This window comes from Leptidea sinapis, chromosome 22 (genome assembly GCF_905404315.1).
Source record: "Leptidea sinapis chromosome 22, ilLepSina1.1, whole genome shotgun sequence".
NCBI classification, from domain to species: domain Eukaryota; kingdom Metazoa; phylum Arthropoda; class Insecta; order Lepidoptera; family Pieridae; genus Leptidea; species Leptidea sinapis.
In genome coordinates this window covers 1,863,744-2,003,023 of record NC_066286.1, presented here as the reverse complement: position 1 = coordinate 2,003,023, position 139,280 = coordinate 1,863,744, and the positions used below count along the sequence as shown (strand labels likewise).

Sequence of the window (139,280 nt, the reverse complement as noted above, 5' to 3'; positions counted from 1 at the left end):
ATCGTAATCTAACTTACTATTTAAACTATTTGAACTTTAACTCAAACTCGTGTGACTTTATACATCACACTTTACAAATCTAAATAAAAATCAAATTAGCATAATTTACACCTTATGTGAATCGTGAAGTTTCATTCTAATCAAAATTAAATTGATTTTCAAAATCTAATAGAAAGTTGTGAAGACAACTTCCTACTTGTGAACGTTACCACATACTTATACGTACCTATATACTATAAAAAATCTATAATCTTATTTATCTTAAGACCTACAGACTATCAGGTAAAAGAAAAACATTTTTTATTTCACATTTAATTTGTTTTGTGATTTGTTGTTCGAACAAACTGTAATTAATTACACTGGTGAAACTTGCAATAAAATTAAAAAATTTACAATTATTATTTGGTTAAATAACATTCATTTATTCCGCTGTTTCCTCCACTTTGCAGTAAATACAATGTACTTATGACGGCAGGAGTTTAGGTGTCCGGAACGGTGGTAGATAGTTTAGCACCATTTAGTGCTAAAGAGATACTCCCTTATTCATAATGGCCCGCTAACTTTAAACAGCCGCTAAGAAGTGTTTTTTTCTCATTCTGACTTAGGTCAATAGAAGAAGACAAAGTGAGAATTAGCAATGCTTTAAGTTAGCAGACTATTATGAATAAGGGGGATAGTGTTTTCTGCAGTATTTTTGGTATTTGTTGTATTAGAGATAATATTAATATATTATGCTCTGTCAAAATTTCAGCTGTCCAACCGATCAGTCTAAAACAAGTTAGATGCATCTAACACACAATACATTATATTTATATAGTATATGTTTTATTACTTTTTATGAAATATTTGATATAAAAAAACGCCTTTAACTTGCAAACTAGTTTGCTATGTATATTACAGATATTGTAATATACTCTATTTGATCGAAAAGAGTGGCCGTTGAGTTTCTTGTATGTTCTTCTCACGAACTCTACATTTTCCGAACAAAATATACTAGATTCAGTAATTCAAATGACTTACTTATTTTTAATGACAATTCAAAAGCAATAAGTTTAAACCTAGTTGTTTATAGTAGCTTTGACTTTGACAAGCATCTATTAATGCGATTCAGAAGATACAAAAGAAAATGTAGCAATTCTTGCGACGTTACTCAAGTTACTCAATGGGTCACCTGGGGACTGCTGGAAATCAGCGCTGTGTTGGTATTATTCCAATGCAGCATGACACTGAGTCAGTTCCTTTTGATAACAATAACTGCTACACAGTACTTTTAAATTAAGTTAATCACTATAATATTATGCATACATTTGTTTTTTTTTATCATTTGTATATTTTTATGCTATAAGTTTTTAATTACTTTTTTACCTCTAAGTCTTTTTTAGTTGTATTATTCTGTGTGGTTTGTGTTTGTTATTAATAAAGTTTTCATTCATTCATTCATTCATTATGCATTGTTATTCTTTCACACTTGCAAAAGTCAAAGATACTAAAATACATCAATCAATTATAAATTTAAATAAAGTCAACGGTTTTCCTGTTCATTCCACTAAGAGTACCTCAGCACTCTTTAATTCCTTCGACTCAAAAGATCCCAACTTCTACGCACCTAAAATGAATTTTATTTTTTATCACGCACAGTCCGGCCCTGTACTCGCACAGGCATCGCGTGACCTTGTACCTTGACGTGTCTTTGTTTTTGCATTTCCTGAGCTTTCGTGTTTACCGTTTCTACTAATTGAAACCTGATACCTCGTTTGTAGATGAAACTCAAAAGTTGTTTAATTAAGTGAGCTTTATTAAAAATACACTTTCTAGGTGTTATTAATTAATGCACTTGCTACGTTGTAAATTGAATTTGTTTTCTTAGCTTCTCAATTTTTCTTATTTCATTAATTTTCTTTTGTTTCTTAGCCAACCAAGTTTAATAAGCCATCAACTGATGAAAAATGTTTAAATCACTTGGGTGTTATGACAAAAAAATAATTAAAAACATAGCTTAGACACGTATATTGTTAAACAGTGACCGAACTATAACAACGTCAGTGACATAACAATAACGACGTCTAAAAATTGTAACAAAAAAACAACCGACTTCAAAAACACTATTCCAAAACAATAGATAAAGTATGCACTAAAAAGTATAAAAATAATTGCGTTTTTTTATACAATCTAATTAATTAATCTAATTCTAGTTACGATTATTGTTATTTTTGGAATCGGTGTCCTTCCGTGCTTTCGCCTCTCGCCTCCTCACGACTCAAGCACATCTCATCTATAACTATGTATGTAGTTACAAACCTATCTTGGATGACACCCACTCCAAAAATTACAATAATAAGAGAATAAGATTAATTAATTAGATTGTATAAAATACGCAATTATTTTTATACTTTTTAGTGCATATTATATCTATCGTTTTGGAATAGTGTTTTTGAAGTCGGTTGTATTTTTGTAAATTTTATTTTTATTGTTTGATTTTTAGTGATTTTGAAGTACACTAACTACCATTTTGTCTAAATATGTGTAGATATAATATATTATTGAATGCAGCAATGAACGTAAGCTCTTTGCAATTTGATTACAGACAGTTAGAAATTCTGCCACAGATCGTACCCTTACTTTAAGTCGTTAAGGAGTCCCATTGATCATCATATTTGACTACGATAATTACTTGGCCATAAATATGTTATGGTAGATGACTTAAATATCCGAATAGCATAAAAAAGATTCGGCCGAGTATCGTTAATTTGCTCCTAAGAATTGAAGAGTTCTGTTACTTTGTCATAGATTTCGTAATCAGAACCTAACCAAACTCTCACCAAACTATCTTTGAAGTATATCCTTTCCAATAACAAAAGAATCATCGAAATCGGTTGGCGCGATATTGAGTTATTCGTAAATTTATCATCCACTTTGCTATACGTATGTATACCAAATTTAAGACATTTATGGTTTTCTCATGGATGCCACTGTCAGATCTGGACCAAATTACAAAGGGACCACACGGGAAGCACCAGCTTTTAAATAAAAAAAGAATTATCAATTTCGGTTCACCCACTCGAAAGTTTTGAGGTAACAAGCATAAAAAAATGACGTGGTGTCGTGGGACACCAGGTAGGAACGAAGTTCCTTCAGCTAATGCAGAATCGACACAAATTGCAAAAAAAAATCGTGCTCAATTAGGTATTATACACTACTCGCTTGTGTATGCGACTGTCGCCCCTGCGCACGTCTCATTTAACGGTTTTATTCCACGCACTTTTCCACGGATTTTTTCTTACGGTTTTACTATCACATTTTTTTCAGTTCGGTCGCGCAGCAAAATCCTGCAGTAAGGAACTTCGTTCCAATACCGACGAATTGAGAACCTCCTCCTTTTTTGAAGTCGGTTAAAAGTGGAATTTATATTTTTCTATTACAAAACATTGTTAAGTTCATGTTTATCATAACATAAACTAAGGTGTACAGGAACAATTGATGGAACGGAACGCAATTTTTGTCAGCTGTCATCTATCTGTGATCATGTAATCTAAATCTTCCACATGAATACGATCTATCCATTAGAAACACCTTAGACAAGCTTCGACTCTTGTTTAAATATAAGCAATGTCTAAAGATTGTTTAATTTTTAGCTCTCGTGTTTTAATTTATTTATTTAGTTACAAGGAAAATATAAAATACTTACAACATACAATTTAGATTAGTTGAGGTACTCATTAATTACCCTTAAACAGTTTTCATTAATAGAAAAGTCATTCAGCATAAATGAACTATACATAAACTATATTTATTTTCAAAATCGGTTTTATTTTTCTAACAAGATAGTATTACTTGACATTTCATTACATCCATAAATTATATAAATTGATGAATAAAATATATCCTATTTATTATAATTATTTTAATTATATATTACTAGCTGATCCGACAGACGTTGTTCTGCAGATAATAAAAAAATACTGTTTTATAGGAATATGTCAATAATATTTAAAAAAAACAAGAATTATTTCGAAAAAAATTCTCCCTGTTGTTATAACGAAATTGTTTCAGAGCGGAACTGTCAAACCGTGCGTCACTAAATTCTCTCATAGAAAATATGTCCATACAAAACAAATATTGAAAATAAAAATAATTATGGGACCAAAATCGAAATAAAAACTATCCTATCTCTCAAGTTGGACCAAACTGCACTCCATGAAGTAATCCCCAATAAAATCCGTTAATTAGTTTAAGAGGTCATCGCGGACAAACAACGTGTCACGTAATTTATATATATTAAGATTAGATGATGCCCGCGACTTCGTCCGCGTAGATAAGGTGTTTTTAAAAAAATAATAAGCAAGTTTGGAATTGGAGATTATCTCGTGTCCTATTCCAGTTCCGGTTCCCGTTTTCGCGCCCATTCCCAACATTTTATATGAATCTTATTTCGTGGAAGATTGCTATGGCAAACTAAACCTGCTATTGATATAGCTATCATCGACGTGATCAAAATCGGTTCAGTAGCTCCGGCGTAAAAGCGTAACAAACACTCACTTTTTCATTTATGACATCAAAAAAATTCTAAAGGAATCAATTTTGAGAAAATAAATGCCTTCTATGCCTTTTTATAATATTACTAGCTGACCCATCAAACGTTGTATTGCCATATAAAGTAAAATTTTTGGCTATCGAATACAATAATTATTGTATTCAATAGCCATCTTGCAACCCGATTGCAGATCTGTGGATGGAACTGAATAAGTAATATAAAAACTGCGATACAAAAATAGGTGTTGATTGTAGAGGGTTAAAAATTTAGGGTTGTATGTGTTTTTTAATCTTGTATCATAATAAAATAAAAAATAAATAATTTGTCTAAAACTTCAAAAAAATTGGGGTGGACTACCCTTAATATTTAGGGGTATGAAAAATAGATGTTGCACACAAAATTTCATGAGAATTGGTCAAGCCGTTTCGGAGGAGTTTCACACACCGCGACACTAGAATTTTATATATTAGAAGTAGGGACTACGCAACCCGGCATTTTAGTTTCAATTTTTAGCAACGTTTAACAGAACATGTGGCATGTCAACGTCACACATTGTTCGACTTCGGCGTAGTATTAGTTGCCGCACTTTGCCACTACGCCTGCGGTATCTATTTGGAGCGCAGCGAAGACCAATCCTCAATCTAAGTATACTCTCTGAATATACCAGCTGTTTTAGAGCCAAATGGTATTACCCGCAGCGATGGCAAGCGTCCTGATGGAATGACGCTGGTTGCTTGGGCACGGGGAAGGGCGCTGGTGTGGGACGCGACTTGCGTCGACACTCTGGCTCCTTCTCATGTCCAAGTTACGTCAGTTGGTGCTGGGGCTGCTGCTTCGACTGCCGAAGACAGCAAGTGTCGCAAATATGTTGGTCTCAGTGAGTCATACATCTTTGTGCCCTTTGGTGTCGAAACACTTGGCCCGTGGGGCCCAGAGGCGCGGAGAATGTTCAGTATACTATCTTCGCGCCTCAATAAGGCTACTGGAAACTCAAGCGCTGGCAGCTATTTCGGTCAACGGATCAGCCATGCTATCCAACGCGGTAATGCTGCCAGTATTCTTGGTACGCTTCCACGTAATGATAGTTTTAATTTTATCTAGTCGTAGTATTGTAAATATAGTTATAAGATTTGTTTTGTTTGAATAATAACTTTTCACATCTAAGTATACAATTATATTTCAATATGTGACCTGTGATTTATTTTAGATAAGAAATTTTTCTTCAGAGCCCGAAAACGGACACAATGACTTTTACTTAAAGCAATTGAAAACTAAATTAATTTATTCAATTTAAAAGAGACAATATCTGATAATAAATATTCATGAAATCCTTGCGGTTGTCTTATAAACGGTGGTATTTTAATTACAAGCGATTTATTCTAATCATTTCCCATCTTGTTTTTAATCTGAATTATAATCTCTAGGTTTTATGGATCTATTAATGTGATTCTGTAATAACTTTTAATTGGTGAGTGGTCAGTGAATGACTGTGACTTCTGAGCTAGGGTCCCGATTTCGAATCTCAAAAGTTGCAAAAAATTATATAAATTTCATATAAATATCATATGATAAGAATTATTGTTTGTCTCTCCCTCCCGATCATTTATATATATATTACTAGCTAACCTGGCAAACGTTGATTTGCCATATAAATTATTTTAAGAGTTAGACCGTTTCTTGGACATTGCAACAACACTATATTTTTCAGAAAAAAAAGAATTTTTCTAAAATAAACGTGGTTTAAGTTACTCCTTATTACATCAGCTACCTGCCAATAAAAGTCCCGTCAAAATCGGTCCAGCCATTTCAGAGATTAGCCGGAACAAACAGACAGGCAGATAAAAATTGTAAAAAATGTTATTTTGGTGTATGTAACGTATATATATTCATAAACATGTAGTAAAAAACGGTTATTTTAATATTACAAACAGACACTCCAATTTTATTTATATGTACATATGTATAGAGTATGTGTTGGGTATGTTTGCGTGTGTTTTTATATATTATCTGGAACCCGAACCACAGCCATGATACAGGATATGATTAATTGGGAATGAAGCGATCGCCGTCAGGCTATTTAAATTAAAAAATTGATTGCACTAAAAATTTATTAAAAAGAACATGTGCAATTCCCACGTGGTAGAAGTGAAACTTTAATAATTTTGGCTTCAAGACGAATGTAAAATTTCGGGAAGAGGATAATTGTAGGTTTTAGTAATGATCATAGTGATACAAAGTTTGATAATTATTTTACATTTTATTCGTATACATTACATAGATTTATTCAGACTTAAAGCTTACATTTTCGATAAATGATACAAGAGGTAACTAAAGTATGAAATGAATACATCGGTCTTGATGATATATCTTTGGAATACTACGTTAATTAGTGTTTTTGATACAGTGCGACTGCTGTATCAACAACAAGTTGTCGAATTTTCAAATTAAATTTGGCGTCCAAAAACTCAATCAATGAAATCACTGTATCCGATCAAAAATTTACATTAAACCTCTAAATTGCATATTTCAACTGCTATGAAAGACATTACTATCACCGCTACCATATTAATGTTTATATGAAGTAGTAGTAGTAGTAGTAGTAGGAAGTTAAAGGAATCAATTTTGAGAAAATAAATGCCTTTTAATGTCTGAGTTAGCTAGTTTTATAAAATTCACAAAACTACGAAGCTAATCCGAAGCGTGGCTGACTATTTTCAACTTGACAACCAATATCGTTTGTAGCTATAATAGATTGCTTTCCTTTAATTTAAATATTCTAAGTACCTTTTATTTAAATATTGAAAAATTTGAGTATGCATATAAATTTAAATAGTAGGTGTCCCATATAAATATATGGCTGTCTATATATATACTGTCGTCATAGGTTATTTTTTTTACCTCATATGCAGTTGAATATGATTTCTCGGGGGAGCCATTAAGCCCTATGGGAACGCGTCGCCAAGGTGGCGGATAGGGGAGTGCTCGCCTGGTTCTGCTTAAGTAGAAGCAGGAGCGTAGAAGCGAAATAAAATAGCTTCCGCGGACCAAAAGGCCGCAGAAGGACACAGCGATATAAAATCCCTGCTGCGGGCTTCTTCGACATCTTCGGAGCAGAGGCTGCAGCAGTGCTGTGAGTCTAGGCTGAGGCTCACAGAAGAGATGGCGGTAGACGAACCCTTCGGGGTCAAAGGCGGTGCTCACGCTCCACAGCGGGTGATAGTCTTGGCGTCAGGTGGCAATCGGCCGTAAAAAACCAAGCCAATCAAATTCATCCATATCATGAAAAGTACAAATAAGAAAAGGGCAAACAATGCTAGGGCGTCCTCCTCAAGCGACGATAAGAGTGATGGAAATGCAACAAATGCTAGGGCGTACCCCCAAAGCGACGCAAATGTCACCAGAGCACCCGGGATATCACCGATGATGCGCATAGCAAGCTGGAACGTGGGCTCGATGACAGGACGCAGCTAAGAATGTGTTATTACTTAATTACGAGTTAATTACGAGTATTAAATCGAAGACGCATCAACATTCGTTGCATCCAAGAGACGAAGTGGAAGGGGTCCAAATCGCGTAATATCGGGTTTACCTACAAGCTGATATATAGAAATTAGCGATTCGCTGCAGTCTATACCAAACTGTGAGTCTAAGTTCATTGGTGGCGACTTGAACGGTCACGTTGGTGAGAAAACTACCACTTAACAGAGAATACATGGCAACTTCGGATATGATAAGATTAACCCAGAGGGGGAGAGCATCCTTCAAATGGCATTGGCACACGACCTTGCAATTATTAACACTTTATTCACAAAACCTGTAGAACATCTAGTAACCCATAAAAATGGTGGGGCATGCACTCAGATAGACTACATTCTAACTGATATAAAACAACTAAAGACATGCAAAGACTGCAAAGTCATACCTGGGGAACCTCTCACCTCACAGCATAGAATACTAGTGGTAGAGTTCAAAATTCCGAAAACATACAAAGTCAAGAAGTAGAACATTGTAAGAACACGGTGGCATAAGTTGGAGGGTGAGGAAGGTCTCAGATTATGTGAAGATATCGCACAACGCCTCCAGGAGCAGCAGGATGATACAACCGATGCAATGTGGACAGATTTTCAATCATACTACAATGTTTTTCATTGCAGCAAAATAATATTTCGAAGTATCTAAAGGTGCCATCAATAATAACAAGGACACTAGCTGGTGGAATGAAGAAGTGAGAGAAAAATTCGAAGCTAAGAAATCACTTTTTATACTATGGGAAAAGACGAAAGACGATGCTGACCACCAGGCTTATAAAATTGCTAAGAAATTGCAAAACGAGCCGTCGCACAAGCCAAGGCATCCGCCAGGGATGATTTCTATGCTAAACTTGAAATTGCCTCAAACGATAAAGAAATCTTTAAGTTGGCAAAATGCAAACACCAAAGTAGTAGGCATACTATCACAAATGCATTTATCAAAAATGAACAAGGAAAACTACTGGCATCAAACGAAGACATAAGAGACCGCTGGAAAGAATACTACACAGAACTACTAAATGAGGTATTCCCCAGTGAGGCACCACAAGATATCCCTGCTACAGAAGGCCCTATCCCGTATATAAGGTCTCAAGAGATAACAGCTCTGGCAATCAAACCCTGATGATATCCCTGCTGAATTCTGGAAGCGAATAGGAGATACCGGAGTACTGTTCCTGACAAACTTTTTCATCAAGTTCTTGGGTGATGGAATTCCCGAAGAATGGCGAAAGAGCTTTCTCATCCCTTTCTATAAAAATAAAGGCGATATAAAACTCTGCATAAATTACAGAGCTACAAAGCTTATCTCACATTCCTTCAAAATATGGGAAAGAGTCATGAACAAAACGCTTCTTGAAATAACTAGCATCACTGAAAACCAATGCAGATTCGTCGCCGGTAGATCCACAACTGATGCCATACATTCAGTCAGAATACTGATGGAAAAGAAGTGGACCATTTCAAGTACCGAGGGTCAGTCATCAGTAAAGATGGTTCAATAGACACTGATATCACCCATCGCATAAATACCGAGTGGATGGAATGGAGAGAACTATCTGGGGTGCTTTGCGATAGCTATATGCCCGTGCGCATAAAGGGACGAGTATACAGAGCAGCCGCCCGACCGGCTATGACATACGGAGCCGAATGCTGACCACTCAAAAAGCAGCACGAATATGAATTGCACTGCGCAGAGACGAAGATGCTCAGGTGGGCGGGTGTCCCAGACAAACTGCAGGAGAGCCGTCTGCGGTGGTACGGACACGTTATGAGGCGACCATACAACCACATGAGTAGAAAAGTGCTAGATATAGAAACTAAACCCCGAAGACGAGGAAGAACCTGAATTACATGGATGTCTATAGTAAATAAGAACCTGGAAGAAGCCCAAATAAACAAAGAGACCACCCAGGACCGAGCCACCTGGGAAAAGGTCAGACAAAGAAGAATATGCAGTTGCATATGAGGTCCTGGTACATGTTGCTAGGATGACACATGATTTCAACCGCTATGAACGACATTGCTGTCACCTACCATATTAATGTTCTCCTGGTGTCTATGTATACGTCGAGAGCATGACGTAAGTATATATTAAGGTATACTCGCGTCATTCATAAGCCAATCTCTTCTTCAATAATTATGATCACCTGGTACCAAAATACTGTATGATGCTTCCTACGAGTACATAACTTTTTCCCATGTTAAATCTTATGAATTTTTAAAGAATCATTGAGAGCAAAATTCAAAGAAATTTACATCTTGACTGTTGCTTCTCAATATATTCTTGATAATGTAATGTTTTTTCATAGGCACATACGTGAATTTGCCAGAAACTGTCATAACCATAATGTTAACACTAGGAACAGACATAAGCTGATGATGCCTACTACTCGGCTAAGTCGAGTTAGTAAGTCCTTTGTGGGGCGATGACAAGTTCCCGGAAAATGTTCAAAACAAAAGTATTACGTTATTCAAAAGAATTGTTAAAAAACGTTTGTGTGGTAAAGGTTACTATGACATAAATGACTTTCTTAATGATACCACAGATTGGGAACGGAGTGACCGCCCTCAGGCTATTAAATAATAAGTTTAATTGTACAATATTACTTTGTAAACATATTTATTCGATGAAAAAAAAAAGCCCGCTGAGTTTGTTGCGCCCATTCTTCTCAGGTCTGAGGCATTCATTTTGGAATGGGTGGTAGTTTTTTGACTTTCAATAAGTGATGTCACATTCTATTTTGAATAAAAATATTTGAATTTGAATTTATGTGTGTATCTCATTCTCTCGCTGGCTGAATCTCGTGGCGTTTTCGTTTCAAATCACAACGATTCTATATGTTTCACTTCAAAATTATAATTTTTATCATAATTAAATGAAAAAAAAATCCCTTACTTTTAAAAGACTTATGTACGATTCAAAATGGTGCAAACAGATGCAGAACCTACGATTGAAATCGTAAGCCCTAATGTAATATGAGGAAGGTACTCATTTAAATCGAATCATCAAGTGACCTTTATTTTCGTCTATTAACGTGAAACACCTATGATTTTTTGTAAAGGGGATGTTCCTCATCATCATCAGCCGGAAGACGTCCCCTGCTGGACAAAGGCCTACCCCAAAGATCTCCACGACGATCGGCCCTGCGCTGCCCTCATCCAACGTATTCGGCGATCTTGCCCAGATCGTCGGTCCATCTTGTGGGTATAAATATTCTCTCATAGAGATCCCAACTCTATAGAGCATATACATTTTGTTGATAGCAGCCCCAGTAACGGCGAATGGTTGCGCCACCGCGAATGTGGTGTCCCAGTGAAATATACTTCCCTTACTGTCAAAGTTTCTGAGGGCACGGTTCACTGGTGTCTTGCATATCACTTATGTTAATTATTAGTCGACTACTGAATAGAAAATAGTCTCAATAATATTAAATAAGTCTTTCATTAATACAAGGCCTTACAAAAAAAGAGTTTACTCTTTTCTCTATAATGCATTTCAATCTTAGAATAAAAAAGGATTTTCAACCCCCAAGGCCCTCATTAACAGGTGATCAAATAAGGGGGATTGTCACGTAGCCCTCCCTTCAGGATAGCGGAATTTATTTAATAAAGTTGGTGCCACACTTGGAACATTGCAATATAGGATTTGTAAACTTTGGCATTTTTTTGTAAATAATTATTTTTCTTATGTTAAAAATAAATGCACATATCATAGTTAAAACAATAAAAGTCGTTGACCGACTGAATACTTTGAAAGGCATATATGTAATTCAGAAAATTTAATAAATTAAACGTTATTTCGCGGAAATCTATCTAATCTAATCTAATCTAAATCTAATTAATTAATCTAATTCTAGATACGATTATTGTTATTTTTGGAATCGGTGTCCTTCCGCCGCGACCCGCTCTCGCCTCTCGCCTCCTCACGACTCAAGCACATCTCACCTATAACTATGTATGTAGTAACAAAACTATCTTGGATGACACCGACTCCAAAAATTACAATGGGACCACACGGGAAGCGCCAGCTTTCAAATAAAAATCGGTTAGCCCAGTCGAAAGTTTTGAGGTAACAAACATAAAAAAAAAAACACAAAAAAAGAACATACCGACGAATTGAGAACCTCCTCCTTTTTTGAAGTCGGTTAAAAACTGACTGATCATGTTTTCTTTAATATGATACAGAGTTTGCTTTTTGTTTCTATTATATATATGTATTTGTTTTTTAGCAAGCTGGTTTTATATTATAAGCCTCGTTTTTTATTTCTTTGAACCAAGTGTATTGTATATATCTTTTTCGAAAATATAAGGTGATTTGGTTAGACCAAAAGTTAGTTAGTTATCGAAGTCAAAATAAAAGCTACAGGATGTATCACGCAACATTCTTAATTCGCTCAAGTTGACAGAAAAAAATCTTGGTGTGTCACCGGACTCACATCCCCATTAAATATAGGCAAGGCGTTTGCGGCTATTTCAATTATACGCCTTATGAAATAGTTGTCTGTGCAGGAGGCTTCACGCGAGGCCCACGTTATTGGCGCGATACCGATAGCCGATCGGAATTTATAGCTTGCTACCACAGGCACGAGCTGTAGCAATTTCAAAATAAATGGGTCACCCAAACTACGCATGGGTAGAAAATCCCAATAAACCCAATAATTTTAAGTACTTTGCCGATGGTTAAGTTTTTAGTTGGCTATAGTCAGACTGAATTAAAAATCGTCGATACGCTTGTAGGGATGTCAACATCGCATCTAGGAACGACTCTTCGATCTGTTATGGGCCTCTTTTGAGTTCGCTTTAAAAAAAAAAACATTATATCCAAACACAGAATTCTGTGTTTGGATATAATGTTTTTTTATATAATTATATACTATATTGAATATAATGACTTGATTATACAATGTTATAAGATTTTAGAGACCCTAAGGCAGGACCGTGACTTATGAACAGTGATCACGAACTGGGTGCCCGCGCCTAGCTATGGCTTATATCCTGACTCAATAATGCTAGTTGTGATGGAATGGAAATTACGCCAGCATTAATGCCTACATGACTGGGATATACAGATCGATCTTACTTACTCTTATGTTACTTACTTTCTGAAGAAATAAGCAGCACAGACGATTTGCCTCTTCTAAAATGTAGTGAATCTTTTGCGGGTAATTAGTCAGGATATTATTAATATTTATGATAAAATCGCTTACGCCTGTGAACATACTCTCAACCCGGCGTTCCTCACGCGCCTTACGATTCCACAAAGAATGGCAGATAGAGGAGACGGGGGTTTTAAATTCACTCGAGGATCTCTATTGAGGACGCGTTATTGGATTTTATATCCTATTTAGTGTTTCTATGGGTATTATGATTATTTAATAATAATAGGTTTGAACAAATAATAAAAATGTAATTTTTTTAACCGTTAAGTAAATTTGTTAAAGAAGAGAGAGAAATCTTCTTTATTTCTTTTACAATACGGTAGGAGACGTGCAGGTCGTTCAGCTGATGGTAGTTGGTAATTGATTCGCCCTGCCCAATACAATGCAGTGCCACTCAAGATTCTTGAAAAATCCAAAAATTCTGAGCGGCACTATAATTGCGCTCGTCACCTTGAGACATAAGATGTTATGTCTCATTTGACCAATAACTTCACTAGCTACGGAGCCTTTCAGATCGAAACACAGTAATGCTTACACATTACTGCTTCACGGCAGAAATAGGTGCCGTTGTGGTATCCATAATCTAGCTAGCAACCTGTGTATTGAAGCCCTCACTGGAAAAAAGAAGCCCTCCACTTCAACTTCCCACTTTTTACACAACGTACACCTTCCTGAAATGCTAACTTAGCTCCTGCAGTTTCTCAGGTGTTGCAAGAGATTTTGGGCGGCGTTTATAACTTAATCCGGTGACCCGTAAGCTTGTTTGGCCTCTTCTGCAAAAAAAGAGGACTGTTATCAGTCAAACATGTGTCAGATAGGTGTGGCATCGTAAATGAATCCAATTTAATCCGGTATTTTCTGGTATATAAACCAACCATCAAATATTGAGACTTATAAAATATATTGATGGCCAAAATGGTCACCACACAAAATTATTATTATTACCGTCCGAACCATACCGAGTACGACGACAGGACCAATTGATGCGAGGTGCCCACCGGACCGTCCGATAGTCCCGCCGTACCAAATTCATGTGGTACCACCATGTGTTGGGGCTATTAAGGTTAAAGGTGGAGATCGAAGTGATAGCGGTCTGTGATGCGTTATACAAGGGACTACTTACATGTTATTGGACTACACTCTCATAAATAATAACTACATAATATTTTAAAGACAATTGGGCTGTTAATGTATCGAAATGTTTAAATTAAATTAATTAAATCGAAATAATTCATAAAAAAAAAACAGAAATTGAACACTTCATCAAGCCCAGGTTAAAAATTCTAAATACAACTAGTTTTACGTTGTATATTAATCAATATATAATTATAACTGTGAATACATTTTGTACTTTGTTGAATTTATTTGTGACATTTGTGACGCTTTCTTACCCTAACAAGCGTTACACGACCGAGCGTGGCAGTTCATTTTCATTCAAAACCTCGAACGGGATCACCCATCACCAAACGAGCCCTATTCTCAACTGCTAAAGTCAGTTTTCGGTTGTCACAACAAACGAAGATAATTAAATGCAAGCTGTAGGCAGCTAATCACCCTCTAGCAAAAGTAATTAAACCGTCATCTAATTCCAATCTCAACCGAGGGCTAAGCAAGTTAAAAGACCCTATTAGCTCTAAGTAAACATGTAGATATAAATCATAGGCTAACTAAGGTATTTTTGCTGTGAACAGAGACTAAAAACGGCTCGTTATAACGTATGTAATTTTGCTATTGCTAATTTATATTTTTTGCTGAGTATTGGTCCTTCGAGCATGTCCTGGCCTGCCACCCTTATACATACCCTTTATTATTGGAATTAAACTGTCATCTTATTTCAACTTTAACTGAGAGCTAGGCTAGATAAAATTCAAATTCAAATTCAATACAGTTTATTGCACCAAACATAGATGGCAAATGGTTCAAAAGAGTCCGCACGTTCAGCTGTTGTATAGCATGCAACATGGAAAATATTAAATACTTAAAAAAGAAAAACCTTACTTATTATAAAACAATAACCTTATCTTACTTAACTCATGACCCGATTATTATTACTTACTCTATTACTTCTACGTAAACATGTAGATATGAATCATATAATAACTACGGTCTTTTAACTGTTAAGAGACTACTTCTTGGTTAAATGGCTCGTAATATAGTTAATTTATATTTTTTGCTAGACATTGGTCCTTCGAGCCTGTCCTGTTCTGCAACACAAACCATTCGATTATTTGCTGCTATTTAAATATTTATTTATATTTAAGTGATTTCAAAATGGAATTGGTTATCAAATAAAATAGAGTTGGAGTGACTACCAGCTTTTACTCGCGACTCGTCCGCGTAGAATACTTACTTTGCGCATAATTTTTTTTAAGAATACTTTGCATATAATACACATACAAACTGCCGCGGTTAACTATAACTTGCTTATTTTTATACATTTTTATAAAAGACTTTATTTTGTTTTTCTATCCTTTGCTAAGATATAAAGATTTTGTGGATTTGATATTCGTGAGCTATATAGTTTCCCATAGTAAAACATTTTTTTTTTCTTAAAGTACTCATGTAACTTTTAAGCGTTCTATTTACAAAACTTAATAGCTCGGCGTGTCTTTGTTTGGACTTTCATACTAACTTTAATTCCCTTTTTCAAACCCACACATGTCGAAATTGCAAAAACGCTAGAACAATTTCTTACCAAGCGTCTAAATACAAAACCATGCTATCATCTTCGATAGTGACCAACTTCCATCCGCTATTTCAACTCCTCCAAGCCTATTTTTCGCAATAAAAGGCAGCCTTTCCAAGCTCTAGTCTGTTTCTATACTGAATTTCATCAAAACCGGTTCAGTGTTTTAGGCGTGTAACGTAACAAACAAACTTACATTCACATTTATAATACTAGTATGGATAAAAAAAATATAATCAATAATTTGTAATTGCTATTAAAATTAATTTTTCATTAAACCTCTTCAAATATTGTTAATGTCAAGTTTACATAAACATGTCATAGATTGAATAACACACATTATGATATTTGTACAGTAAATTTATTTATATTTACAATCTCTTTTTATATTTTTATACTAAATTACTTTTGATAAATTATGTGTACTATATTTTTTTTTATTAACTGATACTCCAACTTTATATTAAATTTATTTCGAGGACCTGAGGTGGCTTGAAAGGTATAATACAAGTTTTTTGCCCATTATCCTATCCTCTTGTTCTACATTTTGGCGAGATGCCTCGTGTAGAGGCGAAACACGTGTCGAATTTGTTAAATACAAACCTTAGCGAAATGAACACTCAAGAAAATTCAAAGTCAAAGTTGCTCTAATTAATAAAATAGAAATCTTCTAAAACAAAAACAATTTATTTATAAACTATGTACGAAAAACTATAAGAGTTGTAATCCAATGGATAATTTATGCGTCTAGATAGTGCTTATTACTGCTAGACAACCGATGAATACTGGCCAGGAATATTACTTTAGCGTGCCTGACAAGCTACGTCTAACACTCGCGATTTGTATGTCACGTTGTGACTTGTTGACTGTGTTTCAAAACGAGAAATACCACCCGAATCATGTTGACTTCCGGCATTCCACAACCGCGCATTTTTCGAGAAACTTCTCACGTCGCACAGCCTCTTATTGGAATCACAACACACCAGTTCGGCTCCTTTGCACCGGATGGCGGCTAGATTATGGGTCCCACAACGGCACCTATTTTGGCCGTGAAGCAGTAATCTGTAAGCATTATTGTGTTTCGGTCTGAAGGGCGCTGTAGCTCCCCCACTGTGGGTATGGGCCTCCTCCAGCTTACTCCATGTATCCCTCTTCTGTGCTTTTCCTCTCCATTCTTTTCCTGCTATTTTTATTATATCATCTACCCATTAATTTCTTGGTTGGCCTCTTTTTCTTTTGCCAGATGGTCCTTCCCAAATTGTCGTTTCTACTGTCCATCTTTCTTGCTAAGTAACTAAGTAATCGGTACTTACTATTAAATTAAAAAATGACATGAAATCTTTCACACATGTATATTTCATATTAAATAATCTATTATAATGGAGAGGTACGTAAAACATTATTTTGCTCTTATGTTCCTATTGCTATGAAATATGTGACGTCAGCGCTCATTATTTTTCCAGTTGATAAATCATGGGTAGGAACGAAAAATGCACGTTTGGCACACGAATGCCGATCGATATCAACATGCTCAACGAGATTATAGGCCGGGAGGTGAAGCATTTTCGGAACTATAAGATCTACAGACCCAACTTTGGATGTAAGTGTATTTTATTACAAGAAATATAGGACAACGTTTATTTTGGCTTTTGGAATGTTTATGTTAGTTAACGCAGCTGATATTCATATTATTTTATGCTGCATAATCGCGCATATAAGAACTTAGTGCTTAGAGAGAGAATCACTAGAGAAACATTTTAATAAATTATTGAAGTTATACTTCTTTAGACGCGTTATTAAAAAATTAAACTGTAACACAAAAGTAACAGGGTGAAGTTCATTCCTAAAATTTTCCGACGTTTGCGACATTCGTTATTTTTTTTTGTTTCTTCGTCCATTATTAGGAAAGGCAAAGGGTTCAAGCTAGTAGAGCCGTATTCGTTATTTAATAATTAATTATCGTTGTAAGATTTTTACACTATTGTTCTTTCTACAAACGTAGAATAGCACCAGGAATAAATAATTTTAAGGATTTTTCTTTGTTAGGCCAAAGAAGTATAACTTCTTGCGTGCATACATAAGTACACTTTTTTATAATAATAGACTGTTGCTCAATGAAAAATCTTGATAATGTATTCTGCCAAGTCGAGAAACAACCGACACGGCCTTGCCTCTTCTCCCGAAGTAGTAAAGACCATTTTCGATCAACTTCGTTGTGGATAAAAGTAGAAGCGTTAATTTTAGTGTGTTAATTTTAATATTTTTTACTTAAATTAAACCACAAATTAGACCGATCGTGCCTCTATATCGCTTGTTCTGAAATCTGTTGAATTTGACACCTTTTCGTGCGTGCTGAGCTGATTCATAAGATGTTTTCATGCGATTTCCAAGTTAATCAATTTACTCATCACCAATATTACACGTCTTACAGTTTTTTTTTTATTGACACACTTTTACATAAATTATCTCGCCCCCAAACTAGGAGTGGCCTGTACTATGGGTACAAGACAACGATATATTTAATACAATATACTTACTTAAACACACATAAATACAAATAAACATCCATGACACGAAAACAAACATTCATATTCATCATATAAATGTTTGCACCTACCGGGATTCGAACCCGGGATCTTTTTTTATGAAAATAAGAGACGAGACGAGCAGGACGTTCAGCTGATGGTAATTGATACGCCCTGCCCATTACAAAGCAGTAATTACATAGTAGCATTCTTGTAAAACCCCTAAAATTCTGAGCGGCACTACACTGTACTCGTCACCTTGAGACGTAAGATGTTAAGTCTCATTTGCCCAGTAATTTCACTAGCTACGGCGCCCTTCAAACCGAAACACAGTAATGCTTACTACTAATCATTACTGCTTTACGGCAGAAATAGGCGCCGTTGTGGTACCCATAATCTAGCCGGCATCATGTGCAAAGGAGCCTCCCACTGGTAAAACTCTAGCTCACTAGGCAGGGTCACTAACCACTGGGCTATAGGGGTCGTCAAAGTTGTATTGCTTGTGATAGATATTGCACTGAATGTCCGATTTATCATTCAGTTGCTGAATGGCTAGATGGATCAAGTGCGCCTCTATTCATACCCGTAAGAATTATTCTCAAATGATATCAGTGGCATAATAGACAACAACAAAGAATTAACAAGTTGTTAACAACACAGCTGTGTGATAGATTCCTTTACGCCTTTTAACCGTCATATCAAATTATTTTCGTAAAAATGTAAATAATTATGTTTCAGCGGTACCCGTTACCACTAAGTTCTACGCAGCCCATGATCAACTGAAGCAAGAATCAGAAGAACAGGAAGCAACAATGAAAACGTACACAGAAAAGGTGTCCCAGGCGCGGCTTAAAGGCCCGCACAGCAAATGCTCGGCGCCGGCCACGGAAAACCAAGTGTAAGACTCTAAATGATGGTTAAATAGCATATTCAAAACATGGACAGATGTCAAGAGTTTTTCAAGAATGAATTAATGACAATACAAAAGTTCTCTTTTGACTGCCCAAACAGAGCAGTTTCCCTGTATAAAATTTTTCCCTCCTTGTTTGCCCAAGCCTATAGATCTTAAATCCCTCCTTCTGTTTCTTTCGTCCGCCAACAAAAAATATCTAAATTCCTTAATTATCTTAATAATAAATACATCCACTCACAAAAAATTAAACTGTTATCGATTGCTTGCTTGATCTGTATGTTTTATGATTTCTACATATTGTCTTGTGTCCGTTTACTTCATCGTGCACATCAAAACTACACTGTGCGCCAGAGCCTGTTTAGTTCCCATTTTTAATAACCGTTCAAATACGTCATACACTGTCCTGTTTTCAGAAGTCATTAGCAATAATGGTAGGTAACCTTAAAATGGCCCAATTCAACCGCCAACATTCTCTTACAACAACAGAGGAATCACAGGAGCGTTGCCGGCCTTTTAAAATGTATGCACTTTTTTTGAAGATACCCATGTCGTGTCGTCCCGGAAACATCGCACAAGGAAGCTCATTCCACAGCTTTGTTGTATGTGGGAGAAAGTTCCTTGGAAACCGCATTGTAAAGAAACGCCACACATCTAGATGGTGGGGATGATATCGTAAATTGTGGCGTGTCCTGCGAAAGTGGAATTCGGCAAAACAATCAACGTTATAAAAATAGGTAGTAATCTATGTTTTATTGTTTTAGATATGGGTGGTATACGGATCCCTTGCTGCGTATAGATCGCAACGACAAACGCTTCTACCATCCGAGAATTGAAAGCACAAATACAAAGATAGAAACCAATATTCTAATGTCTAATCCAAGAAAAAATAAATAAAACAATAACATTTATGAATAAAAGAAGAAACAGACGGAAACACCCACATTCGACTTTGAATCATCAACCAACTTTATCTAATAAGTTTTCTTTTTCTATGGAAAATGAAGACCAACAAGCGTACGGGTCACCTGTTGTTAAGTGATCACCGCAGCTCTGGCATTGCAAGAGAAACGGATGGAAGAAGGTCGCTTCCTATTCCGATCCTCAAATATCTTGAAGAACTAGCCAAAATTGAAGATATTTTTATTGATAACAAAATCACGTATTTTATTTAAATAAATTCACAATATTTTCCCTCTATTCTTCTTGCCTTCATTTACTTGCGATTAACTTAAACCCCGGACACATTAGGGGGAAATATTCCCATAACATAACGTGCTCTTTTTCCATAAAAGTTGGATTCCAAAAGTCGCACGTCAAAGCTTCGGATACAATTTTTTATGGAGGAGCGTATGTGTCGCTTATAAGTTAATCACCAAAGGAATCACGGAGTGTTGCAGACCTTTTAGGAAGGCATAGTTAAGACAAGTGGAATTGCCCTTACTTGGGAACCACTATAGATGGCCGGTGGGGCAGTAATGTCCTCGAATGGCAACCACGTAATGGAAGACAATGTTTGTAGGCCCCCACAAGATGGACCGACGATCTGGTCAAGATTGCTGGAATACGTTGAATGAGGGCAGTGCCGGACTGATTGTCGTGTTGATCTTTGGGGGAGGCCTTTGTCCAGCAGTGGACGTCTTCCGGCTGATGATGATGATACGGATGATGAAGGTCGCTGAAGGTTATTGTAAAAAAAATCGTCATAGCAACCGCAAATATATTTTATTCTTTATCATCAGGATCCTTAGAAGCATATTGGTTCCATCCTCTCGTGGTCTTCTTTTTGTAGTCATTCTTCTCCAGTGGACGTAAATGTGCAGCAGCCACTCTATCACTAAAATTAATACTTTATTTTAGTCTTTTAAGCGGCTAAGGCTGGTATTCTAGAAGGTTTGGATACGTAATCCGTGATCAAATATATTTCGTCAGTTATGTATGCATGGCACCATTTCATATAGATTTAGAAAATTTTAGTTTGTGGTGTGATTATGAAATCGTTGTATTTTTTTATGAGAGGTTAAATTAACACCGCTTCTTCTCTCTGAGAGCGCCATTTGTTTCCAATATGGTAGTAGTATCTAGTGTATTAGAAATGACATTAAATAGAATTCTAAAGGAATCAATTTTGAAAAAATAAATGCCTTTTATGCCTTTACACAAATTTACATGCCCTGAAGCAGGACCCACCCTGTTTCAAGGCCTACGTAAATTTATTTTCGTCTCCACATACGTGGACACCATCTACCGATTAATTACCTCTTGTATGCCGTTAGCTATAATAACTTTTCCAGCGAAACAGGCATGGAAAAGATAACATAGCCGCGGCGAGTCACACTTTTTACCCCATTCCGCGACCTGGCCTTGCGATTGGCCTCTTTAGAATTGGTTCTTCCGATATTGGTTGACCGTTTCTCTAGAGCATCGATTCTAAAGCGGGGGGAATTTTTAGTTTAGTGTACTTAATTTCATGGCAGTAATGTTCAAAACTTAGATTATTTATACGTCTAGATAGACTTTGAGAGCTGTGAAAACGTCGAAAAACATCAAGTTTAGAGGTAACCTCTTTTTTTAACAATGCACGCACATTAACACAAAGTGACATACGAATTGCGAGTGCAAGACGTAGCTTGTCACGCACACTAGGGTAATAAGCCTGGCCTGTTTTCATCGGTTGTCTAGTAGCAAGATGCTCTATCTAGACGTATAAATTATTTAATATCTCAGCGTTACATGCGCCTTTATGTCAAACAACTTACCAAAGAGGATTTAAACACTACGTTACAAAATTGATATTTGGTTCGGTAATTTCACATACGTTTAAAATAGTAGTAACTACAGTATTGCAATTGGCGACGAAGTATAATCCGGCTATGTTTGAAATCGCTTTTTTCTTAGAGAATTCGTTAGGCTGCGCCATAATGTCGAACAACTTACGCAAACTCTTCGTAGGTCTTAGCAGTGTAGATGGCATCGCATTTCACATCATTGACTCTCCAGTACTTCCTGTCTTCCTCCATGCTCCTGTGAAGCTGCTCTTCCATTGCTGATATGTCGCTATGGCTCAGGGGCTTTACCATCGTAATAATAATATATAATAATTGAAATAACAATGAACTTGTAACAGTAAGGGTAATCTGTCACTTATAACAATATGGTTGCCGTAACAACGGTGATCGATACAACATTCATGACAGTAATGGCACAGTCATAACTTGGAGCTTTTCAAACTATCGACCAAAGAGAATTTAAACACTTGCTTATAGCGTTTCGAGCCTCGGAGGGCAACGCAGCTCTCCCAGTCATAGAAATTGTTGTAAATAAGAGTAATGACTTCACCGTTAAATAAAATATCTACTTCAGAATCTGCGAACAAAGTGCTGTATGCAATGATGGTGAAATATCGACATCTAATTACGTTTCTCAAAGAGCTAAGAGACGTCAGGAAAATGTAGATATTTGAAGTGGAATTTTTTTAAGCGGGTATAAAATGTTTAACCCGCGTCACGTGACCTGATCGAAAATTCGTAAGACATTGGTGGAAGTTGTGGATGAATGTTGATTTTTATGAGAGAAAAACTTTTTAATGTCAAATAATTGTAAGAGTTCTGATTTTTTTTTATGTAACATAAACTGTCATTCTTCTGTACGATGGCACAATAAATTAATATTGTATATAACCACATAAATGCTAGTACTTTTATACTGATGAATAAAGAAATATGTGCGAAATTATTCCCTAATCGTTCCAAAATATTCAAAAATGCACAACGTTAATGTTCAAGTTTTCACTTCTGCCAGCACTCGCAGAGTGCAAACCCTTACTTTTTTAATCCAATATTTTAAGTTATAGGACGAGATAAAAGAACCAGTCCATTCATTAAATGGATCATAAACGTATAGTCTTAAAATAAAGTTAACAGGAAATAAAAGATGCAAAACTATTTTCTACAATAATGGTATCTATAAGTAACTTTTGCCCTTAAGTGCATAATTACCGAGATATGAGCCAAAAACTGAGCTCGACCTGAATCTAGTCATAGTAATCATGTAAGCACTAATGTGTAAACATTATTGTGTTTCGGTCTGAATGACGCCGTAGCTAGTGAAATTACTGGGCAAATGAGACATAACATCTTATGTCTCAAGGTGACGAGCGCAATTGTAGTGGCACTGCATTGTTTTTAATATAATAATTAGCTGAACGGCCCACTCGTCTTGTCCCTTATTTTCATTAAAAAAAATACAAAAACCACACATAAAACTACTAATTGAGATGATTTTTTCGGATTTAAGAGGTACCTAACGACCTGTCAACGCGAAGACAATTGCCAACTTTTATACTGTACAAACAGTAAGTGAATGTGAGTGTCGGTGTTTGATAGGTTGGTAATTGGCCATAGTCTGTAACTTGCCTAATTTCACATATACCTACTACTAGTAACCAAGTTGACATTCTGCATAACAAACTCGGTCGTATTGTTTTGGCATTCACTCGTTTGACTTCAGGCGAACATGAACAGTTCTTCATAACAATCACCATGTTTATACGTACGTAACCTTCATTCTTTTTATTTTAAGCCTAGGGTTGGCACCTGTAGTTGATACGAACCTTTTTCCCTTTGAGCACTTATATCTGATACATAGAGTACCTAATATGTTTATCGGTCTAAAAACCTTCTGTGGCACAATAAGTGAAACCGTCAACTCTCATCTCAATGCCTCCGGTTCGATCCAAATACGCCGTGAACCGATGAAGTTTCGGTTTTCGAATTAATATGCACTTTTTTTATTCGACGCATTATAAGATCGACGTTCTTGAAACTGATGGATTAAAAGCAAGGAATTGATTAAATATTAATATTAGATCGCCACCTTATGGTTGCAAATAATTATTGAAACCGGCTATATGACGATGTATAATGTTATACTGTATGTAGTAGCGTTTTAATTTTCCATAGTTATTTAAAGGAATAAATTTAAATTAAAAAAGATTACTTCCACATTTCAGAAATTTTATATTCATTTTAAATGTTTACGGACCACCATCCACTTGTTTTGGGCATATACTCGAGTACCTATAGATATTTTGACATTATAGAAAATAAATTGCATAAATTTGCTCTAAAATACAGTAGCAACCCTATTAGCTTTGTTCTAGGTGAAGAATACTCGCTTTGCTGAAGGTAATTACCGTTTTAGAATTTAATGCGATGCTTTGTAAATGTATGTATAAATAAAATCCAGATTTTTTTGTGTTAGCTTCCAACTGCATCCCGAAGTGTTCATTATCAAGAATAGGTACTCATTCGTAGATAACTTATCTATAGCCAAAGAGAATCTATAGCTACATACGAGTATATTACTTCATTACTATTGAAATATCTGTTTGTGATGTCAAAATAATCATCATCAGACTATATTAACACCAATATTCTAAGCCAGTAGATGTAAAATATCTCAGTCAATATTCTTTCTAATTAATTTAAACCAAAAACTACAGACATTACGTCGTTTTTCAAGATTTCTCTTTTCTTGTACAAACACTTTGTGGAACCAATTACCGGCTGCTGTATTTCCGAAATGTTACGACTTAGAAAGCTTCAAGAAAAGAGGATACTCCCACCATAAAGGCCGGAAGAGCATCTCATGACACTTGTTGTTGCGGATGTACATGGGTAGTTGCCTCACCACTCCCCATCTCGTTGGCCTCTTGCGCGTTTGCATAAAAAAATATATAGAGCAAAATAATATACAAAAAAATAGTAGTAGACCCGAACTAAAATTGATAATATTACAATCTCAGGAAATTGCAGAACAAAATGTTCCAAAATCGTTTTCTAAGCCCCTGCCCGTTTGTATGTAATTAAGTAGTTAAGGCGTGAAAACGTAACAGACAAATGCACATTCACATTTATAACAAATTAGTAAAGAATTTTATCGGTACTACAAGAATTTTCCTCTGCTTCTGTTTATGGCTTGCCTGATTTTGGTGTGACTTTCATTGGTATATTCCTCATGTTGTAGTTGAGTAAGTTAATATACTTTTATCTACACCCATGCTTTAAATCCTCTATTAAAGATTCTGAAACAGTTAGCTTATTGCCAACATTAAAACACCCAATGTTCTAATAAACATTACATCATCCAAAAGAGTATTGTAATGTTGTACTGAATTTCATACCAACACTCCTATGTTTTTTTATCCCTTCATGCGCAAAGAGTTTCAACAGACAGCCACATTCTTATTGCTCGATGCGTAGTATCTGTATGAATTTCAAAAAAAGAACATTTTCGTTTACGCGCGTTCCACACTACCAATACGTCGCGCGCCGTAAAAAAAAGTAGATTATTCGAATCCCCGCCATTTTTCTTCGTTATTTTTATTGTTTTGTTTACAAAAAATGAGCGATTCATTTTAAGCGCTGCAAAAGAACATTATATTCTTGTGAATTTTAATTATTGCACTATAGTAACTAAATGTAAATTACTACTAAAATAAATAATTGTTTCATTAATACTTAGTTTATTTGTATGAAATCAGTAATGAATGATATTAGGTAAGTAAGCTAACTGTTCCAGAATCTTTTAGAGGATTCATATTCTGGGTGTAGATAAAGTCTTGTATGCAACTGTTGATGATTAGGTATTAAAACACTCATGTGATATTATCACACTTTATATATATATATATATATATATATATATATATATATATATATAAAATATAAGATATTTTTTTATATAAGAGGGGGCAAACGGGCAAGAGGCTCACGGAATGGGGAAAGGTGAGGCAACCGCCCATGGACATCCGTAACAACAGGTGTGTCAGGAGATGCGTTGTCGGCCTTTAAGGTGGGAGTATGCTCTTTTCTTGAAGGTCCCTAAGGTCCGTATTGGTTCGGGAAAGCCGCAACCGGTAATTGATTCCACAAAGTGGCTGTGCGAGGCAAGTTTTTTTTGCAAAACGCGCGGTTGTGGAATGCTTCACGTCAACGTTATGCCGGTGGTAATGAAGTAAGTAAATTTGATCGAAGTCTTCACATCATCGGAGTCTATGAGTCTCTGAGACGTAGATTATGTCGCGAAAAAGATGAAACATGTGCTCACATCCTAAGAGAATGCATATCCACATAAAGGAGCCAAATAGGGTAACAAGAACTGTCAGCGGAGTTTATGGAAGATATAACTTACTTCCGAAATGATATTATTAGCTTCATAGAAGGAATGGTTCTGGAAAAGGTGCCGTAGTATGAATGGGCAAGGGACACAATAGATCCGAAAAGTGTTGAAGTGTGAACAGGGATACCTATCATTCTGGCCCTAACAAATACAAAAAAAATGTAATCTGATATCATAGTCCCTTACAGCATTAATGATTAAACATCTCCAGTGGGAGGCTCATTTGCACAGGATGCCGGCTAGATTATGGGTACCACAACGGCGCCTATTTCTGCCGTGAAGCTAAGTATAAGCATTATTGTGTTTCGGTCTGAAGGGCGCCGTAGCTAGTGAAATTACTGAGCAAATGAGTCTTAACATGTTATGTCTCAAGGTGACAATACAATATTGTATATTTTTATTAAAAAGAGCCCAAACACGAATGCTGGGAGAGTTTGTTGCGCCACTTCTCCTGTCTCAGTTATTGTTTCCGAAGCAGTAGTAGTATCTAGTATATTAGAAATGACATCAAAAAGAATTCTAAAGGAATCAATTTTGAGAAACTAAATGCCTTTTTAAAACTAGACTTAGCCACGGTTATGTTACAGTATTGTAATTCGGCCGAGTTCTTGAATTAATACCTAAAGCAGGGCGATAGAGATGTCTAGTGACGTGACTTTTTGTCTCTCTGTGGTTGTGGTCAGTGATAATTACTCTCAAAGTAAATGGACGGTTCAAATGATGCGAGTTTTTGTTTTATTTAAATTTTGGTGTTAAAGAATATAAGGTTGTCTACAGATTAATGTTGTTTCTTAGTAAAAAAGAAATCTTACAACTATAATTACAATACCATGATTATATTAATTTAAGCTATAGTTATGGGTAAGTGTACCAAGAAGATATGCTGCCAGTATATATGGTAATATACTGGCAGCATTTCTTCGTTGGAAAACTATGCTAATCCGTTAACAGAAATAGCTGCCAACACTCGGGTAGTTCTCTGTACATTCTCCGCGGCTCTGGGCCCTACAGTCCATGTGCCCCGAAACTTACCGGCATAAATATGTATGACTCACTAAGAGACCAACACATTTTCAACGCTTCCTGTCTTCGGCAGTTGAAGTAGCAACCCCAGCACCAACTTATGTGACTTGGACGTGGACATGAGAAGGAGCCAGAGTGTCGACGCAAGTTGCATCCTACACCAGCACACTTCCCCGTCCCCAAGTTTCTTAATTGTTACAAAGTTGAACAATACTTGAACACACACTGTTTTTTTATGACAATAAACGACGAGACAAGCAGAACGTTCAGCTGATGATAATTAATACGTCCTGCCCATGACAATACAGTGCCGCTCAGGATTCTTGAAAAATCCAAAAATTCTGATTGGTACTACAATTGCGCTCGTCTTCTTTTAGCCTAAGATGTTAAGTCTAGTATGTCCAGTAATTTAACTAGCTACGGCACCCTTCACACCGACACAGTAATGCTTACACATCCCTGCTTCATGGCCTAAATAGGCGCCTTTGTGGTACCCATAATCTAGCCGCCATCTTGTGCAAAGGAGCCTCCCACTGGTTAGTACCACTACAGTAGTCTGTAGTAGTACTGTATAGCTACTGTGACCATTTTTTACTACAACTTGTTGAGTGTATAATTTTATGTTTTAGACGCAGCCGTTGCCATTTTTCAAGTAATAGGCTGTAATAGCTATGCCGAATACGACATGTTCAATGGTTTTGATGAAAACAACACAGCAGTTTTGCAAAGTGAACAGAACACGTATACTCCTGACGTTAGTAAATCAACAATCACGTCAGCAATACCTACCAATTTGACTACATTTACTACCCTTCCAACAACAGATTGGAATGCTACAACTTTAGAACCAAACGTTACACTGTCAGTGAGTATAATTCCCGTAAAGCTTTTACGCATAATGTTTGAATGTTTGACAATTACCACGGCTATATTCAATGACTCATACTGTTACTGTTATGGTCAGATGACTCTGTTTAAGAACAAAGGGGTCATCTGCTCGCTGTCACTTAGTGCTATCATCATCATAATCACTTCAGTCAAAAGACGTCCACTGCTGGACAAAGGCCTCCCCCAAAGTTCTCCATGAGGATCGGTCCTGCGCTGTTCTCATCCAATCTATTCCGGCGAGATCGTCGGTCCATCTTGTGGGGGCAACAACAAACACTGTGACTTCCAGTTCGTGGTGACCATTCGAGGTCTTTACTGCTCCAATAGCCATCTGTCCTTCGAGCTATGTAACCTACCCAATGCCATTTCAGTTTCGCAATCACTGCGTCGATGACTTTGGGTCTGCTACGGATCTTTTAATTTCTGATTCGATCTCGCAGGGAATCTCCGAGCGTAGCCCTCTTCATTGCCTTGCGGGACCATGAGCTTTCTCATAAGACGCATAGTTATCATTAGCGAAGATGTCTTATTGCTATAAGAACATATTTAGAGCCCTTGTGCACTGGGCCGCCTGATTGCCGCGGCCAGGCAGTAGCAGTCATTCCAACATATCGTAGGGTATAGGGAGCCCGAGCACTAGATGGCAACAGATCTGTAGTTGTGGCAGCCATAAGAATATGCCTTATTGAAAGGCAGCCAGAACAGGTAGGTGAATGAATATGTATGCCGTTAGCGTCCGCACAGTCTTCGTGTAACACTCAGCTAGACGTATTTTGTATTAAGGTTTACCTTTTTATAAAGGTTTTGATTTAAGAATATTAGAACTTCGTCAGCACTTACCAGTTTACCCCACAAACTTTACCTCTTTATATTAACACGAGAGTGGGTCAGGGATTGGAAATAATACTCCGCTTATAGGAACGAGTCTTTATTTGAGTTCAGTCTGAGTGACTCGTCCTCGGCAGCGGCAGCTGCTCCCGCTCGCGTGGTCACTCCCTTCTCGTTCCTGGGCACTAATGGCATCTTTCCAATTCCACTTCTGACTCCAATTGACACGAGAGTGGGTCAGGGATTGGAAATAATACTCCGCTTATAGGAACGAGTCTTTATTTGAGTTCACTTATTCAGAACTTGCACTTCGCCGGTCTGCCGCTGTTCCTCTTGTGAGCGGCGGTACATTCAACGCGTCACACCGCACCGAACACTAAGTCTCTTCTAGCTTATTCTTCTTCTTATTCACCTGGATCACTTGGCACTTTTCACTACTTCTTCTTTTCTTCTTCTTCTTCCTCAACACTTTCGAGTCAGAACTAGAACTGCCGTAGGCCACGCTTAGTACGGCTTATATACCCCCGTATCTGTTCTATTTTCAAAATGATTCTCCCATTCCATCTTTAAGTTTAAATTGTACTAGAAAATTCTTATAACTACTTTTATCCTGCTTACACATTTTCCATCCCTTTTTTCTGTTCGATTTGATCCTGAACTTACTAGAAATTTCCATTAACTTTACAAAACCCAAAAAATTCCATACACTGGTAGGAGCATCGAACCCGAGTCTACAGCGTCTAAAGTAAACACTTTTACGCTAAAGCTACGAGTATTGCTGACGAAGCTGTTGAAATTATCAATGTCTTGAAGTTTGACAACTCTCGTCTTATACGTTGAAGCGTTGTTACACGACAATATTATTAGTTTACATACACGCACGCTGACTAGTAACAGAAATATTCATTACCTATTTCAAGCACTGGTCTCGCACAATTCAAACCATAATAGATATAATTAAATATTGTATCATTTGATTGTGTGAGAGAGTAAATATATTTTTAATTTTTAATTAGTTTAGTTAAAATGGATCCTTGCAAGAGCAGAAGAATTAAGTGAGAGCTGCCGGCCCATACATGTATAAAATTATTTGTATAATTTTAGGCAATAACTACGCCAAGAACAGAGGCTAATATAACAACAAGACCAAGAAAGAAATACGTGTGCCCTGAAGATGTAAAGCCCAAAAACCTCGGCTCTTATGAGATACCGTCGAAAAGAGATTTGGTCATTCTCACCAAAAATGTTCTGCAAAGCATGTACGACGCTTATAGTCAGGAATCCTTGATACTCCTCAATGATATAAAAGAGGTTTGTTAATCTATGTAAATATTTTTAATTGTCATAATCATGCTACACTACAATATGCTACCATATGTGTAATAAATACAAATATTGACGCAACTCGGCCACTAGACGTCCCCCTCTTACGCGTGTCGTCTGTGCTCGAACCGATTCGTTCCAATGCAAATCGGTAATCGTATGTAGCCGTGTCGCGTACACGAAATGAGTTGTACGCGTTTTGTGTTCTCATGCCGTAGCAAGATTTTGTTATTTAATGAGTTAAATGGCTGTGCGGAAGGTTTTTGTGACAGCCCATGCATAGTTTTTGCGAAGCTTGTAGATATTTAGCGGCGGGGCAATAGAGTTGACCTACTGTTTCTATTAATTACACATACGCTATTACTATTATGAATGCATGTAAACTTTATTTATAACTAAAACAAACCACACAGAATAATACAAGAAGTAAAGAGTTACAGAGGTTAGAGAACAATAATAAAACACTATATAAAAAATATCACAAAAGTAAATAATATATATAAATATGCAATATATAATAGTGATGTTCTTAATTTATAAGTACTGTGTAGCAATCATTGTTATCAAAAGGAGCTAAATCAGCGTCAAACTGCGTTGGTATAATACCAACACAGCGCTGATTTTCAGCAGCCCCCTGGTAACCCATTATAATACATCTCCGCGCGTTAAGATGGACATAAGCCACCATCTTAATGATGTGATGGGGACGTCAGGTAGAGGCAGACATTTCAAACATCACCAATCGAAAATGCCCAAATGTTACGTGACGACAGGAAGCACGGGCACTTTTCTCGCTAATGGAATATGAATAATTAATTTATGCAATCCATTTGTATCTTACTCATTTTTTGGCAGGCAACAAAAGCAGCATTGGTAATGGAATCAAAATGTAATCACAACAAGAGATTATACCGGCAATGTGTCAAACGCGTTAGTAAACGATGTGAACAGATTACTAAACACCTCCATAACAATGTAGAAGCACAGAGGTTTGATGTGCTGGCACTCACGGAGGTAAGTAACTAAGAAATATTTTGCGAGATTTTACGAGAGGAACTGCCCATCAAAATACTGTCGTACTCAGAATTCTTGAAAAGTTAAAAGTGATGTGTTTGTTACCTTGGGACAATTATGTTGTCTTCTAACCCCCTTATTCATAATAGTCTGCTAACTTAAAGCATTGCTAATTCTCACTCTGTCTTCTTCTATTGACCTAAGTCAGAATGAGAAAACACACTCCTTAGCGGCTGTTTTAAGTTAGCGGACCATTATGAAAAAGGGGGTAATTATTTACTAGCTACGGCTATGATTGCCAACCGTATTCTAAAACAGAGTTAGTAATAAATTGCCTAGGAATATCTATATAAATAACATCACGGCTACTTGACCCTTTCATAAAAAAACTATGCGTTATCGTCATTTAATAGTAAGTTTTTAAAAATTTAATAAAGAACGATTTTTATAAGCACTACGTTCTCAGTCAAGTGTGTACGCGTACAAAGTCGCGGCTATCAGCTAGTATTATAAGATACGTTTAATTTACTTAGGGCATTAGTAAGAACACCATCAGCTCAAACCAGAATTTAATAAAAGAAGAATATTTAAATATTTTTTCAATAAACTCGATTAAAAATATAGACCCCGTCAGGTTTATGGGCAAAAAAAAATTAGGATATATGTTAGACCTCCTGCCTCGATTTTTATTCAACAGTAGTATATAAAGACGTACTGTATACATACATAAAGATACATGTTTTAACATAAGGGACGAGACGAGCAGGACGTTCATCTGATGGTAATTGATACGCCCTGCAATGTTGTACCCCTCAGGATTCTTGAAATCCAAAAAATTCTGATCGGCACCACAATTGCGCTCGTCTCCTTGATACATAACATGTTAAGTCCCGTTTGCCCAGTAATTTAGTGAAATTTCTAGAAATTATTAGCTAGTGAGCTATGGCACGCTTCAGACCGAAACACAATAATGCTTACACATTACTGCTACACCGCAGAAATAGGCGCCGTTGTAGAACCCATAATATAGCCGGCATCCTGTGCAATGGAGCCTTCCACTGGTGAAAAGGAGCCTCCCACATGACTAAATATTTGAATACTTATAGCTACAGAATAAGTATGAATACTTTTACAATTACCAAGTTGGGGCGCGTGACCTAGTTATTAAGGTTTTTGCTTAGAATTATCTCAAAAAATAATTATGTTTCTTTTATTTAAACGAGTAGGTAAACCAGTCACGAATGTAACTCAATACTAGGCTATGTAGTAGACCTATGAAGGCTTCATAGGTCTACAAATAGTCTTAAAATTTCAAAAGTATAATCCAAGGTATGTACATCCAAATCACAGAACACCTGTAGGTACTCTAACGAGCAATCACGTTTATATATAAAACGTCATTGCTAACGAGATTCAAATTCACATTCTGTAGTAGGTACCTACTTATATACCTCTAGATAATGTTTAAATCATGTTTAATAACCACTGTAAGATGTTTAAGGTTTCTCAATAATACTCATAATATTTTAATTTTTTAGGAGACCATCTGTTCATTAGAAGATATGAAAGCCAATCCTTTGAACTTAATCAAATTATTGGCTCAAGAAAGATCAATGCTGGAATTTCAGTTCGCTGGATTTCTGAGGTTTATCAGTGCTTGCGAGGTTCATTGTTATCGGTATGTACCTACTGCCTTTATTTTGCCACATACCAGTTTAGCATAATATATTATAGAAAATTAGTTTTTTTATTTTATTTCTTTTTCAGACCAAACAACAATAACAAAATATCCATGAAATCTTTGAAACGCTTGACGGATCAAGATCTGGTAGTAAGACATTTTTTAAACAAAAAGAATTACATTCAACTCATAAATGATTCCAATCACACCGCCTTCAATGTAATGTGACAGAATCACAGAATATTTCTCACGGAGCGGATGACCGCCTCGAAGCCTCGATCGATCGAGCTTTCGCTTGCTTGACATACCACCCACTAGATGGCAGGGCAATACATGAACTTTTGACATAACTTTGTAGTTTGTTAGGAATTTAGTTTTAAGTTATAACCAAAAAACTTAAAACTTTTGTAAATTATATATTTGATTTTAAGTTACCTGTATAATACTTTTGTGTTTTAATTAATGTATGGAATATGGATGTAAATATCGGTGTTTCATTATGTATCTTGTGTAGTTAGTTAAGTGTGTTATTTTGTGGAATTTCTGTTTTAAACTACAAGAAACCAGGCAAAAAGTAAGTTTTTACGTTAATTCATGCATTTTGTTACTTAAAAATTAAATTTTTATTATTAACTCTTTTTATATATTTTTTTGTAAATGTAACTCAATTACGTAGACTAAGGAATGTTGAAACTTTGCCCTTTCTTTTCTAAACATTCCAATTCGTACAAAATAACGGGAGCCAAGTTTTGCCTTTTGCTACCAGAATAGAGTAATTTATACAATATACTCACCAAGTACAGAGTATTGTTTTACCTACAAGTATCTTTAAAATGAAATTCATATAAATCAAAACCCAAAACTAGGGAAAAATTTCATATATACAACTTACTATTTCGTACACTTATTTCGGTAATACAATTATTATGTTATGATCAATAACTTTGTGTTTTATTCAAGATTTTTGTATACATTAACTAATAAATTGAAATTTTTATCATAAGATTAAACTACAAATTTAATCAAGAAATACTACTTACTGATACTAGAGTCATCAAATTTAATATTATAAACTCTTGATCACTTACAACTTTTTCATTGATTAAAAAATTACATCTTTATATATATATATATATAGATATACATATATAAGAGATTTCCACATATATAGTCACTCATCATGATATCTCTGGAACCATTAGAGCTAAAGACTTGAAATTTGGTAGGAATATTCCTTTCGCCGAGTAGAGGTCAGCGGATTTTACGAAATTCCACACGCAAGAGTTTTTTTAATATGAACAGAATAATGTCTATCGGGACAGCTAGTTATTTATAATTAAGTCAGCCCTATCAGGCTAACAAAGTTTTGTGTATTTGAATACTACGGGAGCTTTAATTATATAATCACCTAAACAAAATTGTATCATTAGTTCATTCACATACATAACCATTCTTTTGAATTCATCAAATTTAGTTAGAACTAATAAATTAATAATACCTTTTTATCCATAGGGCGTCTGTCTTTTGATTTTTCATTCACCTATTTTTATATTGTTGAAGTCATAAAGATTGTTTGCTATTTAATAAGTAAGAGTTATATTATAAACATCTAATGTTCATCTGTTCAAGTCATGAATCTTAGTTGTTTGTTCGATATAAAATTAACAGATGGACATACTAATGTTTTTTTAACAATAATACAAACATTATACAGTGAAATAGGGTAAGGTTTGAGTAGTATTAAATAAAAATCAATGATTTATGACAAAATTTATTATTTCTTATAATTAAAGACACAGATTCATTAAAAATTATTCAGTATCTATTGGAAATTGAGATTTTACAAAGTGAATAAGTTTATTTTTTACTTTTTTTCTTTTCTTTGTGCTTCTTTTTGGATTTTTTCTTCTTTTTCCTCTTTCTGTCTGAATCACTCGTGTCGGTTGAGCTTTTCTTTTTTTTCCTCTTTCTGTCTGAATCACTGGTGTCGGTTGAGCTACTCCGTGACCTGTGAATGATAATGTTATATAACTTTGTAGACATAGTATTAGGTGTATCAATATAATTTATTCAAATATGTATAAAAAGTCAAAAGTTTGTGGCACAACGGCTAATGCTGTTACAAATGCTGAAACAAAATATACACCTATAATATAAGATTATATACCTATTACTGGAATGTGGCAAGTGCATCACATTTAGTGAATAACAACCAACTGAGTAAATTCAGAAATTTATTAATGTATTCATTCAAATAATATAATGATTTTGAAACTGAAGTGGCAGTGGGCAAGGCACATACTTTGACGGACAGATGGCCATTGGGACAGTAAAGCCCTCAAATGGTGACTACATACCGGAAGACACAGTAAACCCCCATGATGGACAAATGATCTGGTCAAGAATGTCGGAATACATTGGATGACGGTAGCACAGGACCAAACTTCATGGAGATTCTTGAGAGGCCTTTGTCCACCAGTGGATATATCAGCTGGAAAGCTAATATTATGATGATTGAAATAAACTCATGCATTTAAGACATGGAAAACTATACTACTAACTATTGTTAAAACCACTCGATTTGGATAACCCAGCAATATTTGCATGATAACTATCAGATTTTTGTTCATAAATTATCTCCATTCTGCCTCAACCTTTCCGTTCCGCCTGCCTTAGTTCGGCGCGATTTTAGCGCTTGCACAGCATTCTGTCAATGCATATTATTTTATGTGTAGAAATAGATTGCTTATAATTCGGATGATTTGAGTGAACATATCAGAAGTCTATAAGACCATGCACAATAAACCATCTTATATACGAAATAACTGACAGAACTTGGTGAGGGAGTAGGGTGCCATATGGCACTGATGCACTGCCAATTTGGGAAGATTTATTATCTGTTATATCTATTGGCAGTTTATATAACAAATGTGACTACATGGCAGTATTTTTGACAAATACTATACCTTGATCTCTTTCTTTTCTTACTCTTCTTTGATTTCTTTTCTTTTGCTTTTTTAAGTTTTTCTTCTAACTTCTGTTTCAGCTCAGCCTCTCTTAAACCTTGGAGTGGTGTAATATAATCATCCTCGCTATCACTGCTAGTGCTACTCACATCTAACACTATCTCTTTGTTCGGATCAACCTGAATTAAAAATTAAAAGGCTGATGTACTGACTTGTACCAACTGACTTGATGTAATGACTTCATGCTAGATTGTCTGTCAACATCAACACATTATTGCAAAAACTTATTACTAGCCTAGAGGTTAGCAGATTGCTACACTAGGAGTCTGGGGTTTTGTGATAGAAGTAAATGTTTAAACATATAATTACTTTATATATTTGGGCCAAATAATTTGTTTGAGTTTATGAATTATTATTGCATACAAAAACAAACCCCGTAAAGCACTTAAATAGAAAGATATATTGAAATATGCAATTCGAATTTTAAAATAGTATAAAACAGTACATAGTTAGTACCTCATATTATTTGTGTGTGCTCAATAATTTACAAGGGAGAACAATAGCACTAAAAACGTTTTGTTTAATTAAGATTAACTAAATATAAACAAAAATATGCGGTTTTTGTACATTTGTCATGACACGAACTTACTTTTATAAAATTTCTACACTGAAATGTTAAGTGCCCCGCATAACCACACTTTTTACATGCCGCTCTAGAACTATCCTTTCCTATTTTACTAACTAAATCCGTATAATTGGACATTGCTTTATATTTCTCGTCTTTTCTTTGAAATAGCGTCGTAACTCGTAATTGGTAGCGTCTGACTATGTTTTCATTTTTAAATGCAGTTACACTGATGAGTCAAAGTCAATTATTGACAATGACAAGTGACATCTATATTCTGTACCACAGAGTCCATCCTGTACACTACACCGCTTTGTACAGTTTTCTAATGAGTTTTGTTACTGCTAACATTTCCTCGTTTTATATAGGTATGTGCATATCAAATATTTATGTTATGTATACATCTATATAATTTATATTGTCTCTATAAGTTTTATTTTTTACAGATGTCGTGACATTCTGGTAAAAAAAGCAATGCAAGAAAATGACAGAGTTTCTACCCCTTTGCGATGTCCTGTTCAATGTGATATCATTGGCAGGCTATTTTTGCGACGTTGTCTTCGATCTCGTAATGGGGTATGCATTGCTAGAGAGGGGTTACAAAGGAACCTTCGCCGCAACTATATCGATAGTTATCACGTCACTACTTATATCACAGGTAACCCTTATAAACATTCGAAAAGGTAATTAACTTTAATTGCTGTTTGTTCCATGATTTGAAAGTGCTACACCTTATGTCAATTTCTATTAATTTCAGTACAGATAAAATTTGTACAATAGTATAATATTCTTTTAAAATAATTTTGTATGAAAAACTTTTTTTTTTTGCGTGTTAAGTTTCCTAAACTTTGGAATTGGCAATTTTTTTTTGCCTGGTCGATCCTGTGCTTGCGAACTCTGATTTTTGTTAATGAAGAGTTGAAAGTTACTTAAATATATAAACAATCATTTCACGTATTGAAATAATGCTTTTATTTACAATATGTACGGGTTGTAACTATGCTGATTTTATATTGCTTTTTTTTTTGCATCACTCTACGTAGGATTTTAGGCATAACTTGTTATTTATGGTGTAGGTATAACTTGTTTTGTTATAATATCATTTACTCATGAACGGGCGCTGCTTGTGGAGCCTGGTCGGTCCATCCGTCCTGTCTTCGGGGATTTTTATTTTCTATTTTTATATTGATAATTTGATAACATACCAATTTAAATTATAAGTTTAAACGTACCATTGCTTTCGTTAAGGTATTAATCTTTACTTGTTTACAGTATATGCGAATTGATAAATCTCACTGCACTCATTACTGTTTTGAGTAATTTTAGTGCATCACTTTACATACATTGTATAAAATATAATGTAAAATGCTGAAACTGCCAGTTCTTCTGATTAAATCTCAACTTTTCCGAAGTGGTGGTAAAATCTTTGACGTACATATTTTTAAAAATTTTCACTCAATAATAAAATAATTGGGAATAAGAAATTGAAGGTTAGATTAGAAGCACATGCCAATATAACGTTATTATTATATATTAATGAATGTTGCAAACACCGGAAAACTATAAATAATTTATCTATGTATTACAACAGTAGATACTTAGTACTTAAGACGACACTAAATGCCGGCGACCTTGAGCGATATGAGTTCACGGCTCCTATGTAACAAAGCCAATATTTACAAAATTCTTGCGTCGAAAATGAACATTTTAACAGGTGCAAACAGCTTAATTTCTTACAATCCTCATTATTGATTACTAATCTGAATAATTTTACCTACACAAAGAAGTAAAAGCTATAAGAACAACTTTTATGAGAGTAGTATACTAAACAAATGCATCATGCCGAGAAAAAACTTGTTTAACTGCAAAGAAAACTGGTATTTCATAATAGCTCTGGAGTATTAACTTTAACCAACAGCAAGCATTAGCAACCTACAAGTAAGACTTAATGGTATGTGTAACAGGATAAAGTAGTGTTCATATCTCCAAATGCTATATTTTAACCACCAAACTTGTCTAAAACACCTTGTTTGCGTGTTTTCTGTTTACCCTTCGCCTTAATAAACACACCTTGTTTGCGTGTTTTCTGTTTACCCTTCGCCTTAATAAACACACTTGGAGATTTTCAAAAAATACATACATACATAAAATCACGCCTATTTCCCGTAGGGGTAGGCAGAGACCACTTCTTTCCACTTGCTACGATCCTTACATACTTCTTTCGCTTCGTCCACTTTCATTATTCCTTTCATACATGCTCTCCGGTTTAGGGTACTCTTGACCTGGCCTTTTTTCAAGACGTCCCTGATTTGATCTTGAAACGTCCGCCTAGGTCTACCCCTTCCAACACTTTCATTCACACTGGCCTTATACACTTTCTTCGTCAATCGTTCTTCATTCATTCTCTCGACATGTCCAAACCATCTCAGAATACCTTTCTCAATTTTTGTCACAGCATCTTCTTTCAGACCACAACGTTTTCTTATCTCACTATTTCTTATCCTGTCACTCAGTGTAACTCCTATCATACTTCTCAACGCTCTCATCTCAACTGCATTTATTCTGCTTTCATGTTTCTTCTGCCATACCCAACTTTCACTTCCGTACATGAGTGTTGGAACCAACACCCCCTCATGCACAGCCAAGCGAGCCTTATTAGACACCTTCTGACTGTTCATAAAGGAGTGCAAAGCTCCATTCACCATGTTTCCTGCATTCACTCTTCTTTCAATATCACTCTCATACTTTCCATCTCTTGTAAATTTAGAACCCAGATACACAAACTCATTCACCTGTTCAATTTTTTCATCTCCAATCACGATATTGCAGTCTGTCACTACCTCATCTCTTTCAAGCACCATCACTTTCGTCTTCTTTACATTCATCTTCATTCCCTTTCAAAAAATATTACAGAGCAATTTGATTTTTTTTAAAAAACAATAAATTTTAAAGGTTAATAATTGTTTCAATTGATTTTTTTCATTAAATTAATTAGTAAGTGAGCGTTACTTCCGTCAGAAAAAATAACTGTGTGCACCTAATCGCGCCTAAAGAAATTTTAGTTCAAAAACCTGAGTTCATGTTTACGATAGTTTATAATATTGACACACTTTTTACACAAATTATCTTGCCCCTAGTTAAGCATATATAGCCTGTGTTATGGGTTACAAGACAACGATATATTTAATACAATATACTTACTTAAACATACATAAATTCATATAAACATACATAAACATTTAAACATCCATGACTCGGAAACAAACATCCATATTCATCATATAAATGCTTGCACCTACCGGGATTCGAACCCGGGACCTCTAGCTTAGTAGGTAGGATCGCTAACCACTCGGCTATACAGGTCGTCAGATAGTTTAACTATGCTTCATGACCCAGCCTTTTTCTGGTCTAAATAATAATTTTGATATTTGCAGGTTCTCTCCCTACGATGGTACCTGCACGTGTGGTGGGCTGGAGAGAACAGGAAGGACCGGCCGCCCTGGCTGCCGATACTGCTGCACTGCCTGCAGGTCGGGGTACTATGGAGGTACGCCAGACTCCTGGTGCCAGTCGAGTTGAGACGAGTCAAACACCAAGTGAGGGATCTATGTAAGTAACATAATACAAAAACTGATAATAGCCTTAGTAGACCAGTGTCGATAATACTAGGATGAAACCCATTGGAAATGGAAGAGAATATAACAAAAATGAAAGGAAAAATAAATTATGGCGAACTGAGGTCGGGGGGTGATTAAGGGTAAAAAACGGTCTATCTCGATTAGCAAGTCCTATGGAAATAAGTCAAATGGCAAAGTTGTAGGTAATAAAAAGATCTACAACTTTAGCTTTTACAATTTTTTGACATAACCTCAAAATTTAATTTTTTTTCATCCTGCTATTTTTTTTTTTTTCATTTTTCATCATTTGCATTTTTACTGGTCTAAAGATCCCACCTCTACGTTCTGCGGGTACGTGTTTCTTTGATTAAACTCATTTTAAATAACCGTTTTGGAAGTAAGCTATGTATTAGCGATAGGTTGCCTATAAAAATTTACCCGCAAGCACCTGTAATTAATTTTAGTATAATTAATGATTATGAATTGCACCCATATGTTTTTTTTTAATAAATTGTATGTCATTTTAATGGAAATTATGTAAAGAATGGAAAAAAAATATGGTTGCCAGCTCTCGGTCAGCCATAACATAAGGATTGCCAGGTGTAAACAGGTACATTTTTGTTGATAAATTGTAGTCATTTGTTTTTAAAACATAAAACTTAACAGATAACTATAAATATATATATATAAAAATGAATTGCTGTACGTTAGTCTCGCTAAAACTCGAGAACGGCTGGACCGATTTGGCTAATTTTGGTCTTGAATTATTTGTGGAAGTCCAGAGAAGGTTTAAAAGGTGAATAAATAAGAAAATGCTGCTAAATTAAATAAAAACAACAAATTTGTTTTTCCTTTCATGTGTCCATACATAATTTCTATGAGAGAATTTATTGACGCACGGTTTGACAGTTCTGCTGTGACACAATTTCATTACGACAGCAGGGTGCATATTTTACGAAGTATTTTTTGATGTTATTATATATTATTGACAAATTCATATAAAAACATTATTTTATTTATTATATACAGAACAACGTCTGTCGGGTCAGCTGGTTAACAATAAAATACCTGTTTACACCTGGCAAACCTGACGTTGCGGCTGACATGACGATAATGAAATCCTTTAAAATTACATAAATATAAAACTTCCATTTTGTATTTAAATTATAAATATTGTTTACTCACTAAACGATCATTTAAATTAGTTTAATCAAACAGACACATACCTGCAGAATCGAGCGGTTAGATTTTGGAATATAATGTCTTTTCAACACACTTGCTCGTAAAGTAAGAATTATTACATTTTTTTAAATTAAAATAAGGGATGAGACGAGCAGGATTTTCAGCTGATTGTAATTGATACGCCCTGCCCATTACAATGCAGTGCCGCTGGATTCTTGAAAAAACCCAAAATTTCTGAGCGGCACTACAATTGCGCTCGTCACCTTGAGACATAAGATGTTAGGTCTCATTTGCCTAGTAATTTCACTAGCTACGGTGACCTTCAGACCGAAACACAGTAATGCTTACACATTACTGCTTCACGGCAGAAATAGGTGCCGTTGTGGTACCCATAATCTAGCCGGCAACCTGTGCAAAGGAGCCTCCCACTGGTTGTTCTCAGGGCCATAAACCGAACTATAACACACACGTGCATAATAATATTACACACTAGTGCCTAATAGAATTATCCCTACAAGGTTTATTCTTAAATGCGGCAATATGTTCCTTTAATCTAATTTCGCAATTTCGACCCGTTTCACCTATATATACCCCGTAACAAGTGTCACAGCTTAGCTTATAATCGCCGGATATTTCGGAATTACTTATTCGATCTTTGCCATTTCATATTGATATTGTGATTCGTTCGGAAGGACACATTAATATTGTTTTTCCTAAATATTTTTGCTATTTCATCTGATATTGGACCAATACATGTCAAACTACGCACATATTTGGTGTTTGATTGTGGTGGGACGGGATAACGTTCTGAATTAATTAAATGTTTTCTTAATTTTTAATTTATTTATTCGATATCGTCTCTAAGCGGTAATATTATTGTTCAAATTTTTTCTATTGTGGTTCTAAGTGATAATTTAATTGTTCAGGTATGCTTCGGCTGGTTCACGCGTTCTGCGAAGCCGCACCAATGCTGCTGCTGCAGCTCCACATACTGTACAAGGAGACGGACATCGAACCGGCGACCAGCGAGCTGGGGGTCAGCCCCGAACCAAACATAGATGAGCCGTCGGGTAAGTGCAACATACATTTGGATTTTGTAAGTTAAAGAGACAAATTGGCTTAAAAATCTCAAAATAATATTTATTTATTATTTTATTAGAACGGACATAGCCCAATTACACTAATTATTTAATTAACATAAGCATACAAAGAAAAAAAAATTAATTAAATTAAAATAACAATTAAAAAATTGTTTTGTCATTTCAAAAATCTAAAATAAAAAAAAATCTAAAAATATCTAAAGATTTAGTCTAAACACTAAATTAATTTGAAAACAAAATTTAAAAACGATGCGGGACTCGAACTCGCGTCCTCTCGCATACCGTGCAAGCGGCAACCTGAGAGTTGAACAAGACATACAAGATTTATCAACGATAGGTCACTCGAACGGTTGGCTCAGTGGTAAGAGCGCTCGTACGGAACGCGAGAGGGTTCCCGCATCGTTCATAAATTTAGTTTTAAAATTTAATTTGTATAATTAATCCCAAATGTAGTTATCACTAAAAATTATAATGAATAAGGGGGTAAATCAAATCAACCAAAATGTCGAGTTTGATTGTAGCCGGCGCACAAAAAAAATCTTAACTACTAATTCTATGTGAAAAGTTCATCAACGCGGAGGGTAATAATTTACGAAATAATACTATATTTGTTGTTCTTTATTCACATAGCATAATTACTTACAATATATTTGTAGATAATATTTATAGTTGTAAATAGAAGTGAAAACTTAGAACTTTTAGTGTTAATGAACAGAATAATGTACACATTGAACTTTTCACTAAATTCATTTATTTATATTTTTTTAACTTTATATTTATCGTGTGTGCCAGTCATGAGCATGTCGGTTACGCGAACCCATAAGATTTTCTCCGACAAAAAAGTCCCTAACGCGGCTAAAGAATTTTCACTTAAAAAAAAACACATTAAAGTAATGAATTTTATAACTTTCGCCAGCGAACTCAGCTGCGTTTGCCGAGCTGAACGTGATATCGGCGTCCCTGTCGATGTTCTCCGTATGCTGGGCGCTGGCCAGCTTCAGCAAGAACGTGCGTCTCCAGAACGTCCACCGCCTGGTGCTCACCTGGCTCGGAGTCATATTCCAGGTACAATTTCACTAGGACTACTACTAGGCTACCATAGCTGTAACGAGCTCCTCGGTCCAAGAACGTGCATCTCCAGAACGTCCACCGCCTGGTGCTCACCTGGCTCGGAGTCATATTCCAGGTTCAGTTCCACTAGGACTACTACTAGGCTACCATAACTTTAACGAGCTCTTCGGTAGAAGAACGTGCGTCTCCAGAACGTCCACCGCCTGGTGCTCACCTGGCTCGGAGTCATATTCCAGGTACAGTTCCACTAGGACTATTACTAGGCTACCATAGATTTAACGAGCTCTTCGGTAGAAGAACGTGCGTCTCCAGAACGTCCACCGCCTGGTGCTCACCTGACTCGGAGTCATATTCCAGGTTCAGTTCCACTAGGACTACTACTAGGCTACCATAGCTTTAACGAGCTCTTCGGTAGAAGAACGTGCGTCTCCAGAACGTCCACCGCCTGGTGCTCACCTGGCTCGGAGTCATATTCCAGGTTCAGTTCCACTAGGACTACTGCTAGGCTACCATAGCTTTAACGAGCTCTTCGGTAGAAGAACGTGCGTTTCCAGAACGTCCACCGCCTGGTGCTCATCTGGCTCGGAGTCATATTCCAGGTACAGTTCCACTAGGACTACTACTAGGCTACAATAGCTTTTACGAGCTCTTCGTTCGAATAAGGTTCCCATATTAAAGAAGAACAGATTTCTAATGAACCCGATCAATAGCGAGGTAGACGCGAAGGGTTCGGTTCTATCATCGCCACTGGTGTGGCCAATGTTTTAAAAGTACCTGACTAGGTTGTTGGCATGGTCATTTTAAGATTAAACAGACTTTAAATACTTTTTAAGAACAAGGTATTTAAAATTTACATATGTTTTAAAGATTTGATTGTTACTTATGAACAAAATCGATAGATTTAAGATTTGATGCGATCTTGACATCCCTACACGCGTCTCGCGTGAATCAGCGCTCCTAGGGAAGATGACCTACTTATCAGCCTTGCGTCTGGGTTGCATTGCACATATCATAACAAACTCCTGAATGAGTACAATTCAAAGACGCAACCACTTTATTGATTACTGTATGCGAGATGAATTTCTGAATTAATAATGAATTGTTTGTAATTATTGGTGTTCACCGTTTTAATTAAAGTAAGTAAATAATAATAAAAAAATAAAAATCCTAATTTTTAAACCTTAGATCATTTATACGTCTAGATACACTGTGAAACAGCGTTGAAAAAAATTGTGGTTGACGGTTAACCTCTATTTTGAGCAATGCACGCACACTAATCAGTGACATACAAATCGCGAGTGTAAGACGACTTGTCACGCACAGTAAAGTAATAATCCTGGCCTGTATTTATCGATTGTCTAACTTATCTAAGATTTTATCATATAGCAGCTTAAAAAGAATATATAAAGGGTAAAGTTAAGAATCATTTATTTTTATCTTGCACATTGTCTCCAGCCTGTAAAAGCTGTAATAATCTGTTACATTTCTACTCCTAAGACATTTCATATTTTTTCACTTCTCATGCTCTGATATTGCTTATTTGTGCACGATATAGGCTGCACAAAATCGATTTTTGTGCACAAGTGCACAAAAGTATCTACTCATAAATGTATCTATATTAAGGCAAAGAAAATGAGCCATACAGCCAAACACAATAAAAAGTTCAGAGATAAAATTTGTTATTTTATAATATTTACTTTAATTTATTTGCCTCGTGTGTTTTTTAAGATATAAAAGATATTAAAATTTTAATTATAATACAGTAGGTTACTTAATTAATTAAAAATATAGAAATATTACAAAATTAATTTAATAGTGGGCTGTATTGGTCTGGAGCCCAAGCGTAATATCAATGTCGTAAGATTTAAAAAAAATGCGCCGGGAAACAGGTCTTGTTTTTTCGTGTGTTTATTAATTTCTTCAAATTTGCTAAAATTGTTAAAGATGTCCATGTTATACTACTGTTTTATTTCCTCGCAATCGAAATGAAAAGCAGAGTTTATAACTCGTCCACAAAACCATTTTATCCGAGACTTAGCAGCCCAAGCCGAAGGCGAGGGCTGATAGTAATGTCGAGGATACAAAATGGTTCGTTTGTGCACTCGTTGTAAAATCTACGATATCTTATCAGTATACAGTGTTGGTGAACATATTAAATAAGTAAATAAAATAAATACCTTCTTCTCATTCAAATGGCATCCTGACATAATCCGATGATGAAAGCAACGACATCTATGTATACTACGTTACAAAAAGTTTGGAATAACAATTGTGTCGCAACTTTGTATCGCGCGGGCGGGCAGAGAGGGAAGCAGACATGGTGAATATGCCTTGCAGACGCAGATTTAATAATGATGACAATGTTTCATTGGTCACTTTAAACTACCAGTGGGAGGCTCCCTTGCACAGGATTCCGGCTACATTATTACCACAACGGCGCATATTTCTGCCGTGAAGCAGCAATGTGTAAGCATTACTGTGTTTCGGTCAGAAGGGCGCCGTAACTAGTGAAATTACTGGGCAAATGAGACTTAATATCTTATGTCTGTAATGTAGTGTAATGCCCGAGCGGCACTGCATTGTAATGGGCAGAGTATTAATTACCATTATCATTACGTCCTAGTCCGTAGGAGAACCAAAGTCACCGATATAGCCCAAATGATTGCGAAACTGAAGTGGCAGTAAGCAGGGCACTTAGTTCGATGGACAGATGCGTTGGGGCAGTAAGGTCCTCGAATGGCGACCACGTACCGCAAGATATATTGTTGGAAGGTTACAAGATGGACCGACGATCTGGTAAAGATCGCCGGATCAGGTTTGATGAGGGCAGCGCAGGACCGATCGTCATGGAGATCTTTGGGGGAGTCTTTTGTCCAGCAGTGGACATCTTCCGTCTGAAATGATGATTCCGTCCTGCTCGTCTAGTTCCTTATTTTCATAAAAAAAAAAACAAAATCGGTGGTAGTTTGAACAAACATTAAACAACGTTCAAGGCTTACAAAACAGTGCACTGGTCATCTCGTGCTCGCAGTGGACTAAACGGGTTGCGACGTCGAAACTGAAACTCAGTGAGCAATTATTTAAGGCCACAGAGCTTGTCTATACATAGAAGTCTTTGGACGTAAGTCCTACTGAATATCTAAGTGAATATTCACAGCTGAATATCTAAGTGATCCGACAGCCTGGGACTAGATCATGATTATTTTATAGCAATAGCATGACTGTACATATTATATATTTGACTGAATATGAGCGCAAAAAAAAAACTGGTAGAGTTTCTTGCGCCGCTTCGTCTCTCTCAGAGCGCTATTTGTTTCCGAAGCGGTAGTCGTGTCAATTATATTAGAAATGACATCAAAAATAATTAAAAAAACGAAAGGAATCAATTTTGAAAAAAATTAATGCCTTTCTATGCCGTTTATGAAAGTCCCGGACAGAAATCAGGTCAAAGTTGGGAACAGTGCAAACGTCTTACAAAAATTTCTTATTTCAGTTCATGTGGCGACTTGGCACGATATCGGCCAGAGTTTGTGCTCTAACTGTATACGCACTGGTCTACGAACATTGGCTATTCTTAGTGATAGGTAAGATTTTTATTATTATTTATTATTGGTCATATTTATTATAATATCCGGACGACTGAGCCTTGCTCGGTTTTTTAAGAATGTACAAAACTTGAACAAAAAAGAAACTAATAGGGCATCTGGATTCGAACCGAGGTCTTCTGCTTTCCGGATCATCCAATGAGTCCGATCCAATCTGAGCTATTATAGTCTTATACAAATGATTTAAGTTTTCTTTGGGATGCCTCGTGTAGAGGCGAAGCACGTGTCGAATTGTTTAAAAACAAATATTGGCGGAATTAACACTAAACAAAACTTATATCATTTGTATAATTATGGATTCCCGCAAAGTAACACCTACTTCAATAAATTTTATTATAGTCTTGTATATAGTGGCGAAATTTACTTATTTATTTATTTATTTATTGAAAAGCCTTCTCTTTGTATTCTAATGTTGTTGTAGCTGTTTCTCATTGAAACCTAAGCTACATCGATTTCTCGCCCCGAAACTACCGGTATACTAAATTTCATTTAAATCGTTAGAGCCGTTCCCGAAATTCAGAATATATTTTATATATATATATTAGAATAAATGATGTTTTTTTCTTCTTTCTTTCTCAAAACGAGACTGCTAACTGCATGCAAGAATACGTTTGGCTTTAAAATAACGGAACCCATTAAACGGCAATATTAGGCTGTGTGAGTTATTGTTTCGTTTGTTCAGCATTCTCGTGTGTTACAGGTCTTCACTGGGTGTCGATGTTTCTGTGGCTGATCTCACCAAAGAACGTGTTCCACGGGGAGCACATAAGCCGCCCCAGAAAGGCGTACCTCTCCGCGCTCATAGCCTTCGTCTACGTTTTCGCATACATCAACCTGCAGGAACTCAATCATAGGCAGAAAATGGTGAGTCATGCAGAAATAAAAAAGTATAAGATAATTATTTACTAAGCTTTCTAAAGTTTCCTAACCGAAGAGTAAACAACGGTATCCACCGTCGTATGATTGGTTTATTCGGACGTATAACGTTTCGCGCGTTTATTTGCAAGGCCTGACATTGGGAAAACTTCAGAATTATCAATGTATTGACAAACTTAGTATCCTAGCGTAATAGACAAACACTATCCTCATTACGGCGAGACTAAATTTAAAATGTTCATGTGTGCTAGTTTTACAGATGTGTAAGTGAGTAAGTGAAGTGTGTAGAACTTTGCTTTTGGACAATACCTATGACAAATATTGATAAACGGCGTACGGCGGTACATTATATATATATAATGTAGTAATATAATGTAATATTTAGTATTTTAGTGCATATGTTCTACGAAAATAAACATCACGAAAGTAGTATTGAAGGATCTGTATTGAACCTGTGAAATATTTCTTTAGTTTAATGTTTGCTATATGTAACAACACAGAACACGACACCAATATATTTTTTAATTAATATCCGTTAAAACACAGAAAAATAACGATAAAAACACTTAAATTAACACTAAGTTGATTCTGACACTAACCAGATTGATCTATTCCGTCTCTTTCTCACAATTAGGTTTTTATGTAAGGATAGTAATCTCACGTTCACACAGGGTTCGTCTGTAACGGTAGAATACTAAGTTTATGGTATTGACAGTGTTGTCGGCGATATAATCAGCATTTTGCATATTCTTGGTTTATTCTCAGGTATAAATTTATACCAAGTTTATCTGTAAGGCCGCAAAAGTTTGAAAGCGGAAAATATCTTAACAGAGTAAAAATTTTAAAATGGCTTTCACTTAAAAAAATATCTATTTTATTAAAGTGATTATACTTCATATTATAGTATTTTTTAGAAAGAAAACCCTTCGTGTATAAGTATGACACAGTCTATTTCTGCCCTGAATTGCTCTGCAGTAATGTGTAAGGATTATTGTATTGTGTCTGAAGGGCGCCGTAGCTAGTGAAATTACTGGGCAAATGAGACTTATCATATTATGTCTCAAGGTGACGAGCGCAATTGTAGTGCTGCTCAGAATTTTTGGGTTTTTCAATAATCCTGAGCGGCACTGCATTGTAATGGGCAGGGCGTATCAATTACCATCAGCTGAACGTCCAGCTCGTCTTGTCCGTTATTTTCTTAAAAATTCATAAAAAAAAATCTGTCGTTCGCTCGCAGTTCGAATGGTTGTAGCTTAAGTTCACGCGGTGAATACGTAAAATGAACAATTGACAATGAAATTAACTGTTTTGATACTCGAAATCGGTATTACAGGCTAGAATTGGAGGCTCCAGTTGCCAGAAATTTTATTTTAAATTTAAAAGTTATTGTGCTAATTGTGTGTGCGGCAATCACGTTCTGCTAAATTCATATCAACATAATATTGGCTCAAACTGCAAATGAAGGAACATGAACTCGCGCGTAATTCGTACGCACCCTTAGTTATTCATGACTCCCACACTAAAATGAGATATATACAGGGTGTCCCAAAGTTATGGGACATGAAGGGAAAGTACCTTAAATATCGAAGATCGGCTATTTTACTGGAAGAAGACTTTATGTTATTTTTAAGAGTTAGTACTTCTGTATTCAAAGATTTTCTAAATATTACTTGCCTCGTCTGGGAATCGAACCGACTAAAGTGTAAATAAAACACCCCTACTTTTATAATGCCAATCGAAAGAATGGCCAAAAACTAATAACTCTTCTTAAGTAACATAACACATTAAGTAAATTTAAAAGAAAGGAGCAACGTAAAATGTTTGAGTCAAATTTCAAGAAAGTTATTTATTGCCGTCGACGACGTTCTAAAAGTAGAGATATTATCATTCCATAGATAGCATTGATTATTCGTAAATAAGTACACACTTCATAATCAAAATACTTTATAGCATAGTTTTTTTAGTTTAAAAGCGATACGAGTATGTGGACAAGTTACAAACAGAATTGTGCCATATCATATCGAGTATTCACCATAAAATGATAAGAAAATCAAAAGGCAGCGGACTCATTGCTTCGATTTGCGTCAAACAGGAAGGGACCACATTTTGAGCATTTAATTAATTAATTTACAAAAAAATACCAACTTAATTGACTACTTTCTCATATCTTCATATCATAAAAGTAGGGGTGTTTTTTTTTACATTTAAGTCGGTTCGATTCCCAGACGAGGTAAGTAATTTTTAGAAAAGAGTAAATAACGCACAACTTGATTTATCTAAAAATAGATATATTTATTGTTATTATACAATTAAAACACTCAAAAATATTTACACATTGTGAGTCTACTAACCTAAAAATAGAAAAATCGACAATTAAAGGTTTTTTTACTTAAGTTAAACTAGTTATTTTGTGAAAATTATTTCTTTTCATTACTTTTATACAATTAGAAATATATCCCTCCACATGCAGGCTTAAATTCTCTCTCCGGTGTGCTCCTGTCAATGCCATTCTTCATGTGTAACGTCATACTTGTTAGGCGGCATACACATACTCGTACATTAGGCTATGTACACAACATACAGTGTACAAAGCTTACATAATATATATTTATAGCGTCCTTAGACTTTGCTCACATTTTACTAGCTAAAACGTGGCTGAGTGTAAGCTCAGCATAACAGAGTCCATTGACCATTTACTGTACCTTCCCAAAATTCCCGCCATAGTGATTTTTTTTCTTGAATAGGTTATATTCTACTGTGTAATGTTCGTGGAGAACGCAGTCCTAGTCGTGTCATGGTGGAGCGCCGTGGGGATCCGAGGTGGAGCGCGGGTTCCAGACCCTGCGCGGGTTGCCCCCGCTGCGGCCGCTGCATTCTTCGCGGGCCTGTTTTGTTGCATTCTGTACTACCGGTGAGTTAACCTCTAATATACTTCTGTGGCCCTGGTACTTTTATTTTTTTTTTAATAATAATAATATTGACACTCTAACACTAATTATATTGCCCCATAGCTAGGCAAAGCCATTTACCAGTGGGAGGCTCCTTTGCACAGGATGCCGGCTAGATTATGGGTACCACAACGGCGCCTATTTCTGCAGTGAAGCAGTAATGTGTAAGCATTACTGTGTTTCGGTTTGAAGGGCGCCGTAGCTAGTGAAATTACTGGGCAAATGAGACTTAACATCTTATGTCTCAAGGTGTCGAGCGCAATTGTGGTGCCCGCTCAGAATTTTTGGGTTTTTCAAGAATCCTGAGCGGCACTGCATTGTAATGGGCAGGGCGTATCAGTTACTATCAGCTGAACGTCCTGCTCGTCTCGATCCTTGTTTTCAAAAAAAAATTGCCTGTACTATACTACTACGGGTGCAAGACAACGATATATTTAATACAATATAGTTACTTAAACATACATAAATACAAATAAACGTCCATGACTCGGAAACAAACATTCGTAGTCATCATTGCGCACCTACCGGGATTCGAACCCGGGACCTCTAGCTTAGTAGGCAGGGTCACTAACCACTGGGCTATAGGGGTCGTCAATTATACAATATTTCTCAGTTATCATTTGAGTAGAGATCTAACGTACTTCTACTGTCTTAGTAATTATGTGTCTTGTGTGTTTGGTAATTTTATCATTATTCGACTTAAATTAGATCTGTTACTTCCGAAATATTAACTAGCTTCACTTTCCTGGTGGGTCTGATTTGTTCATTAACTGTAACGATGAAAATGTAAATCTTATATCTTTAAACGAGCAATTCTTGTATATATATATATATATATATAATCTGAATCTCGGAAACGGCTCCAACGATTTTCATAAAATTAAGTATGCAGGGGATTTCGGGGGTGATAAATCGATCTAGCTAGGTTTCAATTTAAAAAAAATGGTTTTATCCATGTTTGAATGAGAAACAGCTACAATAACATTAGAATACAAAGGTAAATTTCGCCACTATATACAAGACTATTATAGCTCAGATGGGACATTGGGTGATCCGGAAAGCAGGAGACCCCGGTTCGAATCCAGATGTCCTATTAGTTTTTTTTGTTCAAGTTTTGTGCATTCTTAAAAATCCGAGCAAGGCTCGGTCGTCCGGATATTCTTGATTTAAAAGAGTGGCAATGAGTTTTTGCTACATATTATTAATAGCTCAACCCTTTACGCAGTAGCAGTAGATTCAATAAGAAAATATTTTTGTTTTTTGACATTCATAAGTGTCATTTCCGTGACCTACATAAATAAAGTGAGTTTAGCGCCATTTATTGCCTCGGAGATGGTATTTGCTGTAGACAGATGGTTTTTGGTAATTACACGCGTTTTAATCTTTAAAAATATTTTAGTTATATGTGCAACACTCGCGTTAATCAAAGAAAGAAGACTCAAGTTTGCGCGTTTACCACTAAAAAAACCCCATTTGTCGTATCACCGCTCTTCGAGAACACTTCTCTTAAAGCCGCGCCTAGTATCGGAATACTGGGTTTCGAAATCTCGAGCGATTGCCAATTCCGTGGCCATCTGGGCAAAGCCAAATTGGCTTCGAAGAAGCTGGGTGTCATCAATAGAGCACGGCAATACTTCAAGCCGGCCCACATTCTAGCGCTCTACAAAGCGCAGGTCCGGCCACACATGGAGTATTGCTGTCATCTCTGGTCTGGCGCACCCCAGTATCTGCTAGATCCATTTGACCGCGTGCAACGTAGAGCAGCTCGAATTGTCGGGGACTCAGTGCTCTGTGAACGGCTGGATCACTTGGCGTTGCGTAGAGACGTCGCTTCATTGTGTGTCTTCTACCGCATTTATCACGGAGAGTGTTCCGAAGAGCTGTTTAACCTGTTTAACCTGATTCCTGCCGCCGAATTTCACCATCGCACGACACGCCACAAGTTAGGATATCATCCCCACCATCTGGATGTGTGGCGGTCCTCCACAGTGCGGTTTTCAAGAAGCTTTCTCCCTCGTACTACAAAGCTGTGGAATGAGCTTCCTTGTGCGGTGTTTCCGGGACGATACGACATGGGTACCTTCAAAAAAAGCGCGTACACCTTCCTTAAAGGCCGGCAACGCTCTTGTGATTCCTCTGGTGTTGCAAGAGAATGTGGGCGGCGGTGATCACTTAACACCAGGTGACCCGTACGCTCGTTTGTCCTCCTATTCCATAAAAAAAAAAGCGCCATTTATTGGCTCGGAGATGGTATTTGCTGTAGACAGATGGTTTTTGGTAATTACACGCGTTTTAATCTTTAAAAGTATTTTAGTTATATGTGCAACACTCGCGTTAAACAAAGAAAATACTATTTATTTGAATTATCAATAAATAAATATAAATCATTTATTAAACGCAGACTCATGTCGAAGGCATAATACTACGTAGACGATATTACAATATAAAATAAAATAATATTATGGTTTTTACTTTTTTATAAATTTTATGGTTCAACCTTGTGTATTTTACTAGATTGCATTATTTTTTAAATATACTGGGTGGCCAAGAAGTTGATGTCCAAAGCTTAATTTGAATTTGGCTCATTTTATTGGCCTATGTTCTGGGAAGTTTTTAAATATAGCTAGAACCAGTTCCGCATTGTCTAAACTATTCATAGTTTCTTATGTGGTTATTGCAACTGCAGTTAATAATTATCAACAATAAAATTAACTAAAAGTGTTAAAAAAAATTTGAAAAAAATCCCAAACCACAATTAGGTGAAAAAAGCGGATAAAAGGGGAAAAAATTATTATCTCCTAAACTACGCAAAATCGTATAACATACATAGGGGTGATTCGGATACTCATCACCATGAGGCTTTCAAATTTTAGCTTTGGACATCAACTTCTCGGCCACCCTGTATATGTATCAACTTTTGTGAAAATAGCATATTGTATAAATTTATTAGCTTCACCTGTATGTATGTTTGTTTGTAATCGACTCATTTTGGTGCGATTTTGACCCACTTTAAACAGACAGATTTAGTTCAAACTTCGTTGATTTATCGAGGACCGATGACAATACATTAATTTGATAGAATCATTACATTTTTCAATTTGCAAATTAAGATTATTGTTAATTTATATCATTTTTTCTTCTAAATTTCAATTATTATCTTTTCAACCTAAGCATGTTTTTTAGTTTTTTTTTAAACTATTTTTATTATTAGTGATTGACGTTGACGAGCAATCTGTTGATTTTAAGTCAATAAAGTATTTTTGACTTTGACTTTATTCCAAGTTTAAAACTACTTCTCCCTGTCATATAATTATGAGTCTTTTTATGGAAAAGGAGGACAAACGAGCGTACGGGTTACCTGGTGTTAAGTGATCACCGCCGCCCACATTCTGTTGCAACATCAGAGGCGCAGTACGCGCTTTTTTTGAAGGTACCCATGTCGTATCGTCCCGAAAACACCCCATAAGGAAGGTCATTCCACAGCCCCGTAGTACGTGGAAGAAAGCTCCTTGAAAACCGCACTGTGGAGGACCGCCACACAACCAGATGGTGAGGATGATATCCTAACTTGTAGCGTGTCGTGCAAAGGTGGAATTCGGCGGCAGGAATCGGGTGAAACAGCTCTTCGGAATACTCCCCGTGATAAATGCGGTAGAAGACACACAATAAAGCGATGTCCCTACCATCGCCAAGTTATCGAGAATCCACTGTATGTACTTGTCTCTAAAATTGTTACCAGCTTGAATGTGCTATTGTGGTAGGTACTTCCACGTTCGTCGGCTGGGGTACATGCTCGGAGAACAACAGCACGGGACCAATAGCACTGACGCCTCTCATCATAAAAACGGTTAGTAAATAATGTAGTATAAACGTCTGAAGACGAAAGTTTTCAACCAGTGTGTGTTGCCAGTGATGACTTACGGTACGCAGACGTGGTCGCTAAATATGGGCCTTATGAGAAAGCTCATGGTTGCTCAGAGGGCTATGCTTGGGGTTTCCCTGCGAGATCGAAACAGGAATGAGGAGATTCGCAGGTCAACCAAAATCACCGACTATATCCCAAATGATTGCGAAACTTAAGTGGCAGTGGGCAGGGTACATAGTTCGACGGTCAGATGGCCGGTGGGGAGTTCTCGAAAAATGGCGACCACGTACCGCAAGACACAGTGTTGGTAAGCCCCCCACAAGATGGACCGACGATCTTGTCAAGATCGCAGGACCGGTCGTCGTAGATATCTTAATAATACAGATAACAACTAGTATTCCTGGCCTGTTTTTATCGGTCTTCTCTAGAGACTCTATCCAGACGTATAAATTATTTATCTAAGATTTGTATAATTAATCCCAGAAGTGAGAGACATCACTTTGAAATAACAAATTTGAACGACATCTGAATTTCCTAATATGCAATTATTGGGGTTGAGCAGGTTATCAATTGTAAAGTAGATCCTGTGGATGGAGCCACATCCTGAGAGTTGAAAATGATATTCCAAAATTTATGAATCATACGTACTCGAACGGTTGCTTCATTGGGAAAGAGTCGCTGGACAGAGTCCCGCATTGTCATTAATTTTGGTTACAAATTTAATTTGTATAATAATTAATCCTAGAAGTGAGGGTTGTCACTTTAAAATAACAAATTATATATATCGCAGTCTCGACGTCTAGTCACTAAATATATGCTAGGGTTGTCACAAAAACTTGCTATAAGATGTTAGCGCCCAGTCATTTTAATTAAGAAAGTACTGTTTTGATAATAAAAAAAATATTTACTCAATAAGTAGCAAAATCGTGTTGTGATATTCAAACACCCAACACATGTAACTGACTTCGTGTATGACAAGCTTAAATCCAATAACCAATCGCTGACGGCGTAAGATGAAATGAACAATGCACAAGTGAAGGTTTCTCTAATGCCACGATCTTATTAATTGTTTGTAAAAGTTAAGGTTGGGTTGCATCATATTAGCTGTTAAAATTTAGGTCCTACAGAATCATTTCAAATTCAAATATTTTTTATTCAAAATAGGATGTGACATCATTTATTGAAACTCAAAAACTACCACCCATTCCAAAAATAATGTCTCAGACCTGAGAAGAATGGGCGCAACAAACTCAGCGGGCTTTTTTTCCACCAAATATTATGTTTACAAAGTAATAATGTACAATTAAACTTATTATTTAATAGGCTGAGGGCGGTCGCTCCATTCCTAATCTGTGGTATCACTAAGAAAGTCATTTATGTTTTAGTAACGTTTACCACACAAACGTTTTTAACGATTCTTTTAAATATCGCAATACTTTTGCTTTGAATATTTTCTGGGATCTTGTTGTAAAAGCATATATATATACATCGCCCCACAAAAGACTTACTAACTCGACCCAACCGAGTAGTAGGCATAACAAGTTTATGTTTGTTCCTCGTGTTAACATTATGATTGTCACAGTTTCTAGCAAATTCCTTAATATGCTTATGAACATATAAAACCTTATCAAGAATATATTGAAAAGCAACCGTCAACAAATTTTTCTCTTGATGATTCTTTAGGACCTAGGTTGTAAATCGCTGTTATGAGACAAATTTAAAGAAATAATCAGTATATTGACTGTTTTGTCACAGAAATTTATCCTTGATAATTTAATATTAAAAAATATTATAAAGGCACCTTAATGAATTCTACAGATATTTAAATATTAACAATATTTACATAGAACGAACATAAAGTAGTTATGCCTACTATACGACTTGGTAGAGCTAAGTAAGCAGTACCCGAAGCGTTCGATACAACAAAAGTCAGCTCGATAAAACAACTTTTAATTTTTATCGCTTCAACAACTTTCCTATGTGAGTCTAACTCACACGTAACTGTTTTTTTTAAATTATTAAAAAAATTGTTTGAAAGCAAAACTTCTTAGTTAAAGCTTAAGTCAACTTTAACGTTAACAGTAACGCTGGCTTTAAGATAGACTGGGGAATGTGTTGAACCATCGTATTATATAATCGTAACTTTTATATCAATACTAATCTTTGATTATTGCATTTATTTCATATTAATTGGGATAAGTACTTTTATGAAACAAATAAATTATTATCATATTATTGCTTGCTATAGATTTAATTGAAACTTTTGACAGGTCGCTATTTAGCTATTTAACATTAACAATAGGTTTAACCGGCGAATATTGGACGGTTATCAGTTAAAGTTATGACGTCATCTAAAAATTGTCAAATGGTGCATCACATTTTTTGCTTAACCGGTACTTTAACATGTTTGTTATTGTTAAAGTTAGTTGCAACTCAGCCTAGGCTTATTTTGTACAATTTGTTGATACAATTATTAAATGTTATAAACTTGTGTTTTCAGGTAAATCGTGTCAAAACGACAACACAGTCATTCCAGGTGTGTTCAACTGTAGGTTCTCTAACCCGGTCAATAATAGGTAATATTGCCTTGTTGTACTTTTTACTTATTTTAAAACTGTTATTAAATAACAAACACGCTACTTTTTATGGTATAAGCATTTTTACGATCGGTTCTTTAGCTTTCGCAGTATTACTGAAGTAAAAAAACGGCTCTCTAATTATTAGTACTTATCAAATCAAATCAAAATCAGTTTATTCACGTAGGTCACGGAAATGACACTTATGAATGTCAAAAAAATATTTTTTTCTTATTGAATCTACCGCTACTTCGTAAAGGGTTGAGCTAATGAGAAGAAGTAGCAAGAAACTCATTGCCATTCTTTTATATCAATATTTACATTTACATCGATTTAAAAATCATTTCAATTACAATATAATATGTAAAATGATGCAACAAACACACTCAAACGTCAAATAGTCAATGTCTTACACGAGTAAGTCAAAAAAGTAAATGTTAATTAATACAAAAGTTATTGAGTACAGTAGCTGCATCACCCACATACACCATAAATAAATAATATCATCTATGTTAAATCGGGGTTTTCACTATCTGAGTGCACAGTGCACTCGGAAAAGCTAGACATTACAGAAATGCACTCGGATTCTAGTTTACACCGACGGTGTTCGGACGCTGGCAGCATCAATGAAATGAAATTATTTTGCTTTGGAATAGGGTGTTTCCAGATTATTAGAATTAAAATATTACAATGTGTCCTCTATCCAGCTTATATTAAAAGCATGCAAAAACTTAATACACATTTAAATATTCATTAATACTTTATAAATTATTTTCTAGCAGCCATTTAAAGACTCTTGGTATAAACATTTAATTTGGCAGTATTTTCAAGTTCTCAGACAATTCGTTATATACTAGCTGACCCGACAGACGCTGTTCTGTCAATAAACGGTTCGAGAGTTATAGTAAATGCGTGGGTGGGATCGTAACACGACAAACTATATATGTAAACCTTCCTTGAGCTTCAACGAATCTATTACAAAAGATTTCATTGAGATCGGTCGAGTAGTTTAGGAGTTATTAGGGAACATACATTCTCTTTTATATATATAATATTATACACATGTTATGGCTATTTTTATGAAAAAGTGTTGTTTTAGGACAATGTTTCAACGCCATTCTATGCGGCTGTCTTGTTGCTCTTGCATTCACCTCAACAGTTGACGTGAAAAGATGTTCAAGTCAAAGTCAAAGCAAGTTTGTCAGCATACAGAATCAATAAGACCACAACTGATTCCTAACAGAAGTACAAAATCAAAAAGGGAACTGTGTAAGCAATATTGTGTTTCGGTTTGAAGGGCGTCGTAACTAGTTAAATTACTGGGCAAATGAGACTTAACATCTCATGTCTCAAGGTGACGAGCGCAGTTGTAGTTGCATTGCATTGTGACGTGTGATGTCTTGTCCCTTATTGTCATAAAAAATAATGAATTATGCTAGTCCATGATGCTAGCAAGAACAGCACTGCGGTGTCCAAGTAAATTACTCGTAAAACAAATCGTAAAACATATCTGTGACTGAAACTATGTTTTTCTTTAATTGGCTTTTGCAGCATCAATAGTTATGATCTCTAACTATTAAAAGACCTTGTGGACTTCTTAAAAAATGTGTGATAATATAGGCTTGTCTATCAAGAGACGGTTTGGGAAATGTTGCACTCTCAATCTAATCAGCCTTAATGCTTAAATGCTCGTCTTGCGATGTCTGTCGTAAAAATACGTAAAAATTTAATTTGTGAATATTTTCTCAAATATTATAACGTTCTTATTGTAATAGGAATTGCTTATGTTTATTATTAGTACCGCAAACGGTCGTAAGAAAAAGAAGCCGACATCTTTCGTTCCTCCCCCCGCGGCTCCCGTGGCAGCCTTCTGGAGGAGACCTCTACCGCACAACCATCACGTAAGTTAAACCACATACTATTATTAAATCATAATTTATAGATTAATCAATAGTTTTAGAATAGACAAATAAAATTTGAATACAAAATTATATGAACGATGCGGGACTCGAACCCACGACCTCTCGCGTTCCGTGCGTTTCAATAACGTATCTCTAACGTTAGTTAGTTAGTTACGGATAGATTCTTATCACCGTTTAATGACAAGATCTTATCTATCCATAGTTATGTCCAATATAGTTTGTTAGTAATTATAGTCCAGTGCTATCTGTTGATAGGTTATTGAAATGTAAGTAAGCGTAAAAGGATAAATTTTTCTATCTCTAGTAAATTTATTGAAATAGGCGTTACTTTGCGGAAATCCATAATTATTAAAATGATTTGAGTTTTATTTAGTGTTAATTCCGCCAATATTTGTCTTTAAACAATTCGACACGTGTTTCGCCTCTAATTCGGCGGAATTAACATTAAAGAAAACTCAAATCATTTTAATATCTCTAGTAAGTTAAACTAAGGTAAGATAGGTTATTGTCGATAATTTAATTTAAACAAAAATTATGTATTATCATAAAATAACTGAATTCGACAGTGAACCGTAGCTAGTCATGGAAGATCATTAAGTTAATGAGTCACAGAGAGGGTCCTAAATGATAACCATATAAATTTTTCACTTTAGGGAGGCTCATCAGAAAATGAGGGGTCAAGCGTTGGATCCAGGGTGAACATCCAACAGAAGCTGCAAGAAAAGAAGCAGAAACAGCTTGCCGAGCTGCGAGTTATCGAAGAAGAGATCAAACAGGGGAAATTGGCGAAAACAACTCCCGTCGCTGCAGAAGAAATTTACAGCAGTCTGCAAAGACAGCCCATACCCAGGGCTAAAACTCATGCCGAACAACCCGCCTGGCCTAGCATAGAAGTCTCGCATTCTTACCAAAACTATCCGCCCCCACACACCTGCATTTACTCCACCTATACAGAAATCAAACCAGAATACACCCAGAATGAAACGAACGACAAACTAGACACCTACGAGTCCAGGACGTTCTATGAGAATCCGGCCAATTTACGTGACAATACCGCTGTAAGCTATCGAGGTGAGAACTGCAGGAATCAGCGCAATATTAGCCCGCGGAATTACGCAAGCGACGCCAACTACGATGAGAATCGACAAGATGAGCATAGACAAGAGTTCTATTGCGAGTACAAAGACGAGTATCTCAATAGCGGGCTTATGTCAATGTCAAATGTCAACGTCGTTGACAGTATGCGGGTGTACGAGGGCGGCTGCCAGGTGACAGATTGTGAAAGGCTCGGGTACCCCGCGCTCAAGAAGATGGAGTTGTTGAAGAAAATGCAAAGGTGTCGGACCCCGGAGATCTTGCTGGCGCCGCACTACCTGGAGGGTTGCGGCAGGCAGGTCTGCTGTCATTGGCCGGGAACTTACAGGTAAGAAAATTTATTATTATCAGTGGCGATTACTCTTGTTGTTTTTTTATGACAATAAGGGACGAGACGAGCAGGACGTTCAGCTAATGGTAATTGATACGCCCTGCCCATTGCAATGCAGTGCCGCTCAGAATTCTTGAAAAAAACCAAAAATTCTAAGCGGCACTACAATGCGCTCGTCACCTTGAGGCATAAAATGTTGAGTCCATTTGCAAAGTAATTTCACTGCTTAAATATTGGGTACACAATATCCCCTTTATTACAATTTTTATTGAATTTATTAACTTTTTTGACTTTTCGCCCATAGATTGTAACAACACCACAATTTAAGTGCTTTTTTAATTTTGGTATATAGAAAAAGCACTGAATTTGTGACGCTAAAAAGATCACAAGAATTTGAAGGTTCAATTATAATTGACCGTTATTCTACGCTTTATATTTGCTGCAGCTGTATCTATGTATATGATAGTTTATATAAATATATACTATAGTATATATGTGTGTGTGTATATAACTAAATCATTGATCGTAATTTCTCACCCACTTCAACACATATTTTAAAGAAAAAATATTTCTTATGAAAAAATACTGACGTTTCGAAATACGAAAGTTTCGAGCTCAGACTTTATTCTTTATGCATACAGAAGATGTACCTTTCTGATATTGTTACCAGTAAAGATTTTGTTTTCTTTTGCATAAAACGTTTATTGCCATATTGGCCAGGTTTTCCTACGGGATCATTCTTCACTGGCAAACGTTTGGATTGTTTTAGGGACTCCAAATTATAAACATGTTTAGAGTATGCATAGTTCGTAAAACTGACTGTAAATCATCAGTATTAAAACGGGACTAGATGAAGCCCATTCTTCAGCTCTGATGAACTCAGAATGAATGTTCGTTTCCAATCACGCTTGTATGGATGTTTTTTTAAATATATTGTATGTGTGGGCAGCAGGAAAAAGGAAGACAGTTGTGGAGAGCGAGACAGCGGTGAGTGTGCGAGAGAGACGCCACGATCGCCCAGCGACATTGACAGCCAGGTACTTTCTACATGATTATTCCCAAAAAAATAATACAGAATTTGTAGATACCTAAGTATGATAAGATAATACTAATGTAACCCCCGCCTGTTTAGATGGGGATAGGCAATCATATTACATATCACCAATCAGTTGTATCATATGCAAACGGACGACTGTCAGTTGACTCCACGCAGGGTTGACTCTGAGTGAAAGAATAATAACGTTTCGGATTACTCCAACATCAATAGGAAATTAGCATATTTTTGCTTTCGTGAAAAAATAACGCAAGGCATTAAAAAAAGCCTACCACCGCATACCTACTGTACTTTCAACGGCCAGTCATTTTGGCGCGCTTGATAAACATGTACAATGACGTCATAGTTCATAACAGATCAGGATGCGGTGACGATGGGTTCCTGTATTGAGGTTTGGAGTCATTCTTTTACTTAAAATTGACTGTGATCAATAGGGTCACTTTTCAAGTTTTTGACTCTCCCATTGAAATTGGTATTATTGCAATTCTTAACAATTAGGTAGATATTAAATTTATTAAAGAAAAAAATAAAATCATTCCTGTGATCATCAAACCATCTTGTGCATCGGCTTGAGATATTGCCGGCTTAAAGAACACATTGTTGATATCAAACACAGACGTCACTCTCTAAGTCAGCTGTATGTGAACACATAACAGACCGTCCAAATCACTACATCCGTTTCGACCAACCAAAACTTTTGGTAAAAGAGAATAGATTTTTCCAAAATTAAAGCCCAAAACTACAGATACCAAAAAAGAACACGATACTCAGTCGTTCAGTAAATTTTGCCAAAAACCATCTGTCAACAGCAAATACAACTTCGGAGGCAACAAATGACGGTAAACTTCATAATGACAACGATGTGGGGTCAAGATAATGATCAGGTCTTTAATTTTCTCTTTTTTTTTTCTTATTTATTGATAAAAGAGTGAAATGTTCCTGGGACTCCGCCATTTAACTGATTATTCTTTTCATTTATATTCTATATAAAATTAATTAATACCACTTTCACGTTTTAAAATTTTCAATCATTAAATAAAATATTGAGAATCAAAAACTGAAGGTTAAATTATTATTAGCACATATCATTGTAACGTTGTTATTGAATATTAACGATTATAGTATAACTGTATGGGCACGAACCCTTTGCCTGTCCTAATAATGGGCGAAGAAACCAAAAAAAATTAATGAATGTCGCGAACGTCAAAAAAAATCTGAAAACTTTTATTTAATACAAAGTCATGAATAAACCAATAATACACTTGGAGATTTTCAAAATATATTAATGAGCAATTTAAGACAATCTTCGAAAATCATTAAATTATAGCGGTTAAAAAATTGTTTCAATTGAATAGAAATAGAAAAATAATCTCAGTTACCCCCAAGTCCCGCCTAAAGAACTTTTACTTTAACAGGTTAATTAAATCTTTCTTTTTTTTGTTCAGATATCACTTCCGCGGTCGTACACTCTGCCGCGCGAGTTCCGCTACTGGCGGCGGCGCCCTCGGCTCCGGGACGCGCACCTCCCCAGCAATAACAGTAGCGACGGTAATTACATCCTTTGGTCTAAGTCTAATGCCATCCTTCACAATCTAAATAATAATAATTTTATGACATCGGGGTGCAGTTCTCTGAAACCGATGCAGTTATAGGGTTAAAGAAAACCATGACTTATATCGGTAACAAAGAACTAATATATGTTTATTGAAGATTCTTTTTTACGCCTCCATCTACACTAAAGATGATATTATGTAGATGTATATTTTGTTAAACCAATTGAAATCATTGAGATTGTTATAAAAAAAGATATCGTACACATAACTTACATCTATATATAATCCTGTTATATCAATGGGAAAAAATGCTGTTTTTAAAGAGAACATTGCGTGTCTCTGTATAAATCGTCCTATTTGGAACGCATTTTGACAGTGGGCAACAATCGTATACACAACTTTATTAAATAACGAGTACGGCTGTATGAGCTTGCACCCTTTGCCTGTCCTAATAATGGACGAAGAAACCAAAAAAAAAATAAGGAATGTCGCAAACGTCAGAAATTTTTAGGAACCAACTTGCAACTTCACAGTTACTGTTACATTCGTGTTACAGTGATGCGCGCGCATCTTAAAATTTTACTCTAATCATTTATTCATAACACGTCTAATTATTTAATTCATTTTCAATATGTCCAGGTGACGTTGACAGCTGCGACAATGACAGCGACAGTCGCTCCAAGTGTTCGGCGTCGTCGCAGCGCCAGCCGCCCACGTACGAGGCGTTCAGCCACCGACACGACGCGTCGCACGACCGACCGCCCGCCGACCGCAAACATCGGCGCGCGCTGCGGAAACCCGGACACAAGCCAGAAACTAAGTTATAGTAATCCGATATTAGTGTTCCCCGCATCGCGTCCTTTATTACATGACTGTTGTAAGGGTTTATAGTACACGTCACGAACTGATTTGCTATTTATTAGAGTTTATAATATGATCACTTGAGATATGTTGGATCGCAGTGTAATATTTTACTGTCCACGCCGTCTTGACTTTCCAGAATGCGTTACACTCCCTTAGGCATCCCGTTATCACAGATGACACACTTTTCGTGCTATCGAGTCTGCGGCACACAAAAAGTCTGCATTGCGCGCAAAATGTCTGTGGCAGATATTTCAGACTCAACGCACACGATGTACACTTTCGCTCATTTTGTCGGCAGATCAGTACGAATGTACACGCAATGGAAGTACAGAGATTGCGGTGTATTATTTTGTACTTGAGATATAAAAAAGAGGAAGAAATAGATAATTTTGGGTTCCACCTATTCTTTCAGAACGATTATTAAAGCGACTGTTTTATATTTAACATTCAGTTCTAAAACTATATCCAAATAAATTTGCACACTTCATCCCACATTTTTCTTTTTAAAATTCTGTCATGATATCTGCCAAAGATGTATCGCACAGCGCTGGTCTGTTTTCTATTTCTTGAATCAACATCGATGTCTAACGCAATGATACACGTCAATCACTTAGCAAGTGCAGACGACAGACTAAACTACTAAAGTGAGCGTCGTCTGCGTGTTAACGCGAACGTTGTTTTTGGCGTACTTTTTATATGGCGCGGTCTGTCAGATCTACGAGGATATTTTGTGTGTCAGACTTTTTGCCCGTCGTTTGCGGTACTGCATATAATTCTATATTGTTTTATTATCAGAGACTAAAAAGTGCGTCACGGATAGTCTGTCGTCTCAATATCGATATTTATTTAGACTGTGGGTCTCTGTTGTAATTCAATAGTCAAAATACTTTGTACAGTAACTATATTTTAATTTATTAGATAATAACTATGTACTGAATGTATTCTGTATTATAAATGTATAATTATGTACCAATAAACTTAGTTCTAATAGTATTATAGATAAAGGAATAAATAAAAGACATGATTATTTTTATTTGCTTTATTATCTATAACTCCAATTGTAAAAGGGAACGAATCACTCATCTCAATCCGTGTCACTACAATCAGCCATGTACACCAATACAAAGTAATATCAACCAAAATACGGTATAATTCACAAATACACATTTAATGTTGATTAAAACTATACTATTGATATAGTTGGGCCGTGTCCCGAGGAAATTAATAAAATTCGAAAAAACATCAACACATTCCAGTTTCAATAATACACAAAAGGTAACATAGAAACATTAGAAAATATACAGTACTACAAAGTACGACTTCAAATACTAAAAATTAATGTATATTTAATAAAATTTCATCATGTTCGTTATCATATAATATTGAGGGTAGTTAGAAATTAATATTTGAACCCAAGACTAAGTAGCGAGAATCACTTTTTCGACGTCAGGACACGGCCCAACGTTACTTCTAGAAGTGACGGACAGCAACAAACATGCCACGTGCGTGAAAACAAGAAAGCACCTAAGTGTAATATAGAATGTTACGTCATCCACATGTTCACTGAAGGTGTCTCCTAAGTCGAAACATAGTTCTGCGGGTAATTTCAAAATCTTCTACTTCAAAAAAATCTAAGAGTTGTATTTTTTCGGCCTTATACTAAGAGCCAGGAATGGAATATTATGTATAAATTTCTAATTCGCGATAAAGAGCGTATCAGAGTATTTAAAAATATTTTTTTTATAAATGATCCCGCTTCTGACTATCTGTCCGATCTCTGTATGTCAAAAGTTTGCTTTTCAATTTTAAGCCATATCGCAAAGCATATAAATACTTTTAAAGGATTTTATTGAACCATATCACCTCTAACAGATGCCTATTATAACATGTATTTGACGTCAGGCTACAAGTTATGGAGTATCTTGAAGCAACGCTATTGCTCTCGCTTAAAGACCTCTTGAATACAAAACATAGAGCTAGGGTCAACTTCACCCACTTTACGTTTACCCAAAAGTTCCGTGTAATATTTACACATACTTACGTTACGCTTACATACGAATTTTACACGAATAGTATCCCGCTACACTAAGACTGCGTAGGATATAGTTATAGAAAAATAATCTTACATTCCACACCGTAAGTATCAAAATCAATTAACAATACGAAATTTATCAGTAATATACACAGGCGACTCGGGTGTATTAATTTAGATCTGACCTGTGCGGGCCGAACCAATATTTGTACAATGCTTTCCGATAAAATAAATGTACTTATGAGAGATAATAGCGTGTGATTGGCCGCGATTTTGTGACATCCGATATATCTATATACTAATCACCAAAGCTTATGGCACGCACTCACAAAATGGTCATCGCTCGCCTTACAAGATCAGTTCTAGATGTAAAGACCATGTAGCGCCATGTTATTGTCGACATAGAAGACATTTTATGAACTGTGTGCCAGGAGCGTCGGAGGATTTTAGTCATCAAATTAACAAAATGCTATGAACCCTTTTCTATTAATACTCTAATTCTACGGTCCTAAACGTGCTGAAAAGACAGCAAACAATCCGGATGGTCCCCACAATAACAAATATTATATTGAACTTAGCAATACTTATTTCGGATACTTTTATTTGTATATTTTTATTATATTGCATACATAGACTCAACATTTTCAGTTTAAATCAATTTGTTTAGTTTTCGATGATTGTCAATTCTATTCTTTATGTTGTTGATTTGCGGAAGGGCCATCACAATTTAGCCAATATCAGAATAACGTAGGCCTGTAAGTTACGAATATCTTTATGGTGTAGAATTTAGGTGAATGTGCAATTTAAACGGTAATGATCAGTTATTGACAACAGTGTCTATTACAAGCGAACATACTGGGTTTCTAAATATATTTCACGACCCCATTAGTTACCGCGGCCACAGTGAACAGATTCGTATTTTTTAAAATAATCAAGATACCATCGTGCAAGGATTCTCAAGGTCAAGGATGGATAGCGAGGGTATATACAAATTGAGAAAGTATGATTTTAAATCAGATATACAACATTGTTAATACACGAAGCTAGTCATTTTTTCAAGATAAATAATTTTTAATCTACCCTCAAATAATCGCCGAACGTCATGTAAGAGAAGGTCTCGTGTGCGAAGGTCACAACATCAGGGCCATCACAGCTCAATAACAAAGAAAATACAAAATAAAACAAGTTACACTAAACATACCTTACATCTATATCGCTTAACACTAAACCGGCTTCACGACTACTAAATAATATTACAAAAAACACGCCGCGCCATCTAATTCATAACTGCTACACTCCGAAAGTTAGAAACTGACTGAAATTTTATTCCATTTGATCATATCTCGAGTAACACTTTTCTTTATCATTTCATAACATGAACAGAAATAAAACTATTATACAGCTTAATATAATAAGCTTAGCACTGCAGGCTATGCAATATAATTTTAAATTGTATATATTTTATTTACTTCTTTCATATCTATTGGTGTTTGTATCATCATCGGATTATTAGAAGTTTGTGTCACAACAAAATCTGTTGATCTTCTAACTCTTTTTGTGCTTTGTGAGATTTGCTTAGCGATGATGATATTAGCTGTTTTAAAGTGGTGCCAGTATTAAAACTTAAGAACTTCATACAGACACATGAGGCTCAACCAGCGATTCCTGGTCTTTTGTATAATATAACCCACCACTCTTGTATGTATTTAACATTAAATGTAGGGCAATATTTTAAATTTTGTTGCCAATGTTCACAGCGAAGTGAAGTGTCCTCGAATTAAATCGACTATCTCATAATGTCTGTCAATCTGTCTGTATAACAGTCGGAGTGTAGCAAGTCCGTGTGGTGTCGCCTGCTGTCGGTGCGGTCCTTTACACTATCTTAGTCTAGAGCTGCGACCGAGTTGCGCCGCTCACGATGATATGAGCTGCAACATACAAACATATTAATAATAAATTCATTCATACACATTCACATCAAGTTTGGCCTCACACAATGGCTCTCTGCAATCATATTATTATCTCTTCAGAAAGCCCGGAATACCATACAATAGCAGTATGCTCCACACACATTCTGATTTTTACAGATTATGAATTTCTATATACTGACGACCGTGTGTGACCAGCCTTAATCCCCAAAGGGAACACTAAAAACAACTATTACTTAAATCTAAAGGTCTTTGGAGCTGGTTTTTTAAAGTGTACCCCATACTCATATTATTATGACCTGGAAATGTCTTCATGTAGTCTGTTCAATAGTGGATATTTTGTGGATGTGAAAAACAAAAAAGTTAAGTAACGATAAGAGGCAGTTATTGATAAGAAAATGTTGTGGTGGGTAGGTGATGCACAGAGAATAAATGAAGTAGATTGACTGCACTAATTGATAAGTAAGTATAATTGACAAAACTAAATAATGACCCACTTTAACGTCATTTTCCTATAGTCATAAAAAACAAGTTGGTTTAAATTCGCTTGAACCAACATTTCCTAAGTAATTGTTATCATTTTATAAGACACTGACAGTCCACTGGTTGTCATACAATCCTTTTCGTGCATATAAACCTGTTTATATGATTTTAAAAGAATCATCAGCAAAGTGAGTCATGAATAAATTTTGTCAATGGTACATTCCACAGTCAGATTTTGACCAGATGGTGAAGCATGCTAGGATTTACCGCTCAGAATTTATGGTGTCTTAAGAATTCTTAGTAGAATATTTTTAATGGGCAGGGCATATCTATAGAAATCTAAATGAAATTATTACAAGTGACAATAGGTTAAACATGCCACCTCACAGGTGACTTAATGAACACTAGTTCATTAAGGATTATTCTGAACGGAGCATGTTAAACTTAACACAAATAATGCACAAGTCCCTCAATATCCGGAGGGCTGCAATGAAATATATATATATATATATATATACAGCCTACTGGGTGTAATTGTCAAATGTGAGCAGGCGATTAATCCGTAACTATTACAGATATCAAAAAAACTTTAAAATGATAATTAAAGTACATTAACTAATCAATAAAATGACATCAATAACTTTTTAAAAATCAATCAAGATGTATCCAATATTTTGATATAAAACAGTCCCATACATTTTGTATGACATTAGTAGAAAGGTTTTAATTTCCTTCTTTTAAATGTTATTTTAGCTTAGTACCTACTGATACTAAAGAAAACTGTTAATTAACCTAATAAAGTTATAAAACAATCTTTTAATTTAATTACATTTATTTCTTAGCAAGTACAATTTTTTGTTCAAAGCAGATGTTCGAAGTGACATCCTTGTTGTGTGATACCATGAACTATAGATTATATCCTGTATATATATATTATCACTACGCAAAACATTGCGGGTCAACTGTCGGATAGGCGACATGACCAAATAGTATTTCTATTACCTTCTTATTTAGATTTCTATGGAGCATCACATCTCTCATTGTCATCCCTTATTATAAAAATATAACAAAGCTTGACATTTATTAGTAATAAGCTTACGAAACGTCATCAATGACATCTGCGAACCCACTACTAACAAATAGACCTTTAAAATTGTTAGTTTAGCGCAAAAGTGAGAATGCCATAAAAAATAACATGCAAAACAAAGAGAAGAGCAAAACAAATCTACCTTAAATAAAAACGGGCGTATATCCATTCCATTTGTTTTCGTGTATAATTAAAAAATTATATTCTCATAATATATTATTATTATAATAATATGTCCTTTATAAGCTATATAGTTATTCTACGTAGACTAATCTTCGACCTTAACTCTTAACATCTTAAATACACTGCAACAAAAAGAAATCATAGTTTAATAACAGATAACAACACTTAATAACAATAAAGCAGTCAATAAAATAAAAACAATAAAATAAACACAAATTCGCACATGATATACAAGGAATTATTTGGAATTTACATTTATTTTTTATTGCAACTGTGTCAATTTATTTTTAAATTGTGAATAAGTGAATAAATTTATTGAAATCTAGGGTTAGACAAACACTTATTAAAAAATTAAAAGGAAATAATCTAAAATAGTAGATTTTTTTATTGAAAATTATGTATTTTGCTGGTAATTTAGCTCATTTCAAAGTTGTATGTTATTCCCATGATATTTTATTGATGCCCTTGAATTGGCTTTCTGTCTATAAACTGCACTCTAGTAGAAATTGCACATCTTTTTCACAGTCTACCTTCATCTCTTAAAGAGATTGAGTTGTGTAACTTATTTAAATCTAAATACATATTGTGTGAAGAAGAATATTTTAAATAGATATGTATGTCCTACAACCTAATAAATACGTAACAAACAGCGAATAAATTATTACTGATTTTAAATTAAATTTGTAACCAAAATTTATGAACGAGCGCTCTTTCAATGAGCCAACCGTTCGAGTGACGTATCGTTCGAGCTACAACTTGCGAGTTGAACAAGATATACAGCGATATACGAACGATAAGTCTCTAGAACGGTTGGCTCAGTGGAAGAGCGCTAGGACGGAACCGGAGAGATGGCGGGTTTGAATCCCACATCGTTCATAAATTTTGCTTACAAATTTAATATAATTAAACCTAGAAGTGAGGGATATCATAAGAAATTGTATATTACTGTATTTATTTTATAATGTTTTTAATGAGAAATCTTTAAACCTAATTGCTAACAATCTCTACTGACCGACTTGACCGTCGCCTTGATGAAGTCCTTCTTGTGCGCGAGATCGAAGTCTGGGTAGTGGCTGTACACCTGCTTGCACACTGTCTTCATTGTGATCTGCTCCAGGTTGGCACCCTCAAGAATCTGCTTCACATACTTCTTGATCTCTTCGTCCTGGGCGCAAACATTACAATATCGTCACTATACCATAGTTGTAGTATGTCTCACAACTTATGAGGCACACAACAAAATTATCCGGGTTAGCAAACGCAAATTAACAGAAAAACAGGGTTTGGACTACTATCTATACTATCGGCGAACCTGGCGCTTGCAAGTGCCGTACCCTTAAGGTATGTCATAAATACGAACCAAACCGAACTGTAAGCATGGATAATGCGAACCGAAGTGGAGTCATCAAACTACAAGGTAGACTCAGGAAAGCGAAGCGTTGCGGGACAACTGTCGTGCATACAAAGAAAGCTAATACAACTATCTCGCTCCACGCGCTCGCCTTTGGTTAGTCCTGGGCGTGTCACGCCTGTCGGTTCGCCACGTAATCGGTTTGCTTTCGCTTTTATATGTGACTTGATTCCAACGGTACTATACATAAAAAAATAAAAACGCTTCGCTGTCTGTTTGACAATAGCTTCAATAGCTTCCCTCACTCACCGTGGGCGGTCTCCTGGCCTTCTTATCGGCGGGTGTGTCGGACTCCTCCCCGCTCTCCTCCTCGTCACTCCCCACCGCCTCCTCCTCCTCCTCGCTTCCCTCTCCGGACTCCTCGGAGGAAGCCTTCTTGCCCTTCTTTGCCGGACGACCTGGCTTGGCAGCCTTCTTCTTGGCTGTCAATAAAACAAGCTGCATTAGATATTTGATCAGATGCAAATTCGTTATAATATAAAAATTACTAAATAAAACAGGACTGTATTTAATTTAAAAGGTTTTACTCACGATTTGTCGGAGTTGGTAGTGAATAGTTTCGGACGATTCGGAGGTCCTTCATCAGGCTGAGATAATGGGTTCGCGATAACTACCCGTCTTATACTGTGAATTTGTGCTCGCAGGGTGCGCTCCGTGAGTGAAGCCGTTTTAATAAAATACTTTCAAATTCAAATATTTGGATTCAAAATCACTTATTGAACGTCAAAAATTACCACCCATTTAAAAGAGACTGCCTCAGACCTGAGAAGAATGGGCGGAAGTAACTCAGCGCGCTTTTTTTTAATATAAAAATATGGATTAAAATGTGATATCGTACAATAAACATTTATAATTAAAGAGCCTGAGGGTGTTCACTTTATTCCCAGTCCGTGGTGTCATTAAGAAAATCGTTTATGGTACCTTTCCGACACAAACGTTTTATAACAATTCTTTTAAATTTCGTAACACATTTGTTTTGTACATTTTCTGGGATCATATTGTAGAAGCATATACATCGCCCAACAAAAGACTTACTAACTCGACCCAACCGAGTAGTAGGCATAACAAGTTTATTTGTTCCTCGTGTTAACATTATGAATGTCACAGTTTCTAGAAAATTCCTCATTGTGCTTATGAACATACAGAACATTATCAAAAATGTATTGAGAAGCAACCGTCAAAATGCTTATATCTTTAAATTTGTCTCTTTAATAAAAGTATCCTACGACTATAGCAAATCATTAATAATTTATATTACTTACTTATTAAGTGCGTTCGTATAGTAATTATTAATTAATATTCATAAATCGCAAGGCAAAATTTCCTTGCGTCCCCTGCCCCATTTCAAGACAACAAGGATTCCTTGTTACACTTTAATAAATAAATACAACACATTTTATGGTGTTTGTATTATGTCCATAATAATTATTTATTTCAATATGTAACTAAGGCGTATTCTAATTAGTTTTTCATTATAAGTTGTGTCCCCATTGAGTGATTGTGTGACAAAGAGCACCGACATTACAAGTGATAGTTACCCGGGGGAGATGGTGGTTTCCGCTTCACCGGTGTGGCCTTGACGGGAGCCTTGGCGACGGGCTTGCGACCCTTAGCTACGGCCGTGGCCGAGGGACGTCCCCGCTTCGATTTCGGCTCCTGCGATAAATACGTAGAAACACTACATTGGAAATGCGTTTTATTAACCCTACACTTAAACAAATCACTTAAGAAAATATTAAAACGCTTGAATTGTAACTGTTTTTTCATTACTTTTTGTGAAATAGTTACATTTTTGTTATGTAAGCTAACCCCACGTTTCGTATCCTTATCAGAGCACGTTTTAAGGGGGACTACGGTTGCCAGGAGTCGATATAGTACTTGTCATGGTTGTTATTATGAAGTTAACCCCATTTGTTGCCTCGGAGGTGGTATTTGCTGTAGACATGTAGATGGCAATATTTACTGACAGTGTCTTCTTGTATGTAGTTCTTTTTGGTATGTGTAGTTGTGGGTTTTAATTTAGAGATGATGAATCAAAGAAAATACTAGCCCAACACTGTTTCCGTGTGTAATTTATTTACCCTCATCCCATTATAGTTGCAATCTGATTTATCTAGTTTTGACGAGGTTTGTCATAAAGAAAACATATTCTTTAAAAGTGAATCAGTGATTGACGCAGACAAAAGTCAAAGTCAAACAAACTTTATTAAATTATGCTTAAACTAAGCGCTTTTAAATTATCACTACAAATATTTATTTTAAATTAATGAATCTAAATATTATATTTCGTTCGGAAAAAGTAAAGCTCGTTGGAAGAACACCCAAGAAACTCAAGGGCCAATCTTTTCAATCTAATAGAGTATTGTACAATAATGGCTGTAATATACATAATAAATTAGTCTGTCACGTGCTGCATTCAATATATGAGTCATATTTAAATAATATCTAATATCTCATAAAAAGTAATATAGAATAAACTAACTGAACTATATATATATATATATAAATTATCGTATATTGGATGCAGCAAGTCACATATATTATTTAGTTTGCAAGTCACACATACATCAGACTCGGCCCCCTCGCTACCAGACTCTCCCCCTGCGTCACTCTCGCTCTCTGATTTTTCACTCTCCTCCTCGCTGTCGGACTTGGCCCTACGCCCGCGTCCTCTGCTGGGCTGTTAAACAATGGACTTAATAATTAGCCACCCCTAGACTCACGTCAATTTACAGATAAAAAAGGGTATTATCGATAAACAAACGACGTCAAAAACAATATAATATGCACTAAAAAGTAAAAAATAATTCCGTAATAATTAATATAATGAAGTTATTATACAATTATCGTAGAAAATGGGACATACGGGAAGCACCAGTTTTCAAATAAATAAAAAATATCAAAATCAGTTCACCCAGTCGAAAGTTAAGGTAACAAACACAAAAAATACAGTCAAATTGAGAAGGTCCTCCTTTAAGTCGGTAAATAAAAAAGAACTGCAGTGTAAGGTAAATCAATACTTATTGAATTTTTGTTGGCTTAGTTATGAAGTTTTAAATTAAATAACACTCAATTATAATAATTTAAAAATACATAATCATCACAACCAATGATCGTTTTGTATCAGCTATTTCTGTTACAGTCACATTTTTTTACATAAGTAACAATCACATAATTTACATGTATTTGAGTTAATTATGTGTTTATTTTCATTTCTTTTTTTATGGAAGAGGAGGGCAAACGTGTGGTGTAAAGTGATCACCGCCGTCCACATTATCTTGCAACACCAAAAGCATCACAGGAGCGTTGCCGGCCTTTAAAGAAGGTGATTTCGCTTTTTGCGCGCCCATGTCGTACCCATTACCATTAATCGTTGTCGTTCATTGTCGTTTCATTGTCGCATATATTATACAGGAATATAATTTCAGTCACCTTGACGCTGGCTTTCTTCCCCTTCCCCTTCTTTCCTTTCTTGGCCGGGCGACCCGCAGAGCGACGGCGGCCTCCTCCGCTGGACTTCCGCTTCCGCGCGACACCAGCCACTCCTTCACCTCCTTCCGGATCGAAGTCAGAGTCCGCTTCAGAGCCGCTAGGGTTGAAAGAGCCCTGAAATGAAATGGACTTTTAGCGAGTGTTGTTTAACAAAATTTTTCTAGGTCAGCCCCAGCCAGGAAGATCTGTCATATATTTACCCTGAGTTCAGCAGTGCGCATTCCATATGTTTACATAAACTTTTAAGCTATGATAATATGGAGTGTCCTTCGCTGTTATCACAAATTGGTTTGCATGTGCTTGCCTTCAATTGTCGGCTTAACACTATATCCCCCATGCACATTAAATTCCACCACAGTAATTATGGCTTAAACTCTCCCCTACGGCTAACCTATTTTATTATAATTGTTTAATTCTCAGTACATAATTTAATAAATTGTATTTGGGAGGCATTTCCGAATAAATAAATTAAAAATAATTATCTCTGTTAATAAGCAGGTGTTTCATCAAAAAAAAAAAAACACGTTTAGAAATAATATACATAGTTGCCAATAATGGCCGTAATATGCAATCCACATGTCTTTACGATTTGTGAACAGTAAGTATGTATATCATTGCTCTTTTGAAATTTAATAAGTATACATTCCTACCAACTCTTACAACAATACCGGTAACCTGTTTATTCAATAGTACCTACCGTTCACCACTCAACAAACAAGACTCAGTCATGTTTGTTGGTAGGCCAGTAACACAAAATCCCCTGCTATGTTTTGGTTTGATTACCAGCTTGATATGGTCATCCATAAACTAATCATCACAAATCTCCTGAGGATGCCTCATGTGGAAGCGAAACACATGTCGAATTGAATGTCAACACAAATTTCATGATTTTTTTGGCCTAAAATAATGTAAAACATTTTTTTCAGATTACGTATGTTGTATTAAGAACCTGATGTGGAGAGTAACAGTTGTCACACGACTAAGCAGAAAAGTGTGCTTATATTGTTTTTAAGCACACTTTTACCGTTCCGCTATCAAAATGAGAATGATTTGTCGTTATATGTGTATAGAATGTCATTATACAAGATATATTATATTTACAAGTATAATAGTTTAAATTGAGTGTTGTATACTTAGATATAAAATTTTATATTTTGAGAAAATGGAATGTCATAAAATTTAGTACCACTTGTCACACTTGGTTGACCCTCTTCCCGCACCTTAACGTGTAACGTAATTTATGGATATTCCCTAATATGTTTGATGATGTCCCGGTACATTATAAATCTAACTCAATAATGAGTTAGATAAAACATCAACAGAACAATTTAATGAACAACTTACATCGGAATCTTCTGAGCCTTCGCCCTTTGGCAGTTTGGGGCCTTTCACTTTAGTCTCCGAGTCTGATTCATATTCCTCGTCAGAGTAGCCTGTGAATATTTAAAACAGTTTGAAGTTATATAAAATAGTTTTTCTAGAGGGAGGCTTCTTCGCACAGGATGCCGGTTAGATTTCGGGTACCACGTGTGTGTGGGTGTGAACATTATTGTGTTTCAGTCTGAAGGGTGTCGGAGCTCGTGAAATTGTTGGAAAAAATTTCTTAAGGTGACGCGAGTGCAGTTGTAGTGCTGCTGAGAATTTTTGGGTTTTTCAATAAGCCTGAGCGGCACTGTACTGTAAAATTTCATTTAAAATGTTTTTTTTTATCAAATAGGAGGACAAACGAGCGGACGGGTTACCTGGTGTTAAGTGATCACCGCCGCCCACATTCTCTTGTAACGCCAGAGGAATCACAAGAGCGTTGCCGGCCTTTAAGGAAGGTGTACGCGCTTTTTTTGAAGATATCCATGTCGTATCGTCCCGGAAACACCGCACAAGGAAGTTCCTTCCACAGTATTGTAGTACGTGGAATAAAGGTTCTTGAAAACCGTACTGTGGAGGACAACTTGTGGCGTGTTATTATATTATTAGTGTTATTATATAGATCAGTATAACTATTTATATCTAATGAAATCATTAATTTTACCATCAGTCTATTTTGATTTCAATATCCTGTGTGTCAGCGTGTTTGCTTTTTTTTTTCATGTCTCTGACTTTAAAGTATGTCCGGGTGAATATACCTAATACATTGATAATCAAAGTAGAACGAAGAGTTCAACTCCACTGACAGGTATTTCCCTGGCAACAAAATATGCAAATATTGGGGTCGAGCAGGTTGTCAACTGTGAAGTAGATCCTGTAGATCATAGTTTCTCAACCTTATTTTGCTCACCGCCCGCTTTGAGAATATGTTTTTTTCTAGAGCCCCCCATCTTAAGTTTACTTACCATCTGTCGTGAATTTAAAACAGCTATTGCCACGATTATATTTTAACGCAAGATATTATAGTATTATATTATAGCCCCCCCCCCCGAAAGTCTCAAACGCCCACGTTGAGAACCTGTGCTGTAGATGGAGCCGCAACGTACATGCAAGATGTTATGACGATACGTCAGTGGTGTCGGTACCTCTGTTGTGTATCTTGACGGCGGCCGACCGTCGCGGCCGGCCGCCCGCCGTGTGTGCGGCGGGGGCCGCGCGCGCGTGTCCGCGGGCGTGCGGCGAGTTGGCCGCGGGCTGCTGCAGGAAGCCCACGAGCCGGCTGGCCAGCTCCGACGGGGAGCCTGCCGCACACACCGTCATTATTATACACTTTATTAAAAACAGCGCGTATAATAATACGCGGACTCACTGACAGCGCTTAGAGCGCGCTCTCAGCTTAAGCTCAACATAACTTCAGGTGTCAAATGAATATAAAAACGAAATCAAAGATTAGGACGCTAAGCTTACAGTCAGCTAAGTTTTACGTAAGTAACGTCTCAGCAAAGTCTAAGTACGCTCTGTCGATCTCAGTCTTAGAATGTAAAAATCTAGATGTTTGTTATAAATCCAATCCAAAAATAAAAGTTGATCATTTAACCGACTTCAAAAAGGAGGAGATTCTCAATTCGATCGATTTTTTTTTTTTATAGAATGAGAAGTAATATGCTCGCCCGCTGGTTCGCACGAAGTACAAATGAGGAATGTTCACGCAAAAGGTTATATCTACAAAAATAGAAATATGATTTTTTTTTCTTGATTCTGGGTCAGTACATTAAAAAGTACAATCCCGACTAAATAAAATTGTCCAAAACGCTTTCTTTATTATATAAAATGTGACTTAAAGACAGTACGACTAACCAAAACGCTGTAACTTTTTTGCAAGATTTAAATTTTGACCAAAAAGCCTTTAATTTACTTACAAATTCATAAACTGTGAAAATTGACAAGAGTGCATTATTTTGTCTATGAATGAATGATACTTTCTTCTTTTCGGCGCGTAATTTCTATCTATAGCCGGGCGGCCGCATTGCAATGTATTAATATTTACGAATCTCTCAACTCTTCTCAACTGGACAAAAAAGATTACAGAATTTGATCATCACCGTTTTCAATGGAAATATCCCTAAAGATAAAAGGTGATAGATTATCCTATAAAAGTCAAACTAAAAAGGAAAATATCCGCAAATTCATCAACAATGTCATTATAGCAGGCATAAAAGTAGAAGAATTTATCTGTCCAGTGAGCTGTAATGATTCTGTAGATCTAGACTTGAAAGTGTCTCGCACTATGTTCAACTCCATATTTTATAATGAATTTAATATACAGTTCAAGCAACCAGCAACTGTTTGCAGCACCTGCATTCTATGGTCTAACAAAATAAAAAATGAAACAAATACTCACAAAAAGGCACTCCTAATGACTGAAAATAGAGTCCACAAATTGCGTGCTAATTGTTTCTATGAGCTTATGAATAAATATGAAGAAAACAGCCTATCATTTTGTTTTGATCTATAAAAAGTTCAAGTACTACCTAAAACACCAATACAGGACGCTTTCTACTCTCGACAGATAAGTTTGTATAACTTTTGTGTAGTTGATGTACAGGCAAAAAACCCAATCTTTTACTCTTGGATTGAGTTGCAGTCTCGTAGAGGGGCTGTTGAGATCTGTTCTGCCTTGTACTCATTTCTGATTGAGCTAGACATACCTGACCATGTAAGAACACTCAGATTATTTTGTGATGGCTGTGGGGGCCAGAACAAAAATAGTCATTTAATTCATCTTTTAATGTACTGGCTCATGAATAGTAATAACAACATAAAGGATATTGTCATTGTTTTTCCAGTTAGGGGACACAGTTTTCTTCCAGCTGATAGGGTCTTTGGAAGGTTGGAAAAAGAAATTAGACAAATACCCATTATCATAAACAAAGAAGAATACTATAAAATATTTGCAAAACATGGAAAGCACATGATCCTGGGAGAAAACTGGTTCCTCTATGATGTCAAAGGTTTAGATAGTTATTATAAAAAACTAACTGGTTTACAGTCTCTTAAACGCATACAATTAAAAAAAAATAAGAGTTCTCAGGGTAGAACTCTTGATTGTAAAATAAAACCTTATGAACACTATAGGTTTGAGAGTAATGAAAACTTTTTGTCATTGTGTAAGAAAGCTAAAAGACATTCTACCGCACTAGAAAAACTAAATGTCGGTGATTCTATACTTAATTCTAATAAAAAAAAAGATGTCTCTAATCTTTTAACTAAACAGTTTGGTGATGATTGGATGACTGTACCAGAATTAGAATGGTATAATCGTGTAATCAATGATAGCAGAAGCAATGTCAGAGAAGTTAATGAAAATTGTGAACATAGGGATGTCGATAATGAATCTTGTCAGTGTTTGGAACAAGATATAGGTCAATTGAGGGTGTAGATTTAAGTATGCTGCCTGCACAGATTCGCTTTTTTTTCATTTGTAGAAGAATACATTGTACCTATTAAAATAATTTAGAAGGATTTATTAAGTAACCAACTTAGTAGTAATTAGGCATAGTTTATAATATGTTTAAGTAAATTTCGTTTGATAAGAGAAATTTATTTTAATTTGTTTTTTTTTTTTTAACTTTTAGTTTTTATATACATAACCATACAGTCCAATCATAAAGCTATATTTACAAATGAGTCCATTTATAAAGTTATATTTACAAATGAGTCCAATCATAAGGTTATATTTACAATTGAGTCCAACCATAAGGTTACATTTTATTAGGTGTCTGACCATAAGACAATAAATACAAGATACTTTTATGTCTTAAAATTCTGTGTGTAGAGGGTAAAAAATTGTACTACGGGTAACTTAGTTCCCTCCTTCAAACATAGAGAAAAAAAACGATTAAATTTATAGCTTGGTTCTTTATTTCACTATTCTATTGTTTCCTGAAATTTTACTTAACATGTAGATATAACTTTTTGGGTAGACACTCCTCAAATAATGTTAAAGCAACTTGTGGGTGGTCATATTCGCGCAGAGCTTATAGCGTTCTACGTGTCACATACAATAATGCGTTTGGGAGGCTGTTGGGGCTCCCGTGGCGTTGTAACACTTCTGGAATGTTTGCTAGGCATCTTTGGACGGTTTCCATGCCATAATGCGCAAAAAAGCGGTTTTCATGTTGCAGCGTCTACGTGGTAGCAGTAACAGCATCCTGATATAGCTGAGCAAGATGATTGCTGCCAGAGCTGACTGTTCCTTCAAGAAACACTGGATACAGTTAGCTCTAGGTTTATAAACCTATTTCACTAATAACACTAACGTAGTTCATAAGAAATATTGTTACTAATACATTTAGTAATATCACCTCTCTAAATTAAATAAATAATAAAGAGTTTCTTGCGCCGTTTCTACTCTCTCAGAGCGTCATTTGTTTCCGAAGCGGTGGTAGCGTTAGAAATGACCTCAAAGAGAATTCTAAAGGAATCAATTTTGAAACAATAAATACCTTATGTCTTATACGAAATTTAACTTTTTGATCTAAGGTTCCTTCGATCCTATTCTCGTTTTGGTACGAGAATAAAGCCGCATTTCCACCTGCAAAATAGGTCCGCGAGAAATGTCCGACACCAGCTTGTAAGTATAAACCCCGTTGCAAGTGCTGTCGCGACAGTTTGTCAAGCGCTTCAATCTCACTGAACATGTCTGCATCGACTCGCGACAGATCTCGCTGCTTATCGGTCTTAGCTTCGTATATCTCGCAGCAAGAATCGCCCGCACGACTTGTGTTTTGTTCAAATTGAAAATAATGAGTCAACGACAAAATCGTGAATTGTCCCGTAAATAAACTGTACAGTTTATAAGATTTTATAAGTGCAATCCACTGAACAGAAAAAACTAGTGCAAGGGGCATCTGGGCGTTACCCTGTCACCACTATTGTGTACAAATATCTCAAGTGGCTCGAGGCTCAAGTGAAACCAGTCATTTGATGTCAAGTAAAGCATAATTATCTTTAAAAAAAATACAACTATGCCTTATTATGTCATTTTTGACTAAAAAAATCATAGCCGCGATAAATATATGTTCAACAGAGGTATTTCCTACCATCGGCAATCATAATTTTCCGATTTAAATACTATTAATATTTTTTATGTGTTGTGCAAAATATAAAATTAAAAATTATCCATAATATTTCGACATAAGCTTCATTTACCTTCACGTTTAATCGATATGACTTATGTTAGAATAATTTATGTAAACAATAAAAATATCTTGCTACTAAGAAGTGCATGTATGTACCATATCGATATAATTTTATCGAAATAGATTTAATCTTTATAAATTGTATTCAAGTATTGCTCTTTTCCATGCATCGATGCGATAAGGGTGTAAGTAAGCAAAACGTTATAATAGGGTTGTGGTAATGATATGTAACAAGAGATACTACAATGAATTCAAATTAATAGTTTTAATTGTCTCTTAGGTACAAGCTAATTATTATTTAACAAATATGTGTAAAATTTCAGTTAAACTAAAATATAAGCATTAATTTTTAAATAAAGACAAGCATATTTTATGTAATTAAATTTTAATATTTAGCATATGTTTAGGTTGCACCGAGATGGAGTAGAAGGAAATACGTCAGAGACTTCTAAATAATACATGGAAAAAAATGAATTCTGGGAATGTTTGCCATCATTGTAGTATATGTACAGCATAATATAAAATATCGTATGACTAACAAGATAATTAATACTTCATCAGTACTTATAGCTTCTCTTTGTATTAATCATTGGTTACTGCATGTTTTGGAAATTTTCTTTCCGCACGCGCATTACTTAGGCAGTACGGCTTACAAAATCTCATGTCTTACTGGCCTCTGTGTTTATATAGAATAACGATGAATACTTATAAAAAATAAACTATGTTTTATGCCTTTATTGCTTCCCAGGTAAATATAATATTGGTATAGTAACTCGACTATTCCAAGTTCCAAGACTATTCGTGTACGCTCTCTTGATTTTATTTACACGCACGTGTAGCAGCTGCATTAATAATTTTGTTGTTAAATAAGAAAAACAGATCAATTTGGGTTCGAGAGGTTACCATACTTTATTACGTGAAATACAACTGGAAAATTGTCAACAATATTTCGATTTTATTCGTATGACCGCAGTTTATTTAGAAGTGTTATTTTAGTTAAACTTGGTGACGTTATAAAAAAAACAAGTCACAAGACACACATTTCAGAGATTCAATATCACCGAAGGAAAGACTCATTTTGATGCTGCGACTTTTCGGACTTGATTCTCAGCTTTTTTAATTAGATTTTCATAATCCGCATGCCGTTAGTCCCACAAAAAAGGATTACACTAATAAAATCCTATTAACTTTATAGTTTCTTCACGAGACCATTCACGACTTTGCCGATGACTTATTATTTTCAATTTAAACAAAAACACAAGCCGTGCGGGCGAAAATTGCTGGGAGATATACGAAACTAGACCGATAAGCAGCGAGATCTGTCGCGAGTCGATGCAGACATGTTTTCGCAACTAGTCGCGACAGCACTTGCAATGGGGTTTACACTTGCAAGCTGCTGTCAGACACTGTTTGACATTTCTCGCGGAAGTTCTCTTGCAGGTAGAAACGCGGTCAAAGGATAATATTTCAGCGCAAGAGTGACGAGAAGTTAAACAGAAACACGAATAGTCGACACTTTAACTGGATGTTTCATACAACATTTTCCTATCACCTGTTAGAAGGAACATGTTAATGTGTTACATACCTTTCTTATCGAGGTCCAGCATCTCGCACATGGTCCTGAGCTGCTTGGGCTCCAATTTGCCGGTCTCTTCCAACTTAGCCTTGTAGTCTGACGAGCCAATAGACCACTCGTACCCCTTGAACTTCTTGATATTCCTCTTTACGTTGCGGTCCATGCACAGTTGCTGGACAATACAATTTTTCATGATATTGGCAGTATTTATACAACGTGGCGTTACGATGGCGATATTAAATAAACACACGGAGAGGACTGGTTAGGCGTAATCATAAAAAAAAACATTATTCACATAATAATTTTACATTATATCAATTTCTAATCCTAATAAAAACAAGTATCCGCCCCGCTAGAGTAGGCACTGACACCTACTTCGTGCCGTCTTATGCGACCACGTAAGGAAGTTATACAAAGTTGCTGAATGACTGAAGTATATGAACACCACCTACCAATATATTGAGGGTACTAACACATAAACATTAATGAGTTTCAGATACATTTTTTGAAAACCTTACTTAAAACTTTCCAAATTGCCACAAGTGTTACAAATGATGTGGGTAGTAATAACATCTCTTTTTACAAAGTAGGCAGGGCACATAGCTCGACAGACAGATGGACGTTGGAGCAGTAAAGTCCTTCGAATGACGACTAACGACGTGCCGGAAGATGTAGAGTTGGTAGGCCCCCCACAAGATGGACCGACGATCTGGTCAAGATCGCCGGAGTAGGTTGGATGAGGATAGCGCATCACCGATCGTCGTGGAAATCTTTGTCCAGCAGTTGATGTCTTCCGGCTGATGATGATGATGTGTTACAATGATAGTAAACATATTGACTCACTCCATATAAATACTGATGCAGCAGCTTCTGATCTTGTGTCTTGAATCTGGACAGTGACACCTCAACATTACTGATGTGACCAAGTGGTATTCCCTTGCCGGCTGGTATTGGCACCGGAGGCTCCATTGGCTATTAGGACAAAAATTTGATTTTAATGATTTAGTACCTACTACTACTTTAACAAGATGCCGGCTAAAGTATTCAGCCGTGAAGCAGTAATGTGTAAGCAACTGTGTTTCGGTCTGAAGGGCGCCGTAGCTAGTGAAATTACTGAGCAAACGAGTGTGCATGGGCAGGGTGCATTAATTACCATCAGTTGAACATCCTGCTCGTCTAGTCCCTTATTTTCATTAAAAAAATACTTCATTCTACCTGTATGAAATTTCAAATTTTGGTCAGTCAACAGGGGCGATAATATAAGGGCGCAAATGATGCGCTGTTTGTTTTATTTTAACACTAGCTGACCCGATAGACTGTTCTGGCAATAGAAGAAAAATGTAAGTATTCGGGAATAAAGTAGTCTAAAGCCATCTGAAATGTGTAATCAAAGTTAATGAGTTCAAAATGAAACAAAAACGTATTCCTGAATGATATAATAATATGTAGTTATAAAATGATAAGAATTAATATCGTATTGCAAAATTAAAATAGATATAGTATGTTATCCTTAAGAGATACACAATCCTACCAATTTTGTTATATTTCAAAGGATTCCCCAGTTCTCCTAGAACGCTTTTTTTTCCCCGATACATCCCACAAATATAAAAAATCTAAACAAATTATATACTAAAACCTTCCTCGAGAACCACGCTATCCAGTAGTTAAAACAGCATGATAATCGGTGCAGTAGTATTTTATGAGATTATTGCGAACAGACAGACGCGGCGGACAGACTTGTTTTATAATATGGAGTGATTAATCACTGAGGAGATATGAAATCAGTACTTTACAGACCTACATTTGTATACTGTGGTTCTTTGCCTTATCGTTATGTATTATAAGAGGCATAAAATAATTAATACTATAAAAGAAACAAAAAAATTTGCGTACCAATTGTACTATTTATTTCCACTCAATATTATGAAAATTACCTCTTTCCTAGGTTTAGGTTTAGGCGCCTCCTCCTCTTCTTCTTCCTCCTCCTCCTCTTCGCCTTCCTCTTCACCTTCCTCGTCATCTTCTCCATCTTCCTCACCTTCCTTCGCTTTCTTCTGAGGTTTCTTAGCTCTGAGTTCGGAAACACATCAATTTATATACATTATAATCACCTGACATACTTTTCTTATTCTTGCACTGATATCTATCTTTTCAAAAATAATCGCTAATTATTCTTATTTTCCTTATCAATAATATCATCCTTCTGTAGAAGTCCAGCCTACCTCAAAATCTACATGACCAATTTTCATGAATATTTAAACATATACCCCCTTATTCATAATGGTCCGCTGACTTTAAACAGCCGCTTAGGAGTGTTTTTTCTCATTCAGCCGCTTAGGTCAATAGAAGAAGACAGAGTGAGAATTAGCAATGCTTTAAGTTAGCAGACTATTATGAATAAGGTAATTAATATTTATAGGATGTAGTAATTTTACTTGAGAGAGCTCTACATTGACTTTGCACCTGTGTATTTTATGTACGTGATATCACTAGACAAGTAAGAAAGAAAAATGTCCATTACTCAGCTTGAGCGATATTGATGAACAAAATATTTGATATAAAACTCCCACGCCCAAGGCTCTATAAAATATCTCATATAATAACGGGCATTTTAACAAGCATCTGTTTAATATAGGTATATCATAAAAGCGCGTACACCTTCCTTAAAGGCCGGCAACGCTCTGGTGATTCCTCTGGTGTTGCAAGAGAATGTGAGCGGCGGTGATCACTTAACACCAGGTGACCCGTACGCTCGTTTGTCCTCCTATTCCATAAAAAAAATAAAAATAAAAAAAAGCTGCTGCATGGAGGCAGAAGAGACGGTCACACATATCTGACTCTCCCCGACATGAGGGTGACATCATATGTTGGCTAAACTACCTTGAGAAGATGGGATGGCAGGATTAGCCGCCCACCCCACCACGAAAAATAGGCATGCTGTAGGACTTGCGGATAGAGGAGTATCGTACTTTCTTTTCTTTTTTTTTAAAGTTTTTCGCCTGGTCACATTTAACGATTACATCCTGTATATAACCTGACTTTTTCTCGCCTTCGTTTATTATGTGCCAAAGCCTAATGCGAACTAGGTCGCTGCAGAACATATTTATTTCAAATAGCTACACTTACTTCTCTTTCGGTTTCTTCGCCTTCTCCTTCTCTTCCTCCTCGTCACCCTCTTCGCCCTCCTCCTCCTCCTCTTCTTCTTCCATCTCTTCGTCTTCCTCGTCTTCTTCCTCTGTATCCTTTTAAATAAAAACCATAAGAATGACATTGTGTTTCAAAGTAGAAAAATCAAATGACCAGCGGGTAGTAAATACCACCATTTTCGAAATGTAATGTGTGTTTTAAGCCATGACAGTTAGGTTTATTCATTTAGACAACTGGTAACAAGGCCATTAGCTCAAACCAAAATACAATAAAATAATATTTAAATCATTTTTCAATATTTCGATTACCAGAAAAACCCCTGTTACGCTTAAAAAAAATTGTTGATGTAGATGAATATTATATCCTAGCAAAAAATCTCTTTAATTTTTGTGTTTGCCTGCGCACTTCGTTTGAACTGGTTGGAACAATTTTGATTTTTCTCTGGCTGACGAAACCTTACGTTGGGTGGACTACATATTATAATAATGTTCTATTGCAAACGAAATCAGAATCAACATTCAGATTAAAACACAAATGAAATCAACACGACCGAAGTCGCAGGCAACTGCTTGTTTGTCAATAAATGTAACACCAATTATGCTATACCTCCTTCTTGGGTTTCTTCTTGGCTGCAGCCTTGCTTGCCTTGTCGTTCTCCTTCACATCTCCTTTGTCATTCTCATCAGGACTCTCCCCATTTTCCTCCTGCATCACAATTTCATGTTAATACATTGACGTACAAGAAACAACTATACTCAAAATTACGCTCAAAAGTTGTCTGAAGCAAAGTCTGCGTACGCGTCTATTCGGCAGAGTTTTCGTACAGTTGTGTTTCGACCGCGCTTTGAGTTCAACGCCACGCAATGACAAAACGTTCCGTTAAAACTGTTCCAATAACAGCATATTCAAACTTAAAAAGGATTTCAGGTGCCCCTTTAACTTGACGGTTTTAATCATTTTGCAAATAATTACATTTCAATTGCTAAAACAAAACATTCTTGCATCATGTTCGCGTGTGAGCTACTTAAACGAGCGTATATAAAAAATGTTAGGAGTTTCCCTCTAACATCGAAACAGTGAAGAAATAAGGAGAACCGTAGGTAAACCAGTCACCGACATAGCCCTATTTTTGCGAAACTGAAGTGGCTGTAGAAGGGCACATAGCTCGGAGGAGTGATGGCCGTTGGAACAGTTCAGTAGTCGAATGGGGACCACCTACTGGAAGACGCAGTATTGGTAGGCCCCCAAGATGGATGCTCTGGTCATTATCGCCGGAATAGGTTGAAAGAGGCCAGCGCAGGATCGATCGTCGTGGAGATATTTTGGTGAGGCCTTTGTCTTTGTGGACGTCTTTAAGCTGAAGTGATTATGAAACTCTGCATTATAACAGTGTTTGGCAAAAAAATCGTTTTTATTTGAGTATATCTTAATGTTAATATCTCGCGTTATTATTACGTCACGTGTGTTTTAGTAATAGTTGAATTCAAGCATTCAAAATTGTTGGTAATACCACTAATAGTTATTAGTTAGTTAATTATCACATAGTTAGTTAACTACCTCATAGTTACCTCAGACTACCATAATATATATATTTTTTCTTCATCGCTGTTAGTATTGTTGTAAAATGTTTTAATATACTTATTGCTAATAATATAAATCGTGTATTCTTATATCATCGTGTATAAATATGCTAAGACTAAGGTTAATTAAAAATTATTTCTAAGAGATATGTATTCTAAGAAGTTTGTTTATTGTTGATGCTTTTCTTCATACGAGAGCATAAAAAAGGAGTTTCTTGCGCCGTTTCTTCTTACTGAAAGCGCTCAAGGAAAATATTTGAAAACAAATTCCTTTTTAAAATGACATCCACCACCTCTGATGATAATGATTCGTGACGTAAAAAGTTATAACTACTCACCTTTTTCAGTTCTCCATCCTCCTTTGAATCCTTGCCGTCCTTCGAGTCATCACCGGGATCATCCTTGCCATTCGCAGTCGTTTTCGAATCTCCTGAGTAAAAAACATTTCACACTATATCGATAGTATTAGTCGCTATAGTACGGGCCTATTAGTGCGCAATCAAACTAGCTCTTGTATTAACCTTAAGTATAAATAACGTCTATTTACATTGAGAACTTTATATTCGGCTTTGTCCTAACTTATCATTTCATTCAAGGAAGTGTTAAGAATGTTTTTATTGTACCTACAGATGAGTTGAATGCAGAGTTCATGAATGTGATAGTGCTGTGAACTAATTATAATTGATGACCATCATCATGAGTGTGACGATAAATTAAAACAATGCTGCAAATTTACCATTTTAACCTATTAATTAAAACTCAAATTTTTGTCCTGCCTTTCTTCAACACACATGTCTAAAATATTTTTCGCCATTTCTCGTGCTTAACGTTTTTTTTTTTGGAAAGGAACCTGATGGACTCGGGCATTCTTAAAAACAAAATAACATGCGATTAAGCGTTAATACGTTAACTGACTAGGACGGCACAGCACTACGCAGCAGGCGCGCCAGACGACGCGTGCGGACAGCGGGGGGAGGTGCTCCCGCTCTTTACCTCAGGCCCTGACTGAGGTAAAGAGGCGCGGTATTTTTAGTAAAATAAGTAGGCTTCTGATATTATAACATCTTGTCTCAAGGTGACTCACACAATCGCGAATCAACACAGTATATATACTGAAATTGCAATCCTGATTTATTTTTTTATTTTTTATAATGACTGTTCCGAGTCGGTCAGGTTAAGTTCCAAAAGAAACGAGTTTTTTTATTCATCGCAAGCCCGTATATTTGAATTAAATATGTGTGTATAAGGCAGAACAACATTTGATGATGATAAAAAAAATATTATTCGTTCCTAATGTATTTGCTAAACTTAAAGCATTGTTTTAATTTATCGACACACTCATGAATATGGTCATCAATTATACTTAGGTCGCAGCACTATCGCATTCCTGAACTCTGCATTCAACTCGCGAGCTATCTGTAGGTAAATTAGCATAATATGGTGATAGTACTCTACTGAAACGAATGGTAAAGGCGCAGTTATCGTACTCATCTCGACAGCTGTTCGATTTAATTTAAGCGAAACATCCCCAATCACAGTGAAATAATAATAATTAATAGACGAGATTTCTAAAAATATAAAAAAATATAATAAAAAACCTGAGTATTATAATTTAACGAATTTTACGTACTATTTTATCCACCTTTAATACATGTTACCTGCCCAAGTAACCACAATCTAAACTCTATAGTCGCTGGTCGTTATTACCTCTACAGAGGAGATGCATAGTAGAACTTTCAGCTTTTATAATATAACAAAGGCCTGACCGTCGTGGGCTGTTGCTCTATCTCTCTTGTTAAATAGCAAGAAAACTAAATACATTAAATTTACCGTACCAAATGTCAAAAATGTAAATGCAAATGTTTTGTTAAACGGAGAGGTGATAGAACCGGTGGAATCTGCTATATTTCTGGGCATAACTCTAGATTCCAAATTACAATGGGGCCCCCATATTGAAGGATTGGCGAACAGATTTAGTTCTGCAGCATACGCGGTTAAAAAGATTAGACAATTAACTGACATAGATTATTTCCATAGTATTATGTCCTATGGTATATTGCTATGGGGCAACGCTGCCGATATTAATACAATATTTGTGCTGCAGAAGAGGGCTATTCGCGCTATTTATAACCTAGGTCCTAGAGAATCATTGAGAGCAAAATTCAAAGAAATTAACATCTTGACTGTTGCTTCTCAATATATTCTTGATAATGTAATGTATGTTCATAGGCACATAAGTGAATTTGCCAGAAACTGTCATAACCATAATGTTAACACCAGGAACAGACATAAACTGATGATGCCTACTACTCGGCTAAGTCAAGTTAGTAAGTCTTTTGTGGGGAGATTTTACAACAAGATCCTAGAAAACGTTCAAAACAAAAGTATTACGTTATTCAAAAGAATTGTTAAAAAGCGTTTGTGTGGTAAAGGTTACTATAACATAAATGACTTTCTTAATGATACCACAGATTGGGAATGGAGCGACCGCCCTCAGGCTATTAAATAATAAGTTTAATTGTACAATGTTACTTTGTAAATGTTACTTTAATTGTAAAACAAAAAAGCCCGCTGAGATTGTTGCGCCCATTCTTCTCAGGGCTGAGGCATTCATTTTGGAATGGGTGGTAGTTTTTTTTTTTACTTTCAATAAGTGATTTCACATCCTATTTTGAATAAAAATATTTGAGTTTGAATATCATACTTACAAAAAATAAGATAACACAAATTCGCCTACATATACCTGAAACGTGTTTTAATACTTTAAATCAGTAATATTTTTACGAGATCACGAGGCCATGTTTATGTTTGTCGGAATAATTAACGAAGACCAGTTAAGCTGATCTATTCCGACTCATCATTGATATTCAAGTTTATAATGTATATTTATTTATTAAATATGAGATTTATTAAATCACTCATTGAACGTCAAATACTACCACGCTTACGAAAATACATACCTGCTTCAAACCTGAGAAGAACAGATGCAAGAAAATCAAAGGGCTTCTTTTTTTAAATATCTAATATATAAAATTCTCATGTCGCGGTGTTTGTATTTAAACTCCTTTTAAACTGCTTGACCTATTCTTATGAAATTTTGAGTGCATATTGGGTAGGTCTGAGAATCGGACATCTATTTTTCATCCCCCTAAATGTTAAGGGTGGTCGACGCCAAATTTATTTTTAAATTTTTTGACTTTTTTTTTAATTTGTTTGATTATGAGTCAGTATTAAAAAATATATACAACTTCAAATTTTCACCCATCTACGATCAACAGTTACTTTTGTATCGCGATTTTAATATCGGCAATACGTTTGCTGGGTCAGCTAGTAATTTAATATAATGTAATATTAAAAAATAACCGTTTTTTACTACATGTATATGAATATTTATACGGTACATACACCAAAATAACTTATTTTACAATTTTGGTCTGTCTGTCTGTACGTTTGTTCCGGCTAGTCTCTGAAATGGTTGGACCTATTTTGACGGGAGCTTTATTGGCAGGTAGCTGATGTAAGGAGTAACTTAGGCTACGCTTATTTTAGAAAAATAAAGTAATGTTGCAATGTTTAAGAAGCGGTCTAACTCTAAAAATAATTTATATGACAAAATAATTTATTTGTCCGGTCAGCTAGTCATTAATAAAGTAATATATTATATGATTTAATTCTTTTGATTTCCGTAATACAATGTTTTGTACATTTTCTAGAATTTCATATAAAAGCATATAATATATCGCCCAACAAAAGACTTTCTAACTCGACCTTACCGAGTAGTGGGCATAACAAATTCTGTTTTCCTGGTGTTAACATTCAACACGAGCAGTATCAGTTGATCATTCAAACTAATTAAACAGGTTATGCACGTGATATGTCATGTTTTTGTATATTGTGTAATACACGTTGGTACTATTGTTAAATTTATACAGTATCATATATTGAACACTTGTTTAAAAAAAATATTATAAATCTGTGTCTTTCTCTTAATTAGCGTCAATCTTAAGACGTCGCTCGCTTAGATAGCTAGATACTGTTTAACAAAACGCGTGTCTAAGCCATGTTTAAATTATTTTTTGGATTAATACCGTTAGTGTTTTAAGAATCCTCAGCGGCAGTGTATTTTAATAGGCAGGGCGTATCATTTGAACGTCTTGATCGTCTCCCCACTTTTTGGATATATATGCTGTTTTCTGGACAGAAAGAAGGGCTCGCTTTCATTTCTGTGACTACTCCTTAAAAGTAGGACTGTTATAAAAGACTCGTGACTCGTGCCAACGACGGGCTATGTAGCTGAACACGGGCTGATTTATAACGTTAAAAACAGCAAGTGCATGGTCTTTCAGGGAAGGCCTAGAAAAGTAACAGAAATGCGACCTATAAAGCTCGATGGAATACGAAAGAAACGGTTGATCTATTTAAATATCTTGGCCATTTAGTAACACCTTTCCTGAGGGATGACGCATATGTTATTGAGCGGGAACGAAACGTGATCCGTAGGTTTGCAAGGTGCTCTTCAGATGTTAAGATTACTCTCATTAGGGCCTACTGCACCTCATTACACCTGCAGCCTGTGGACTGACTGTACGCAAAGATCGTACAGCGCCCTTCGGGTCCAGTACAACAATACTTTCGAAGTTTGCCGAATCCCGTGTTGACTGTTTCTATGCAGTAATGCGAAAGAAAGGCACGTCGTTGGTCGCGGAGTCCGAGGGAGCAACAACAGTATGCTGGATGCATTGGAGGAACGGCTATAAACTGCTGGTGTGAACTGCACATTGCACACAGAGAATATTCGGCTTCTGTTACTTATAATGCAAAAGTCAAATCTTCTAATAATGTATCGACTTATTATATTAATTAATATCCGGACGACCGAGCCTTGCTCGGATTTTTAAGAAGGTACAGAACTTGAACAAAAAAAAACTAATACGATATCTGGATTCGAACCGGGGTCTTCTGCTTTCCGGATCACCCAATGTCCCATCTGAGCTATTATAGTCTTGTATACAGGGTGTCCCAAAACTCAACGATAACCTGGTACCGGGCGAGAGGCCAAGGTATACCAGTTATGAAAAAAATAAGAAAAAAAATCTATGTCACTTAGTCAAGCGATGTTAGACATTTTTCGAAAATGTTAAAAATTTGACACCCTTTGTCGCATTTTTAGGTACTGTGATCGCAATTTTCACAATTTTACAGTGATTTTTTTAATAATGTTATCTCAAATAACAGTGCTATTAATGGTAACCACAAATGAAAGTAATAATCATTGTTAACTAAGTAAAATAAATAAAATTTTGGTTGCCCAGCACATTATGCCCGGCCTGTAAGAGAATATTTAAACGAATTATATCCCGGTAAATGGATCGGACGCCTTGGACCAATTTCAAGGCCCCCTCGGTCCCCAGACCTGAATCCAGTAGATTTTTTTTACTGGGGATGCATAAAAAAAAGGTCTACTCAAAACCAATTCAAAATGTAACAGAATTGCGCTTAAAAATTGATGCAGCATCAGAAGAAATCAATGCGAGGAGATTTGCAAGACTGGTGAACAGGTCATTTCTGAGGCGATGCAGAGCTTGTATTCGTGCTGGAGGGTAAGAATTTGAGCATCTGCTTTAATTTTAGGAGGATAATAAAGTGTTACGATAATTTACCATTTTATTTTGATTAAATTTTCCATGAGTTCCTTTCGCAAAAAATACGAAATAGCAGTTTTATTGGCAAGAAAAGTGGCAAGTGTTGTACTATTTTGAAACCTAGACTAAATGGACCATCTTTTAAAAAAACTTGCCATAGGTAGTGTAGTACATTTTTTTTCCAACGTAGTGTGTCAAAGTTGACAGACATAAATTTTATAAACAATAACTCGTCAAAATTTAATTTATTTTACTTAGTTAACAATGATTATTACTTTAATTTGTGGTTACCATTAATAGCACTGTTAATTGAGATAACATTATTAAAAAAATCACTGTAAAACTGTGAAAATTGCGATCACAGTACCTAAAAATGCGACAAAGGGTGTCAAATTTTTAACATTTTCGAAAAATGTCTAACATCGCTTGACTAAGTGACATAGATTTTTTTTCTTATTTTTTTCATAACTGGTATACCTTGGCCTCTCGCCCGGTACCAGGTTATCGTTGAGTTTTGGGACACCCTGTATAGTGGCGAAATTTACCTTTGTATTGTAATGTTATTGTAGCAGTTTCACATTAATACTACATTTTTTTAAATTGAAACCTGAAAGCTGGATACCGATTTCTCGCCCCCGAAACTACCTGTATACTAAATTTCATTAAAATCGTTGGAGCCGTTTCCGAGATTCAGATTATATATTTACAAGAATTGCTCGTTTAAAGATACGAGATATCTGACTGTATTAAGACATTTGAGGGGGTCATAGTAGTCAAAATAAAGAATTAACTTTAGATTTAATTTACGGGCGTTAACTTTGAGCCGCACATTCGTAGAACGGTGGAAAAACTTCAATCCAGCTCGTGGGATCTGTCAGAATATTATGGACTCATTGCCGTTATAATTAATAGATCGAAACATATAGCGTTGACGAAAGATTTCAAAGAGCTTTTGTTTACGTTGGAAGTACTTCTATTTTGTTTCCAACAAGACTTGCTTTGACAATGCGGAATGGAATTCTACGAAAGATTTAACTAAGATTCTTATCATTTAAATAGCACGCAGCGAGTGCAACAGATATTAAATATATTATAGTCTGTATCTCCTTATCGGTCCTTGCCCATGACGGCCGTACGCAAATCAAACCGTACACGCTGTTGTTGGCGAACTTATCGCCGCTCAACCTGCGAATGTAATAAAAGAATCGCCGATAATACGCTCCCAACAATAACTGTACTGATAAGGTCGGAGACAGCGGGTACAGTATTGAGCCGATGTTGACTCTTATTAAAACATTTCTCGCTTGGCGATAACGCAGCCCAGTCACTGGGTCACACAGTGTGTAATATATACACAAATAAAATTTGAATAACAAAATTTTATGAACGATGCGGGATTCGAACCCACGACCTCCGGCGTTCCGTGCCGGTGCTCTAACCAACTGAGCTAACCGTTCAAGTACCGCCTCGTTATAAAATTCTGTTTGCTTTGTTCAACTCTCAGGTTGTGGCTTCATCTACAGGATCTACTTTACAGTTGATAACCTGCTCAACCCCAAGATTTTGCATATTAGGAAATTGACTTGAGATGTCGCTCTTGTAAATCTAAACAATATGTTATGTTTTTAAACTGATAACCCTCACTTCTAGGATTAATAAACAAATAAAATTTGAAAAACAAAAATGGCACGAAACGCCGGAGGTCGTGGGTTCGAATCCCGCATCGTTCATAAAATTTTGTTTTTCAAATTTTATTTGTGTATTAATCCTAGAAATGAGAGTTATCACTTTAAAAACATAACAAATTGTTAATATAGGGTATGTTCCGATATGCACTGCGAGCACTGCACAGTGCTATCACTGTAGAAAAATTCGTTCCGTTATGGACTGCTAGTATACTGCCTCAGTACCATAGGGAAATATATGACGTCATAAATACGCCTAATATTTTTAGTTTGACAGTACTCCAACAACAGTTTTTTTAATGAACTAGAAAACTTTAATACACTCATTTGAATGCTGCGTCAAAAAATGCGACTGACAGTATAGGGGATTGCGTTCCGTTTCAAACAGTAACCAGTATAAAGGAACGGCTTCACAGTATGCTAAATTGACGACACACTACAGTGATCGCAGTGCATATCGGAACATACCCTTAGTAAGTAATGTTTAATTAAACCAGATCAATCTTTTACAAAAAACCTACCCTGATGAATGACGTGCAGAAAAACATTCACTTTAGTTGACCTACACCTTCTTTAAAGGCCGGCAACTGTGATTCCTCTGGTGTTGCAAGATAATTTGGACGGCGGTGATCACTTAACATCATGCCTAAATAAGATTCATTCATGAGTTCATGTAGTAAAAGCTATAAAGTAGTAAAACTGCATTGAAATTAGGTATATAATGTGTCATTGATTTTATAAAAAAATAATTTAATATTGATTATAATATTTTTATATATTAATTATATGATATTAATTATTTATATATAAAATAATAAAAAAACTTACAGACACCAAAACAAAACCAAAGGGTATCTACTGTAAGGGTCCCATTTTTACAATTTTACTAACTAGCTCCCAAAAAGTTTTAAGATTACAATTATTTTTTGTATCTAATATTATTTCATATATATAAATAAATTATTATTACATGTATCGACCTGTGGAGTGGTAGAAATTAACCATTACATTTTAATTTTTTACTCCTCACACTAGCTAGCTTACTAGCTAATTCAAATTTACTATTTTATCCTTTAATAATAACTGAAACGAGTAAAAATTTGTGATTGTTTTTATTTCACAAAAAGAACAAGAAAGTTCTCTTAAATAAGCTACACGGGCACTTTATCTCTGGACCTTGCTTAAACGTAAATACCTCCTCCCGTTTCCCTTTCACTCCCTAGCGCTCGTCCTGTTGCATCAGTACGGTTTACAAATTGCAGTTTTATTACCGTTGAGTACACGTCGTGCTATTTTCGCACTATCACTGCTTTTACTTTTGAAGTTTTCATTATTACGTTTTGACTTTTGTTGTTAATAGTTCTGTAGTTTCTGTTTGTTCTGTGTCGCTATAATAGTTCTGTCATTAAAACAAATACTCTTTGTTGTCATCAATATTTTAATAATAATCAGTATCACAACACAACACCTTTTATTTATTAATAACTAGCTGACCCGACAGACGTTGTTCTGTATATAATAAATAAAATAATGTTTTTATATGAATTTGTCAATAATATATCATAACATCAAAAATTACTTCGCAAAATATGCACCCTGCTGTCATAATGAAATTGTTTCACAGCAGAACTGTCAAACCGTGCGTCAATAAATTCTCTCATAGAAATTATGTATGGACACATCAAAGGAAAAACAAATTTGTTGTTTTTATTTAATTCTGAGCATTTTCATATAAATTTACCTTTTAAACCTTCCCTGGACTTCCACAAATTATTCAAGACCAAAATTAGCCAAATCGGTCCAGCGGTTCTCGAGTTTTAGCGAGACTAACGAACAGCAATTGATTTTTATATATATCGATAATATTATTTTCAAAGCGACGATGTGACGTCAGATCCAGAATAAGTGTAACCTGGTAGTATCACTGTCTCTCCGTACTGTTTATTCACTTCATAAATTGACCGCAAAAATACTTAAAATTTTGTTAAGTTAATCCCTAAAAGTCTTTAGTGAAAACATATAGATTTATTTTAATTGTTATTCACACACTTATTTATCACCTTACCTGTTTGAATGCACAAATGCTCCAGAAAAGCCCACACGTTAATAAGCAAAACGAACTTGTTAGACAAAAACAAATGGAAACTGCACTTGCCAGACCAATTGGGACATTATAGTAAAACTTTTACTAGTTTCCAGAAATATTAAGTTTCAAAATCTATACGTGTAGGTATTAATAATATTCTCTTTGTTAAAAAAAAATTAAATCCTTTGATGAGGATCTATTTTGTATTTTGCGAAAATAAATTCAAATATTTTCATCACTTATTATGTAAATTAGATATTACAAATTTCATTTGTATATCAATTCGTATGAAATTTACTTAGTACTTGGAATTAGCTTGGGGTATTTGGCTTATGGTCGAAGCTATTTTCTGGAAAAACGCATTTTCCCATAATCTCTCTAATTCTAGGAGAGAAGAACTTCTCTAGCTTCTCAGTATTTTAAATGTTAAACCACCCGCTAATGCACACAGTGACAAAGCAAATATATTCACTCATTATCGGGCTGTCAGATCGTCTATACACTTTTATATTTTAAGTCATTAAGACACTAGCGTAAAAGTTGTGTTGACACTGGATGCTTAATCAGTCACGTCACTACCGGCGCCCCTCAGTCGACAATCAAAACATAACAACTCAAGATATTATAACTAACACAATAAATGTTTTATTCAATTAATATTATGATTATATTATATTGATTATATTAACAAACAACATGTATACTTGTTTCAGGTATAATGAAAAAAAATCTTGCAAAGATGACAATTAATTATTAAATAATGAATACGGCTGAATGGGCTTGAACCCTTCGCCAGTCCTAATAATGGACAAAGAAACCAAAAAAAAAACGAATGACGCAAATGTCAGAAAATTTTAGGAACCAACTTCAGCCTGTTACTTTTGTGTTACAGTGATGCCTGCGCATCTTAAAATTTCTCTCTCAATATTTTTTCATAACGCGCCTAAAGAAGTATAACTTCAAAAATAAAACTTTGGCACTCTTCAATCTTGGCACCAATCACTACCATAAACACTAGTAAATTCGTTAACTAAATCAAATAGCATACTCTAAGCTTGGTGGTCTAAAGAAACATTACATTGGCTGAATTGTTGCGCCCCTACTGCAAAAGCCACAGTAGGAAAAATAGAATATAACTCAAGATGCTCGACTCAAGCCAACTCCGTACTAAAATTACATTTAAAACTGTCCTCAACTGAATTTGAATCACAAAAACATTTAGCATATTTAAAAGGTGTGCTATGTAGTGACTACCAACACTTGAAAGGGCTACACGTTTACTGTACTTCTATTTGTAACCTTACATTTATTGTTTATAACCTTGAGATCATGATACTGGAAATACAAATCAAGTATTGCTATGAACAAAGCATGGAACAATTTGTACCCAAGGCGTTGCTATGGTCTGACATGTGATAAAGTGACTGACGGTTCACAAACGCCACATCACATCCCTGTAGTTGATGAGACTCTGAAAGAGGAGTTTTTTTTATTCCTTTTGTTATTTTTAATGTAACGAACAAGAGGGGAATATTTTAAATTTGCCACACTATTGAGTACATTATTTACTTTCTTAAATCAGTATCAATTCAGATAAATTCTCAAAAAGGAGTTTGAACGGATAACTCTGTTTGTTATGAAAATATTGTATTTTATTGGTACTAGACATAATATGAACACTTACAAGCAGATCATTAATTAAATGTCTTGAATGTCATGAAAATTATGTTGAAAAATACTATACTAGTCAAAATGTCTATCTATTGGCAAGGCTATTGTATTTCAGTAATGGTAGCTGTATAAACTTTCTTAGATTTGCATGTTTAATTAATTTTTTATTTAGTTTTATTTTTTAATTATTTATTGTTATATTTTTTTTTACTTATTATAGTTCATAGAGTATTTTATTCCCTAGCATGTTAATTTATTTTGCACTTAATGTGATGAAAAGATTACAATTTTACTTAACTGCAAGAATATTTTCTTACTAACCAACTTCACAAGTGATAGGTTGTCAACTTTACTGTCTACACTACCTGTCTAATTATTAAACATGGTGTTTATAGTCTCTCCAAAGTTAAAACTTTTTGTCTTTTTACCTTTGTCACTACAGAATTACATGACAGGTAAATTTTAAAGTTGGCAGTAACTGTGTTTATGAATAAGATTTTTTATATATTGAGATAATATGTTGAATTTTTGGGTATTGATTATTGGTCTGGCAGGCAATGGAACCCATGTTAGTAGCAATGTAGATGAACACTCATGATGGGCTGATACTGAACAAATCTGACCTGGTGGGGGCTCCTCATGGTTTGGTTGATCTACTATCGCGTTACCTGGCTCACCGTGGGCCTCTGACACCAACTCACCCTTTGAATCCTGGGATGACTCATCTTCTGTTGTATGGCCGTCATCTGCCACTGACTTTTTGTCTTCATCCTGAATAAAAAATTTATGTATTTTTATCCATACAAATAAAATGATAGTATAACATTTGTGTGCACATCACAGGTAAGCTTCAATAAAGTCTTCTAAGTTTTATTCCTTAGACACTTGGTCCAATATCTTCATCCAAGTGTTTTGAGTTTTCTTTAGTGTTAATTCTGCCAATATTTGCCCTTAAACAATTCGTCATGAGTTTCGCCTCTACACGACACCAAACTCTGGCACGAGACTGAGTTTAAGGACAAATATTGGCAGAATTGACACTAAAGAAAACTCAAAACACTTGGATAATTATGGATTTCCGCAAAGTAGCACCTACTTCGATAAATTTTCCAATATCTTCATTTAATATAAAGTTATTAATAATACTTATAATTACTTAGTATTTTTAGATTTAATCAGAGCATCATTATTAGTAGCCAATACAGTTGGTTGTGGATTGTATATTGATATGAGTTCTAGAAAATGGACCTGAGTCCATATTAGGTTTGTTCTGATAGGTAATTACAATTGATGACTGTAATCTAAAGATACTCAATTACATCTAGGATTATCTTTTACAATTTTGATCTTTATACTTTTAAGTACTACTGTTGTTTTAGTTGGTACCATTGAAAAATCTCAAAGATTTTATTACTTCTATCTGACGAATAAAAGTAACATAATATTATAACGCTAGCTTGAATGTAGGTTTCATCTAATTTACATTATGATGATTATAGCATTGTGGAAGATCAGCAAGAAATGCCATACCCTGTAGTTAAGTGCTTGAGCATTAATCAATCAATTATCATCCATCGTGTTAATATTTTAAAATAATAAATAATATTAATTACATATTATGTTTTGAAATTTTCTTGAATAATATATTTTTTCTCTAAGCAGATATAAGGCTATGAAAGTAATTCAAAGCTATTTCAGACAGTATTCTAATATTATTTAAGTTTTTAATAAAAGTTACTTAGAACATACTGGAATATTGAAATATAATGAAAAATAAGTGAATTAGTAGAAAGATGCTTGGTATCAGGTACTTACTAGCAAAATCTATTGACTTTGCTAAATAAGTTTGAATCTTATTATATCCACAGTAAGGTTGAGAACAATGTGTCAACAACATTCTCAATATATATTTATATACCTACATGCTAATCATATATAACATATATGCACATTGATTCAAATATCTAAGTATGTATGCATATTTTGCGATATAAAATTGGTCAAATGTTAAGGTCATCAATTAAGAAGCAAATTGCGTTGTGTGTAATAAACTGCGCCATACATCTTCTAGAAACCGATAAAAAAAAGTTACTACGAAAAAAGCGGTCGAAACCAATGAGGCCAAACCTAAGTTCTTTCTTTTATTTACATCGCCTGTCGCGTATGGAACGCAAATACAGCGGTGCGAGTTCGCGCCTCAGTGTAGTAACAACAAATTAATATACCTCCAAATATTAAATTCGCAAGAAATTATATACCAAGGTCATGCGGATTTTCCTATCAATGTCATAGTAAATCGTGCACATTTTAACAAAGACCCTGCAGCTAAATGCAAAGGGGCGGGGGTGTAAAATAGGCGAAAAACTAAAAATTATCTCATTACAATCAGTTTCATTAACTGGTTACGACTACATTTGCCATTTAAAATCGAAACAAATCACTAATTTCACAACCCTCCGTGGCGTAGTTCCCGCGTTTAGCGGGAAGCAAACCTTCTGTCAGCCATGTTGAGACGCAGTCAAACATTAGTGATATAACACGGAAATAACATCACTTCACCATTGTAATTGTCTTTAAACGACGCACAGAAATATAAGGGAAATATTTGTTAATGTAAATTACACAACTATACCTGATTATCACTGATTTTTGCTTTATCGGTATCACCCGACATTTTTCCTACGAAGAAATTGAAAGCAAATTCCAAGCGTCTTCAAACTCAGACAACACAAATGCAAGCACTGGTATTGCCAGAGCAAAAATTTATGCCTATAGTTTTCTAAGTGAGAGAGTCTGCGCAAGTTATATCGTTTGAATGTTTATTTTTTTAACAGAATTGGTATAGCTAGCAGTGAAAAAAAAAAAAATGGTAATTATTTTAATATTAACTATTCAACTTCAAGTGTACATTTAAGACAAGCGATGATATCGAAATTAGAGACGTATGAAATTAAGTCTTCCTATCTACAAGGTATAAACCATATATTGTATGCTAAGATATCATTAAAAGAGGTGGAGGAATAGGGTAAAATACACATTTTCTTATTTTAATATAATAAATTAGGGACGAGTAAGAAGTTAGTAAGAGTAGTATGGCCCAATGGCCCAAGCATCTTAAGCTAGAGTCTGCCTAATGAAGGCTGAACTTATATGAATGGCAATAATAAATAAACTATCATTATGACAATGTCAATCAATCTGTTGTATTTTGCTGTCACATCGGAGTTTGTTTACATTGAATTTCTTGAATATTTCTAAGCGAACATGAGTAAAACGATAAGAAGTGGAGTGCGGCGAGTGATATTTAATATGTTTAGTAAATTAAAGCAAGAACAAGAAGAGAAGGAAGCAATGTTGTGGCAAAAAAAAACAATTGTTTAGACTGAATTCGTAGGTTCGTACGGTGAAATGAATTTGATACTTGATTTAAGATTAGTAAGTAATTAAAAGTTTTATGTTTCATGTGTTTCATATAGCTCATATACAAGTCATATAATCTTGACGACAGTTGCGATTAAGAAAATAAATAATATAGCTAGACGAAACATACATTTCAGCAGCTCAAATGGAAACAGTCATAAAAGTTGCTTTTGAAAATACAACACCAGAACATTCAAGACAATGACAGATCATATTCTTCATGTTGATGTTTAGAACAAAACGGGGGATGGAATATTAGAAGAGCTAGAACCATTGATCATAATTGTGCAGGATAATAGTTCCAGTAGTAGTTCAGACGAATCTATGGAAATTGAAATATTAGAATCAGCTTTTGTTTATAATAAATTAAGTCTGTATATCTTCTTTTATGGCTTTTATTTCTATGCTCATCTTAGCTGTGTAGTGGTTTGTGTGTACAAGAATTATGTAATAACTGACTGCATAAATTGAAAAATCAAAACCATTCCTACATAAAAACCGGTAAGGAATTATCAACAAAAAAAGTATAAAAATTATTTAGTCCTACAAAAGTCCTAAAAAGTATAAAAATTAGGTGTTAACCTTATGAAGTTTTTTTGTATTAGCCGCCTTGTGCTACGTTCAGCTTTCGTTAGCCAGACTATATTGATTGGCAATGGGATTTGCTTGTTTATTGCTAGATGAGTACTTGCTGGCATCTGGAGCAAAGGTGCATCTAACTGATAAAATACTTTATATTATTTGGATATTGTAAAGTTTCAACAAAACTATTATAATACAACATATCAATAATAGAAATAAAAATCCTACGGTTGGTTGTCTACCTAATCACACTAATTCATGGTTGTAAATTTCATTTAAAGTACCTGATTCAATTTTTCTAAAATTTTTAAAGTACTTATCTATTTCAAACAAATTACTGCATGCGTCATTAAAGCATTATACATTCTCAGTAGTATCCATCAACCATTACATAACACGCAGTATTTAAATTCTCTTTGAGCAAAGCACTTAAATTCGTTTTTTTGTAGGTATGTATAGTATGGACAACGATACGAGATAAAGAATGTAGATAAAATTAACATACTACGACAGCTGTCGTCAACCAACTGAGTACTGACGCCATTACTCCGTACGAGTAATAGAGACAGAGATAATAATTGCTCGCTATCGCAATGTAACTGTACAATTGTTTACATTCTCTATCTCGTCTCGTTGGCCTTAGTACCTATAGTTTTAATGCGGCTGAGAACCTTTCTGGGAACTATCGAACAGTAAGCTGCTCCCAACGTACAGTGCGGCTGGATTTACCGAAAGGACAACTCACGTTGGACGGTCCGGTATGTCTATGGAATGGTACGGTGTTACCGTCAGATGGTCCGGTGGGTCCATCGAACGGTACGGTATGCCTGCCGGAATTTTTAAAGTTTTGAAAAAACGAACAACTGCAAATCGGACTCGCCCACTGAAGGTGCCGTACATATTATAAGATACCTAGTTACCTACACTTATAAGAAAGGGAACAAAAACTGTACATCATAAAAATAATTAAGAATCTGTTTTAGCTTGTGCCATTAAACATTGATACCCCATATGACAAATTTTACTTAAATTAAATTTAGGGTACCGTACCTAGCTTAAAAGACCTTGTATTTTTATGATTTTTGTATATTTCATACCCCTAAATGATAAGGGGTAGGTATATTTTTTTAATTGGGGGCCCCAATACTCTTCTCAATTTATATAAATGCTATCTTTAATATAGGATTACATGGTCATATAACCTTGTATGCAGATGACACCTGTCTTTTTTATTTTGGGGCTTCCATGAATGACATTACCCAACATGCACAAAAGGATATTAATGTTTTTTCCAATTGGTTACAATCAAATCTACTTACAATTAATGGTACAAAGACTTCTTATATTATCTTTAGAGCGAAGAACAAACCAATACCTCCCTATAAACCCTGAAAAGTAAATGATGTTCCCTTAACAGAAAAGCACGTTGAGAAATATCTGGGATTACTATTGGACATTAAACTGACATGGGGCGCCCATATTGAATATGTTAAAATGAAACTCTCTTCTCTGCCGGGTTCACTTCGTGGCATAGTTTGTTCGATACCCCGCAAAGTTAGAATACTTATCTATAATTCATTAGTTAAATCACACGTTACATATCTAATTGAAATATGGGGCAGTGCTGAAAAAACCAAGTTAGCTGAATTGCAAACAATACAAAATAGACTCATAAAAATGTTATTTCATTTCGCTTATTTAACACCTACTTCTAAAATATACAAACAAACTAACCTCATGAACATAAAACAACTTAACACATACCATACATGTATACTGATACAAAAAATTCTACATAATTCCATCCATACATCAATCTTACTCACCCAAACTAAACATGCGTCTAAACGCAGCACGAGACGAGCCAGCTACTTGATACTACCTAAGACAAGAACAAATTACGGCAAGCGTATGTTTATTAACGAGGGCGCACAACTTTTTAATAGTCTACCTTCATCTCTCAAAAAGATTAAGTCGTGAAAAACATTTAAACGTGAGTTATCAGACTATATTGTTTCAAAGTTTTTATAAAACACATGTCTGAAATTGTTTGTTATGTGACAGTGACCTGTAAAAGCGTGTAATCAAAAATTTTGTGAAGAAAAATAAGTACTATAATGTATATGTATGTACTGAACATGTAAAGAACGGCGGATAAATTATTACATCATATTTTTATGTTCTCATGTAACTGACAATATTGTTTTAATGAGAAATAAATATCTTTAAACCTAATTTTTAGACAACTTTTTTATTTTTATTTTATTATACCTATTTTTTCCTGTTTTATTTTAAAATAAATTGAATGAAAACTACAAGTTAAACCGATACATTTAATAAATTATATGAATAAGACGTTTAAAATAAAAATCTTAATCGTTTTCGTCGGAGAAAGTACAATGGAAACAACAACTTTTTTGCACACTGTACACTGCACAAATGACACTTGAGTCAGGTTTCATCTTTTTATTCAACTATTTTTGTATATTTTAGTTTTGCATTACATTGTCTCTCAAAGAAAAATTTCAAGAAATTAATATTATGACTGTTCTCTGACTATTCTCAGTACAATTATGAAAACTTAATATACGTTCAGAAAAATCCTCACCTTTTTGCTCTTAATAGTGATTTTCATTATTATAACACTAGAAATAAGGGATTGCTTGTAACTAATTCTAGTAGGCTTCATAAGATACATAATAGCCTGAAGGGTAAATGTACACCTTTAGATAAATCTATAAATAAATTTAAAAGTTTTATAAAAAAATGGCTCTGTCGTAAATCCTATTACTCCACAGCTGAATATATATGTGATCGGACAGCCTGAGAATACATTATGATTATTTCATAGAAATAGCAATGAAAGTACAATATTGTATATTTTTATTAAAAAGAGTGCAAAAAAAGAATGCTGAGAGAGTTTCTTGCGCCACTTCTTCTCTCTCAGAGCGCCATTTGTTTCCGAAGCGATAGAAGTATCTAGTATATTAGAAATTACATCAAAAATAATTCTAAAGGAATCAATTTTGAGAAAATAAATGCCTTTTATGCCTATTCTTTTTTATTTGTATATAGCATTGACATACTCTCAAGCCAAAATCCTCTATTATAAAAAAACTTTAGGCTTGTGCAAACGTACGTACTAAATATAGATATACAATCACCTTCATTTTTATGGTGAATTTGTTTCTTGCAGTTTCGGAGAAAAACTTTTGCTTGTCTATGGATGAAGATTTTAAATAACCGTTTTTGATTGGTCCATATTTGGTCGTCCTGACATTTCTTTTCAGACTCGATCACGTCACATTAAAATTTTTGTCTTTGGTGCGCGTCTCTTTCTCTTGTTAAATATTTAAGGAATCGGAAGGGACGTAATAATTTTGCTCTTCTGTTTATTCTTAATGGCTGCCGTTTTGCGTGGTTGAATGCTTAATGTAAATCAAACATGAGTGATTATTCTTCTATGGCTACGCTTCAAAACAACAGTAAACCAGTTGGATTTGCGGCTGCAGTACAACGTGCAAGATTGGTAAGTCGCGACAAAATTTTATTTCCCCTGACACTGGTTTTGTTGTAGTACCAAAATAATTTTAAGTTATTATTTGGCGCCGTTCTTATCTTATTATACACATTAAATTACATTTTGTGTAAATTCTGATCTGCCCCCAAAACTGGCTAACCTCTATCTTGAAATTATTTCGAATTAATTAAATAATTTATTATAATTTACATAGGTTGCCGCTAAGATTGAAGGTGGTGGTAGCAAAAGACCCCTTGAAGACGGACCTGAACCTAGCTCCAAAAAACTGGCTTCAGTGGAATATTCTCCACCACCTATGAGGTAAGAAAGTCGAGGTGGTAGTTTCATGCTATTTTACATCTTGAAATAAATTTGTCGTCTAACAGAATTTCAGATAATGTACAGATTAAATTAACCTCAACAAAAAATATGAGCTTGTATAGTTATTAGTGTATTATAATTATTATAAGCCTCAAAGTCAGCATTGTAGTAATGAAGCTGGATGTAGGTAACATTTATTAAATTATTCGGGTTCTGTGTCAGTTTGCTTCTAATTTGGAGATATTATTTCATGCATATTTGTTGTGTTACTAAATTCTAAATTTCAGCATTTTAAATCTTGTCATTTAGCATTTATTAGTTTGAAACTGGACAAATAACCAGAGAAGATTTAATGAAACATTAACAAAAATATAATTACAATTGAAAGTATATAGACAAATGGAAACACCCATCTAATTGGGATATTATTATACAAATGGATAAAATTGTATAAATTAAGGAGCATGATGGTAGTTTAGAACAATATGGATTAGGAATCAAGAGTTTCAATACACAATATTGTACAGCGCATCAGCAACAGCAGCGGCGGCGGCGGCAGCGGCAGCTGCTGCAGCAAGGCTAGCAGCCAACACAGCATCACCTCCGGCTCCACCTGGCCCCCCCAACATGATGAATGACCAAACCATCAATGAGTATATCAGGGTTCCTGATAAAATGGTCGGCCTCAGTGAGTAGTATAGACATACCCGAGCTTAATGTGGATTGGATGACCTGGTGTGGGGAATGGATTATTGCTTACAAGTTTGTGGATTATCACCTTAGTTGCCATCCATATGAAGATCTTACTCCCTAATAATGTACCAAAAGTGAGGAGCCTTCTGGCTGGCTGCATAAGTGATATACCGCAAGTTATATCTTTGCTTTTTATATTTTTTTTTGTATTCCTGGAATAAATTGTTAACAAAACTATTTGACAGTAATTGGTCGTGGAGGGGAGCAGATCACACGGTTGCAAGCGGAGTCTGGTTGCAAGATACAGATGGCGCCTGAGTCAGGACAGGCTGACAGACTTTGTACCCTAACAGGATCTCAAGAAGCAATTGCTAGGGCCAAGTAATTATATGTTTACTAAGCGGTTTTTGTTTAATAGAAGCAAACTGACAATTTTTATATTCCGCTTATGTTGTTAACATAGCATTATTTTATTAAGGCTCATGTTATCTTTAAAAATCATGCCAATTTCAAGCATTCAATAGATCACATGTAGATCAAAGTATTGATTTCAAAACTATGATTTTCAGTCATAATCTGTTATAACAACAGTAGGGACTGTCTTTTGTTATGTACAAGAAAACAAATTAAAAATGTTGTATTATACCCCTCATTTACATTCAGTTCTGCCACTCTAATTCTTGTTGACTTTTGGAGTTTGCAGATGTTATATTTTCAGTGTTCCATTATATATGAAAATTATTGTCAATATAGAAAAAAAGAAATCTAGAGTAGTAATTTAAAAAAAATGGTGAGGTTTATGCTTAAAAATAAAATATGTAAAGATAATTCAAAAGTGTATTAAAAAATATTTTACATACAAATAATTTTTACAATAAAATTTTGTCGGGTAAGTTGCTGTAATCATCAAGATGATTACTTTAAGGTACCTTTTCGGACTACTTACACATCTGCTTCATCCAAGAGCCTAGCAAAGAGATCAGTAGAGTTGTGTAGCTCCTGAGTGAGTGATTTAAAAGTAGTTCACTATATCTAAGTAGCTCACCAAAGAGTACTATAATCTATAGCTTGCTGTGTCACTGTGATGTGCATTCGTTCAGCTATCTTTGTATTTGAGTGTTATCATAAAAACATTGAGATTTGAATGTATAATAAATTTGGTGATAACTTTGCATCAAATGCAACAAGTTATTAAGACTAAATTGACATTATTGTATCAAGTATTAAGATCAATTTTGCTAGATACTATTTTAAACTTTTTGTCTTGTTATGTATGTCATCATAAATGTAACTAACAAAGAAATTAAGGTACCGAGGGAATTGAGTGAATGTTTTCAAACAAGTGATTTTTTTTACTGAGCTGTCTGAGATATGATAAGCTAAAAGATTGATCTTTGTATCCATGAGGAATGTATTTGTCTTTTCAGCTCAGTGATCTATTTAGCACATCACTAGTGATTAGGTGGCGGATTATAAACACTCACTGCAGCACAAATAAAACATCTATTAGAAGTAGTGCTAGGAGCAGTAAGCTCAATTTAAGCTAGATTGTGTTAACACTAATGTGCTGTTCACTGCAGTGCCTATAGGCTGAATGTAAATGTGGTGATAGACATATTACTCACTTCTGTCACACACAATTAATATACACATATTGTGGTTGTTGACATGATTTTTCTTAGTAAAATATTGTTCTTTGTGTGGTGTAGTATCTTGTGTATGATCAAGCAGTGATTTTGCTACTTTAAAGGCTATTAAAAGGTGAAAAATTGGATATGTCATGCTTAAAACAGTTGTTCATTTTGACATGTATGTTTATGATTAGTGAAGTGGTGTTTGAATGGACTACAGCAACTCATCTAGTTCAATACATTTTTTTTTATCTTAAACGGTTTTGGCTGCATGCATTAATTATTGTTTTTGTTAGTTTAAACTTTTTGTGAATAGTATATATGCAGTATAAAATATTAACTCTTCATTAACACACAAATACTTTTTATGTATGTTTTAGGGAGCTGGTGAACAATATAGTAAATCATCGTGGCCGTGAGAATGCACAACATCAGGAACAAGGCATGCCTCCTATGCCCAGATCTATGGGTGGTGGTGGTGGCGGCGGCGGAGGTGGCGGCCTTGGTATCACTGTAAGTACTAATTCTGAAACTACATCCTGGTTAAAACTTAGTATCCCATAGCACAAATTATTAGTTAAAAAATATTGTAATGCTACCACTCTTATTACAAGGTAAAAAGGTTCCAGAGAAAAAAGCATTATAAATACTATAACCTAACCTCAAATTATGATATTTTTAAGGATTGGGACAGGATTTTGACTGTTCTAACATAACCTAACCAATTTTAATGAATTGTAATTGATAGAGCTTTGGTCCGCGAGTATAGTGCTTACTACTCTTATTAAAAATACTTAACTACTGACTTAATACAAAGTTTTCAAGAAAAAACGAAAAAAAATTCTATCTTCCCCCTCCCTAATTTGTTAATGGGGGGGAAACGCCTACAATTCGGTTCTGGCACTCGCCAGACACTGCCGCGGCACGCTACGCTTGGCTCGTGCGTTTAAACTGTTCTAACATAACCTAAACTAGCTAATTTAAAAAACATTGTAGTTGATAGAGCTTTGAGGATTGATGAACATGAACATTGAACCCTTTTATAAATGTTTTCCTTTTATCTAAAAATAATTATTGATGAAGCCGTCTAATCTGTCACAGACTATTTTTTACATTTCATTTCACTGTTTTTCATACAATTTATGGATGTATGGGCTTGAACCCTTTGCCTGTCCTAATATTTTACGAACAAACCAAAATCATTTCATGACAGTTTTTAGCCTCCCGCCGCGATGTCAACGACCATGTAGTGTTTATTTACGTGATTTACCTGTTTAAGGTTAGAACTTTTTTCGTTATTTACTTGAAGACGTTGCATTACCTTGTAATAAGAGTGGTATAATTATAATCGTGGACTATAGCTCTATCCACTACAATATTTTTTACTAAGTCCAACCCCAAAAGCTTATCTAGCTTTAATAAGATGAAGTGGCAAGAAACTCAAACTAAGTATCAATATTGAGAGCATGCTAACAGAACAGAATAACAAGATAGCTGTGGAATGAGTTTACTTGTGCGGTGTTTCCGGCATATGACATGGGTACCTAAAAAAAAGCGTGTACACTTTCCTTAAACGTGAGCTTGAAACTTAGCGTGATCACCTAACAACAGGTGAAATATAGAACCAGTATGTAATTTACTTCGTCATACTTGATACTTTTTAATTTGAATATGAGTGAAGTTTCATCCATAAACAATACTACCTTGTGTTTTTGTAGTTTTAAGATTATATTCCCTCCAAATTAGTAATGGAAGTAATGGGTGGCTTCTTACCATGCAAATACTAAAATCAATGTTAAGTTATCAAAGAATATTCTTCAACTTTCTGCTTGATTTTCAATGTATAGACTATAATTTCTAATTCAGTGCACCTAGTCTTGCCATGTGGATGGCCAGATCTTTTTTTTTAATGAAAATAAGGGACGAGACGAGCAGGACGTACAGCTGATGGTAATTGATACGCCCTGCCCATTACAATGCAGTGCCGCTCAGGATTCTTGAAAAACCCCAAAAATTCTGAGCGGCACTACAACTACGCTCGTCACCTTGAGACATAAGATGTTAAGTTTCATTTGCCCAGTAATTTCACTAGCTACGGTGCCCTTCAGACTGAAACACAATAATGCTTACACATTATTGCTTCGCGGTAGAAATAGGCGCCATTGTGGTACCCATAATCTAGCCGGCATCCTGTGCAAAGGAGCCTCCCACTGGTAGACCTTTTTCTTTCACAGGTCTCATTGTACCTATTAATAGCCCAGTACACAAACATTTGACTAATACAGAGTACATGAAGAGTTTTAAAAATTGCATTTGGCTCTATACCTACTTTGTGTAATGCAATCACAGTGAATCGGTTCTCTTTATCACTCCACTCCATTTTAATATCGCAAAATATTGTACAATGTATTGGCGCCAAAATGAGAAAACTCAATGAACAATCATTATGAAAATGACAGATTCAAATGTAATATTTTGTTTATTTTTAATTGTTAAAGTATTTATAGCCAGACTAAGTATAGACTCAATTATTTTTATGAATAGCATAATTACAAACAAGGATTATTAATAGATCTATTTTTTCAAATTAATATGTTGTTGGAAATACAGCCTAACCCCCTTACTCATAATGGTCCACTCACTTTAAACAGCCGCTTAGGAGTCATTTTTCTCATTCTGACTTAGGTCAATAGAAGAAGACAGAGTGAGAATTAGCAATGCTTTAAGTTAGCAGACTTATGAATAAGGGGTTAAATGTATTATAAAATATAACAATAATGTAATAATAGCATGCATGTAAAATCTTATAAAGATCTTATATTATATCACATTATCTTATATAATGTTCTCATAAATAGAAATATTACATTTCTAATATGAAATCTGAAAATAGAAATTTTTTTGATGATGTTTTATAAATCAAATCAGTGTTACGAAACTAAGTGAATGATTATTTTTTTAATTTGTCTTAATATGGACAGGAGGAAATCATACTACCTGGGCCAAAGGTTGGTTTGATAATTGGCAAGAGTGGGAAGACTATCAAACAGCTTCAAGAACAATCTGGTGCGAAAATGGTGGTTATTCAAGATGGGCCCAACACTGAATATGTAAGCTTTTTTTTTTTCAATTTTAATCTAGAATGGCTGCTAAACAATTGGAAGTTGTCATTAACTTCATTTTCTAAATTCTAATGTTAGTTGAGCATCTCTTACGGTATACCAAATGGTATAAATACACCAAGCTTGGTTTATATATTACAGTGACTCGACCCAATGACACATGTAGCTGACATCTTGCACTAAGGATCAGTTTACAGAGGCCACAATAGGAAGAATAGAATATAATTTTCTAGATCTCAATGAGAACTTCAACGTTGAAAGTACAACCATAGTCAACTAATTGTACAAGAATGGACATTGAGTCATAATATAGTAGATTGTTAACCGAGGGTCGAAAGAATCAATTCCCGAGGTATTTAGACGCGCGAGCGCAACGAGGGCGGCTATAGTCCGAGTAGGAATTGATTTTTTTACCCGTGTTAAACAGTCTACTTTTCATTTCGAATATGAGGAAAATAAAACTATTTGTTTATCTAAATTATTCATTGATAATATGTAATAATATTAGTAGTACCCATTTAAAATTAAGTGTCAAATTAGGACAATTTATGTCGACTTTTTGAATTTTAAATATGGAACTCACCGCGTAATTGTTGCGGCTTATTCCGCTCAAAGAAGTTTGTGCTAAGTTCACACTGACTGTTTAGAAAGTCACATAGTCACAGTATTTTTTATTAGTTTTTCTTTTACATAAAACTCTTCACAGCTGACAGCAGTTCTATTTTTAAAGTTCATTCCGGCCCTTGGGTGGGAAGTAATTTGTATGAGTTTTTCCCTCTTTGTGGAGGGAAGCAACATTTTCTACCCAATAATCAGATCAAAACAGCAATACTTTCCGAGTAAGAGAAACGAAAAATATTTTGCATTATAATGCATAATGCATTATATTAATGAAACTGACAGTTTCATTAATTGTCTCACAATCTGTTTCAAATATATATCTAGTCAGTTTCAAATTTATATATATCCAGTCTCAGTAGCAATGTAGCAGCACTCATTGTAAATGATCTGTCACTCAGGAGAAGCCGCTTCGCATATCTGGTGACCCTCAGAAGGTCGAGCACGCTAAGCAGCTTGTGTATGAACTGCTGCAAGACAAGGACTCCAATCAAGGCGGAGGAGGAAACCGTTTTGACGACAGCTACCAGGAGCAAGGCAACGGATTCACATCTGCAGAGGTAAGTGTATATTACAATTTAATTATATGATATATATGATAATAATTGATGATGCTATCGGTTGTTTTGTAGTTCATTACTTACTCAGATTATCATACGCTGAAATGCTTGTTTTATCATTTGTTCCCAAATAAAAAAATTTAATATGATGTAGGTACTGGTGCCGAAGATAGCTGTAGGCGTGGTGATTGGCCGCGGCGGAGACATGATAAAGAAAATACAGAGTGACTCGGGATGCCGGGTGCAGTTCCACCAGGAGAGAGACGAAGGACCTGGCGATAAGAGGTTGGTATTCATTTTTATGACAGTAAAAGCCGAGATAAGCAGGATGTTCAGGTGATAGTAATTGATACGCCCTGCCCATTACAATGCAGTGCCACTCAGGATTCTTGAGAGATATGTTGTTAAGTCTCATTTGTCCAGTAATTTATCTAGCTACGACGCCCTTCCGATCGAAACACAATAATGCTTACACATTACTGCTTCACGGCAGAAATAGGCGCCGTTGTGGTGCCCATAATCTAGCCTACATCCTGTGCAAAGGAGCCTCCCAATGGTAAATCTTGTCTTATATGTCTGTTTCATATGACACTGATGTGTGTCCTGTACTGTCATGTCTGCATAACATTTATCAGGGCTCTTGTGCCTTTTTTTCTAGATCAAAGAAGAGGGTAGTTAAAGATATAAATCACTAAGCAGTTTCATTCCACAAATTTTATTCAATAATTCTTTTAATGTGGTTTTGTGGTTGTGTAACTTTGTAGACGGAAATAGATAAATTATGAAATAGCCTGTAGAATAGATTTTACTTGTAGTATGCTTTGGATCATTTTTGTGCTGAAATGTCCAAATAACTAGAAGAAAATATTCAGCATATGATTACATTTTTTATACAAGTTTATTTTTGTATTGGATTGATCCATGTGTCCTTCAATCAGCTTAACAGGTCCAACACCATATCCTGAAATGAACCCTAAATTTGCAAATTTCCTCTACCATTATATAATGTCACTTTTGTGTATTAAGTGTCGAATGATTTATTCAGAGGGCGTTATAAATATAGCTTTATTAACATATTTAAGTATCGTGCCAGAATTTTACGAGTCAACACGTGAGGCGAAGTTAGCGGATTTTATACTCAATAAAATCATTTGGATATTTATGGATTTCCGCAAAATAACGCCTAATTGAATTTTTTTTGGTATAAATAGTGTTTTTCATCAAAGCATACCCTGTTGATTTATATCTACTTAGTCAGAAAAAACAAGATTTTTCCACTGCTTAACTGTCCAGTTTTCATACCATCTTGCAAATGACACACAGTTTCAACATTATTAATTTTTTCTGCCACTACACTGCTTCGAATAGTGTGTGCCGTGATAGCTGAAGTGTGTTGCTGTCACCAAAATAATCTTTTCTCAGCTCATCATTTAAAAGACTCGACAAGATCAATTAACTCGACAAAATGACTTTCTTTGTTTAGACTGACGACACTTTGAATTTATTTAACAAATATAAATTATCCAACTACATGTTAAATATTAATTTAAACAATATTATAAATACAATTTAAATAATACTCAAATACTAACTGAAGCCTCATTTATAATTGAAAGCAACGTGCTTATATAATGAGGTTGCTCCAAAAAATAAAAAAATATTATTTTTATTTTATTTATATCGGATAACAAACAGTCCACACAAGACATTCTAAAATTTCAAAGTGCACTATTAAATTAATTTTTTAGTGAGAATCCACACCCTTACCTACAGGTTGATTTTATAGTGTTACTAGTATGCATTGGTTTTCTAGCAAGGTAGGCACTGTGGATCTAACTAGTCGTAGTTGAGCTTTGGAATAAGCAAAGATTGCTTACCGTAGGTATTTAGTATCTACCGTAAGGAAAATTTTATGAGTGGGTGTTCAATAGAAGTTTGGTAATAAAATAACGGAAGAAAATTAAAGTAAATCATTTATTTATGTATAGGAAACAAACAGTATTATGATACTTAAATATTAACAGATCTTAAAACTTACACTTTCACCAGTGAAGTTTCCAACAATTTATACGACACTTTTAGTTAAAAGGTAAGCAACGGCAAGATAAAAACCACAAAACAAAAGTAATACAAAATTAACAACTAATTACAAGCTATATAAGTTACACAATATTATACACGCCTATTATACAATACTATAATGAATTAGTTACAAATGAGTTAAGTATTCAGAAAAAAAATATAAGAATGGGGTTAAAAAATCAGTAATTATTTAAATTATCACATACCAGTGATCTGAAAACATTTAACTTTTCATTAAAAATGTCAATATGACTGTATGCTCTATTATAACAGCTACATGCCCGAATTATAAACCTGTTCTTTCCATGTACTGTTTTAAATTAAATTAACTTTAACACTAGTGCTATATTTATTTAGGTTTATAACGGGGTAGGCACTGCCTAATTGCCTATATGATATGCACGCCCCTGCTAGTATCTAAAGGCCTGTATTCACTTTGATTAGTACGATTGCAAGTGATTAGTTATTGAGGTTGATTAGTGCAGGTGTTTGTGCAAGTAGTGTCCAATTCTTGTTTAGTGGCTCTGTTTAGTAAATTCAGTTGTTAGGCGTCGATCAGCAAGTATGGACGAACATAGAGAAGCGCGCTTGCAATTGCAAGAAATACTTAAAGAAGTATTAAGCGCGGTGGTATGTGAAACCGAAGAACTTTTTCGAAGCTGAACATGCAAGACCAAAAATATGGGTTCGAAAATGGATTAATAGGAGACCCATTCATGGCGCTAGCCATCAAATCTTTAAGGAATTGGCTGCTGAAGATACGACGGAATATTACTTTGCTCTCGTGTTTAGTGACAGGCACGCTGCGAGTGAGGGGGGAAGGGAGGGCGCCGGACGTGGCTACTCGCACTTCACTCGCAATAAATAGAACACGCTTCTAATCACGTTACTACGCAGCCAACTAATCTGCACTAATCAGCCGCTGTCCATACTTGTTTTCTCCTAATCACTAATCACCTGCACTAATCACTAATCAAAGTGAATCCAGGCCTTAATGCATAATGAATGGAAGAAGTATAACATGGTAAATGTTTCTAGCACTGATTGACTCTTTATTATTGAACAATAGATGGGGTTTTAGAATGGTTAAATCGTCCGATTTAATTAAAAATAAGCTGTATGCAACAAAATAAACTCATTAGCTGAAACAAAGAATTTATTGTAGGCGAAAGCTTGTATATTTTTTGCTAACTGTACTGCCGTAACTGAGAGTACAATCCGCCATATATTTTCTCGGCTTATAAGGCTGTATTTAGTGCTCCACCGACGGTCAACGCTGACGTCGGTCAAGCCTAGCTATAACAATGAAAACATATGATCGCGTTTATTCCAACGCTGATATTTATTTAGCGCAGTCCGTACAGCGTCTCGCGCTCACGAGAATCGTCAGTCGAGCGCGTCAAATTAGTGCGCTCAGTGCGACAGCCTATCGAAACTAAGAAAAAAGCCATTCACTCGATTGTATGAAACGTGCATTCATTGATAGGATTGCAAATGACGGCTATAATGTTGTAAAAATAACGAAGATAGCCGAAATAGACTACCTTATATGCAGGTTCGCTTTCCAACTTATATCACTGCATCATACTTAACTAAATTTCAATTTTTACTTAGGTAGTCCTGAGCGACCAACCGTACGCGCGTACGTAACATCGTAAACAACAATTATTCGTGTTCTGGCGTGTTTGGATATATTGTATAAATTTCTCCTTCACTTTGATGTTCTATAATAATTGGGCAATATGATATCTTCTCCGTCTTTTATTCCGTAATCGTTTACGTAAGTAGTATACACATATTAAAGAGGCTAAAAATGGATTCATTTTTCTTCACAATTGTACACACGCAATCAAGTTTGCTGTCGCAACATCCAGCCTTACATTCTCTTTGTTTTCAGATGCTACTTACAAGGGCAGCCGCACCAAGTGGATCAAGCCAGACAGATGATCGAGGACCTGATCAATAGTGTCAATGTAAGTAGTGTTAATAGTGTGTGTAGTCAATGACGTTCCATACATAGAGTCAAACACGTCATAAAAATAAAGTTGAAATATATATAACTTAATATCTCATGTCTCAAACCCATGAGTCACTCCCATCTTTGAGTGAAAATTTTAATCAGTATCTTTAAGTTTATTGCAAACCGAAAACACCTTTTTATCTACTAAGTACTATTAATGACGTTCTATACATATAGACACATCACCTCGTATAAAACAAAGTCGAAATATGTAACGTGCCACAAATTACACCATAATAAGTTTCGACTATATCCTACTAATAGGTACTAATATCTTACTTATACATTGCCGCTTTTACATTTTAAAACATTTTTGGTCGATAAGCAGCAATATAATGATACATGTGAGCTAAGTTGTTATACATACACTTGGCTGTGGGTTGCAGCCCGAGTCGCAGGCGAGGTCGTAAATCAGCCAAGTAAACAATTATCTAGTTTTATGTAATAAACATAGTAAAGTTTGTAATGCACCTAATCTTCATTTGCAGTGAGTGTTAAGAAATGAAATTAAAGTATTTATTATCTTGTCACATTCAAAATCAAATTTTGTTGAACCACACCGGGATAATTAAACTTAAATGTCCTAAACAGCCGACAAGGCACGTTCGAGTGGGTGCCATTCGTGTAGGCCTGTTAACAACGATAGATCTCATGTAAGTGTATTTACAGTTGGCGATCAGATCCGGTCGGGGCCGACCCGGCAACAAGAACGGTGGCCGTGATCGAGACAATCAGCAGCAGTGGCAGGACAACCAGCCCGAAGTGAGGGTCAACTTCAGTGTCTCCAACGCCAAGTGCGGCCTCATCATTGGCAGAGGTGATTAAGGCCTTTGTCACGTCATTTATGTTATTGCCTACACTGTGTCTTCTACCGCATTTTTCAGTTTTTGAATGTTCATCAAAATCAAAAGAAACAGCATGAAATTAATCATAGGTTCCGTAACCTTCAATCTCTTATGGGTAGAAGCTCTGTCCTGTCTACTAACTAAGCTTCTGATCTACAATGCTGTTTTGAATCCCATCTGTTCCTATGGGATTCCACTGTGGGGCTTAACCAATAAAAGCAACATCATACTCATTCAACATGTGGAAAACAACATCCTGCCTACTATCACAAGTGCCCCATGGTTTTCCAGAAATGACAAGATCCACCAATATCTTGGTGTTACCAGTGTTCAGAGAAATTCAAAAGGAAATATGCTGGTCGGCTCTCAGTCTACCCAAATTTGTTCTAGGAAGGCATTAGAGACACTGGTCTCTTCAACTTAACAACATACTCACCCAACTCATCTGCAGTCTTGTGACTGATTGCAGTTTAAACTATGTTTAAATTTTTTTTTATGGGAAGTGTTTCGAAGAGCCTGATCCCTAGCGCTGAATAAATCGCACGCTACAAACTAAAATATCATCTTCAACAATTGTATTTGTGGTATTCTTACATTGCGTCTTTTTGCCCAGACCAAATACCCTTTAAAAATAGTGTATACTCTATGAACTATACAGTTTGAACTGCTTCCAAACATTGATTGAGATTCGGTTCATCTTCGTTTGTGCCTACGCATTACATGCCCATACCAGCGTAAACGGCCCTCCTGCATTTTATGACATATAGCTGCAATTTTTAAGGTGCCTGGGAGGGATATACTCATTTCGCATTTGGTCTGCTCAAGTAACACAGTCCAGATCAACGGAACATTTTCATTTCGGTGACTTGCATTTTTAGATTTTTTAGTTTGTTACACTTTCTCATTCCCCAGCATTCGGAGCAAAGTTGGTCTAACTGTTCGTTTGTACATGGTTTTAATTGACATTTTTACGTCACATAGACATCTAATCCATAGATGTGTGAGTAGTTATAAAATATAGTGTTGTAGTATAGTATGAAGTATGCAGTAGAAGTCAGGCCAGACCTATTAGCTATAATACTTGTTATTAAAAAATGTTATTTATAATTTTTTTACACGAAATATTTCAATACCAGGTGGTGAGGTGATTAAGCAGATCAACGCGCAGTCGGGCGCGCACTGCGAACTAGATAGACGCGTGCAGAACCAAGACAACAACAACAGGACATTCTTTATCAAGGGACACCCAGAGGCCGTAGAGAACTGCAAGCGGATCATCATGGAGAAAGTCGGCATGGTGAGTTGAAGTTGTAGAAGTTACAAATGTCAGGCCACATTCATTATTGACAAAATGGTATTTAAATATCACATATGACTTAGACGATATTTTTTATTAAGATATTGTACACCCATACATAAATAAAAAAGTAGTTGTTTATCTTAGACTATTAATTTAAATAAATCTGGCTGACTCGCTGATGGTTAATGACGAAAAACGATTTAGAAAACAAGATTTTTCCAAATTAAAACTACAGGTTAATCCAGTCATGTATTTTGAAATGAGTTGTTTTTGTAGCCTGTTAACTTCATACCGGATGGTGGAAGTGACAACGGCAGCAATAACGGTGGCGGCGGAAACGGCGGCGGCGGCGGTGGCGGAGGTGACTTCTACGGCGGAGGACCTCCAGCCTGGGGATACAACCCGCACTGGCATCATCAGCAGCCACAACCACCGCAGGTAAATGATTATTAACGACTGAGGGTAGCGGGATAAAACTGATATTTTTTGTAATTTCTTATGTTTAGGATTGAAATTTGTAACATTTAAGCAGTGAACGAATATAAAACATTACGCATATTAAACACTTGTATTGTAGCGCTATTATTAAGAGTCCGGTTACAATTAGGTAACAATCTTCATAAGATTAAAATTATGTTTTTTTGGGAAGACAGTGACAAAAGTGAAATTAGGTAACCATGTAAAGGGGTATCCGGCGATTATGTTCAACCTGAATAATTCCAACAAGAGGTGTGTTCATACCTACCACAGTATATGTATAAGTTAAAGCAGTAAGGAAACTACTAAGCCGACATTGCTGTGTTGATACTCGCGCGCACTTGCGGTTGTGTGTGTGCACATTAGCTTATACTGTGTTCTTACTATTACTTATGGCGCAGTGAATGTTGAGTGCGGAAAAGAAGGTAAATTATTATTATTATTAATTATAATAGACTAAGCAGCTTTATCTCATGCGTCTATATCATTTGCCACATCAAATCAAATGTTTGTCCAGTCTATTCTTAAACTGATTAACAGATTTTGATTTAACCACATCCTTGGGCAATCTATTCCATATATGAACAACTCTGTTGGTCAGGAAGTGTTGTAATGGATTTGATGATGCTAATTGATATTCTGGCTTCATATCATGTCCCCTTAGTCTAGGATTGCTCTTCCTTGGAAACATTCTCTCAAAATTTGGGACATTATAATAATTATTTAGTATTTTGTATGTTTCAATTAGATCGCCTCTTTCTCGCCTGCTTTTGAGGGTGCTTTGTCCAAGCTTTGTAAGTCTTTGTTCATATGTAAGATTTTTCAGTTCCAAAGGGCAACTTAGTTGCTCGCCTCTGTACCCTTTCCAACAATTCTATATCCTTAACAAAATATGGATTCCAGACCTGAAATGAATATTCCAGTAATGGTCTGATATAAGTTTTATAGATTTTTAAAAATATTTTCTTGGTAATGGTGAGGAATGATTTTCTGATTAGGTACAGGATTGAGTTGGCTTTGTTCACAGTAGCCACAATGTGTGCTTCCAATGGGGTAGAAATAAGAGCTCGAAACAATACGAGAAATGTGGATGTAGATTGACTGCACGAATTTTATCAGGAGAATGTGGAATTAAGTGTTGGTTAAGGTTAACCAATGTGTACATTGGAATGTACGCCACTGTACATCCCGACATGATTGTGGACAATCAGGTCCGGACGAATGTATGAAAGATTTATTTTGGATGGAGATCTAATGGCAGACAGATCTGATGGTGTTGGGCAAAAGGACTCACAATCACAACAAATTTTTTACAAAAATGCTAGGGAAAAATCTATTGTTTATTAATAAAATACCAAGAATATTTCTGTATTCCAAGCTTATCTCTTAACTCTATTTATTAGTGGTTAAGATGTACAAATTAAATTTGTAAACAAAATTTATGTACACTTTAAAAATAACAATTTTTTTAGATTTGAAAGAGCGATTAAATTAAATATTATTTGTTGAGGTTAATATCAGTTATTGAGGTTGAGCAGGTTGTCAACTGTAAAGTAGATCCTGTAGATGGAGCCACAACCTGAGAGTTGAACAAGACATAAGATTTACGAACCATGAGTCACGCTAACGTTTGGCACAGTTGGTAAGAGCGCTCGGACGGAACCCGAGACGCGCGGGTTCGAGTCCCGAATGGTTAATAAATTTTAGTTACAAATTTAATTTGTATAATTAAGCCCAGAAGTGAGGGATATCACTTTAAAAATAACAAATTGTTTAGTGATTTTGATACTAAAGATCTATCTCCTTCCAGCCACAAGTCCAGATAAACCCATCAACAGGGCAGCCGGACTACTCCCAACAGTGGATAGACTACTACCGCTCACTTGGTATGATAAAGGAGGCAGAGGTTATTGAACAACAGGCAAAGTCGCAGCAACAAATGGGTAAGAACTTGGGACTAATGATATTATGTGTAACAATAAGAATGTACACTTGTATGTTTAATGATATTATGTGTAACAATAAGAATGTAGACTTGTATGTTTTTGAGACAAAATAAACTATTCATAAATTGTATATATTTATAATATTCATGGAGGTCTACTACTAAGTTAAGTTTAAGCTTAGCATAAATATATAATAAATTTCGTTTATTTCAAAGATTGCAAACACATTTTAGTGGTTGAGACTTCCCATTAAGTTGTATTGGGAATATCTTGCAACTTCTTTAGCGGATACATAATCTTTGATAAGCAATATAGAAATAAACAAAAATTATTAAAAACCAAATTTTATAATAATCGCACAATTGAAACAAGTCTGAAATTTGTGTGTGTGCGTATGAGTGATTGTGTGCATATGTGGGTATGAGTTTGGACCTTTAATTGGGTTCCATCTGTAGACTGCATGTGCATAATCATTTATTTCGGTTTCATAGTCATAATGAAAAAGTAAATTTCGTGTATTTTCACACTCGGCAAAATTTTACGTAAGTAAAGTCTGAGTCAGGTTTAAGTACGCTCTATAGATCTCAGTGTTAGAGGTTGCCGTTTTTATTCTTAATCATTATACAAGCAACAGAAACATTCAAACACATAATATTACAACAATGTTTTTTATTTTATTTACCACACATAGCAACTATCACATATTACAGGAGACCTTATGTGTTACATACAAACAACAAACAAATTAATCTAAAACTAAACATACATTTGCCTTAAATAATAATCCAAACATTACATTAGAAATAATACACCAGAAAATACAAACAACTATTTACCTTAACATACTACATATAACAATTCCCTTCCGAGTTCACTTCACATTTACCCAAAAATGTTGTTTACCACATCAACTATAATGTAGTATTGTTGTTAAATTTGATGTTGAATTACTCGAATCCACCAACAAATGTTGTTAAAGTTTAAAAGGCAGTTTTATTATGCAGTAAGGTTAGCGCGCTACATGCGATGACGTCACGTGACAGGTTAAATATTATGGGAAAAGCTCGGGACTATCTCGCAAGGAATAAATATTATTAATGACAACTTGTTATTGTGATGTCCCTCACTTCCGGGATTAATTATGCAAATTAAATTTGTAACCAGAATTTATGAACGAACGGTTGGCTCACTTGATAAGAGCGCTGAGAGAGGCGCGTGCTGGAGCATCCCGCATCGTTGATAAATTTTGGTTACAAAATTAAATTTTTCGAAATTCAAATGACGGCTTCCAGTCCTGTACATGTCACACGTCTCATCAATTAATACGTTATCAGGAGGTGGCAACAACAACAACTCCAGCCCGGCCGGCGGCCCCGGCCCCGCGCCGACCGGAGGGCCCGGCCCCGCGCCCTCGCCGGCGCCCAGCGGCGGACAACCCACGCCGGACTACAGCGCGCAGTGGGCCGACTATTACCGCAGCATTGGCAAGGTCAAGGAGGCCGAGGCTATCGAGGCGCAGATCAAGATGAAGGTAAGTTTTTTTCAAGTACTAGTCAGAGGCTTCTTTGCACAGGATGCCGGCTAGATTTTGGGTACCACAAAGGCGCCTTTTTCAGCCTTGAACGAGAAATGTGTGAGCATTATTGTGTTTCGTTCTGAAGGGTGCCGTCAAGTCTCATTTGCTAGTAAAATTACTGGGTAAATGAGACTTAACATCTTATGTCTCAAGGTGACGAGCACAATTGTAGCGCCGCTCAGAATTTTTGGGTATTTCAAGATTCCTGAGCGGCACGGTGTGTGTGGTGTCGCACCAGAATAGCACCACCCCATCTCCTCCCGTGGGTGTCGTAAGAGGCGACTAAGGAATTGAAGGAACAGAGGATGGGCAGCAGCATCCACTGCGATCGCCAACCCGCCTGCCAAGCGTAGCGATTACGGCAAAAAAACACCCCAAAGATTTAAACAAACACTGAAAGTCCCAGCCCCCAGTCCCCGGCGGCCTCGTTCGTGTTGGCCACGGTAGCAGCCACATAAGCGACGGAGCAGGGACTGCTAAGAATCCCCGGGTTCGGAAACGCTACCACCGATGAACATAAAATGTCAAGACACTGCGAACCGACGCTAAGTTGGAGGAACCGGAGGAAGGTTTGAGCAGACTTTGATGGGATGTCATGGGGTTATCTGAGGTCCGAAGACAGGGTGAGGACTCGATAATCCGGATACCGCCTCTACTTCCGGAAGGATGACCAACTGTCCCAGGGTGGAGTCGGGTTCCTTGTGCACAAGTCTCTCTCGTCAGCAACGTAACTGAGGTGGGGAGCGTGTTGAATAGGGTAGCTTACCTAATACCCAAAATTACTCAACGGTATTCGCTGAAGGTCATTCAGGTGTACGCTCCGACTTCGACACACTCAGTGGAGGAGGTGGAGGCCATGTATGAGGACATCTCAATAGCCATTCCCACTCCCAAGACCCACTGCAACGTTGTCATAGGAGACTTTAACGCAAAACTGGGCAAACGTAGTGGCGATGAGTTGAGAGTGGGGTAATTTGGTTATGGAAATTGGAACTACCGAGGCCAGATGCAGGCTGACTTCATGGAGAAGGAGGATCTCTATATAATGTACTCCTTCATGAAGCCAGAACAACGCAAATAGACTTGGATCAGTCCCGATGGTGCCACCAAAAATGAGATTGACTTCATCATGTCGATCAAAAGACATACATTCAATGATGTCTCTGTGATAATCTCAGTCAAAACTGGGAGTGATCACCGCATAGTAAGAGTCACATTGAATATCAATCCAGCACCCATCCAGATCCAAAAACTGGAAAACGAATTGCAAAACTGCTTCGGTTGCCTCGGTGACTGCGTTGATGTGGACGAGTTTAATAACAGGTTCGTGGCAGCTGTTCAAACGGCAGGGTCTAAGTTCTTTAAGGCCAGCCGTACAAAAAGAACGCCAAAGCAAGCTAAATGGCCCTTCAGTCACCGGGCGATGCATCCCAGTATAGGCAGCTAAATAGACAAATCTCCAATTATACGCCGCCATAACACAGATTTTGTGAAGGCGGCCATAGAGCGTAACAAAGGCTCCAAAGTATTCGCACGGGATTTGTCTATTGGGCAGCGCCAACTGACGAGGCTAAAGACCGGTGACGGTAGGGTCGTTTCGTCTGTGCCTGAACTTTTGAGGGAGGTCGAGAAGTTCTACGGACTGCACGGGGCACCTGTTACAAACAAGGCTGAAGACAAAAGAGCCAAACTAACCCGACATTATACCGAAGATATCCAGACGTCAGCCTGTACGAGATTAGCATGGCCCTTAAACAGCTTAAAAACAACGAGACGCCGGGTGATGATGGAATTACAGCCGAGCTTCTGAGAGCTGGTGGAACTCCTGTGCTGAAGATCCTCCAGAAGCAATTCAATTCCGTCATTCTCGAGGGCAAAACGCCGCAAGCATGGCACAGAGGTATAGTGGCGGTATTCTTCAAAAAGGGCGATAAAACGCTTTTGAAGAACTACGGGTAGGCCTATATCACTTCTGAGCCATGTATATTAGCTGTTTTCTAGGGTTATCACGAATTGTCTCGTGCGCAGGTTCGACGAATTCGTGCCTTCCGAACAAGCCGGATTCCGAAAAGGCTTTAGTACGATAAATCACATACATATGCTGCGGCAGGTTATGCAGAAGACGGCGGAGTATAAACCGCCATTAAGCTTTGCGTTCGTGAACTATGAGAAAGCCTTTGATTTGATTGAGATCTGGGCGGTGCTTCAGTTTCTTCAGAAGTTCCATATTGATTATCGATCGAGTTTAATATTTGTATGGTAATACGCCCATGTTAGTCCGCATTTGGGATCAGTTCTCTAAGCCTATCCGCCTGCAGCAGAGCGTCAGACAAGGCGATGTTATATCGCCGAAGCCGTTCACCGCTGCATTGGAAAATGTCTTTAAGTGTCTGGACTGGAATAGGCTGGGCATCAATATCAACGGCAACATCTCCCACCTTCGATTCGCAGACGATATCGTAATCATGGCAGAGACCATGGAAGACTTAAGCCATATGCTCGATGGTCTCAATACAGCTTCCCAAGGAGTATGTCTCAAAATGAACATGGAGAAGACGAATAATGCCCATGTCGCACCTACTCCTCCCGTAGCAGTTGGGAACTGTACTCCCGAAATTGTTAACGAGTCTACTTTGGACCAATAATCCAGTTGGGTAGGTCCAATTTCGGGAAAGAGGTCACTCGTCGAATCCAACTCGGATGGGCAGCGTTTGGGAAGCACCGTAAAATTTTCTTGTCCAAAATACAACAGTGCCTGAAGACGAAGGTTTTTAATGAATGTGTTTTGCCAGTGATGCCATACGGAACGCAGACGTGGTCGCTAACTATGGTTTTTATGAGGGGGCTCACTGTTGCTCAGCGGGCAATGGAGAGGGATATGCTCGGATTTCTCTGCGAGATTGAATCAGAAATGAGGAGATCCGTAGGAGAACCAAAGTCATCCGTAGGAGACAATAGCTCGCAATGAAACTGAAGTGGCAGTGGGTAGGGCACATAGTTCGGCCGACAGACGGCCGTCGGGGCAGTAAGGTTGGTAGGTACAAGATGGACCGACGATCTGGTCAAGATTGCCGGAGTAGGTTGGATGAGGGCAGCGCAGGACCGATCGTCGTGGAGATGTTTGGGGGAGGCCTTTGTCCAGCAGTGGACGTCTTCTGGCTGATATGATGACCGTCCGTCCTTTATGTTCACCCACCACCATCCTCCACAGCAGCAGGCCAGTGCGGCGCCGGCCGCGCCGCCCGCCAGCCAGGCGTCGCCCGGCCTGCCCCCCTACGGACAGTACCCGGGCTACGCGCCCGCGCCCGCGCCCGCCTACCCCTACCCCTACCCCTACGGACAGGGGCCCGACGGCGGCCACCACCAGTGAGGTGAGCGGTACAACTGGACACATGTTTCTAAACAAAATATCAATTGCCATCAATCAATCAATTAGATTCTTTATTTGCGTATAAACATGGTATAATCTTACAGTTTCACATGTTTCGTCAGGTTGAACTGGGCATGCAAATTAATTTGATATAGTAAATGGTATTAGTTAAATAACACATAACAAGATTAGATGAGGAAGTATGTCTACATGTCGGAAACAATAAATATTAATTATCATAATAATAGAAAAATAATTAAGAATTACAGACTCGCATAGTAATAATAATTATTGTCTAATTAATTATTAACAAGTTTAAGTTTCACATTTTATGTTATCACATTACTCGTAATGAATTGCAATTTATTTTTAAAACTTATTTTCAATAATATATTACCAAACAAAAACACTATTTCAAAAATTCACAGTGAACATTGAATTTTTTCATTGAACAAATTTACTTATAAGATATACACTACCTACTAATGTTGCACAATACATCAGCTTCATAGCTACAGATATACTGCTTTAAATATTTCAGTGACGCGAATTCACGAACCCAACCAGTGTTTATATATAAAAAAAACATCCAAAAAGTGTTCATCTATACATATTTATTTTAGTTATTTATTTATCGTATACGCCAGTCATGTTGATGACGTAAGGGTTTACGTATAAGATTTTATCCTACCAAAAAATGCCCAACGCGGCTAAAGAAATTTTCACTTCAATAAATATAAATACTGACTCAACTGTGCCACCACACAGAGTAACAATGGGGCGCGATAACGAAGGACGCGTTTCTCTCCTGCCCGTGCCATTTATGGTCGTACCGATTAATTACATTACAACACTTATTTAAATCTATTTAGACGTGTCAAAATAAAATATATTTATTCAAAGTAAAATTTTAAATAATAATTAATTTAATAGCTACGGCTTAACTACTTTGTGAATTTGTTACCAAATTAGTAGTATTATACTGTAGTTACTTGTTGTTGAGCGTTAACCAAGCAATTTAGCCAAGTTTCTGTGACAACCTTTGCATATACTTGAAGACTAGACGCCAAGATATCGATGTAGGTATATAGCGGCAGAAAGAAGTTGTCCCACTATTTATATGCATTACATTCATGGTAGCGCCATCGCCAAATTAGGTTGGGAAAATATTCGCATTTTAAATGATAACTCAAGACTTTTTTTTCGAGCTTTTTTGTGTGCCTGGCTTTTTTTAAGTGATCCAAACTGTTTTCTAGTCAATTCCTAATTCTTCAGTAATGTATGAAGTAGGTTTTGCTCCACTTAAAATTTCCGGATGACGATCGATTCACTCATTGTTACAGAAAGAAAAACATAAAAAATAGACAGAAACACCATTTTTCCCCTTTTTTTCTTTTTTTATTCTTATAATGTCATCAAAAGAACCATATAGTGCAGCGTAAAAAGTTTTTATTACAAGTTTATAAATACTATATAATATGAAAGGGCTTTTGAGACTTTGACAGCGTGACCGCCCGTGACTCTCCCTGCAGAGTTTTCGCCTTATTATTTCAATGAAAATAACTCTTTCCAAACATCCTAAGACTAAATTATTTATTAATCCGGCTTTACTCACATTTGATCGGTGTCGGTACCGACTAGTTTCAAACCATTCGGAGGTCCTTCATCAGGGTGAGTGTTGTGGGTTCGCGATAACGGATTAATAAATAATTTAATAATGACTCAAGAAAGTTTAAATAATCCTACGACTATTTTTTATTAATTACTAACCTTATCTTTTTGCAATTTTCATTAACACTTAGAAGGTTGACCATTTAAAAATTGCACATTGTTTGTTTATCAAAGTGTATTTCACACCCACATTATAATATTATTATTTTTGTAATTTGTTTATTATGTATCATTATAAAATTTATTCACAGGTTAAAATTTCACTTCTCATGTATATGTCACCATTATTGTTGTATTATAAATAATATACTACTAAGTATGTTCGTTGTAACTGTTTTTATACATGCATGCTGTGTGAATTTTGTTATTTTATTGAAATCTACATATGCGTATAATTAATTTTATCTATTTAGGTGTTACAGACATAGAAATCTTTTTATAATCTGTGTGTGTGTGTACAAATGTGTTACCACCGGCGCTCTTATGACTGATATAGTATAATATTATATAAATATACCATTACAAAATCAACGTAAATCATCAAACATCAAATCTACGAAATCGTCAATATTCTCAACTCTGAAGTATGCAAAAAATGATGTACAGTACTCTCTGGATCACCAGGCGACAGCCTGAAGATTGAAACTCACTACAGTGTGTGTGAATTGATGCATCGGCTGTACTCAATAGCTCTTGATTTTTGAAGTTGTACTTCTTTAGGCGCGTTATGAAAATATGGTGAGAGCGAAATTTTAATATGCGCGCGCAACACTCTAACACAAAAGTAACAGGCTGAAGTTGGTTCCTAAAATTTTCTGACGTTTGAGACATTATTTATTTATTTTTTGGTTTCTTCGTCCATTAATAGGACAGGCAAAGGGTTCATGGTCACACAGCCGTATTCGTTATTTAATAATTAATTGTCAAAGCCATCTTTTCAAGATTTTTACAATATTGATCTTTCTACAAACGTAGAATAGCAGGAGGAATAAATAATTTTAAGGATTTTTGCTTTCTCACGCCAAAGAAGTATAACTTCTTGCGTGCATACATAAGTACACACACACTTTTTTTATGATTTACTTACATTTTACACTTTAACGTAAGTTGAGTCTAGGGTTTGGTTTTTGTAGATTGTTTCTCTTGGCATAGACAATATTTTAAATTATTTGTGTAATCATTTGGATAGATATAGATAAATGTAAATATTTATTTAACAGTGTGGTATTCTGTTTCTGGCACTTCTTTTTAAAACCCAACCTTTCGTGCGGTTATCAATGGTAAATTATATACTTAACTGACATTTAGGTTCAAGGTTTTTTTGTTAATAATATGTTTTCTTTCTAAGTGGCCATTATAAATTGACCGGAAGTGTCATTCGGTTTTACTTTCCTGTTGTTCTTATACTTTGTGATGAATTCTTACTTTTTTAAATATGTCTTCTTGAATCTTCACTATTAGATAACTGAAATTCGTTTGAGCGTTATGTGAAGAGGTTAAGCTTAATTAACTTAATGTACAATATAGCGGTAGTCGGCTTCTCCGCAACGTGGCATTGCTTATTGCGTAGAAGCGGTCAGTTTAATTTGCCGTTATTAACGGTGTAACAAAAGTTATCTTCAACCAAATTCACATTGGGCAGTGACGTGCACCGCAGCTTACGGTCGACGACGTTACGGTGTGCGGAATACCCGCTTATTATATTGAACATGACAGGGAAGGAACGTACGCTCGTTCTGCAGTCAACGCGCGAGTTGAATGCAGAGTTCATAGCGATAGTGCTGTGATCATAATTGATGACCATGATGAGTAGGCTTTAAGTTTAACATTTTACATAAGGTAAAAATATTGAAAAAAAAATAAAACGAGACTGCAACTTCAGAATTAACGCAATAAAACGGTAAGCTTACGATAACTGACAACTACGGCACAGCACTACACTGTAGGCGCGCCAGGCGAGGTGTGCGAACAGCGGGGGGAGGTGCTCCCGCTCTTTACCTCAGGCCCCGAAAATCAGTGCAGGCAACGCATCGTTGCGCTTTACGATCGCGAGATTAAAACTAAAATGCTAATATTACTGATATATTATCCTTACCCATTACCTTTTTTTTATTTTGACACACCTTTTACCTTACCTTACATATCGTAGGTTAGGTTAGATCATAGTTTCTCAACCTTATTTTGCTCACCGCCCACTTTGAGAATATGATTTTTTCTAGAGTATTTTCGTGTATTTTTGTGCCTTTTTAGACTATAAGTATTTTTAAATCTAACCACTACCCATCTGCGCCATCTCAATGCCCCCTAATTTTCTCTGGGTCTTCTACTCCCCCGAAAGTCTCAAACGCCCACAAGAGGGCGTTATCGCCCACGTTGAGAACCTATGGGTTGGATGGATAGTTGCGGAAAACGGTTTGAACTAAGTTTTGAAAGGTTTCAGTTTATATGCATATTAAATTTTTTTTAATTTCCTGTACCAATATAATAACTAGCACATTATCACACAAACTGTTTAGCCGCACACTATGGGTGTAAACAATATATTATATTTAATACATTAAACACACCATGACCGTGACTCCGTAACAAACATTACTATTCGCCATGTTTGAAACCGGGTTGGAACCCGGGTCCCCTGGCTTATTATGTTCACTAACTACAGGACCATATGGGTCATCAGTATGTAAATGTTTATTGATTTATGGTTAGGGTGCGTAGGGTTATCAGTTTTACAGATAGATACCGCCACACAGCCGCCACCGTCACGCTAATATGTAATTATGTGATTTTTTGCCATGTTTTCTGTTTGTCTGTTTGCAGAATCCAGCCGACGAGCCCGTACGGATCAAGATACCTCTATAACATAGTTTATATCTGTTAATTATAAGCGAAACGTTCGTACAGCCAAAATTCACTTCCAATAGATTTCACTCGCCACATATCACTTATGTGGGTAGTTTAAAATATCGCTAACAGAATTGTGTAGCAATATGAATACAAACATTATGACCACAGTATATAATGTTGAAGTTTGAAAATCTTTTATCGTGTATTAAATGTGCTTTTTTAGTATTACTACACACTTTGTCGCAAAACAATGATAATTTCACGGCCGTGTGGACTATTTAACTAAACTCTTATTATATTGTTCCCATTATTGTAAAACTGTGAATGTTATTTCTCCGATATTGATCAATGACAGTTTGTCCAGGTTAGAATATAGCCACACAGCCTAAAACGTAACAGTGAGCCGACGGAGCTAAGAGAGAGACAGTGAACAAATGATGGTTAACGAAAGAGAAAGCGATACTTCGCCGCAGCGAGGAATCGAGGTAACTCACTGTATTGAGTGAACATCGAGACGCTACAATGGTATTGAGAGGGTTTTAATGTATCCAGAAATTTTGGGAAAAAAAATTGTCGCAGATTTGTTGATAAAATTAGAATATGCCTCGCCATATCGTTTTAGCGTATCCGCAGTTTAAAAACACCGATTGTGATTTGTTTGAATTTTAGACTTTAACTATATTTCATTGCATTTGTGCGGAATTTTTATTTCATGTGTGTTATATAAACTATGTATAGTCAGACGTTGATATATCACCATCCAAAGTAAATTGTGTCTAGATATAAGTCTAGGTTTCTATTCTGGTTCGTACACTCTCTTCGCGGCTCATTAGGTTACTAACAAAATCGAGCGTAGATGATAGTTTTTTTATGTATATTTAATTTAAGCTTTTCAAACGATTTATTTAGGTGTGTATTTGAACGTGGGAAGGTAATGTGTCACATTCCTCATGGTATTACGACGGCTTCGCGACTCGCGGACGAGGGGAACCCCTCTGCACTTCCCCCCACTAAATTGTACTAATATTAAGACATAAAGTGTATGTTTAATTGATATTGTGTTCATTTTATTTATAATCACATTTTCTCCACAGACCCGGAGGTAAGTGACCCCTGCACACAATGATTTCTTCACGTGCCATTTTGATTTTATGATTTTCTCACATTGATTGAAAATGCCATTGATTTCTCCCGATTTTGAATATGAAACTATTGAATATACTTTAAACTTGATTCGAAAGATGCTAGCACACTGTGGCTGTCTTTGATTTCTTGCGAGTACCCACATTTTAGTATTCAATCGCTGTTCTGTTTAAAACTCTTGTCTAAGAAAAATAAATAAATAAATTATTTTATTTTAATCTCTCGATAAGCTTCCCGTGTGCTATCATCACCTTATATTTTGTGTTTCTGACTCCACGTGTGAATGTACAAATGGTAATTTTCTTAAATTTTTGTGTATCAATAATCACAAATTCTATTGAACTGTCCTCAGGCCTACAAGGATAACCTGTGATTCTAGAATTATGAAGTACCGAAATGGAATATTCTTACAGATATTGCGCGAGTTGAATGCAGAGATCAGGAATGCGATACTGATGTGACCTAATTATTATTGATGACTATAAACATGAGTGTGTCGATAAATTTAAACAGCCCTTTAAGTTTACCATGGCACGAGACTCAACGTGAGTCTTGAGTCGCAAAGTAACGCCTACTTCAATAAATTTTACACAAGGTTGAATGATAAAAAATATATTTTATTAATTCTTTCATCATTTTAACCTGATAATTAAATATCAAATTTTTGTTCTGTCTTTCTTTAATACACATAATATCTAAAACATGTTTCACCATTTCTCGTCCTTTGCGATGAATAAAAACGTTTTTTGTTTTGGAACGGAACCTGTCATTATTATACCAAAAAAAAAAAAATACACGGACTCGCAACTTCAGTATTAACGCGATAACACGGTTAGCGTTCGATAACTCACAAGCACAGCACTACGGAGAAGCTCGCAGAAGAGTGGGCTATCTTTACCTCAGACCCCACTGCATTCAACTCGCGCGCTATGCTCAATGTTCAAAAAAATCATCACATTAACTTAATTAAACAGCACGTTATTTTGTTCTATAAGTAATGGAAAGTCTTTTTGAAGTTCATGAGATTTCCATGTGAATTATACATATATTAGCAATGTACCACCTAAACAATCATGTGAAACAAAGTGTCATTTCCAAGTCCTTGTGGGTCTGCACCAAATATGAAATAATTCTGTGATCGCGTGTCTGACTGTACCAATGTCTGTTGAAGGTGATCCCCTTTTAACTCATACATAAAAATGGCTTCTGTATGGAGAATCGAATGAAGCAAATTAATTTGGTGAAGCTGGATATCATGTGATTAAACGTAAGTATAAACTCTTGGTGAGTATAGAAGGAAAACTGTGATGATTTTGCTCTGTGTTTGTAAGGGTTGCCATATGTAGTACATTTTTTTAAATATAAATCCGAAATATTACAATTAATGATATTTATTTTGTACTTTATTTTTTTAAATTGAGAACCTACCAAATCATAATATGGCAACCGCTGCAATAGATTTCTGTTGATTTGACTCTATTATTGCGACCGAACAAGCATCCATGGTAATGGTCACATTAAAAAATGATTTTGATGATCGTAAAGAAATATTATTTTATATTTATTTTAAAATTACCAAATAAAAGTCTCTCAGTCACCTAATTGAACTCATATGTAGCCAAAAAAGACCATATTATCTAAGAATAATACCACACAATTGCATTTACAAATCCCTTGGAATACCTTCCCATCCCTGGTCCGGCGCTACTCCGCCATAGCCACCTCTCTTCATACACTTTTCATTACACAAATACTATGTGTATCTTTATATTGTTCTTATTATGTCCATAATTTTATGCAGGATTTTTATAATCTGAACAAATGTATTATTTTACTGTCCAGTACGAAATAAAACGGACACGCATGTTTAAGATGTCTATAACTATGCTTACATTGGCCTACCATTTTTTTGATAATCAAAAGTATTCAAATATATGGTTACTTATTATTTATTTTTCGTGTGTATCCTCTCTTACATTTCGGATTTCATATGATGGTAGTAAATACTATTAAATAAACTTATATTATCATTACAAAATATTACATTGATCAACATTACAAATTTTATGGCACTGAATTATCTGTATTCAACGATTTAATACATCTTAATGGTTACCTGCAAGAAATTTAAAAGTAATGTCACCTACTATCATCAATAATTTTGGTAGCGACGATGACTTGCTGCCCCCTTTGTATACATCTTGCCATAAATACTGAAACTAAGAAAAAAAAATTTTTGTATTGCTAATAACATTTATTACTTTTACAGTGTGTTAGTTTAATACGTAAATATAAAACAATTCAAAATATAAAAAGCTTATTCGAAGTGGTCTCCATTGGCTGCAATACAGTCTTATAAGTTGAGGCCAGTTATCAATAGAAGCACGCACTCTTTCCATGGGTAAATTCTTCACTGCCAATCGTACAGATTATTTTAGGGACTACAAATTATCATGGCGTTTAGAGCAAGCCGTACTCGCTAAAACTGACCATAATTGATTAAAATCGGGACTAGGCGACGGCCAGTCTTCAGCTCTGATGAAATCCAAAACGTTCGTTTCCAACCAAAACTGCGTAGACCGAGCTTCATGACCCGGCGCCGAGTCTTGCTGGAAGGACCATTTATTGAACATGGTATTGTTAAGATGCTTCACTACCTTCTCAAGAATGGTATATTGATATTGAACATAAATACGGTCATTTTGTTTGTTAAAATGTTGCTCATTTGTAAACAAAATTTTTTCTGTGACCTATTGCGTACCGCTTCAGTAGTTGTTTCGATTTTACCACCCTATTCATTTTTAACTTATCAATTACGAAATGACCAGTACGTCTCTCATAGGCTGCCAGGCCTAAGTCATCATCATGATCTTCATCTCCCGAATTAAAATCTTTTGCTTTCGGACAAGATTTCTTCGAATTCTTTTCCTTACTGCTTTCACTACCTTATTCGTATGAACACTATGTGGACGGCCAGATCGTTTTCTGTCACAAACAGGAGGTCTGTCTCACTGTAAATATTAATAGCCCTGTACGCAAAGTTTTAAAGATTGCATTTGGCTCGCATACCTACTTTGTGTAAACACAGTGATTCGGTTCTCTTTATAACCCTACTCCATTTTAATATCGCAAAATATTGAACAATGTATTGGCGCCAAAATGAGAAAACTCACCAGTCATATAAAGATGACAGATTGAATTTGTCAAATGTAATATGTTTAGTTTTAATTGTAACAGTATTTATGGCCAGACTAAGTATATGTAAATATTATTCTTGCTTTTATGGTTGGTACCAAATACCAATACAGCTCTATTGAAACAGAACTCCTTCTAGCCTACAAATTTTGAAAATGTATGAACTTAATAATTCTTATATCTCGGCCTATTTGAAATTTCAAAATATCTTAGTATATTTATTACCTTTTATCATTGCAATTTATCTGATGTGATATTTTTGTTTGCCTTATTTGTATTATTATTTTTATATTTGTTTCCATTTTAATCGCTGTCTTAAATATTTTTGCTTTTACAATATGGGTATTACAGGGATTACAGGCGTAGAATAAAACATATAAATGATTTTGTAGTTTTATTCTCTAATCTCTGAATTCATAATTTAACTTACACCTAATACTTACTCAACATAATATTATTAAACTCTGTCCTAGCATTAAGTATAATTAAATAATTTATACTGAGTATTAATGATAGATTAGGTATCTTTTGATAAATAACACGTGCGCGATAACTTGAGACCTGTATCCTCTCGGTGAATGTATGCTGTTGGGGTCCGCAGGTCAATTATTATCGTACTGTGTTGGTAAAAACATTTTATTTTCTTTCTGATCTTCTGCACTGTATAATATATAAAAACCTTAAAAGTTCGGTCGCAACAGACTGAAACCTCATAACAAAGTACAACTGCTATTGCATCATGGCAAAAAAAGTTCTGAAACCATAAAGGCATTTGTTAAAACCGTGATGGTGTGCTTTCTGTTGAACTGCTTGAGTAAGATCTTGTATCGCTGGCAGAGTGCATGAGCCGTGTAAGTGTCGACAGCTGGGCAGTAGCCCAGGGCTCTAGAGGACTCCCGGCTTCAGTTACTGGCGATATTCTAGAAAATTAATAATGATGAGAAAAAATTAATAAAATTAACATTTGAACCTTTGATCATTTATACGTCTGGATATAATGTGACAGCTGTGAAAACTTCTAAAAAAAAATTAACAGATAATCTCATTTTGAGCAATACACGCACACTAACACAAAGTGGCTTATAAATCGCGAGTGTAAGACCTAGCTAGTAATGCACACTAAAGCAATAAACCTGACCTGTTTTCATCGGTTGTCTAGCAGCAAGAGGCTGTGTCTAGATTGGAACTTCTGGAACCTGGTCTAACATGTCAATACTTAGAACATAATGTTTTTGTTGGTGTAAAAATAAATTTACCTAATACCGATAATATTGTCATAATTATTGATAGAGTGAACCAGATTTTCCTCTGGTTAGTAAGCAAGAATGGGCAACGGTAAAATTATTCATAACATCAGATTTGCTGTGAACCAATCTTCGTATTCTGTATAAATCATTTCAAATAGGCGTTATACGCATGCCCGTCACTCATACTTATGATACCTACCTACTTTATGATTGCCATAGTATGGAGGAAAAAATATATATATTACTATTGCCTAAAGCCAAATAAAATTGTCTCCCTTATTTTACGTCTTTGTAAGAATTACCTATTACCTTGTAAAAGTGAGCTGTTCGTCAAGACCACGCATATTTACCTATTTTGTCGTGGTCTTGCCGTTTTCGGGCGAGTTCGTCGAGTCAGCTTCTTCTGAATAGGAGCGGCGCTCTCTGTCTCTGCCCCGCTACCTGAACCTAATGATTTTTAAAACCATGACTACTACATCTAGTACAGATGACAATTAATACTTTGTAAATAAGGGACGAGACGATCAGGTCGTCCAGCTGATGGTTAATGATACGCCCTGTCCATTACAATGCAGTGCCGCCGAGAATTACTGAAAAACCCAAAAATACTGAACGGCACTACAACTGCGCTCGTTACCTGAACCATAAAATATAAAGTCTCATTTGCCCAGTAATTTCACTAGCTACGGCGCCCTTGTGGTACCCATAATCTAGCCGGCATCCTGTGCAAATGAGCCTTCCACTGGTAGTGTAATGGAATTCCCATCAAAATAATTATGCTCGATAAATGAATTGAAGTAGATCTACCTTCAAATGTGATGCTCGAATACCTATGAATTTAAAGAGTGGCAATGAGTTTCTTACCACTCCTTATTATTGCTCTTTTTTTCCGAAGTGTACCATAATCAAATCAATCTTTGCTATTTATTAGTGTCATTTTGACCAACTGTATTCATTTGAATTTTCTTTCTTATACTCTTGATACCTTGAACAAACAGCGAATGTTCGACGGGAGCGGTTCCAGTTGCGTGCTGAATGCAGAGCGGACGAGCAGCCTTCAATCTATCGTCGCGGTGACCCATCATTGCACTGTTAATATAATGAATAAAATGGTGCTTAAATGGGAAGGCGTATTTTGATTTTTAATGGTAATAAAATACGTCACATTTAATCAGCTAGTCCATATATTTTGAACTAGTTAACATTTAAATAAGAGTATTTGAGCATTGGTACTGAAAAAAAGTTTCTTGTACATCAACAAATAATGCCATCACAAAACTAATTGATTTTGTACGATTAAGACCAAATAAAAATATAAAGGGATGAAACCTAAATAGGATTCTTTGAATATGCATGTTGGAACAGTTCACCCCCAGAGTAGACTCCCACAGTATGCATTCTCAACTCTTTCCACCGAAGGGTGAACACGAAAGGTAATGGAAAGGTTAACTGCTATAAGTAGGTAATGGTTTGTCCAAATAATTTTACATTATACTTTTAAGTAACTTCAAAATAATGAGTAATTTCTCAGTTCATAGAAACCATTTTCAAAATAAATCACCGCAGTAAAAAAAACAAACACCAAGAGCACTATTAAGAACTAACCGCAAGTATAAATAAAGTGTTATGTCAAAGTCAAAAACTATGATAGAAGTTACATTGACAGATGATATCGATTTGTGATTTTACCATAGGCCACATCGAATTGATAACCATAATAAAATACATAATATACCTTTTCTTAGTTTCTGACCGTGACCTTGTTCCTTTACGTAGCCCGCTTTATTGTGCAGAGTTTAATTATATAAGTACACTCGTCATTGGCGATATCTAAAGGATGCGCGATCAAGCCAAACAATAATAGTAAATACCTTAGCTAATTCTTTACGTGACTAAAATCTACTAGTAGGTACCTATATCGTTCATGTGGCTTAGTTGTATTAGACATATTTCTATAATGACAAAATCGATTAATGCAATGTATTAAACGATAGA

General features: G+C 35.7%; 4 protein-coding genes and 1 long non-coding RNA gene across 13 annotated transcripts; 3 read left to right on the top strand and 2 right to left on the bottom strand.

Moving 5' to 3' along the window:
• The first annotated feature begins 23,820 nt into the window (after positions 1 to 23,820).
• On the top strand, positions 23,821 to 65,549 carry LOC126970973 (uncharacterized). 4 transcript variants are annotated; one of them, XM_050817129.1, is made up of 16 exons: positions 33,505 to 33,854; positions 37,096 to 37,239; positions 37,318 to 37,529; positions 40,306 to 40,480; positions 42,597 to 42,740; positions 43,687 to 43,835; positions 47,335 to 47,425; positions 48,147 to 48,310; positions 51,067 to 51,233; positions 55,032 to 55,117; positions 57,636 to 57,711; positions 59,510 to 59,612; positions 60,287 to 61,056; positions 62,009 to 62,096; positions 63,559 to 63,661; positions 64,306 to 65,549. In XM_050817129.1, exons 3-16 carry the CDS (start codon positions 37,356 to 37,358, stop codon positions 64,491 to 64,493), a joined length of 2,478 nt encoding a protein of 825 aa, XP_050673086.1. In that variant the 5' UTR covers positions 33,505 to 33,854; positions 37,096 to 37,239; positions 37,318 to 37,355; the 3' UTR covers positions 64,494 to 65,549. The 4 variants fall into 4 exon arrangements, with proteins under 4 accessions (XP_050673088.1, XP_050673086.1, XP_050673087.1 ...); XM_050817130.1 differs by lacking the exon at positions 37,096 to 37,239 and having other exon boundaries at positions 62,012 to 62,096; XM_050817128.1 differs by lacking the exon at positions 37,096 to 37,239.
• Positions 35,039 to 37,094, bottom strand: LOC126971027 (protein SREK1IP1-like). Its single transcript, XM_050817197.1, has 3 exons — positions 36,896 to 37,094; positions 36,247 to 36,425; positions 35,039 to 35,288 (listed from the first exon to the last, which is right to left on the bottom strand). Exons 1-3 carry the CDS (start codon positions 37,007 to 37,009, stop codon positions 35,138 to 35,140), a joined length of 444 nt encoding a protein of 147 aa, XP_050673154.1. The 5' UTR covers positions 37,010 to 37,094; the 3' UTR covers positions 35,039 to 35,137.
• A 5-nt stretch (positions 65,550 to 65,554) lies between the features above and the next one.
• Positions 65,555 to 101,874, bottom strand: LOC126970983 (protein DEK). 4 transcript variants are annotated; one of them, XM_050817148.1, is made up of 17 exons: positions 101,732 to 101,874; positions 99,723 to 99,870; positions 88,354 to 88,445; positions 87,042 to 87,140; positions 86,415 to 86,530; positions 85,223 to 85,358; positions 84,132 to 84,260; positions 83,298 to 83,460; positions 77,657 to 77,812; positions 76,491 to 76,579; positions 75,087 to 75,260; positions 74,221 to 74,334; positions 73,193 to 73,310; positions 71,904 to 72,076; positions 71,256 to 71,408; positions 70,203 to 70,365; positions 65,555 to 68,490 (listed from the first exon to the last, which is right to left on the bottom strand). In XM_050817148.1, exons 1-16 carry the CDS (start codon positions 101,771 to 101,773, stop codon positions 70,357 to 70,359), a joined length of 1,911 nt encoding a protein of 636 aa, XP_050673105.1. In that variant the 5' UTR covers positions 101,774 to 101,874; the 3' UTR covers positions 65,555 to 68,490; positions 70,203 to 70,356. The 4 variants fall into 4 exon arrangements, with proteins under 4 accessions (XP_050673105.1, XP_050673106.1, XP_050673107.1 ...); XM_050817149.1 differs by having other exon boundaries at positions 88,354 to 88,442; XM_050817150.1 differs by having other exon boundaries at positions 99,801 to 99,870.
• Positions 101,875 to 102,367: 493 nt separating this feature from the next.
• LOC126971049 (uncharacterized) lies at positions 102,368 to 102,903 on the top strand. Its single transcript, XR_007730801.1, has 2 exons — positions 102,368 to 102,493; positions 102,576 to 102,903. It is a non-coding gene; the product is annotated as an uncharacterized LOC126971049 (long non-coding RNA).
• A 3,508-nt stretch (positions 102,904 to 106,411) lies between these two features.
• LOC126970978 (far upstream element-binding protein 1) lies at positions 106,412 to 132,756 on the top strand. 3 transcript variants are annotated; one of them, XM_050817138.1, is made up of 16 exons: positions 106,412 to 106,630; positions 106,836 to 106,942; positions 107,470 to 107,630; positions 107,881 to 108,016; positions 109,647 to 109,779; positions 112,248 to 112,376; positions 113,408 to 113,566; positions 113,721 to 113,851; positions 117,546 to 117,621; positions 118,338 to 118,485; positions 119,650 to 119,810; positions 120,090 to 120,251; positions 122,101 to 122,233; positions 123,571 to 123,767; positions 127,027 to 127,183; positions 131,674 to 132,756. In XM_050817138.1, exons 1-15 carry the CDS (start codon positions 106,547 to 106,549, stop codon positions 127,180 to 127,182), a joined length of 2,073 nt encoding a protein of 690 aa, XP_050673095.1. In that variant the 5' UTR covers positions 106,412 to 106,546; the 3' UTR covers position 127,183; positions 131,674 to 132,756. The 3 variants fall into 3 exon arrangements, with proteins under 3 accessions (XP_050673095.1, XP_050673094.1, XP_050673096.1); XM_050817137.1 differs by having other exon boundaries at positions 127,024 to 127,183; XM_050817139.1 differs by lacking the exons at positions 107,470 to 107,630; positions 107,881 to 108,016 and having other exon boundaries at positions 106,414 to 106,630; positions 127,024 to 127,183.
• Positions 132,757 to 139,280: the final 6,524 nt, after the last annotated feature.

Coding starts and splice junctions, on each gene's coding strand:
- LOC126971027 (XM_050817197.1), bottom strand. CDS start 37,009: ATGTCCAATTATACGGATTTAGTTAGTAAAATAGGAAAGGATAGTTCT. Junction 36,426..36,895: donor AGTGTAGAAATTTTATAAAA/GTAAGTTCGTGT, acceptor TTTTTAATTCAG/GTTGATCCGAACAAAGAGAT. Junction 35,289..36,246: donor AAGAAAAGAAAGAGATCAAG/GTATAGTATTTG, acceptor TATCATTCACAG/GTCACGGAGTAGCTCAACCG.
- LOC126970973 (XM_050817128.1), top strand. CDS start 37,356: ATGACAGAGTTTCTACCCCTTTGCGATGTCCTGTTCAATGTGATATCA. Junction 51,234..55,031: donor TGTTGCATTCTGTACTACCG/GTGAGTTAACCT, acceptor CTATTGTGGTAG/GTACTTCCACGTTCGTCGGC. Junction 55,118..57,635: donor CGCCTCTCATCATAAAAACG/GTTAGTAAATAA, acceptor TTGTGTTTTCAG/GTAAATCGTGTCAAAACGAC.
- LOC126970983 (XM_050817148.1), bottom strand. CDS start 101,773: ATGTCGGGTGATACCGATAAAGCAAAAATCAGTGATAATCAG. Junction 99,871..101,731: donor CAAAAATCAGTGATAATCAG/GTATAGTTGTGT, acceptor TTTTTTATTCAG/GATGAAGACAAAAAGTCAGT. Junction 73,311..74,220: donor GCGAGGGGGCCGAGTCTGAT/GTATGTGTGACT, acceptor TATTTATCGCAG/GAGCCGAAATCGAAGCGGGG.
- LOC126970978 (XM_050817137.1), top strand. CDS start 106,547: ATGAGTGATTATTCTTCTATGGCTACGCTTCAAAACAACAGTAAACCA. Junction 106,631..106,835: donor CAGTACAACGTGCAAGATTG/GTAAGTCGCGAC, acceptor TAATTTACATAG/GTTGCCGCTAAGATTGAAGG. Junction 119,811..120,089: donor TCATGGAGAAAGTCGGCATG/GTGAGTTGAAGT, acceptor TTGTTTTTGTAG/CCTGTTAACTTCATACCGGA.